General features: G+C 39.5%; 2 protein-coding genes and 1 long non-coding RNA gene across 3 annotated transcripts; all 3 read left to right on the top strand.

Moving 5' to 3' along the window:
• Positions 1 to 2478: 2478 nt before the first annotated feature.
• Positions 2479 to 62986, top strand: LOC101959896 (tRNA (32-2'-O)-methyltransferase regulator THADA-like). Its single transcript, XM_078036762.1, is given in 21 exon segments — positions 2479 to 2573; positions 16928 to 17115; positions 19132 to 19226; positions 21825 to 22045; positions 23416 to 23518; positions 23520 to 23613; positions 23616 to 24107; positions 25620 to 25771; positions 26604 to 26759; positions 27536 to 27658; positions 31473 to 31595; positions 35000 to 35015; positions 36510 to 36655; positions 39694 to 39904; positions 42935 to 43070; positions 43347 to 43483; positions 45956 to 46021; positions 46024 to 46113; positions 48228 to 48385; positions 55464 to 55573; positions 62599 to 62986. Coding segments are annotated over 21 exon segments (2955 nt in total). The 3' UTR covers positions 62642 to 62986.
• A 1219-nt stretch (positions 62987 to 64205) lies between these two features.
• LOC106145499 (tensin-1) lies at positions 64206 to 71182 on the top strand. Its single transcript, XM_078036761.1, has 9 exons — positions 64206 to 64315; positions 65225 to 65358; positions 66097 to 66228; positions 66583 to 66675; positions 67337 to 67414; positions 69142 to 69213; positions 69465 to 69633; positions 70653 to 70721; positions 71146 to 71182. Exons 1-9 carry the CDS (start codon positions 64206 to 64208, stop codon positions 71180 to 71182), a joined length of 894 nt encoding a protein of 297 aa, XP_077892887.1.
• Positions 71183 to 72533: 1351 nt separating this feature from the next.
• LOC144373751 (uncharacterized) lies at positions 72534 to 79875 on the top strand. Its single transcript, XR_013433309.1, has 3 exons — positions 72534 to 74046; positions 76965 to 77277; positions 78917 to 79875. It is a non-coding gene; the product is annotated as an uncharacterized LOC144373751 (long non-coding RNA).
• The last annotated feature ends 42021 nt before the right edge of the window (positions 79876 to 121896 follow it).

Genomic DNA, 121896 nt, shown 5'->3' with positions numbered 1-121896 from the left:
ATCAAGAGTTCAAAGCCAGCCTCAGCAACTTAGCGAGACCCTGTCTTTAAATAAAATACCAAAAAAGGCTGGGGATGTGGCTCAGTGGTAAAGTGCCCCTAGGTTCAAATCCCAGTACCAAAAACATTTTTAAAACAAAAAAACAAACAAAAAAACAAAAAGAATGGAGGTGAGGAATGTTTGGTAGATTCCCAGGGAAAGAAGCAGATCTGTGAAGGAGATTGCTCTCCCTCTGTCTCTATAGCTACCTCTACAGACATTCACATAAGAGAAACGCACACGTGGCATATTAAGAGACAGATCAGGTTGCCAGATAAAATATAAGATGTCCAGCTAAATTTGAATTTCAGCTGAACAATAAGAATTTTTTTAGTATGACACATTTGCTCTATACTTATACTCAAATAATTATTTGCTGAAATTCTAATTTAACCGAATGTCCTATATTGTTATTTGCTAGCTCCAGCAACAGGGATAAAGCAATAAAGCAAATCTAGGTAGAGCTAGGAAAGGTGAAGGAGACAAAAATAAAAATACAAATGGAAGAAGTGAGACCACTTGTCAAAAGCAGACAGGTTACCCCTCACGTCTCATGTTTTCTGTGGTTGTTCTGTTGTAACTCCAGGTCAGCACAGAGACCTGCCGAGGCTCACCCTGGCTCTGCCCTTCTCATCTGGTCATAGTCTAGCCCCATCATGCCAGCAAACATCCATTAGGAACAGGGAGCTCCCAAGAAGAGGCAGAGCCACTGTGTGGCAGGTAAGCCAGGCAAATTGCTTTGTGCTTGCTGAAAGATCATCCTATAATGGGTGTTAAAATGATCCAGGGTTGCAAGGAATTGACAGGAGTCTCCAAATAAGCATCTAGAAATAGCAGTTATCTGTCCATTGATTCTGAAATGCATTACTCCTACAACACACTCAGCATTTCTGTAATCAGAAACAAAGGCTTAATCAGATTTTAGAATTGAAAAGCTCCTTCAAATCAGAGATTCTGCATTTTTCTAGAAAATAAGACCAAACACAACAAAACAGTACAAGGAACTTGGGGTTTTGAACACATAGCAACACAGGACAGTAGAACTAAGCTGCAGCTTCTGTTTTGAGATGGCCACATCTGGAAATGAAGGTCCCCCAGGGGCCTTTCCTCAGGTATGGTGGGAGCAGCTGATGGAGTCAGCAGTGCACATGTGTGACATTAAAGGTGCTCTGTATGAGTCTGCTCGAGTGGCTGGGACAAAGCACTATGGACAGGGTGGCTCAAACACCAGGATTTCTTTTTTTTCTCATAGTCCTGGAGGCTAGAAGTCCAAGATCAAGATGTCAGCCAGGTTAATTCCTTCTGAGGCTACACTCCAGGGCTTCTGGATGGCCTTCTTCTCTCTGGTCTCATGGGGTTGTCCCTGTGAGTGTGTGTGTGTGTGTGTGTGACAGCAGCTCAGCAGGTCCATCTGCTGCAGTGTGGTCTGTACAACTCACTAGGTCTGAGTTCTTCATCTGTGAAACAGGATCCTTCAATTTAGAACTCACCCCTCGTAATGAGCGTATCAAGGTTCAAAGAGATGTTAAAATCAGTCCACCCCTTACCTCACAGTGTTATCTATAATGAAATATTAATACTGATAATTAATGGCAGATGTTAATAGTGCACATCCAAATGCTACATCTCATAGTTTAGCTTCCAATTTCATCTCAGTTGGAATTCAAATTGAGCCACAGCTAAAAATTATTCTGAGGGCTTTAGGAGGGTGTTCTCTACATACAGAGAAAATTCTGGGAGGAGTGCATTTTTGGTGTAACCTCTTAAATTCTTTCTATGCTGGTTTCACCAGCAGCAGTGGTGTGGCTATGCCATATCCCCAACAACCCAAGGGAAAGTGTGCTCTTAATTATCTATTGTTCATCTCCTGAGCAGATCCCATGGCTGGGCACCCAACTCACTCATACTGCTGATGCTGGGAAGGGCAAGGCAAGCATATCCCACTTCCTCAGGGAGTTTTACCAACACCCGGTGAAGACAGGCAATCAAAAACTCATCTCAAGTGCAATGGTGTTTAGGCTTGAATGCTGGTGAAGGCTTGAAGGCTTGAAGGCTTGGTGCCTATCAGACATGAATGCTGCAGTGAAATGTGCACTTTTGTTTTACACATGTTCATATTAATTCCTAAGCCAGAAAAATTTTAGCAAAATGGAAAAGAGCATCCACATGTAAAATTTCATCGACAATGAATAACTTTATGGTCCTTGCTTCCTGCTAAGCACTGCACATGCATTAATTTGTCTTGATAGTGACCATAATTAAATAGAAAGCTTTCTAATTAAGGCACAGAAAACTTAAGTAATCTGGCTTTTCAAAGCCACACAGCTTGGATGGAAACATATGCAGTCTGCTCAGAAATCTTAGTCACCATGGCTGAAAGAAGGGGATACATTATCATACTAAGGTCCTATTGGAGCAGCACTATCAGAGAAGGCCATCATGGCAAGTCCTACTCCCAGTTTTAGGGGGTTTCCCAGCCATCTCTGCCACAACCATAGCCCAGGAGGCAATGAGGTTGAAGGAACAGAACGCAGGTAACGGATCCCTTCTAGCAGCTATGTGACTCTGAGCCAGTACTTAACCTTGCTGTGCCTCAGTTTCTCCCTCTCCGAAACTACCTTGGTGACAAGTATGACTGTGGCGGATGCTATGGGTGCTCCAGGCATAAGTGCTCAGCCTAGCCCCAAACCTGGCTTCAGACAATGGCCTTTTGGGATAACTGCTGTGATCTCTGCCAGAGGAACTCCTAGATGGGGACATGGACTACTGGAAGTGCTATGGGAAGAAGAAGAATTGGTGGGCAGATCAAGGAAGGCTCTGCATAGTCTCCCAGGGATTCCCAGCAGGGTAGAGGCCCCAAATAAACTACATGCATTCAACTTCTTATCTCAGAATTACCAGTGGGTCTGTGTCAGAAATACTGAGCTGGGTAATTATACTTGGCAGCAAGATGCCCTGACTCCAGGTAAGATGGCTACATTCCAGAAATTATGGTGGGCCAGAGGGCCCTGTGGGTTAGTGCTCTGGGCATCAATCAAAGCAGCATATCAGGGTGCCCATGATGAGTTGATTCCTGCTGGTTGGGTTCTCCTGGCATCTGGACAGTAAAGCAACATGTTCCAGAATAATGTGTCCTGATATCGCTGCCACATTTTAGTTAATTTCTCCAAAGAACAAGAGCATATGTGAGCTTGCATGAGTTTTAAAACAGTTCTTCACATAAGCCTTAGGAGCTAGTATCGTGTGGTCACATCTCCACCCCTCATCCGATATCCCTTGATTTTTACATTTGAGAATCCAGCCTTTGAAGAACACATTTACAGCTTTAGAATAGATTTTCTCTTCAGGCATTATCTAGCAACAATTAGAATGAAATGGAACCCAAGCAAAATGAAGCAAAAAGAAAACCAACAGTGCCTCTAAGTCTCTGTGCACCTGTCATACAGTGAGGACCTGAGAGGCAAAGGACAGAGAAGCCCAAGGTGACACAGAGGGAGCTGGTGAGGCCCATGTGAGGAAGCTCAGCTCCTGGGACACCTGACCAGAGGTGGCCCAGCTTTCACGCACAAATAGCCATATGACTGGTCCTGCCAAAATACCGCCAGAAGAAATAACATTGAACTTCACAAAGTTCACAGTGTCTTCCAGGTCTATCACTTGAGTACTGTTCTTATCCAAGCCAAACAGGGAAGACTGGCACTGTTGCCAATGGAAATTTTATGCCTTGAACACAAAACTTTATGGTTCATTTGGACATAAGTCAGTGGTGGGCAGGGAATGACGTTGAATGGTTCTGGTGAGGAAAAGAGCCATGTATTTTCCCCATGAGGGTCAGGAATGGATGATTCAACTGAAAATCTGATTAAAAAGGAAGAGGAGATTGGGCTAAAGTGAAACCCTCAAAAGTAAAGAGGAACTAGTATGTGAGTTTGCACATGGCTGGAGAAATGAACAAGATGGAAAATGGCGGGGTGAGGGGGGGAGCAACCCAGAAGAAAATACAAAATATTTTTCTGATATTGCTTAGCTCCTAAGTAATTATTAAACATTGCCTTAGATTTAATTTCTTAGAAAACTCCCCTAAGAGATCTTAGCATCCATCCATGCTAAGATCCTTCACCAGCACAATCAGGAACCTTTTTTTTTCTTTAGTGATTGCCTCAGGTTCATCTTTAACATTATATATGCAATATATATATATATATATATATATATATATATATAATTATACTATATACATTCTCTCTCCCCCCCCTCTCTCTCTCTCTCTCTCACACACACACACACACACACACACACACACACACACAACTCCATAACATACACTTCTGCTGGCTATCTCTACACCCAGAGGTTTTATCTCACAGTTTGCTTTCCAACTAACAGTCACAAGATACATTTCATCAGAGATGAAAGAATGCTGAAGGTGAAAATTCTTCCATATTTGGTGACCTTGGGCTTAAGGGGAGTTGCTGACAGGGATAACTGCTTTAATGATCATCCCCCATGTCATCTATGCTTTGAGGAGAGAGCACCAGCTAAGCTAGATGTCCTTGGACCAGCCAGAGAACTGCAATAGTTTCACAAAACATTGTTATCTGGGCTTTGCTTGGTCTCAAGGTTTATTTGAATACAAACTAGCAAGGGAGGCTGTGATAGGGACCCAGAGCTTCTGGACACTCCTACTAAAAGTCACCTTTATGGACTCTCCTTGGGAGGGAAACCAAGCCACTATATTTCTCCACCTTGTGGATCAACCCTTCAGCTATAGGGAGAGCTAAAAACCCTGCTCATGAGTCCCCAGCAAAACAGGAGACAGACCGAGTGGGGAAGTGGAGGGACTAAATCTCAGTGATGTACAGAAGTTCCAGCAGAAAACTTGCACTAACATGGGTCTCATTTTTGTAAAACTGGAAAGCCTATAATAGTTGATCTCAAACGCCCTTCTGAATTAGTGAAAGCTTGCTACAGAACTCCCTGATTCTGTAAAATCACCTATATTTTGAATTAAATGAGTTTGTTAATTTTCATTAAAGGTTTATAGCTATAGAAGATTGTTAACATATACAAATGGAGTGAAGTAGAATAACCCCCCAGATATCACCATCCAGCTTCAGTGCTTATCAGCTCATAGCCAATCTATGTCTCCACACCAATCATTTCCCTCCTCCAAATCCTGGCTTGTTCAAAACATATATCCAACATTGTATCTTCCACAGATTTTATTATAAAAGAAAAAAACTCTTAAACAATAACAATATTATTAAATAAAATAAGTCATAAAATTAATTTGCTTATATAAACCAAAATAAAGAAAATATCTGTGTTCAAATTTCCCTGATTAATTTAATTTTTTCATAATTTTTATTTGTTCTTTTTAGATATACATTACAGCAGAGTGTACTCTGACATATTATATGAACATGGAGTATAACTTATTCTATTTAGGATCCCATTCTAGTGGTTCACCACGATGTGCAGTTACACAGATGGTGTATTCATATATAGACATAAGAAAGTTTTGTCTGATTCATTCTACTGTCTTTCCTGATGAGTTTTAAATGAATATTTTGCTCAGGCAGTGAAAGACCAAGCCATAGCATTTGAACCTCAGCATCCCGGAACTGCCATGAGACCCAAGCAAGTGTGTCCTCTGCTTTAGAGAGGGACAGGGAGCCAGGCAATTTAAAATTCTCACCCAGGCATCACTGTTAAACCTTCCAGGGAAATGTGTGTCCTTCCCTTCAGTGATGTGGTCTGCTGCTGCCAAAGCTGCTCATCAAATGACAAATCTAATGGCAGCTGGGAAAGCAAAGCCTCCTCCAAATGTCTTAAATATCTGAACCACGCAATTATTTCTCTGAGTGGATGTTAAAGGATACCCGCAGATCTCCATGCACACATGGTTGGTCACCCCAGTTTAGATGAGGCCACAGCTGAAGCCACGTGGTTCTGACCTCTTGCTGATTCCATGTAGTTCCTGCAACTCTTGTGGACCCAGGTCCCCTCAGCTTATTCCACAGAATGAAAAAGAAGACAAACCCTTAACTCCCCAGACAGCCTGCAGGAATGGGGTACTGGCAAAGTGGGTTTGGATGCTTAGAAAACCTACAAGGTAACTTCTATTCCCCTGTTTGGAGGTTATTTTCAGACTCTCCCACTGTGGATAACTCAGGCTCCCCACCTACTTCTTCATTTCTGGTGTCTGACCTCTGCTTTGCTCTGAACTTTTGACTTGTATGTATCAGTACAAGATTTGTCCAGTTGTTTTCTGTTCTCTGAAATAATAGTAGCTACCATTTATTAAGCAGGCACTTTGTAAACAACAGCTGCTGTTGTTAGCTTATTTAATCCTTTCAAAACCCCCTTGATTCATTTATTCCACATGTATTTTCAAAGGTCACCATGAGACAGGAGACATCCAAAGTGTTGAGGATGCACTGTGAGCAACACGGACCAAAGTGCCTTCCTTTGGGAGACTTCTGTGCTAGGAGCAACCTTCCCTAGAAGTGACCATTGTGATTCCCACTAACAGATAAGTAACCTGAAGCTCAGAGTTGTTAAGTAATTCACCTGATATTCTGTAGCTAGGAAATAATAGCACACCTGGGATTCAATTTCCAAGTGGCATAAGTCTAAAATCTATGGATTTTTGTTTTAAACATACTATGCTGCATCATTACATGATCCTGACTAAAACAGTAAGTGCTTACCCATGGGCTGTGGGACACAAGCATGCTTTTAGCTTTTACACCTTTGAGTTTTAGACCCTGTACATGGTACAGGTAGAATCCTGCTTCTACCACCCTGAAAGCACATTTCTACTGCTCTATTATGAGCAGATCTTATTAAAATGGAAATCTACTGCTACCAGATAGAAATCTATTGCTACCATCTACAAAACAGGTACACTGTGTACTTTCTGTGAGTTTTTAAATGTCTATTGAAAAGCAAAGGTACAGGATCTACTCTTTTACAGAACAATAGAAAACTGGAATGGTGATGTTGTGCCAAAGGATACTTAAGAGCTTTTAAAGTCACGCTCAAATACTAATTGTTGCTGCCCCTAAAGTTACTTCTGATCTAATTGCATTTGCTTTATCAAATGTTCTTACTGAAATTTGAATGTATTGAACATGCACTGGCTTTCAAGTCTTAGGCAAGGGGAAAATGTAAAGTAGTGATTTTGTGGTCATTGCAGGTTTTCCTAGTGACTTACAGGGTCTACAGCAAAGTCAGTAGCTCAGAAAGGCAGTTCCTGCTAGGTGCTGGCACTGACCTAGGCACGCACCCTCTCTTTGAGTCACTCACTATTACCGTGCGACCATGGGCCCATCTTTCAGCCCTCACCCGACTTGATTGTTCAAGAGACAGCTCAAATGATAAAAGAAGCAAGCATAGGAAGAAGCAATATGACTAATTCAGAAGTGAAGAGTACTCATTAAAGATGAGACTTCAAGGAACTCTCAGGTGGGAAATGATGAAGAGGCAATAGAACCTTCAGAATCCTGGTCTGAGAATCCAATTCTCTACTCAACATTTCCATGACTGACAAGTGATCCATGACAAACTTAAGGTTCTCTGGATTAAGGTTCTAAACTTTCCTGAGGCACAGACCCAGGAATTCTGTGCAGCTAAAGCTTGATGATGGTCAGTCAAGGTTAAGGACGTGGTCTCCTGAAACTGAGCTTAAGTGGCATTGACTGTCCCCACTGTGTGCTCAGCATCAGAGACCCTATCTTTCTGAGCTCATCCCCAGGCAGTTGTAAGCTAAAGACAAGACAAAACTAAGTTCCTCTGCATTGTGGCCACTTCTGCAATGTTGATTCTCTGCTGCAAACCATGGGTTTAACTCAAATGGAAACTTGTAATTTTTTTTCTATTTAGAGGGGGAAATCAACAGAGCAAGTTGGGGAAAACAATGGATCCACAAAGAAAAAGAAAAGAAAAGAATGGTCATAGGAGCAGGTTAGGCATACAGGAAGGAAATCTGGAAGATGCATCCAGGGTTTGGAGAATGGGATCCATTGATTTCCTGGTTTTTAGATTCAAATAGATAGAAGCAATCCTTGAGAATTGCTTCCCTGAGAATTTCAGTAGACTCAATGCCCTTTGAGTTTACATCAAAGAGCAGTTGGCTTACCAGTTCAGAGCAAGGACTGGTGCCATTCGGCTGGGGTTCAAACCACACCCTGCCCAGTTAATAGCTACGTGCCCCTGGGTGAGTCACTTCTCTCTCTGCCCTAGGTCCATCATTGCAAAACAGCACTATCAGTGTTGACCTCACTGGATTACAAATATGAATTTAGAATCCATATTACATGCTTAGCATAGTACCTGAGGCACAATAGCTATTCAGGTGATGTTTATGATTATTGCTATACACTTTATCTACTAGAGAACTCCAAAAAGGCTTGTTCTATATGTATTGAGCCCAGATAGCTGTCACCAGCAAGGTTTAAAAATAGGTCATTCCCCAAATCTCCAATAACATGGGTTTTGGTAAGTTCATTTATTCTGGTGATTCATCCTGTATCATCATATTTAAAATTATTATAAGCTGTTCCTCAGTGGGAGCAATCTGTTTAGGATACATATGATAACTTGTGTAGGTTTCATTCACTTATAAATCGCTCAACACTTTATGATGACTGAATTCTACCGTGTGGGGTTGAATTCATCAGGGAAACTTTAATACTTATTCCTATTCTTTCTATATATTTTGTCCCCCACCAGGGGACATTTCACAATACCCGGAGACATTTTTTATTGCCATGTTTGAGGGATTCTACTGGCATCTGGTAGGCAGAGGCTAGGGTTGTGGTTAAGTATCCTAAAATGAACAGGGCAGCCCACTCCTCAAACAAGAATTATCTGGTCCCAAATATCAGTGGTGATGAGATTGAGAATCCATGTTCTAAAACAAAATGACCACCCTCTGCGGCCCCTACTTAACCCAAACCAAACTATGAAACCAGGAGAGTGTCCAGTAGCACAAACTGAAAGAGAAAGAATTTAGTCTTGTGCAGACAGGGAAGTTTTAGTGATTTATATGTTTCATTGTGTCATTTCACATGACACTGGCACGGCAGTGTTGGTGTCTCTTGTTTATGAATGGTCCCAAGAGAGGGGTTTCTGCTCTGAAAAAGAAAAAGAGGGGTAGTTTTACACATCGTTGTCTTTCTTTATATGCAGGCAGTTCATGTGTTACAGACACATGCATATTGTACACATGCACATTGTTTCCTTCTTTGGCTTGTTCATTAATTCATTGAATTCATTTATTCACTTGCAGAGCCCAGTGCAAGGCTGGCCTCATGCTAAATGCTGGGAACCGGCCAGTTTCTAGAGATAATTAGGTGATAAAGCTGATAGAATTCAGCTATTTTGTTCTCAGTACCACATAAAGTAAATAAAGACATTGTGTCCACCTATAACTAAAAAATATTTTAAAAAATCGAGTATATAGAGAAATAGCCACACTTCCTTCTATAAGGATTTTTCCAGATAACTGAAATCCACATCATTAGAATTGAGCCTGCAGTTTTATCCTTTTCAATGCATACTGCATAGACTCCAAACTTCCTAAGCAGAGCAAACAGAATGAAATTTAACCTTTTCTGCATGTCACGGGCTTAACATTACTCATGATGCAAGCCTCAAGCAAAGCTTCCAGGGGGCGTTAGTCATTCTCCTGCCTCTTTCTCTCCTGTCATCTCTGACTTTCCTTGCTCTCCCCATATCATAGTTTCTGAACAACCTCTGGGTTTGGGCATGCACTTCTCCTCTACATAGACTTTAATCTGGCATTTGCACACCTAGGGCTTTTAGGCATGATTCTGCAAATAAGGTTCTATTTCAGATATTTCAAATAGTTGATATCTAATCTGCAGATAAATGTACTTGTCTGCAGAGCACACGTGTGTCTGGATGCAGATGAATATCTTAAAACCCACATCAAGTCACACTGTAAGGACTAAAAACCTATATTAAAGAATCCCCACAATTATGACCCTTTTAACCTTCACATAGTCTACTGGATTTTGCTTACTTAATACGTTAGTTCTCTTTATCATTTTACACAGTGCCTATTATGTGACAGGCCAATCACATTAATTTCTACGACAATCCTCTAAGGCCAGTAGTAACATTCTCATTTTTATAGGTGAGCAATATGCCACTCAGAGACATGAAGTTCTTTGCTCAAAGTCATACCCCCTGGTTAACCTTGGACTGGAACTCAGGCTTAAAGGCCCAAAGTCCAGTATCCTTTGTATACATGAGAGAATTCCTAGAAATTGAATTTTTAAGACCAAAAGTTATTCATGTTAAAATTTTTATAGCTATTATTAAATTGTACTCCCCAAAAGTTATGCCAGTTTGTACTTCCATCAACAGTGAATGAGTGCCTGTTTCTTCATAGCTCTCTAGCACTGGTTAATATCATTCTTTAAATCTTTACAATCTAAGGGTGATAAATACTCTCTTGTATAATTTGCATTTCTCAGATGCTCATGTGGTCGAACATTTTTTAATGTGTGAAGTTTATCTTTTTAATCATTACATAACTTTTGTATATCTTCTCATAATTTTTTTCATTTGTAAGAACTATGAGTAGATTATATGCCATATATATTTCTTTTTCTTGTTTAAAGTTTTCTTCATGTTATCTTTTAATGAAAATTAAAGAAATATTTTGTTATCAACATTATTAATACTTTTCTTTGTATAGATTCCTGAGCTTCATGCCTTACTTATATGTTTTCTCTAAGATGATGATGATGATGATGAAGAAGAATCATCCTAGGCAAGCACTCTCTACTGATCTGTATTCCCAGCCTTCTAATACAAGATTACTAGAGAATTATTTACTTGTCTTATAATTATTATTTTTTTTCAGCTTTAAAATTCATCTGGAATTAAGTCCTGAGTATAATGTGAGGTAGAGGTTCAACTTAGATTGCTTTTTCATATAAAAGTCACTAATCACCAAACTCTTGAATAGTCTTGTCTTTCCTCACATATTAGGGATGCTACATTGTTGTGTTATATATGCTTGCATAAACAAGAGTTTTATTGATTTTAGACTTGGACATGTTCATTGATGTACCACATCATAGTCTTATTTATTGTAGTTCTATAACGTGGTTTAATTATGTAATTGTATGTTACCTCTCTACTGACTTTCTTTTTCAGAATATTCCAATTTTTGAATTTTTTTCTTCCAGAAAAGCTATTCAATCAATAAAAAAAGCCTATTAGTTTTGATTTAGATTTTTTTAAAAATATAGTTGTTGATAGACCTTTATTTTATTTATTTATATGTGGTGCTGAGAATTGAACTCAGTGCCTTACACATGCCAGGCGAGTGCACTACTGCTAAGCCCCAGCCCCAACACCTTGATTTAGATTAATTGAGGTAAAATTGACATAAGTTTAATTTATCCATTCAGTAAAGTTTTATTGACTACCTACTATGTTTTAAACAATGTTCTAGGAATTGGAGATATAATGAATCAAATAATCTAGAATGGGGTTGTATTACAAGGGGAAGATAGAAAATAGACATAATAAACAACATAAAGGATATTAGATGGCATGGGAGCTAAGGGATGGGGGAAAGAACATCAAAGGTGGGGTAGTAATTTCAGTGTAAAATACAGTGGCCATTTCACATAACTTTGCTCTATGTGATAAGGTGATTTTTGATTATTGGGTATTTGAGAGAAGAATGTTCTGGGTGAAAGAAATAAGAGTAAAGACTGTTAGGGTGTCAGAGGCCAGGGTTGTCAGAAGGCCATGTAACTAGAGCTAAGTGAACAAGGAGGTGAGGTTGGAGAGCTAATAGTGGATGGTGCAGATTGTATAAGGTCATTGAAAACTGTGTTTGTATGCATGTGTTTTTAAGTTGTTGAAGGCTTTTAGGCAGGTCAGCTCTGCATATGTGTGGGTTTTTCATTCAGCCAACCATAGATCAAAATATTCAAAAAATTGCTGTGTGCTACACGTGTATAGACATTTTCCTTGTTACCATTCCTAAACAATACAGAATACTATTTACATAGCATATACATTATATTGGGTATTTAAGTAATCTAGAGATGATGTAAGTATATGGGAGGATGTACACAGATTGTATGTAAATACTATGCCATTTTATATAAAAGACTTGAGCATCCTCACATTTGGTATTTGTGTGGGATCTTGGAACCAAATCCCTGTGGATACTGAGGAAGGACTGTTACATGGCATTTTAGAATTATCACTCTGGCTTTTCTGTTGAGAATGGTATAGGAGATGTGAGAGAAGCAATATGGAGCCAGGGAAACCAGAAGAGAAATGATAGACCAGGGAATTCCAGCGATGGTGATATGAAGTTGTAATTTTCTGGCTATACTTTGAGGGTTTAGTTCAGTATTTCTACATTTGGATGATTATCCTCTTTCCCCACATATTGGCAGTACAAAGTTGTCAGATTTTTAATATTTGATTCTCTTTCTAGCTCACTAAATGGCCTACCTAAATTTTTTCTAACTGAGGCTGTACACAGTTTTACTTCTCGTCTTCAAGAATTGAATACTACTGATCTATACTCATATAGGAAAGTAATTGACAATATATCTTCCTGTATGGAGAATTTTAATTTGGGTAAGCCAGCACTTTTCTAATACTTTTTCTGGATAATAACCTGTCATGTCATTATTTTTAAATGATGTTAAGTTTAGTGAAATTCCTTACTAATATTAATTTTCCCCCCAATAAGTAAAGCAAGTATTAATAATCTTCTTAAAAATGGTAAGTGCTATTATTTTATTTTGTTCTTAGGGTATTTTGTTGCTTATGCATCATTTTGGAACTGGTGCTTTTAAGTTTTTTGGCAATAGGAAAAAATCACTAAAGTATATTATGCTCTTTTTAAAATCTTTGCTTCTCTATTATGATATTTTAGAAAACCGATTTAAAATAAATCTTGTACTGAAGTTAAAGTTCCCAATTTTAATTTCTGTATTGTCATTATATTCTTTTTGTTTCAGTACTTCATTTCCTGTGGAAGAGTTTAATTGAAATCCTAGAAGAAAATAGGCAAGTGCTATGTATTTACATGCTTGTGGTGTGTATGCGTGCATGCTTATAGTTGTACATTTTCTCTGTACAAAGAAAATTTTCAAAAGTTCTCAGAATGTGTCCTTCTCCCTTAATGTTAGACCTGATTATTTAAATTTATTCTATAGAGATTTGATATTTAATTTTTTAAAAATTTTATTTATTTTGTTAGAGAGAGAGAGAGAGAGAGAGAGAGAGAGAGAGAGAGAGAGAGAATTTTTAATATTTATTTTTTAGTTTTCGGCAGACACAACATCTTTGTTTGTATGTGGTGCTGAGGATCGAACCTGGGTGGGCCTCATGCATGACAGGCGAGCGCGCTACCGCTTGAGCCACATCCCCAGCCCTTTGATATTTAATTTTAAAAGTCAAATTATTATGAGAATAAATGTGAAAGAGAAGAGCCCTTCTCCTACCTTTGATCCTTTTTCATAATTTACTGTTCTTATTTCATGGGGCGAAGTTTCCTATGTTTTTTCTCTGATGATATTAATGATGGTTGTTTTTTGTTTGTTTGCTTCAAGTATTCTTATATTTACATGCTTTTATTTTTTGTAAGTTGCTTTTTTTCTGTTTGCTGGGTTTGGTCACTATATTTCCTGCTAGCAACTTTCCTGTCAGAAGTCTAATTATCTTTTGGGTATTCATATTTAAAAATAGGGCACTGAAAATTGATTTGCATCTCTGTGCATATGAATGGGGTTGATTGCAAGTTTTATTCTAGGCTGGTCTGGCTGGGCTGTATCTTGATGGAACCCTTTATGTCACTATCTTTAGGTCTTGTTTTGATCTAGTGGTAGATTCACTATAAAAGAACTATCAGATCACTGTCTTAATATTCTGGTTGATGAATGAGGGCAGAAAGTTGAGGTCTTGGCTGTAGGCATCTATTGTGCATGCATTTACATAATTTTCCTGTCTGCAATATGACATTGTGTGTGCTGTTTTTTTTTTTTCCCAGACACTTGACAGTTTATATTCTCCAAAGGTAAACCAGTTGTCTGTTGGCAAGGGAATGTGATGCAGAGTTCTCAAGTAGGCTTGCAGCCAGTCTTCCTGTTTTCAGCTTTGCATTTATCTCCAATTCAAGAAATGCTTAGTGTCTACAATCTCTGAGCCTTTTAGGCTCAGAATCATACTTTTAAAGTATGGTGATTGTCTTATTTGCTGCCCTTATGTATTTATGTCTTTATGTCTTAAAGCCTATGGCTATTGGTTTAGGAAGGTTCTGGAAGGGAACAGAAGTAATACCTGTATGTCATCTTCAATGTGATGTCTCCTTCTGCCACACTAGAAGCTCCTTCTCTGTCTCTTTTTAGACTCTTCTTCATCAGCTCTTCTCTTAAATATGGGTTCAATTCTTTTTATTTTATTTTTTCTGACTGCTTAGAATCATTCTTTTTTTTTTTTTGGTATTATCTACCATCTATATAGTCAGGATTCCCAAATTATCACTCTAAGTTCTCTTCTCTGGGTGGTAGGCTTATTTCTGGACATCTCAAGTTGGATATTTTACAGGTACCTCAAATTCAATGTATTCAAAAGAGAGTTCCCTCTCCACTGCCCCTAGTAACTAGGAGCTTCTATTCTACTTTTTGTAGCTTTTTGAATTTACCTGTTTTAGGTACTCATATAAAGAGAATCATATTTGTCTTTTTGTAATAGGCTTATTTTACTTAAAAAATGTTTTTAAGAGTCATCTCTGCAGTAGTATGTATCTGAAATTTATTCCTATTTACAAATAGTCTCTCTATCTATATGCCACATTTTGTTTATTCATCCATATGTTGATGGACATTTGGACTTTCTCCTCCTTTGGCTATTGTGAATAATGCTGCGCTAAACATTGGTGTTCATGTTTGAGTCTCTGTAGAATAGCTGGACCATACGATAATTCTGTGTTTAATGTTTTGAGGAATGGTCAGTTTTTTAAAATTTTAGTTGTAGATGGACACAATACCTTTTATTTTATTTGTTTTTATTTTTATGTGGTGCCAGGGATCAAACTCAGGGCCTCACACATGCTAAGCAAGCGCTCTACCACTTAGCCACAACCCCAGCCCCCAAGTGTTTTTTACTTACTTTTTTTTCTTTTTTATTTGATAATGGGGATTGAATCCAGGGGGGCTTTATCACTCAGCTATATCCCTACCTCTTTTTATTTGTTATTTTGGGACAGGTTCTTGCTAAGTTGCTTAGGGCTTTACTGAGTTGCTGAGGCTGGCCTTGAATTTGTGATCCTCCTGCCTCAGGCTTCTGAGTGGCTGGGACTACAAAACATTGTAGGCATGTGCCACCATGCCTAGCTTGTCTTATGATTTTTTTTAATATTTATTTTTTAGTTGTACTTGGGCACAATACCTTTATTTTATTTATTTATTTTTATGTGATCCTGAGGATCAAACCCAGGGCCTCACACATGCTAGGTGTGTGTTCTACCACTGAGCCACAACCCCAGCCTGCCTTATTATTTAATAGGATTACTCTATGTTCTTCTGTGTTGAAAATATACTGTGGGGGGCTGGGGATGTGGCTCAAGTGGTAGCACGCTCGCCTAGCATGCGTGCGGCCCGGGTTCGATCCTCAGCAGCGCCACATACCAACAAAGATGTTGTGTCCGCCGAGAACTAAGAAAAAATAAATAAATGTTAAAATTCTCTCTCTCTCTCTGTCCCCCTCTCTCTTTCACTCACTCTTGAAAAAAAAAAAAAACTCCCTCCTGCCGGGGCCCCCATCTCTTGTTCTCTCTGTTTCAATCTCTTGTTCACTCTCCCTTGCTCTCTCTTTAAAAAAAAAAAAAGAAAATATACTGTGGGATAGGGTATAGCTCAGAGGTAGCGCTGTTGCCTAGCATGTGCAAGGCCCTGGGTCAATCCTCAATACTACCAGGAAAAAAAAAAGCCTGGGAAGGGCAAGAACAGAAACTGAGAGATTGATTGGAAGCTATTGCAGGAATCTTAGGGGGGAGGAGGAGCAGGTTTAGGTCAAGATGGTAACAGTGGAGGCCATCAGATTCTAGATATTTTTTGAAGGTAGAACCAACAGGATTTTCTGATAGATGGAATGAAGGGAGGAAGGAAAAATGATTGCAGTGTGTTTGTAGATAGAGATTCCATCAGATGGAGCAGGAGTTAAAGATAAGTTCACATATTTTGAGATAGTCAAGTGAAGATATTGAATAGGAAGTTAGTGAATGAATCTGGAATTAAAGAGATATAAATCAATGAAAGTTTGGGTATTGTTAGTAGATATCCAAACTTTGGCATCAAAAGAGAGGGAGAGGCTGAGAACATTGCTAAGTGGTAGAGTGCCTATTTAGCAGGCATGAAATCCTGGGTTTAATCCCCAGCACCATCAAAGCAAAACAAACCAAATAAACCCCCAAAAACAATTAGGGAAAAAAAGGTAGACTGGTTCTAGTGTTTAAGAAGTGATGTAGGAAATCTAAGAGAGCCTAGCATGTTGGAAGCCAGTTCAAAAAAGGGTATCAAGGTTGAAGGAGTATTCAAGTTTAAGTTGTGTTATTCATTCTTGAATTTTTTTCTTGATTTCTTACCTTTTCCCTAAAATAGAAAGTGAGGTTAGTCATTGGCTAAGAAAGAGGTGCCTGTTGAGGTAAGAGTGTCGAAAGTTTACAAAATTGGAATGTTTGGAAGATAGAGGCTTATCTAGCATAATCTAAAATTAATTTTGGCCCTTTGAGGAGTGTTTATTTTGGAGAGGTATAAAAATGGTAACATGTATTTGAATTTCCTTTATTAATAATGCCTTTTCTTCTTTGTAGAAAATTTGCTGGAAATCATATTGTTCAAACACAGTTGATGAATGACTTGTTGGTAGGCATTAGAGCTTCAACGATGTTAATAAAGAAAGCACAGACTTTCCATGGGAATCTCTGGAAGGCTTCCAGTTCTCCCATATGGCAAAGTATGTGTGACTTGCTGAATATTTTCACCAAGTTCTTAAGTGATGGTAAGTGTAACAGCAAACAAATTATGGTTCTAATTGAGTGTCAGTCCATTCCTCCTAAAAATGGTCTGCAATACATTTTACTGAGATGTGGAACTTATTTTCCACCCTCTCAAAGTGGGAGAAAAGTCCTGGATTACATGTTTTTAATGACTTTTTCTATCAAATGTACCAATGCAGCAAGGGTTAATGTTGAAGGACTTTTATAAGTGTGTGTGTATTGTATACAAAGAAGAAAACCTAACAATCTTAGTGTTGAAAAACTACAGACTTTAAGTAGCAAAAGAAAATTCTTCATAGAAGAAATTTCCAAATTTTGAGGGAAGTTTATAAAGATGAGAACAACACTTACATTTCTCTTTAGCAGCAAGAGCTATTTTCAGATGGTGACAGTTGTTGTTGATTGTGGGCCTCATCAATACTCCTTCGTGTATCTTACATGTTACTTCTGTCCATAGGAACTATGCTACTAGGATACCAAATAGATGAGAGGAAATTTCTATTTATTTGTTTATTGTCCTGGGGATTGAACCTAGGTCCTCATGCATGCTTGATTAGTGTTCTACCACTGAGCTACATCCCAGCCTTGTAAATTTCTCTTTATAAAAGTCCTTTAACAGCTGGGACTGGTGGTGCAGGTCTGTAATTCCAGCTGCTCAAGAGGCTGAGTCAGCAGGATTGCAAGTTTAAGGCCAGACTAGGCAATTTAGCAAGACCCTATTTCAAGAAATAACAAAAGGCTAGGGATGTAGCACAAAGGCAGAATGCTCTTGGGTTTAATTCCCATTTAAAAAATAAAAAATTCATCTAATAAATTAAAAAAAGAAATGAAGTGATTGAATATCATCAGTTTGAAACTCCCAGGGATTTGAAGTAGGCATTATTAAGCATCAACAATTGCTAACATTACAGAAACCAAAAACCAGGCTGTAAGAGGCTATTGAGGAAAGAAGCTATTTTCCAGGATTTTAAAGCTTCATGTTGATATACAATGTTTAGCAGCAAGTAATGGAAACTGAACTTAAGAAACTTAAGCAAATGTGCCTCCTCTTCCTTCCCTTACAACAAGAAGTTCAGTAGCAAGTGATCCAGAACTGTGCTAGGCACAGTAGGACACAAATGTTTTCTATCTTCCTTCTCTGGCATGTCGGCTTTCACCCATGTTGTTTGTTGCCTCATGTTTGCTGTGACTGCTGTGGCTCCAGACATCATGTCTGTGTTCAAGGCAGGAAGAAAGAGAGCCCCTACATCTGTACCTTTAATTAGGAAAAACAAAGATAGCTGAAGAACTTCTGCTTGTATCCCATTAGTCTGAGCCCTCTCATCTGGCTTCATTTAGTTGTGAAAAAAAAATATTGGGTAAGTGAGTATCCTGCCTTTGGCTGGACATGTTAGATTTTCTATCAACAATAAAGGACAGAATGAATGTTTAGTAGATAATTTGTAGTGTCTCTCATACTTCTTACCCTGGGTCGAATAAACACCATATTATTAGAAGTTAATAAAGATAAAATAACAAGAAGATATCCAGTTAAAATTGTTTGGTTGCTTAGGGTACAATACCAGTCATAGTAAAGTTTGTGATTAGCGTGGATATAGATATTTTTGCACAAGCCCTGAAATTTCTTTGAGAAAAAGTGTATGCATGTGGGTTGGAATTCAGAGGTATTGGTGGATGGGAGGGGACAGGTGGTACTGCTATGAGGCATTCTGGGAGCCTGTAGGTGGAGAGAAAGAGTGGATGCTCTAGAGAAAAAGGAATCAATATTAATTGAGTACATAAACCCTCTTCATTTATCTTTTTAAACCTTATGAAAATGTGTCAGAGGTTATATTTCCCCATTTTACAGAAGAGAAGGCTGAGTTCCTGGGAGGTTCAATAACTTGTCTAAGAATTACTCATCTAAGAAGTGGTCAAGCTAGGAGCTTTACCCAGGATTGACCCTACAGTGTTTTCTTTTTGCATGGCACTGGAAATTCTGTCATTTAATACATGTTGCCTTTTCTTTTGCCAAATAGATGACCTATTACAGACTATTCAGAGTACATCGGGATTAGCTGTTATTCTTTTTATTAAGACAATGTTTCATCCATCTGAAAAGACTCCTGAATTGGTAAGTGCATCCTCTCCTTTTTAGAATTAATTGTATTCTATTGAGAGAGTGGGACTGTGGCTCAGTGGTGGAGCACTTGCTTCGAATGCACTAGATTCTCTCACCTTTTCAATTCCCAACACTGCCAAAAGAAAAAAAAGAGAAGAATTTGACTTTACTGAGAATTAGAATTTTATTTTTTTGCAGTGCTGGTAATTGAACTCAGGGCCTGTGTATGCTAAGCAAATGCTCTGCTAATGATCTATATTCCTAGCCCCAAAACAAAACTTAGTTTCTTTTTTTTTTTTGGTATTAATGATTGACCCCAAGGGTGCCTTCATGTTGAGCTATAGCCCCAGCTCTTTTTTATTTTGAGTCAGGATCTTGCTAAGTTGTGGAAGCTGGCCTTAAATTTGTGATCCTTCTGCCACAGCTTCCCAGGTTTTGAAATTATAGGCATGTGCTACTGCCTTTGGCTTCCCAATATTTTCTTATTTATACAGTATTTATTTGTTTTTCTTCTGTCATACCCTGAGCCAACCACTTTCCCAGGGTGCCTTTGGAGATATAGGAAAAGGAACATATAGGGCAGATAGGAAGAAAGCAAGGTGGAGACTGCTCTTTCACATGGCAAAGAGCATGAGAAAGGCCACTATCTGGCAAAAAGAGCCCTATGGCCCCTGAAAGGGCAAATCCCAGAATTGGGTAGGAGAAAAGCTTTAGAGAAGGGTTTCTCAGATGTCATTGTCTCTGGTTGTTCAGCATCACTGCAGATAGTGGTTGGCTCAGCAGCTAAGAGATGCTCCTGACCAAGGAGTAGGTGGAGAGGATTTTGAAACAGGCATACATTTTCATGGGGTCAGGAGACATGGCAAGAGAGCTGCTGCCAGTACAGAGAAGACCTTCCTAAACATATTTTTAAGGTGAAATAAAAAATGCCATGTGTGGTGGCACATGCCTGTTATCCCAAGGACTTGGGAAGCTGAGATAAGAGGATTGCAAATTTGTTGCCAGCCTTTGCAACTTATGAGATCCTCAGCAAATTATCGAGACCCTGTCTCAGAATAAACATAAGGGCTGGGGTTGTGGCTCAGTGGCAGAGCACTTGCCTAGCATGTGTGAGGCACTGGGTTCGATTCTCAGCACTATATAAAAATAAATAAACAAAATAAAGTCATTGTGTCTATCTACCACAATGACTTTAGGATTGTGCTAGATAGAAAGAGAGCCCACTACATCTGTACCTTTAATTAGGAAAAACAAAGATAGATGAAGAACTTTTGCTTGTATCCTATTAGTCTGAGTGCTCTCATCTGGCTGCATTTAGTTGTAAAAAAAAAAATTGGGGAAGTGAGTATCCTGCCTTTGGCTGGACATGTTAGATTTGCTATCAACAATAAAGAACAGATGAATGTTTAGTAGATAATTTGTAGTGTCTCTCATACTTCTTACCCTGGGTTGAATAATCACCATATTATTAGAAGTTAAAATTATTTTTAAAAAATAAAGAAAACAAAAACATAAAGAGAACTGGGCATATACCTCAATATAAAAGCGCCCCTGAGTTAAATCACCTGTACCAAAATAAAAAATAAATAGAGTGAAATAAAAATTCTTTTGCATAGACTATCTTTCTGATGACTTTTTTGTTTTATAATAAGAGAACTTGAAAAATTCATCTGTACTAAAAAAGTAACAATTCTTATAAGTCTATTTTACAATCATCAACATTTTTGGAATATAACCTTTTAATTTCTTTGGTGCTCTTTGTTAAGTTCTATATCTCCTCAGTATCATAAAAAATACTCGTAATACCAAAATTATGCAGAAAATTAATGTTTAGATACATACACAGTACAACCTTATGACAAATAAATATTCTTTTTATTAGAAATATCTCTAAATCATGAACTTTAGGTAGGAATCATACTACAATAAGTTGTTAAGTGAGTTTGATCCATTTGGAAAAGAGTGTGTTCATGTGTGTGTGCATAAATATATTTGTGCATACGCACGCATGCACACACACACACACACACACACACACACATATTTTTATTGAGTTATGCTGGAGACTAACCTAGGGTCTTTTGACTTCTAATCATAGGATCTACCACTGGGCTACATCCCCTGCACCTATATGGAAAGCATAATAATTTAGACCACAGTACTTACATTTACTGCTTGCAGTTCTTTTTCTTGCTGTATCTAGAAACTAATTTTGTCATTTTACTTAACTTTTTACTATATTTATTATGTGTGCAAAAAACAATATACACACATATACACATACTATTCTATGAGATCACATAGGAATTATCATTAGATAAAATTGAAATTTTTTTTTCTCACATCACCTCTCAAAGTGTTAAACTCATCACCTGTAGGTGGTGGTGATGTAGTGTGCTATACCAGTACATTCAAATCAGTAAAATGATTCATATACCTAGTTTTAATATTTTTCCTTTTCATACTAATATAATTTAATGTCTATGGCTATTTTAGGTTTAGTTACTTTTCCAGGGATATTTCAGGAGAAAGCATTTTTTGATTTGTATTTTGAAGTATCTCTTGGAAAGTTTTAAACCTATATATATATTAGTTTTTTTTTTCTTTCAGATTAGCAGTTTGCTTCTCCATTCAGTAGACTGTACCAGCATCCCTGAGTGGTTCATGAACAGCTGCAGGAGCCTCTGTTGTGCTGAAATCTCTGTGTCAGCTCTCTTATTCCTGTGTCAGGGGACACTTGCCATGTTGGACTGGCAGGATGGGAGCATGGGCCTGAGTGGAGAGGCCCTGCCCTTGGACACTGTGCATGTTTTGTTCACCTTGAGTTCACAGTGAGTTTTCATGCTGCTGTTTCATATTTTGTTTTGCTTATAAGACATTTACAAGTTGCAACTGTACCAGTATACTTAGTAATTACATGAAAAATGCTCAGGATAAATTCTAAATTAAAAGTAGAATATGTGTAGGGAATGAAATGGACGTGAAAGAGAAGATGGGGTGAATTGAAAGATTTATAGGGAGTATTGGTACCAGTTAACCTGTAATTAATTTCTAAAATTAAATTTAACATTCAGTTTCTCTGTTACCATTTTTGGTGGGGGGGTGATGATAGTACTGGATATTGAGCCCAGTCACTCCACCACTGACCTACATCCCCAGTTCTTTTTATTTTATTTTGAGACAGTGTCTTGCTAAGTTGCTGAGGCTGGTCTTGAACTTGTGATCCTCCTGCATTAGACTCCCAAGTTGGTGGAATTATTCGTGTGTGCCACCATGCCTGGCTACGCTCTCATTTTCTAAAAACTATAAAAATTTGGGACTGTGAGACTGCAGCTCAGTGGTAGAGCACTTATCATGTGTGGGTTTAATTTCCAGCAATAAAATGCCTACAAAAAAACAAAAACCTAAAAATTTTTATATGTACATTGCTAGAGAATTGATGAAGAATTTCAGCATGGATAATCTAATGTGACTTTCATATGTTTGATAGAAAGAATAAGAAATCTAATTTGTTGATTGGTTAAAGTAAAGCTTAGAAGAGTAAATGCTTTCTTAAATATGTTGCTAATAAGAAACCCAAGCCAACAACTGTATAAGGTCTTCTGACTTCACAGTGATACACTCTATGTTTTTCTTTCATGTGTGTTTTTGCCATAATGGCTGAAAGTGCTCATGTGCTTAAAATGTCAAAACTATAGATATGGCTTGATAATAATGAGCATGTGGATAGCAGAAGAAAATGATCATGTTTACATAGCTATAATTTACATATTATACAAGTCACACATTTAAAGTGTGTGACTTTTAGTACATTTAGATTTGTACAACCATCAGTGCAGCCAACTTTAGAATATTTTCATTGCCCTAAACCCCATTTACTTTAACTTTCCCCAGCCTGAGGCCCTTATATTTTAAAAGACTTTTGAAACTGTCATCGCTATGAAAATAGCCAGTGATTCATTCACCTCCAGTAGTTTCCAATAATTCATTTTGGATTATTTTTTAGAAGGTGAAAAGATTCATACACAAATTTGAGATCTGTTTTGGCTTTGTAACTTTTTTAAATTGTAAATTTAATAATAACTATTTTTTTCTGTTTATTCTTTATATTTAAAATTTTAAATGGTTAAATGCTTATAAAATGAAATGACTTTTATGTGCCATTTTACAATAATATGGTTCATGTTTCATTTTTCTTCAGGATAAAGGAATCAACACTGGAAATGTTTCTATCTAGAAACTTTGCATCTTGGACAAATTCAGCCATATATATCCTTGAATCAAGTTCCCCAAGCCTGAAAGGACCGTCTGAATGGGAATTCAAGCATAGTTGGGAGACTTTTGGAATATGTCTATACACACTGGGAATATCTTTTGGATGTTCTAAGACACCAAACAAAATCATATTCAGAAATCTTCTCCAAATACACCAACTAACTTTGGAAGGGGCAGACTCAGTCCCTGATCCTTTCTTTTTGGAATTGACTAAGAGTGTTCTGCTATTGGAATGGCATATTAAAGGAAAGTACATATGCCTGGGGTGTTTGGTAGAGTGCATAGGAATTAAACATATTTTGGCAATAGACAAAACTATTCCATCTCAAATCTTAGAGGTCATGGGGGACCAATCACTGGTACCTTATGCAAGTGACCTCTTGGAAACAATGTTTAAAAATCATAGAAGTCATATGAAATCCCATACTGTTGACAGCACTTGGATTGGCCAGTGGCATGAGACTTGGGTTTCTCCTCTCCTTTCTATATTATGTGAAGTAAGCCTGGATCAAAAATCTTATGTGATTGATTATTATTTGCCAAAATTATTGAATTACAGCCCTGAAAGCTTAAAGTACATGGTAAAGATTCTTCAGACTTCTATTGATGCCAAAACTGGTAAGAAAAATATGTTTTTGTCTTAGTTATTTTTATTATGATGCTTAAATATAGGCACCTTGGCAGATGTTGACCATATTCCAATTTAAATATTACCACTATATGAACTATAGGAGAGCCATTTTAGGTTGAGTATTACTGTACAATGCTGAATGCAGTTTTTGACTTAAGTCATTTGTACAAATTAAGGAGTTATCCTAGTTACAGAAACTGGATAAGTTTCCTTAATTATAACGTTTTAATTTATTTTACCAAGTTTTTTCTTGTTATTAGAATAAAAATATGTGTGCTTTATATAATTTGCTTATTTAAGTGATTGAGACAGTAATTAAAAATTGTTTTAGGCAAGTTGAAAGACAGGTACATTGGTAGAAGCAGTTTTTGTCTCTCGGAGAGAGACAATATTTGGAGTCATAACTTAAAGAAAGAACTATTTGTAATCCTTTAAAATAGGGGTAAATATTCCATCAAAACTCAGACACTGAAGGAAATACTGCAATAAAGCATATTTCAGTAAATAATATGAAAAATGATGATCATGGTTCATTATATAAATCTTAAAATTATAATACTCTAACAGCATATCCTGCATAATTTAAACAGTATTTTCAACTAAAAGTTAAAGACTTTTGATTTCTGCATATAAAAATAAGCCATTATTTGTAATTTAAAAATTTTTTGGAATGGGGTCTCACATGTTGCTCAGGCTGGCCTTGATCTCCTAGGCTCAAGCCATCATGCTTCCTCAATCTTGCCAAATAGCTGGGACCCTAGGTGTGTGTCACTGTGCCTGGCTTCCTTTAGATCTAAGCTTTTTTTTTTTCCTTTTTGGTACTGGGGATCAAACCCAGGGCCTTGTGCATTTGTTTATAATTTTTAAAAAGTTTTCCTTGCCTTTTTGAGAAAAACCCTCTGAATCTGTTCTGAAACAAGGCTGTCTTTATTTTGATAACAAGGTACGCCAGAACTTGCTGTCCCCTTAGTAATGGCCAGTGTCTTAACCCCTGATACCAATAGGTTCTTTGTGATTTTTCTTTTATCCTTATTAGTGAGAAACAGTAAATCTGAAATGTGCAGAGAAGGTCAGTGTTTGCTTTTAAAGACACAATGACCTTTAGTCATTGAAGGTTTTTCCTATTTTTGGCAGAAAATTGTTTTAGTTTGTTATTGTATTTCACTTTTTTCCCCTGACTTATTTCCTGGTTCGCTTTCTAAGTATCAAGGAAAAAGTAAAAATATTAGCAAAAAAGTTACGATTTCTTATGTTAACAGTATGAAAATTATGCTTACTTTGAAATTATTGACACAAGAGCAATTAAATAATTTTAAAATAAGGGTTACTTTAGGAACTTTAATTCATTTTAGAATTTATGTAAAATTTGATTTTTATTTCTGAAAACATAACTTTAATTGGAAACATGAACATTAACAACTGAAAATTGCAGTAGTCAGTGTATAACACTGTCGTAGTCTTTGTTAGTGCGCTTTTGGGACAATCTCTTCCATCCTTAGGGTCTTGTGATGGCAGAAGGGCTTTGGGAGCTTTGATGGCATGCTTGCGAACAGCTAGAGCTCATGGACATCTGCAGTCTGCTACTGATGCTTGGAAGAACCTTGTGTCTAGTGCAAGAGTGAAGCAAGGTTTAGTTCATCAGCACTGCCAAGTAAGGAAACAAAATACCTGGGGATTTGTACAGGACCCTGATTCTTTCAGTCCCAATATAGAGGCTCCTACATTGAGTGTAGCACTGTTTTAGGGAGTCTATAATGAGGATGAACAGAAAGTGAAAAGTGTCATCCTTGTACTCCGGATATCTAGTTGAGAGACAAGAAAGCCTTGTGAAATTTGAGAAAATAACATAGATTCAAATCTGCCTTATGCATGAGGACTTATCTAGGAGGCTCAGAAGAGACTAATCAGAGGTGGCTGATAAGAAAAGTGAAATATTGGAGCAGAACGACAGATAGACAAGACCTGGAGGAGAATTAAGGATATTGTCTGGCAGAAGGAGACTGTTTTGTCTATTTTATAGACAGCTGCAATGCCAGGCTGATGACTTCATTACTTCCCAGTCACCAGTTAAATGAAGTCTTTCAGCCACAGCCACTCTGTCTTCAGCAAGGAAGTGGCATTAATGGAAACAGAGATGAGTTTCCAGAGTGAGAGCAAAAACAAACCAGGAGACTAGTTAGAAGTGCATGACAGTAGTGTGAGTGTGAGGTAAGGCAGTCTTAGGGTAAAGTGGTCACTGAGACAGAAAGTATGAAGCTGAGCATTGCCATGGAATAAAACTGGAGATTGTTGATTTTTATGTATCTCCAATTCATACAATAAGATAAATTAATAGAAAAGAGCTACAGGATTTTTGCAAGTTACATATGGTTAAATTTAGTTTTATTTTTGTTGATGGCCTGTGCAAATAATTAGACATTTCAAATGGTTTAGGCTTTCCTTATCTCAATGAAAAATTAACATTTCATTACTTGGTATTTTAGGTACGGATAGATACATTAGGCTTGCTTTGTGAAAGTAATCGGAGCACAGAAATTGTTTCCACAGAAGAAATGGAGTGGATTCAATTCTTTATCACATACAATCTTAACAGCCAGTCTCCAGGAGTGCAGCAGCAGATTTGTTCTCTTCTTAAAAAGGTAGAATTGAGCATTAGAAAGTGGTGAACTTTGCTCTGGATATTGTTTTGAGGAAGAGCCCAGATTTTGGAGAGTGTGGGAATGATTAAGGGATTGGGGTACCTCTTGGTCCTTCTGTGACTTGCTCTGTGATATTGTAAAGCTTACATGTGGCATTAAAATCTAGAGTAAAAAGACCGTTCATTTTGGGGTAGCAAAACTGGAGTTTTTTTTTTTTTAAAGACTTTATTTACTTTTATGTGGTTCTGAGGATTGAACTAAATGCCTCACACGTCTAGGCAAGTGCTATACCACTGAGCTACAAACCCAACCCCTTGTCCTCTTTTTTTGATAGAAAAAAATCTGGTGTTTAGGCTCTTGGAATGTAAGGTAGTTTTAAGAAAACTTTGGTAAATGGAGGAAGGAAGCATTTGCATTTTTATAGTTCTCTAAGCACCTCACAAAATGGTCATTTTTGAATAATTGAATTTGAATTCATCACACAACACATCCATGGGGTGAAGAATTGGTATAGAAATGAGTATATAGTCTTTAGATTCATGTTGACTTAAAGGAAAATGTAAGAACTGTGGTTTAATGGCTGTATTCTAGTTGCACTAATACTGATTTTGGTTTTAAAATGTAAATGTTAATTTTTTGTCAAAAAGAAATACTGTAGATTTTGAGAGTTTAAAAACCAGTACTCTGTTTGCCTTAGATGTTCCCTTCCAGGGCTGACAGTTTAGTTTAATGTGAGATTCACAGATGCTTTTTATTTTTATTTTTTGCCTCCAAAGTTGTTTTGTAGGATACAGGAAAGTTACCAAGTACTTTACAAATTGCAGCAAAGTAAATCCAAACATGAACCAGAGAATGAGTTAGCCAAAGAAGAGCCTTCTGTTTCCTTACAATTGTATAAGGTAGTGATATCTTTCCAGATCTAGAGTTTTAAGAAACCTAAAATAATTGTACATAAGCATTAGAGGGAAACAGATGGAATTCTCTTGGTGAATTGTGTTCCTGTGCTTTTTCCTTCAAGCTGGGTGTTACATATTTCTTCTGGTGCTTTGGTACTCCAGGAAAGGTAGCACATGACTCGGGGACCAGGCTGCACATGAGGACTGCTAGAGAATGACATTAATGGGCTCACCTCAGTAAGGCTCACTTTACAGCTTATGTGGGCCAGGTGAAATTAGTACTTTAACAAGCAGGTAATTGCTGGCTCTGGACTTCTCCAGGCCTCCCCAGGGTAGGAGGCTACTGTGGCTGAGCCTTCTTCCTCTTGAGGCTGACATGACATTCAGTAGCTTCACGTTACTGACCCCTTTCCCATAGTTCAGCAGTGGAAGGAGGTTGTGTCTATTTGTTCAAGTGAGCTTGGAGAGTAGAGCTAGTTCAGGGCATAGCGTTAATGGGAAGTATGGAGTCCCAAGTACAACAGCTCTGGTCTGGACCAGGGCTCAATTTGACAATCTTCAATTTATTTTCAGCAGAATATTCTGTTCTACTGAAAATCTAGCCTTTCAGAAGCAGACCTTTATTTTCTCCAAAGTTAAAATCAAAGACAGAGCTAATAAGAAAAAAACAATGGTGGTGGGAGAGAAGGTAGACCTCATCTGTTTTTGTTTTAGTTTGTTTAGGGGAACAGGTGTAATAAATTAATGATACATTTGAACTATGGCATACCCTCTACCTACTCTAAGCATTAGTATGGATGGTCTTGGTTTTTAATTTTACATTTAAAACATAAAAACCCATTCAATGAAGGCTTTTCTCATATAAAGGCTGAAATCAGCTTCATCATTTTACAATCCCAACAGTAAAGATTAGAAAATCATAGCCTGAACATTAAGGATGTAAGATGAGTCCCACTTCTGCTGTACCAGCTGAATGCCTTGAGTCTCTTCCACTGTAATTGGGATTAGTAACTCCTCTGAAAAGGTTGGATTTGAGGACTAAGTGAGAAAGCCCTTTTTAAACTATAAATCGCTCTAAAAAGCCTCAGTGGGAGTCATTAAAAATGACTTAGAGTATATGTGGAACCCTGCCGTGCGTGTGACAGTTTTTGGTTATCTTCTCAGAACTGCTGGATTTAAGAAAACACATCTCTTTTGCTTCTTTCCACAAGGGTTAAAATGACATTTGTGAAATCTCAAGTATGTAAAACATACAACTTGTTTTTTGGATTGAGGTTCTGAAATTTAATGTATTCACGGTTTCTTGGTTTGAGCTTAAGGATATGTATTTTCTGAACATTGGTTCTTAGAGACTTAATCTGAGTCAATCTTGTGGTTATGATCTTTTCTCCTGACTGGTAGTCTCCTGTGGCTTCTAGAGGTTGTGGCCATGGCACTATGTTGTCATCATCCTCATAACAATGGCTGTTGTACACAAAGTGCTGGGGAGGACAGGAAGCTATTAGTTGAAAAAATGCCTTCTAGGCTAATGGAGATGATTTCATACCTTAATAATTAGTATTAATAACAAAATTTTAAATATATTTTCAATGTTGATGGACCTTTATATTTATTTATTTATGTGCAGTGCTGAGAATTGAACCTAGTGCCTCACACGTGCCAGGCAAGCACTTTACCACTGAGCTACAACTCCAGCCCTAGAGTACCTTTATTTTCATAAAATGCTTTATATCCATTTTCTTATTTTATCTTTAATAAGAAAGGCTGTGGGGTAAACATTATCCCCATTTAAGAAGTGAGAAAGCTAAAACTCAGTGAAGTTCAGTAACCTGCCCAACACCCCTCAACCCGTGAGTGAGTAGAGCTAGGGCCCAAACCAGATCTGCTTTTTTTAAAAAAATATATATTCTTAAGTTATAGGTGGACACAATATCATTATTTAACACTTATGTGGTGCTGAGGATTGAACCCAATGCCTCGTGCATGCTAGGCAAGCACTCTACCACTGAGCCACAACCCCAGCCCCTCAGATCTGCTTTTGACTGAAACATCTCAATAGTTTTTTCCATGAGACTAACTTAAGTGAATGTATGGTGGTGAAAAAAGAGAGAGAACTTGGGGAATGGTGAATTCTCTGGTATAAATGACTTAAGATTTGGAGGAATGGAGGAGTTGAGTAATGGGGAAAGAGTTTATAAAATCAAGTTGAGTGTAGAGAGTTTTCCATGGAAGGCCAAGGTGTTTGGAAGCCTCACTTGGAAGCATTAAAAGAGACTAGGGCATATATTGAGCTCCACATGAAATGTAGGATGCTGTGCTCAGGACTAGGGATCCTAGTGTATATATGTGGTCTCTGTCTTCATTATGGTTACAGTATGATTGAGGGAAAGAACTGTATCTAAAAATGTAAATGACAATACATTTAGGGTAAGATAACTCTTAAAAGACGAGTTTGTGGTTCTTTAATGTGAAGGCTGTATTACTTAAAGTTAGTTTAACTAGGATATTTTTTGGTAAGCACCCTACTCCTTTGAAACCCAGAATAATTAATAGGCGAGTAAACAGGGCTCGTGAGGGCCTAAAGGATAAATTTTTGAGGTTGTATGCCCACTAGAAAAACGCAGGGATTTTTGCATTCTTGACTCTTGTCTTGAGCCATTTGGAACCAGGGCTGCCTGTGTGCTGCTTAGGGTGCCATAGTAACAGGAAGCTTGAGACTCATAGTCATTCTTTATAATTTTTCTCTTCATCTTATGTAGAAACTATTATCATTATTATTTTAATTAGAGAAAAAGAGTTTATCTTGGACTAAGTATATTCCACTTTGCTTTTTCAAAATTGCATTTTATTATAAGCTTTCATTTTTAATCATTTGTATAAACAGAATAGTAGAGCAGGAGTCTCAAAGGGCCAGGCAGAAGAAGACAATGAAATAGTTGGATCTTTGAATGAATTATATTATAGCCAAACTTATCAAGTAGTCTATATTGGGTATTTCTTTGTTTATTTTAAAACATTAAAAAGTATTCATACCTTCGACACCTGAATGCCTCTGGTTAGGAAAATCAATATTCATACAGCTCTGTCACAAATCAAGAGCTGAATAGATCTTGCTTTCACCAAAAATATGTTTTTACTTGTCTGAGCTATAATAGGAATTGTATTTCTTGTTGACTCTGCTAAGATAGGTTCATTAAATCATATTATAGCTTATGATCATAGGTATTGTCTCAGTCTGTTTTGTTTTGCTATAACATACTACTTGTGGCTGGATACTTGAGAAAGAAAAGAGGTTGGTGGCTGGAAGGTTCAAACATCACAGTAATGACATCCCGCAAGGACTCTTTGGCTGTGTCACAATATGGCAGAAAGCTTGCACAGAGTAGAAACAACACGTGTGTGAAAGAGTGAAAGCAAGAGAGCAAGCCAAGAAAGTTGAATTTGTATATAACAAACTCATTCTCATAGAAACTAATTTAGTCCTATAAGACTTGACTCATTCTTGGGAGAGAGCTTTAATCCATTCAGTAGGGTGGAGCCCTGAGTAGGCCTTCCCTCTTGAGGATACTGCCATCTCAACATAACCACATTGGGGGATTTGCTTGAAGCACATGAACCTTTGGGTGACAAGCTGTATCCAGACCATAGTCTGTGCCAAGCTGAATTATTAAGAGACATGAACAACCAGTATTAGTTTTAGAAATCTTTTAATTAAAAATGAAAGAAACACCCACTCTTGAAGGTGATACTTTAAAAATAACCTATTGTGAGTTAACTCAGTTATGCTTACTGTAATTTTTTTTTTTTTTTTTTTTAGAATTTCATGTCATCCATTTGCAACAGTCTTTTTGAAGCTTTATTTCCTGGATCATCCTACTCAACTAGATTTTCAGCTTTAACCATTTTAGGTTCAATAGCTGAAGTTTTCCTGTCTTAGAAGGTAAGTTTTCAGTTATGTTTGGGAAAGGTTTTCTTTTAAGACCCATACTTTTCAACATTTTTTTCTTAAAGTTTCAGTTTATTGTCTTGTCTTTAGATTCCTTTGTACTATATAGTTCTTACATGTATAAGATCAAATTTGCCAGTAAAGGACAGAAGGGAAAGAAGCTATGTCTCCTTTCCATTGATCATTATTTGCCAAATCCACACTACAATTTTCTGTGCTTATTATGAGAAGAGGGAAGTGTTTTACCTTCCTCATTTTTTTAAGAAAGGGCCCCAATCTATTCCTCCCACCCTCCCACCTCAGTATTGGTAATTGAACCTGTGGCCTCACATTGTTCTTTCTGTTTTAAAAATTAGAATAATAATCTTTCTTTTGTATTTAGTATTCCTTAGTGAGTCTTTGTGGTTAAAATGTGGTTTCCCCTATATGCTATCTGTTTCATATGCCTCAATTTGGTTTCGGAAAGACATTATGAGGATGTCATTGCCAGGCATTCTGGTTTAGTGATATTCTGTTTTCCTTCTGTGGGGTACTCAAAAGGATAAGCACTTAGCTTCCCTCTTTGAATAATTTTATTTCCTTTTTGACAAGAAATGATTCTTCATCCCTGTACATGAGTGTAATGTATAATTTAATATGGGTTTCTTTTCTTTTTTTTTTTTTTTTTTTGGTACCGGAAATTGAACCCATGGGTGCTTGACCACTGAGCCACATCCCCACCCATCTTTTTATATTTTATTTAGAGGCAGGGTCTTCCTCAGTTTTTTAGGCCTTTGCTAAGTTGCTGAGGCTGGCTATGAACTTGTAATCCTCCTGCCTCAGGGTTCCAAGTTGCTAGGATTATAGGCATGTGCCACACGCCCGGCTTAATGTGGATTTCTTGTTTGCTCTGAGCTTTCCTTGACTCTAGTCAAGTAGGAAAATACCCTTCTCAGCTGCTCTTTAGCAGGGAATGGCCAGAAGACTGGAGAATGTCACATTGTATCTGTTTTTTTTTCTCTTTTTCTAAAAAATTATTAGGTAAAGTATTTTTTTTAAATGGGAATTTGAGTTATTTGCTGTTAATACATGTTTGCTTCATTTGAAGGACATAAATTTTAAGTTTTTATTAAAAAAAAATCATCCCAGCAGCAAAGTTTTAGTAGTAGTTTAATGAATAGCCATGTACCTTCTACCCTAAATTCATTTGTTTTTAATATTTTATCATGTTTACTTTATCTGTTATCTCTTATTAGTTTTATAACCATCATATAATGATCAAATTCAGGAAATTTAATGTTTATAAGTGCTATTATCTAATATGTAGTCCATGTTCAATTTTTGTCAGTTGTCTCAACAAATGGTCTATTATAGGAAAAACAAATTTCCCATGATCTGAGAAGCAGCCCTAGCTCACACATTGCGTTTTAGTCTTAAGCTTCTCTTTACCTTCCTCTGATCTGTAAAGTTTCTTATCTAATGCCATTGACATATTGGAAGATCATGTCTTAGTTGAGTGTTGTCTCATTGTTTCCTGATGTTTTGATTCAAGTTATGCATTTTGGGCAGGAATTTTACATAGTTGATACAATGTTCTCAGGGCATCCTAGCAGGAGATAATGAGAAATTGGTCATCTCATTATTCACAGTGATAAACACCTCACTTAGGTAGGGATGATAGGCTGAGAAAAGGTCCCCCAAAGCATCTATGTCAAATCCTTAGAACCTGTGAATGTGAACCTTACATGGAAAAGGGGCTTTTGCACAGATGTGATTAAATTAAGGATATTGTGATAATTTATTATCTGGGTGGGCTGCACATGCCATCAAAAGTTTTCTCTTAAGAAAGATGCAGAGAAAGATATGGCACACTGAAGAGCATGCAGGGTGACAGTGGAGGTGGAGGTTGTGGTGAGGTAGCTACAAACCATAGAATGCAGGCAGCTACCACAAGCTAGAGGAGGCTCCTTTAGAGTCTGTGGATTGAGCGTGGCCCTGTTGGCTCTTTGGCTTTGGACTTCTGGCTCCTATGAGAATGGATTTCTGTTGTTTTTAAACTACTAAATTTGTTACAGTATCCACAGAAAGTGAATACCAGGGTACCCATTAGTTCAGGGAATTTCAGCGGTGCTACAACTGAATTTCAGGTTTATCTGAGAGTGATCAATTACTTTACACATTCAACAAAAAATTTTTTGCATGTTTCATGTATTTATACTAAATCTAAGTGTATGGGGAAAAATACTAGACTGTATTAGATATGTATTTTTTCTGTCAGGAGAAAAATTTAACATATTTAAGTATACTTTGAAAATGAACAACTTAAGTCACCTTCCTAATGGAAGATGGAAAGTTTCTTATATGGAAACTTTATTTTATATCTATATGTATCTTATTTTTTAAAAAATATTTTTTGTTTTAGTTGTAGATGGACACAATACCTTTATTTATTTTTATGTGGTGCTGAGGATTGAATCCAGTGCCTTGTAAGTGCAAGGCAAGCACTCTACCACTGAGCTACAATCCCAGCCCTATATGTATCTTATTATATACTTATATATAATATATATAATTAGGCTGTTTCTGATGTCATAAGTACTTATATTAATTAAACAACGTGGGGATAATGCAAATGTAGCAAGCCATACTACATTCATAACTTTTAAAGAAGGCTGAAGAGCCATGACTTTGAAATATAGGATGCAAAATGCAAATTCATCATTCATCTTCATCATAAGAGCTTTAATGTGGGGATTTTACATTATTTTATAGAAGAACTATGATTTGGTAATAGTCAAAATGATTTCTGCCTTTCCTCAATTGTATTCTAGACCATGAAGAATAGTCCGCATGCATTAAGTAGAATTAAATGTCACAATATTCAAGGAGAGAAATTGAATTCTACAATTAGATTAAGAGGATTTGTTTTGGAAGTATTGATTTAGTGCTTATTATGTGTCAAACAGCTAAGGATAATGGAGTGTATGAAAGCAAGTGTTTCCTTTTTTAGAGTTTGTATGTTAGTGAAGTGAGACAGACAGTAGTTAACAATATGTAGAAATTCAGATGGAGATGAGTTCTATGAAAAAAAATTTCAGGAAGACAAGTGGGAGAGAGAGAGTGCCAGGGACATTGGGGAATGCTAGCACTTTCATACAGTAGTGTAAGAGAAAATTTTAGATTTGAATGTCTCTTACCCAGTTGGTCAAAGAAAAAAATCATGAAGCAAGTTAGAAAATACCTTGAGATCAATGAAAGCGAAAACATGACATACCCAAACTTATGGAATATAACAAAAGCTGTGCTCATAAGGAAATATGTACCTGTAAATTCCTACATTAAAAAGTAAGAAAGGTCTCAAGTCAGTAACCTAACTAATGCCTCAAGAAATTACAAGAACAAACTTAACCTCAAACAAGGAGAAGGAAGGAAATAGTAAAGATTAGAACAGAGATGGATAAAATGCAGAATAGAAAAACAATAGAGAATCAACAAAACCAGAAGTTAGCTTGTTTTTTTTTTTTTTTTTTAAAGATCAATAAAATCGACAAAATTTTAAGCTAGGCTGGACTACGAAAAAACAAAAAAAGTTGCAAATAACTAAAATCAGCAATGAAAGTAGACACATTTCGGACTGGGGATATAGCTCAGCTAGTAGAGTGCTTGCCTTGTATACACAAAGCCCTGCGCTCAATCCCCAGCACCACACACACACACAAAAAAAAGAAAGTAGGGTCATTTCTACACTTACAGCAAACAAAGGATAATAAGTCAATACAATGAACAATCTCCTGGAATGAGCAGGTCACTAGAAACATAAAAAATTCTGACTTGGGAAGAAATAGTAATTTGAACAAACCTATAACAAGAGATTGAAATAGTTAATCTAGCCCATGACTAGAGTAACACCACATCATGTACAACCACAAGAATGGGAAGATATACTTCATGAATGTATGATATGTCAAAATACACGCTACTGTCATGTGTAACTAAAAAGAACAACAACAAGAAGAAGCCTGCCAGCAAAGAAAAGTCCAAGCCAAGGGGCTTCCCTGGTGAATTCTACCAAACATTTATAACACCAGTCCCTCCTAACCTCTCACAAATTTAGAGAGTGATCACCTCCTAACTCATTCTGTGAGGCTCTCCTTACCCTGATACCAAAGCCGAACAAAGATACTGAAAGAAAACTGCAGACCAATATCCCTGTGAATACAGAAGGAAAATTCTCAGCAAAACACTACTAAACACAACAGTGTGTTAAAAATATTGTATACTATGACCAAGTGGAATTTATCCCAGGAATATGGGGGGTGAATATAAAAATAATAAGATGTAAGAATATGCCCTATTAAAATAAACCTCAAATAAAGATAAACATAAAAATAACATTATTCTGTGTCATTTCATTCTAAAATACAGTAGGACTTTGGATTCTAGGTCAAGTTTTTAAAAAATTAAAAAATGTTTTATTGGTGCATATTATTTATACAGAATGAAGGATTTCATTGTGGCATACTAGATCAAGAAGTTTTATGAAGATTTTTCAAAAGATATGTTCCTAAATTTATTTGGTTTTATTTATTTTTAAAAAATTACTTAGGAATCTTTTATATGATACCTTTTGAAAAAGAATGAAATGGTTTTAAATTTTTTTATAAAGCTTATTTCCTATTTGGAAAACCAATTTTTTTTAATTTTGTCATATGAAGAGATAAATTAATGGAAAAGGGTTTTTATGCTAGTGTGGCAAAGTATGAAAAAAGTAGTATCGTGAGTGAAGTATTTGTGGATTTTTGAACTAATTTTCTATAAATTTGATAACTTCAGAAGGTTGTTTTCACTTTTTTTAAATTCATTTTAACTTTTTAAAAATTTTTTTAATTTAAATTTTAAATTCATTTTAACTTTTTTCTTCAGGTAGAGGCCAAACAGTGTATCAGCTGAGCTATGATATTGATGTTGATCGTTTCCAAATACTAATAGAATGTTTAACCAATACTTTTGAAGACGTGAAAACTTTAGCATTTGATCTTCTGATGAAATTATCAATAGCAGCTGTACAATTTCAGGTATTTGGACTTTTCCTATGGAAATATAAATATGATATAGGCATGAAAATCTACTATTTTAGCATAGGTAACACAGTCTGAGAATTATCTTGATTCTTTGTGTCTGTCCTCTTATGTCTTTTGACTGTTTCTTTCAGTCATTAATGTCTCTGTTATTGTGGGGTAGAAATATTGCAAAATATAAAGTCCAAATCAGTGAGCCTGGTTTCTTCTTTTTCTTTTTAAATTGATTTGTTCAAAGGAGTAGCATAGGAAGCAGTAGGTTTTATTATTTATAAGATTACTAGTAGATTTCAGTTAACAATAGTCTCCCCAGTTCATGTGGCCACGTAATATTTGATCAAAACATGTCACTTACAGTAACTTGAGTTTTCTAAGTTAATCTTCATATTCCTGGGAAGCTGAATGTACATAGGGTAGAGAACATGCTTCTGGTCTTCCAATAAGCAATAGCTAAACAGAGACTGAAACTCAAAAAGAGTATTTGAGGTTAGCAACTATTCTCTCCCAAGTGTTCTGCTCTGACTCTGGCCTCAGCCCTAGCCTCCGCCTAGCTCAAGCCCCTGCTCTTCCTGTCTTGGAGTAGGAGCCAAATATGGGCTTCAGAGTGAAGGCAGTGAAGGTACAGCATGGGGTGGGTCTGCAGGAATCCCCTCACTACGCTTTTCACTTTGTACTTGAGGTGTATTCTGGGGCTGTCTGCTGGGGTTATCAGCAGAGTACTGGCTCTAGAGTTTTGCTATAGCTCTCTGTTAGAGTGCTGTAGAGATCAAGGTTGCCTGCTGCTGAGCTCTGCATGGTCAGGGCTTTAGGCTGTATTTAGGGCTTGCCAGCTTGTAGGTGTAGTGGTATTGTGTAGGAGCACATACCAGAGAGCACAGTGTTTGTTTCTGTGGCTTTTATGGCATTGCAAGATCTCAGGGTATCTTTTCTGATTTGGATCCAAATTGGGAATTGCTCTCCAGTGTCTACCTGTGCCTGTGATCTTCCAGGTGCCCTGGTGAGCAGAAGGTTCTTTGGTGCTTAGTTTGCTAACTCTTGTACCCAATAGAGTTTTAATATAAAAGAGACTCTTCCTCTCTTAGCTCCTACTCCCTTACCATTTATTACTTGTAGCCTTGTATCACATATAAGGCTATGCTTCCTTTCTGGCAAAAATTTTGAGAGTTTTTGGAGTGAAGAAGGTATATTGTAGCACATCTGTAAAAGACCTGATTCTTAGATAAGCTATGCAGGGCCTTTAGGGAGCCTCTACATCTCTAATTTGGTAAAAACACACTTGGTTATAAAGACACTAATGTAAAATTCAGAAAATTTGGTGCCACATGTGGCTTGCTGTAGGCTTTTGCTTATTCTCTCTGGTCTGGCTTGCCTGTTGGTAAACTGGTCATTTGAATAGGTGTTCAAGATTTTTAAAAATGTTAACTAAGTACCCTATATTTAATACATATTTGTGATGACATATCTTTCTAAATATGTCTTTACCACTCACTTGGTTTACTGCCCTTCTTTCTGTGGAGCTTAGGTCTTCACGTTGTATTTTGATTGATCTAAGATGGTAGAGCAAAGATATTTAGATTTCAAAGTCTATTTATTCATTTTTTAAACTAATTGCCTAATAATACCATTCAAGGACACTATCAGTTGTCAAAATGTTTTAGGTGCTTAATTGTTACTTTTTATATATATTTAAATTTGAGTTGGTTTTTATTAGGAAGTACTGGTGACTGAACCCAGGGGTGCTCCACCATTGAGCTAATCCCTAGCCCTTTTATTTATTCAGAGACAGGTTTTATAAAGTTGCCCAGGCTGGCTTCAAACCTGTGCTCCTCCTGCCTCAGCTTCCTGAGTTTCTAGAATTACAGGCGTGCACTACTATACCTGGCTGGCCACTATTTTAAGTTTAGGTCATAGAAAATTAAACATATCAAATGACAAAGAACTTAAACTGATAATCAAATCAGGACATTAGATATCTACTATTTTGAAATTATAAGACATCTTTAAATATCTATAATAAGCCTAAAAATTGAGGTTCTAAAATATTTCCCCTTGTACTAGACAATTATGGAATAATCCTAGTAGAATCAGTATAGTATTGAGAATTCAACCCCTGATTTCCAGAGTGGTGAGCACATGGCCTGTCAGCTGTTGAATTAGAACTGGGACCCATGACTCCTGTTGTCCATCCAGGGCCTTCCATGACTATTGCAGTGAACCATTCTTTGTTCTGGCTTCTTTAGACTATGTGAGTGGATATTTATAGGAGATCTAGGTGTGGGAGCTCAGATGAAGATTTATGAGGCTGATCTGATTACTTCATTTCCCACTTATATATGTGGAATTTCACAATGAGTAACCTCCCTGTGGCTTTGTAATTTTCTGCATTGAACTACCTGTATGGGAAAGGGGATGGAGAAGAAGGGCAGACATATAATTTGGCCAGGTAAAACATAAACTGTGAGGAAAAAGATTACATTCTATAGAAACAACGAAGGTGATTTGACTGTAGCCATAGTGAATTTCTATAGGAAAAAGTACACTTTCGCTGAAGAAAGACTTTAGTTTAAAAAAAAAAATGATAGCTGCTGGGCGTGGTGGCACACACTTGTAATCCTAGCTGCTCAAGAGGCTGAGGCAGGAGGATCACAATTTCAAAGCCAGCCTCAGCAAAAGTGAGGTGCTAAGCAACTCAATGAGACCCTGTCTCTAAATAAAATACAAAATAGGGCTGGGCATGTGCTTCAGTGGTTGAGTGCCTTTGATTTCAATCCCTTGAACCTAAATAAATAAATAAATGAATAAATGATAGCTTGTAGTGTTGAATTTTCCAATTGAAAGCATTTTAAGCATCTTCATCTCTGAACTAATAATAATTATCATCAATTGCTATAAGAAAAACTAACATATTCAGGGAGAAAATAAATTAATCTTCATACTGAGTTAGTTATATGGTAGGCTGTGGTTTTTATTATGTGTTATTCCATCAAATCTTGGAAGTCTTCCATGGCAATGACTGAGACTCTAATTCATTCTAGGATTCTGAGAAACTGCAAGGCTTATTCCAGGCAGCTCTGGAGCTCAGCACAAGCAGGAAACCCTATGACTGCGTAACAGCCTCCTACCTGCTGAGCTTTTTAATCTGGCAGGATGCTCTTCCCTGGTCCCTTTCTGTAGCTACACCCCAGCAGGAAGCATGTGGTGATGGAGAAAAATCTGCTGCCGTGGTGGAAAGGAACACACTGATGGGTTTGTATTGAGGAAATGACCTTTTGCTCCTTTTTTGTTGTTAATCAAAACCATTATCTTATTCTCTCACCATTCATTGGTTAGATTATCTCATGGTTAAACATTTACTCATGTTATTTTTTTATAATTTTTTAAACATTCATTTTTTAGATGTAGGTGGACACAATACCTTTATTTTATTTTTATGTAGTGCTAAGGCTCAAACCCAGTGCCTCACGCATACTAGGCTAGTGCTCTGCCTCTGAGCCACAACCCCAGCCTTACTTGTGTTTTTTTTTATTTAAGGGTTTACCAGCATATAAATGCCTGCAGTTCCTTTTTTTGTGAATAAACAGTGAACTCAGCTATATATTTGTTTCTAAACAGAGAATTTTTGTTAAATAAATTGATAATACAAATGTCCATTAATAAAGTACTTTTTTAAAAAATATTTTTCACATGTTGATGAACCTTTATCTTATTCATTTATATATATGCAGTGCTGAGAATCGAACCCAGTGCCTCACACATGCTAGGCAAGCACTCTGTCTCTGAGCCACAACCCCAGCCCTAATAAAGTACTTTTTAAAAGAGGACCTGTTTCTCTATCAAATGTCTACTCTTTTATTCTGCAGAAATTTTACCACATTATAGACAGATTAACTTCATTATTTCTATACAGAGCAGAGTTCCCTTATCTGTTGGAGTTTATGTTCTGATTGACTGTCCTGCTCCCTTCCCTTTTATATTTTTATATAGCCTGTTCTAAAATCTTGGCTCAGAAATGGGTTAGATCTAGTGGTTTTCAGCAAATCTTTGTTTGGGATTTATAGTCTTAATTTTATGCTAGTAAATCTTTATTTTGGAATTGTAATGGGTATATGAATAGATACAAATATATATATATATATTAGTACCAGGGATTGAACCAGGTTAAGCACTTTAACCACTGAGTCCCCTTTTATATTTCATTAGAGACAGGATCTTTACTGAGTTGCTGAAGCTGGGTTTGAGCTCTCCATCCCTCCTGTCTTGGCCTGCTGAGCTGCTGGGTTTATAGGCATGGGCCACAGTGCCTGACTAGATAAAAATTTTGCAACTCAGATATAGGTCAGATATAGAAAGAAAGTTGCAAATTATTTTTCTCAAGATGATAAAAAAGGCCATGATGAAACCTGTAGTGGGAGAAAAGTAGGAGGTATAGGTAGTTCTGGTGGGAACGTGGCCTTTAAGTCTGCAGAGAGATGACGGAATCATAGAAGACGATATTTGCCAACTTTAGTTGCTTCAGGGCTAGGTTCAAAAGGAGACCCTGGAAGAGGACTGCAATTGGGGTGTGCTGGGGAGTGCATGCGTCACAAAAAGCCTTTTAAGATATTTTATTTTTTATTTTTTTATTTTTTAAAATATTTATTTTTTAGTTGTAGTTGGACACAATACCTTTATTTTCTTTTGTTTTACTTACTTTTATGTGGTGCTGAGAATCGAACCCAGGGCCCTGTATGTGCTAGGCAAGCACTCTACCGCTGAGCCACAACCCCAGCCTAAGATATATTAGAACTTCATTTTAGACATGCAAAGAACACTTGAGTAAATAAGGTTTAAGTAACAGAAATAGAAAAGCTTCATAAATTTTGTTCACTAGTTAGGTGACGACAGCTTAAGAAGTAGAAGAGGGGTAGAGGTAGAGCTCAGTGGTAGAGAATGTGTTTAGCCTGCCTAAGGCCAGGTTTGATCTCAGAATAACAAAACAAAACAAAATAACAATAGTAAAAAACCTCCCAAAACAAACAAAAAAACAACTCCTCAGTTTCTTAGCTGGATGCAGTGGCCCATACCTGGGATCCCAGCTTCTCTAGAGGCTGAGGAAAGAGGATCCCTGCCTTGAGCAACACAGGGAGACACCCATCTCCTAAAAAAAAAAAAAGAAGAAACCTCTTCTTTATTCTACTTAATCTTTCATTTTGTTTTCCTTTTTAATTTACCACCAATGTATTCTCATTAATTTGGTTTCACATAATTTTGAAAGCATTGTATATGTTATACAGATTTACCACAATTTATTAATCTATTGTCCTGTTTCAGAGAAGCAACAAATGAGCATAACATACTTGGTTGAATCATCATGATAGCAATCTAAATCTTCATATTTCCCATAGTACCTAAAATAAAAGTAGAAATACTATATGTATGTTAGGGGTTAGGAGTAGGGACACAAACATTTATTCCTTAACAGACATTTACCTAGAGAAATGAAAACATGCCCAAATAAAAATTGTACAGGAATGTTCATAGCAGAATTATTTATAGTAGCCAAAAAGTAGAAATAATTCACATGTCTATCAACTGATAAATGGATAAATAAAAATGTATGACCATACAGTGAACTATTATGCATCCATATGAAATAAAGAATGAAGCATCTGTATATGTGGCAGCGTGAGCATGGAAAATGTTATGCTAAGTGAAAGATGCCAATTATGGAAGACCTTTTATTGTGTAATTCCACTTATGTGGTATGTCCAGAATAGCAAAATCTATAGGAACAAAATGTAGGCTATGATTGCTGAGGGCAGAGAAAGGATAGAGGTGCAGAGAGGAAGAAACTGAAAATAGGTAAAGGTCTTTGGGTGGATAAAAAAATGTTCTAGAATGTGGTATATGCCTATATCTCTGACTATACTAAAAACCATAGACTTGTATGCATTAAATGTGTGAATTGCATGGTGTGTGAAATATGTGTCACAAAAGCTGTTATTAAAAGTTATCTCTTTACCAATTAGCACATGCCACACGGACCTGGGCTTTGATACCCCAGCTAGAGGAGGTTCAGAGTGAATGCATAATGAATCCAGGCAATTAGGGAAGACACTCAGTTCTTTAACTAGTATCTTTAACTAGAAATGGGCAGTGGGCCAGATAACCTTGAAAAATCTCTTTCTGGTTCAAGTATGAAGTTCAGTTGAGTTTTTTTCGTGGGTACTGTTTTGCTATCCATAAATTTATAAATGTGTTTTAAAATGGGTATTGTTTTCTCTTTGCTTTTTCTAGTTATCAAGTGCTTGATGGAAAATCTTGAGAAAGAGGTAGCTCAAGCTGAAAATTCCTTGCTTCAGGCAGTGGCATCGTTTCCAAAGTATGGGTGAGTTCACTGTATAACAGGAGCCCTGCAGAAGTTACCACTAAAGCAATAACATCCACAGCCGCCTCTCCTCTCAGAAGCACACTTAGGCCCCAGCTTTCACCTCTTATCAGTGTGTCCTGGGAATGGAATGTAGTCTGCTGCCTTAAAGAGAATAGAAAATTAGACTTATAAATCTGTTTATACTTTTTTGTGTTTCAAGTATTTCATGTATAACCCAATTTTGAAACACATTCTTTAAACTCTTTTTATGTATCAATTTCCATTATTAATATTTGTTTTTTGCTTTTCATATAAGTGTCCCTAATGTCCTTGTTGCAGCAGCCTGCAGTTGGTGAGTGAGTGGAGACTTTTGGTGGAGAAACTCCTGTCCATGTCCTACAGGCTTTCTGCTGTGGTGTCTCCGGTCATTCAGAGCTCCTCCCCTGAGGGCCTCATCCCCATGGACACTGATTCAGGTCAGCAGACAAAGAGAGCTATAGTGCTGTTGTTTGATTATTATATCATCTGTCTCTCTTCTTTGGTAATCATACCTTTGGAGAGATATAGAAGCTAAGTTGAGAAAATAAGAAAGGCCTGTAGAAGAAGAAAACTAGTTAATATTTATTGATTATGAATATATCAGTGAATGAACAATTACTGAAAGGATAGGAGCCAAGCTTAGTGTCTGGGAGGTCCTACTGTGATATGCATGGGTACTTGAACAAGTCCAAAAAGATTGGCTATTAAAGATGTGCACAAACATAAAGTGTACCTTTAAAATGAAGTAAATTTATATTTCAGGTTAAAGTTTGTGAATGCATTTTGTAATGCAGATGAGAGCCTTTTATTAGGAAGAGTCTGAGTATATTATGAACACATGCTGTCCATACAATGAAATACCTTGGGATGATATTTAAAGTGGCTTGGAGCAGTGTGTTTTACATGGAAAATGTTGGCTTTTTAAAAAAATAATAATAAGTTCAGTAATGTGTTGGTTCATGATGCTAAGACACATTTATTTAGGTTAATGTTTTAGCTTTCTTTCTTTGTACATGAAAAAAGTAGTCTTTTTTTTAACTTTTGAAAATTATTTATTTTTATGTGGTGCTGGGGATTGAACCCAGTGCCTCACACATGCTAGGTAAGCGTTCTGCCACTGAGCTATAGCCCCAGCCCAAAACATGTAGTCTTATAGCTGATATTTGGATCAGGCAAATACCAGATTATTTTGGATCAAAGGTCTTGAATATTTCAGTTCCTATTGTAGAAAGAGCCTATAGGGTATACTAAAATTCTTTGTGTAGGGAGTTTTAAAATATCTTTGGCTCACAGACTTTTTAAAAATTCTGTCTCATCTTTTGATTGTCTTTATTTTTCCCCCTTCTTCCCCATGTTATCTGTCATGCATTCTGAATTTCTTGGAAAAAACCTCCCAAGAACCATAGAATAAATGAACAGGATTCTTGAAATTTTATTCTGATTTTTCCTCATCTTTGTATGGTATCTTTTGGGCTAGTGTTACTTTTTCATAGCTATTGAAGTTTGTTTGGGACAAAATTTCAGTGAAGAGACAAATGAGCATAACACATTGGTTGTATTTTCATGATAGCAATTTGAATTTTTATGTTTCCAACAGTACCTAAAATATAAGTATAAATAATAGATGTATGGCTAATAGTTGTTCTTTGATTTGTTCATCTATTCTGCATGATTACCTGTTGGTATTTTTAAAAAGTCAGAGCTTGGGGGCTGAGGTTATGGCTCAGTGGTGGAGTGCTTGCCTAACATGTGTGAAGTCCTGGGTTGGATTCTCAGCACCACATATAAATAAATAGATAAATAAAATAAAGGTTAATCAACAACTAAAATGTGTATATTAAAAAAAAGTCAGAGCTTGGCTAACTTCTTATTACCTAGCCATTCATTTATTTGTTCAGCCCATGTTATTGGAACCTTGGCCATGAACCAGTTTCTGTTCTAGGCACTGGTACTCCGCAGTGTACAAAGTGTTGTGTTCATGGAGCTTACTCCTAATCTAGTGAGTGCTCATTGAGTAAAAATGAAATTTAATGAAATACTAGAACTGTAAACCTCACTGAGAAAGCAGTATATTATATGATGTATTTAAAGCCAAATATGGAGTCTTCATGATATTTTTATGAAAGACTGTTTGGTTGTTAATTTTAAAGAATTTTTAACATTTATATTTTTTAATTATATTGCAGATAGGGAAACAAACTCTTAAAATTAATTGAAATTTATTGGACTTCTTTCACATAATAAGCATCATGTTTGAGATTCTTTTTTTAACCTTTATTTATTTAATTATTTAAAAAATATTTTTAGTTGTACATGGACACAGTATCTTTATTTTGTTTATTTACTTTTATGTGGTGCTGAGGATGGAACCCAGTGCCTCACACAGGGCAGGCAAGCGCTTTACCACTGAGCCACACTCCAGCACACCTTACCTTTATTTTGCTGAGGATTGAACCCAGCACCTCTTGCATGCTAGGCAAGTGCTCTACTGCTGAGCTACAACCTCAGCCCAGTGTTTGAGATTCTTAAGACAACACAGAAGCAATGTAAATGAAATGGCAGCCTTTGTTCTGTGGATGGTTATGGTTGTATTTTTTATCATATCTTCAGCCCAAATTGCCATGTTTTCAAAGTACACTTAAAGGGGGCTGGGGATGTGGCTCAGTGGTAGAGCATTTGCCTAGCATGCAAAAGGCCTCAGATTCAATCCCCAACACTGCACCCCTGCTTAAAAAAAAAGTCTACTTAAATATCATGAAGACTCTATACAAATAATTTTCACATTACCTACGCTGTCTCTTCTAATAGAGGTTATTATCAGGTGTTGAAAACTACACAATTTTTAGTGCAGGTACCCCCAAGTGAATCTACATGAGATGTGGAACTGGAGTTTCGTGTCTTTCTTGCAGAGTCAGCAAGCCGCTTACTGGTGATTCTCAAAGAGATTCAGGCACGAGATACTAACGATTACTTCAACCAAGCCAAATACTGAAAGAATGTGATAGTTTTGATTTGAAGGACTTGAATATCCATGTGTCAAATATTGATACTTCTGCAGAAATCAAAGGTAACATATGTAAAGTTGATATGTAATCATTGTTTTTTTTTCTTTTCTTTTGGTATGGTACTGGGGATTGAACTTAGGTCCTCATGCATGCCAAGTAACAGCTTTATCTTTTAGTTTTAGTTTCAGCCCCAGGTGATTAAGTAATAGTAAAATATATGGAATGTTATTTATATAATAAATGAAGTCTTTCTTTAAAAAATTGGTTTTGGTAATGATCTGGTTTTAGGAATGAATTTTATAGACTTTTAAAACCAGAAAATGATGTGTTCCAGTTCAGCATACAAGGTGGTATAGCAGGAGGCTTTTGAGTGCTAAAATCCTCTTGACAGGCCAGGTGCTGTACAAGCAGTGTTGCTCCTTGAATCTGAGTGGGGCAGCAGTCATTTCCTTGCAATGGGGTTCATCTGCTGTTCAAATTCTTAAAGTAGAACAGCCCTTAATGGAAATAAACTTTAGTACTCATCAAAATGTGAGGTGCTCTGTTTTATTAGGCCACCAGAATTTCAGTCTCTATGGCTTGTTTTTATCATTAGTTGTTACTATTGAATTTTCTGTGATACTATGAAGCACTAGTTTCTTGATTTATTACATATTCTGCATTCTCCACTAGGTGGCGATATGGTTTTACAAAATTGTCTTTGCAATTATATTTTTAAAATTACAAAAACTATTATTATGTGCTTATTGTAATAGTTTCATACAACATAGAGATAAATACAAATTAAAAACAAATTAAAGCTGACTGTTATTACTTCCTTTTCCACTTTCCTGTTTAGTATATGTTCTTTTATACCTATAGTATGTTATTTATATATATTTATCATTTAAGTTTAGTGGATTTTTAAAAAAAAAACATGGGATTACAGTATAAATATTATTTTGTTAATTTGTATTTTTAATTTAAAAGTTTATTTTGGATTTTAAAAATGTCAGTACTAAAACACTCTTAAAGGGACTGGGGATGTGGCTCAAGTAGTAGGGCGCTTGCCTGGCATGCGTGCGGCCTGGGTTCGATCCTTAGTACTACATACAAACAAAGATGTTGTGTCTGCCGAAAACTGAAAAATAAATATTGAAATTTTCTCTCTCTCTCTCTCTCTCTCTCTCTCTCTCTCTCTCTCTCTCAAAAAAAAAAAAAAAACACTCCTAAAATATTCCTAAAGCAAGAATAAGGTAGTAAATCAGGGTAATTGTAGCTTATTGACCATAGGATTTAAATATATCTTGAAGGAGATTTTGTATTTTTCTTTAATTTATTTTTCTTCAGTACTAGAGGTATCAAACCCAGGGGTGCCCTACCATTGTGCTACAACTCCAACCCTTTTTATTTTTATTTGAGACATGGTCTTGCTAAGTTACTGAGCCTCGAAATTATGAGCCTCCTGCCTCAGCCTTCCAAATTGCTGGGATTACAGGTGTGCACCAATGCACCTAGCTTTTTCCTTTGATTTTTCCTTTGGATAGGACAAAGGGGAGAGGGAAGAGGGCAAAGGGGTAGGAAAGACAGTGGAATGAGACAGACATCATTACCCTAGGTACATGTATGATTGCATAAATGGTGTAACTCTACTGCATACACAACTAGAGAAGCAAAAAATTCTGCTCCATTTGTGTACAATGAATCAAAGAGCTTTCTATTGTCATGTATAACTGATTAGAACTAATAAATAAAAAACAAAAGGAAAGAAAAAATAAATATGTAAAAATAGAAAATAAAGTTCTTTTCTACTCAACTGATATAACAGCCATATTTGCCAAAATAAATAAGAAGTGTAGTTATTAGTCATTCATATAATACTTTATGGATATTAAAGAGGCAAAGAGAATTTGTTTCATTAATTTCCAAAAGTTAGACTTAAGTTTTGAAGGAATGTTTTGTTTTTTAAAAAATTGATTTTGAAAACAACAAATTAAAAAATACTTAGCATGATTTCTCCTCATGGCACATGCTTGACAAATATTAGATTTTTTTCTCCTGAATAAATAGAACATATAACAAATTGGTTTGTTTAAATGGATTATTCTTGGGGAAATTATGAACAAGCTTGTTCTAAGAAACCTAGGGTGTGAGTAACCGAGTGTCTAGTGTTGCAATGTTTTTTTTTTCCCTTAAGGTAAAGAAGGAAAAACATGTGATGTAACTGCTCAGATGGTGCTGGTGTGTTGTTGGAGAAGTATGAAGGAAGTTGCTTTACTTTTAGGTACACTGTGCGAGCTTCTACCTATGCAGTCTATGCCAGAATCTTCTGATGGATTATTAACAGAGGATCAGGTAAGGCTCCAGCAGGTATCATTTTTGATCAAGATGTAAATCACAAGCTTCTATTTATGATCCAAATTTAAAAAATTGTTTGAATTTTTCTTGAATAAAATTTTACAGCTGTCAACTGAAAAATAGTTCACAATAACTTAGGATTTTAGACCTGTAGTACATTTCAAAACTATGGCATTTTAGGAATATTTTTATATAAGCATAGTTTTTAACCTCACTTTTTACTGCGATATTATTATTTTAATTCTCTTTCTCCATTTAACATACATAAACTTAAATTTTAGTTGAAACTCTCTAGTAAAACTCTCCAACTCTCTTAAATTTTGCAGAGGAATACAAAGTAACATATTGGTTGATTATGGATCTTATGTTTCCTACTACTTCAATAATAAAGTTGTAGTCACTTTGGGTTTTTTGACTGACTTTTATTTTAAGACCACAAAGTTAGTTCACCATCTGGGACTGTTCAAAGGACTTGAGGGCAGTGTTTACAAGAAATTAGTTTACCACAAGCATTTCATTTGGAAATATTTTAGATTTATTAGATTTCTGTTTTTAATTGATTCCCTCTTCCTTTCCATATGGTTTCAACAAATCCATTTCCCACAGTTTTCCAGAAAAGATATATAACACATACTTTCATTTTTAACCTTTTTCAAATAAAGATAATTTTTTCCCCTAGGGTATTACAACATTCAAGAAAAAAAACAAATATTGTAGTAAGCTAATGCTGATTATTTCTGTAATCACCACGTGACTCATTCCATGGAAATAATGCTAATATTTTTATTCTCACACTCTGTGGCTCATGTGCTTGCATCTGGTTAACAGCTGGCCTGTGATGCTGCAAGGCCCCAGGAAGGAGAGAGGCAAAGGTGAACAGTACACTGTGGGCAGCATTATGTTCCTTATTCTCCTCCAAATCAAATAGGCGTTAATGTTCTAGAGTTACTTGGAGTGGTTGCTGGTAACTGGCTGTAGCGCCAATGCCAACATCTTTGCTTAGGAATCAGTTATGATTAATGATTACTTCACTGATGTTTACCATCTTGCTATGAAATAAACATGTGCCTTGATTTCTCATCTTCTCTTTACAAGGACAAGTTAAAACATATAGTTTTTGGGGGGTTGTTGGAGTGTATTAAAAATAAATTAAGGGAAACATTTTTTTTCCACTATACCTGAGGCAGACCTGAGAGCTTCCTATGAAAATTATTTTGCCTTTACACCTTTTCTGATGCATCCAAAGTTTTATGCAATGTAAGTGAATTTATGTGGGATAACTATGTAAAAATTCTGAATTAAGATGAAAGAGATGTTTGTAAAAAAACTCACAGACTAACAATAACAATAATAAAAAGTCGGGCTCTTAAAAATCATAGAGTACTTCCAATGGTGATTTGCTTGAATAAAAATAGAATTCTGACTTTTTTTTGTTAAACCTTAGTTTCCATTTGAATGCCCTGCAGTCATTTTTCCAGTGTGTTGTTCTGTGATAACTGTAGTTTTGAGAAGAAACTAATGGCTTAACAAGGGATCAAAAATATACGTGATAATTGTATTCTAACATTGAAATACTTCTCTCTATGGAAAACTTTAATCTTGATCTTGCTGACTTTAAAGAAATGTCTCAGTTTAGGAGTATTTGGTCCATGAAAATCCAAAGTCATCAAGAAATTAGTTACATGACTGTTTTTAAACAAAAATTTTTACTTCTTTAAAAATATTCTCATGTCCTTAATACCTTTAAGAGTTAAAAATATAATTGACAGAGAAGAATGTAATTTACATTGGAATGGCTGGCCACACCTCAGGTATCGCCTAGCTTATCGCCTAGCTTCCTGGATAGTTGGTGTGTGTCTAGGTTTCTAGCTTGATGTTTTGCTGATACAGACTTTTGCTTGATACATTTTCTTGGTCCTCTTTCCATGGGATATCTGATACTTGTTGCCTACTGATTTTTTAAAGCAACTTCCTCTGGAGTAGCAATACATTTACATATCTTTTCTGATATTCCTAAAAAGAAGCTTTTGTGCAAATTTTTCATTGCTCTTCCCTCTACTCGTAATTGTTGGCACAGAAATCATGAATTAAAAATAATTTCCAACTATTAGAAGAACTTCTACTTTATTTTTATTTTATTTTTTAATATTTATTTTTTAGTTTTAGATGGATACAATATCTTTAATTTATTTATATGTGGTGCTGAGAATCAAACCCAGTGCCTCATGCAAGCTAGGTGAGCACGCTACCACTTGAGCCACATCCCCAGCCCAGAAGAACTTCTACTTTAGATTTGGTTATAACTTGCATAATGCACAGGGCTAACTGGGTTGATATATTCCCTCTAGGTTTTTCATTATGGTTTTAGATTTTTTGAAATGGACTACAAATGAAGTATATGTTTATTAGCATTTGTAAATTTAAAGTAATTGCCTTTGTATTTTATTTTGCCCAAGATAGATTAGTTTTTAGAATTTGAATTGTGTTGCATGGAAGTTACCTTTTTTAAAATTTATTTTTTAAATTTTGAGACAGGCTCTCACTAAGTTGCATAGGGTCTCACTAAGTTGCACCGGGCCTCACAAAGTTGTTGAAGCTAGCCTTGAACTTGCAATCTTCCTGCCTCAGCCTCTCAGTTTGCTGGGATTATAGGTATGTGGCATCTTGCCTAGCTGGAAGTTATCATTTTTAAGTTTTGAAATGAAGTTGAGCATGAAACCACATCTTTTAGTCACCTATTTATTGGCTACCTTACTATATGGGTATGGTGGGGACATTAAAAATAATAATTTGTGGTTTTTCTGACCTAAGAGAGCTTAGAAGGATAATAAGGGGCATAAGACAAGTTAATTTAAAAAATTCAGACTAAAGGGCAATGGTTAAAATGGCTCAAGATTAAGAATTTGCTAGAAAGCAAAGAATAAACATTCTGGTAAGATATAGGTGAACACCAGAAAACTATGGCCTTTGTTGTTGTTATTCAGGAAAACAATGTTTCAGCTTTGAAGAAATCACTGTAGTAGAGAATGTACAGTTGAAAACATTAATTATCTTACTGGAGGATAAACTTTTGTAAAACATCTCATTTAACCAAAGTGGAATTTGAAACTCAACTGTTGACATTCTCAAAGTTATAAGAAGTGACTTTGTCTTGAATTGAGTCTTATTTTTTAAAATACAAATAAAACCCCAAATGGACATTTCTTGATTGCTGCTGTGCCAGGTACTCTACTAAATGCTTATATGCTTAATCTCATTTATTTCTCACAATCATCCTGTGAAGTAGGCTTTAGTTCACCACCCTCCTGGCTTCAAAGTCTCAGATCTTAACCACTGTATGTGCCCTTAATAGAAGTGTCCCATCTGTACTTAAATCTTCTTGGGTTTATGTATTTATGGATGGAATGAGTCTTGATTTGTCTACTATATTTATTGTATAGGTAAATAGTAAATTTTAAAAAGTGAGTTTACATTTGACTTTTGTTGGTGTTATATTCTAGATGAACATTTAGCATCCCTGATTTGTCTGGTGATAAATTGTAGATATCTGGAGACATAGCATGTAGCTGTCTTTCCCTATGGCAATTTACATGCTATAAATACAAAAAGCATATTAATTTGCCTGCAGAAATAAGTTTATAAAAAGTTAAAAGCAGGATATGCTAAATTAAAAGACAGTCACTTGAATTTAATTTAATTTTATTTTATTTAAAAAAAAATTAGGGCTGGGGATGTGGCTCAAGCGGTAGACGGTAGCGCGCTCGCCTGGCATGCGTGCAGCCCGGGTTCGATCCTCAGCACCACATACCAACAAAGATGTTGTGTCCGCCGAGAACTAAAAAATAAATATTAAAAAAATTCTCTCTCTCTCTCTCTCTCTCTCTCTCTCTCTCTCTCTCTTCTCTCTCACTCTCTCTTTAAAAAAATAAAAATTAAAAAAATGTAAAGTTTTATTTTAGTTGTAGTTGGACACAATACCTTTTTTTTTAAAATTTATGTGGTGCTGAGGATCGAACCCAGGGCCCCACACATGTGAGGTGAGTGCTCTACTGCTGAGCGCCAGCCCCAGCCCCTTGAATTTAATAATAAAAAAGAAATCATTGCCATTTGTTCTGCATTTTTAGCATAATTCTTTTTTGTAAATCCTGAGATGTATGCTATTTATATAAAAATATTTTGCAAATACATCATTCAGAAAGAAGGCATTTATGGATTCTTTTGAGCCAGGTGTGCTCTACCACTGAACTATTCTGCCCCCCACATTTTTTCTTGTATTTTGAGACAAGGTCTTCCTAAGTTTCTGAGGCTATTCTCAAACTTGAGAGACCCTCCTGCCTTAGCCTCCCGAGTGGCTGTGATGAGAGGTGTGTGCCATTACAGGCTTTTATGAGCTTTAAATAGGAACTCAGTGGCACCTAGTGAAAGGCAATTGAGTTGGAGTTTTCAGAGAACTTTTTAATTAAGAATTAATTAAATTTTTTTTCTTCCTCTAATCTTACTTTTTAAGTGGATTGAATAAAATTTGTTCTCCAGTCTGAGTATCTGCTGGGAGATGTCTGGAGGGCCCTTCTATGTCTGCTCATAGACCACATTACTCACTACTCCATCCCAGTAGTTGGGTTCATCTCTTCCTTGCATCCCCATCATCCACTGTTTTGTAGCATGAAACCTCTAGGTCATTCATTCAGGTCTGCTAGCCTTAGCTTTGTTTATGTTGCATCCATTTAGATAAAAAGACCTAGCTCAGTGTCAAACAGGTGCTTAGAAAATGTTTATTCATTCATTCTAGCCTCCCAGCCTCTTCTCATGTCAATTATGCCTTTCCATTTTGGTCCACCCAAGTGTGTATATCCTGTTCAAGGTCTGGACATGAAGCCTTTTCTAATTCTAGTGCAGAAGGATCTTTGATTTCTTAGAACTGGGTACCTCTCTGCATATTGATTTTTCCTCTGCCAATCCGAACTGAAAGCCTACTGAAGACAGACATTTGTTTTTATCTTCTTTATCTACCCCAGCCATTAAGCTGCTAAGCATTTTGCAGGGTTCCAAAGAAGTACTTGTTTTCTGATTAACAGTAATTTTATATATCCTACAAAAGCAAAAAATTCATAATAAGCTTGGTTATTATCTGTGTGTGTTTCTTGGGAGATGAAGAGTAGAATAAAATGAGGAAAGACTCTATTTCACCTTTTTCTTTAAAATGTCATTCTGATTTCTGAGGCCAGGATTAACTAAGGCAGAGGTCCAATTTTAAGAAGACTGGTAACCCTACTAAGGTCTTTATTATATGCCTTTTGGTTTAGGTCCCTTTGGAGGAAGTTAGGATAAAGGAAGCAATGAAAGTGGAATTACTGCTAAAGGAGATTGCAAATCATTACTGAGTCCACAAAGAAACACTTTTCTAATAATATTATGTTTTCCTGAAGTATGTTTTGATATCTGTGACATTTTGGGAAACAGAATTAATTAATTAAGAAAGAAACTATCTCTATGATTTCCTGTTCTAATTTTCTCTGATTTGAAACACCATAGAAATCTTTTATTTCTCTAATAATAGAAATGATGGATGTGATGAGTTAGCTAACTGGTGTTTCTTCTGTTCCCCATTTTGTAGGATTAGATATTGAGCTTCAGATCTATTTTGAGGATGGAATTTAGATTTAAGTCTTGATAATTTTGTTCAAAATATATTATGCAATTACTGTTTTGAAGATGAAATAAGATCTATTTTGTGGCCTTTAGCCTCATATAATGTGACCTTTAAAAATATTAAAGGAGTAACATTGAGATATGAGGTGAATCATTAGATGTTTATAGGAAAGCTTTAACTGAAGAACATGATATATTAATCTTTGGGATCTGAAAGTGTTAGAATTTTAAAATTTTAACTTTATACTGCTTTTCTGGATCTTTGTTGGCCTCGTTTCTGAGTCTTCTTTCTCTAATGACATCACTTCTTAGGTCATCATAATCAGGTAACACTATGAGCGTGGATACTTTCCCTCTGTTTAGAACCCCAGAAGGCTTATGTCAAACCAAATTAGATTGTAGGTAATGGGCTGGTTCAGAACTTGGCAATTTATTCATTCTAACAGAACAACTTATGAGGTAAGTTCTGTTACAATCCTAAAGTGTAGATGAGGAAAGTGAGACGCTGCCTGTGGTCACTTTTTTACTCCTTGTGCCTCCTATCACCTCTGATACATGCAGAACACTAATCTAGTCACTCTGCTGACATGAAGGCTGTTTCAGGGTAAGCAGATTAAAGTATCCTGGGATGACTTGCCTTCCACTCTACTGAGATCTGTGGAGATGTGGATCACGAGATAGCTGATAACAGCTTTGGTTCTGAGTTTTGTGCAAAACCTGGACTTTCTGAACCCAGTAGCCACCAGATACAATGGTATAAATCCCAATCAAACTAACCAGTTTAACATCATAAGAACCAAAGCCACAATCACAACTAATTGTTAGTTGTGTTTTCTTTAAATAATCAGTTTAAAATTTGTTTGATTTTGCATGGGGAATAAGTGTGTTGGAAAGTGATTGGCTGGCATTATAGCATATCCCATGATTCTGAATCACAGTGATAACTGTTGATTTTTTTAGGATATCCTTTGTACTAAATCTTATGTTGCCATTAACAGTGTATGACTGGAAGGCAGTTATTGGGGGTTATTGTTTACTGAGTGTATTGTACTTACCTTTTCTGGACTTCAGTTTCCCCATTGTGGAGTAGAGATAATAATTGTACTGGGGCTGGGGTTGTGGCTCAGTGGTAGAATGCTCGCCTAGTGTGGGTGAGGCACTGGGTTCAATCCTCAGCATCATATAAAAATAAATAAATAGAAATAAAGGCATTGTGTCCACTAACAATTAAAAAAAATATTTTATAAAATGTACTTATTTCATGGAATGTGAGGATTAAATGAGATAATAATAAAAATGCTTAAAACATCATCTGTCACACAGTAAGTGTTAAGTGGATGGACATCTAGGGGTAGGTTCTAAGTTATATTACTTATATACATATAAATGTAAGCATAAATTGAATATTTTTAAATTTTTTTTAAAGGTAAAAGAAATAAGAGATTACTTTAAACAACACATTTTACAGTCCAGGCACAGAGGAGCATTTGAACTGGCTTACACTGGTTTTGTGAAACTAACTGAAATACTAAACAGGTAAAACAAATATCTTTTTGTGTAGGATTTTAAAAGACTAAACGTATAAACCATGTGCTTGGAGTATAATTTAGTTTTGTCTTTTGATGTTGAAAAGAATAAAGACTTAGTTGGCTACAAAATTCTTGAAAGGAATGGTTTTCTTAGGTCTCATTGTGTGATTTACTGCAGATGATTGAGTGAAATGTCCATACTAAGTTGCTCTCTCATTGAAAGGTGATTTGAGGTCAACTCAAAAGTTTTTGCTAAAAATAGCTTTGAAATTACTATTTCTTTTCATTGAACAAAATGAATGCTTTGTCTGTTTGAAAATTACTTGGCATTTGGAATAAAATAAGCCCTGGAGTTTTTGCATTTGTATGTATTACAGACAGAGAAAAACACTTAAGGATTTTGTCTTTTTCTTCATAATTTTGTTGTATAGAAAATTAAAAGGAGCAAAAAGAAGATAAGATTATTTCACATTACTTAGAAAAATACTTAGGCATATTTCATATGTTTAACCAAATGTGTATTTTTGACATAGGTGTTGGTAGTTTCATTCATTCATATAATAGATTTTCTCCAAAGAGCTTGTGAGGAAACCTTAAATTACTTAATGATTAAGTGTTCATGGCAAGTGTTCTCTAAATAAAAGGTAGTATTTTCCAGGAAAACATTTCTTTTGCCTAGAAACTTTTTGAAATGAAGCAGAGTTCTGCCAGCCTTGTAGCTTCAGCAAACATTTTATTTTGGGCTGTTACAAACAGACATCTACTCCTTGAATATTTTTAAAACTTTTCTTTCACACTCCTGGTGAAAACATTTATAAAACATCTTGGCAGTTATGGACTGCACAGAATATCTTTAAATAATCCTTTTAAAATGTCCCTGACATTAAACTGCTGATCTTGAAAATATTTTGTTATCTTTTAAACTTTTGTTTCCAGTGTAGATATGACTTATGAATATTTTTTCTCACAATGCAATATTTTCCATTCCTTCAAATCAGCTGACCAATACATATTGAATGTTAGCTGTGTGTTTTGTATTGTGTTTATTTTGGAGAATATACTACTTATTTATAAGACATGATTTCTGTTAAGAATTTATGGTTTCATTTGGGAAATAAGCAGGGATGAAGTTCACTATGTTTAAAAAAAGGTGTGCCGTGGGCACCAACTGGTTAGAACAGACACTGGATATAGGCATCCAGCATCTCTCCGTGTGTATGGGGGTGTGCTGCTTGCACAGCAGCCTGGAACATTAGACCAACACACTTGAATAAGATGAAACTGCCAAATTTCTATATGAAATTGACGTTCTGTTGTAATGGCAGAGAGAGAAAACCATAAGAATAGGCTGGTAGGTCTTCATAGGAGATAGAATTTGTGTTCATGCTTGGGTAAGGTTTGAATGCATAGGAGAAGAAAGCAGGAAAAATCGTTCAGAGGCTAGAATCAGCATGGTTTATTGTTAGGTAACTAAGTCTTCTTGTAGTGCTGCTGCTGATGCTGCTGCTGCTGGGGTTAGTTATTAGCTAGATAGATTGAGGCCAAATTCTTATCAACCTTGAAAGTAAATTTGCTGTGTTAGGGATGGGGAGAGACATCAATTGTTTTTGATCTGAGTCAGATCATAGTGTCATAGACAAGAGAAACAATGATGGGATGTAACTTAGGCTCTTCTTGGTATACCCATTCTGTTAATTGGTAGTGAACTGGTACAAAAGTTAACCTCCTTAGCTTCTTATCTCTTCATCTCTAAAATAAGAAAAAGAATATTTGCCCTCCTGAAAGATCTCTTTGGCTTTGGTTGTATGTAGCAAATAAAATAGATTTTATAACAACTCTTTGTATTATATAATTTCCTACAAATGTGAGATTCTGTAAGATTTATTTTGGTTGTGGGGCTGGTTGTATTAAAATAGTTTTTGGTTGGAGGTGTTAGGTTAGATAGATTGTGATGACAGATTATAGTGAGGAGAGTCTGGATTCAGTTATAATGATCTAGAACTCAGATAATTGGGGCTTCCTTTATGTCAATGACTGTGAGGGTGGAGACAAAGATGTGACATTTCAGTTAACATATGACCTCAGGTAGTAATGGTTCCACATATGACAGATGGAGTGATTAGAAGAAAAACTCTGGACATATTTTATTACATTTTATGAATTTGTGTGCCAGGAGTTAGGGCAGGGCTCAACTGAGTTCTTCTCCCCAGGATATTTGCTAAGTTCAATGGGTAGAATTTAGCTGGCTGATAAACTGGTTGGAAGGGATCTAAACAGCTATGATCACATTTCTTTGATGGGGACAGCTAGAAGATTGGGCCTAACTGGGACTATGTGTGACTTCTCACTCAGCATGACAGTCTTGATGTAGCTGAATTCTTATGTGGGAGCAGGCTTTCCTCACAGAGAACAATCCAAGAGAACCAGGCAGAAGCTATCTGATCTTTTCTGACCTAGCGTTGGAATTCTCATAGCATTTTGGTTATTAGTAAGTCTCTAGATGAGGCTGGATTAATTTTCACCTTCTGATGGCAAAGTGGCAAGATCATGTTGTAGAAGAATGTATGGATGAGAGATACTGTGATAGCCATCTTTGAAAAATGAATCTGCCTTTTGAACCATTGAATGTGGGTTTGGAGGTCATCAATGAGTGATTGCTTCTCTGGTTTTAGTTTCTAGTGACTAGAAAAATGGGATTGATATTGCCTAAATTTAGGAAAAATTGGCTTTGTTCTCAAGGAATGAGGTAATTGGTTTGATAAAGATGAATATGTTTGTTTGGTATGGATCAAGTGTGAGATAATGATGGCATATCCTGGTGGAAATATTTAAGTTACCAGTTGGAAGTAGGGAATTAGTTTAGCTGATGTAGCAAAAACAGAGATGTAGATTGTGAGGGTTTTTTCCATAAGCATCATAGTTAGTAAGATCGAAGTTATTAGAGGAGAGCAAAAATGAGAAAAGAAGAGAGGACCAGGTACAGAGGCTCCTGAACTACTGTGTTGGTATAGTTGAAGACGTCCCAGATACAAGGAATGGAGAGACTCGGGAAGGCCCCTAATCTACTTCAAAGATCTCCCTCATGGCTGTCACTGGTGGCTTTTAACCCACCTGTTATGAATTCTTGGCTGTTGCTTCCAAACCATGTGCTTATTTCTCCTTTTGGAGACGTTTCAAATCTGCCAAACAGAATGTTTTACATAGAACATCTTTGTAGTATGTGTAACTTTCTTTTGTTTGGTTTTTATTTTTAAGAGAAAATTTTCTTTTGGACTCCTTTTGAAAGCTTTTTATAAGCTCTTTAGTAATGAAAAACTTGTTGAGGCATATAGCATTTTTCAAACTTGCTAAAAAGAATTCTGGGCGTTCATGAAAACCCAAAGAAATGGAGGCCAGCTGCTGGCCAGCTCTTGAACTACAGCTGCATCAAAGAAGGAAGCACTTAAAGAGATTAATTGGTATATACCCAAAGAGGTAAACATGAGCTATGCCATTTAAACTGGTTTTTAATAGGATTATTCAGAATGTCTTCAAATGTAAACTGATTTCACTGTCATACAATCATCTAGGAATAAATAATGAGAGGCACTCTTTTTCTGGGAAATATTTTGAAGTAACACTTGTACACATAAGATACACAAACAATATGTTAAATTTTTATAATATGATTTTCTTATGTAGTGATTTCTATTTAGAATTTGAAAAAAAATCATACTTTCTTTGAAAAACACAGTTACCTGTCATGCATAATTACCTGCCTAAACATTTGGTTGGTTAATGGTTAATTGCATTAAAATCATAACTCTAAATTGAAGTTCTGATAAAATTCACAATTGCTTATTTACTATATATGATAGTAAATTTCTTAGTATTTGAAGTTGTTCTTTCAGTTGAAATGACCAGAATCCTACACTAGGGTGTAAAGTTGCAGAATCTAGTTTTTGTTTATCCAGCCATAAATTAAATACTTAATTATAAGTGGACAAAATTATTGACTACAATTCTAAATCTAGAAGGGATGTTTGTGACTACTTGGCAATATCTTATTCTTTGTATATTTGAATTGCTCTGCTTATTGCAATATTGATAGGGTTTATAAGATGGTTGAGTGCAACCATTTTTCCACTGCTAGCTTAAAGATATAAATGCTGGCATTTAGCTGTTTTTGTCATAAAATACTTCTGCTGAGTCATGGAAATCAACACTTATGGTGTACAAAAGTAACTTAAATATGTATTTAAACTTCATTAATCATAGTTATTATAATTCAATAGAAAGCCTTTTAATGAAAAATTGAAATATAATAGTAAAAAAAAGCCAATTTCTTTTACCTTTCTGGAGATAGAAAGACTATGTCTTTAAAGAAAATGAAATTGAATAAGAAACAAATGTTGAATGTTAATATATGAGAGTTTTGGAGGGAAAGTCATTCAACTCTGAATGAAAGAATATACAGTCTTGTCTAAAATTTAATCACTTTCTTTTTAGTACAAGTGTCAAAAGGATTCTTATTTTGCACTGGACATCCTGTGAATTTTGTTTGATTATTAATAAATAAAGAATAACTAAGTTAAGAGCCACTTTGGGGAGCCATATGAATTCTTCATAGAAAAGTCCTGTTGACACTCTGAAATGGATTAAAACGATCTGGGGAAAAGCAGAATGTCTTAATATTCACCATCTAAATCATTATGTCTTTGGTTTATGATCTGTTAATGACTTTTTAATTTTTATTTTTAAGTCTGCTCCTATAGTGGAGTCAAATATTATCTTTTTTTCTGGAAATTTGTACACTGGTTTTCAAAGTCCTCATAAAAATCCTGTGTCATTTCAGCCACAGCAGAGGGACGTATTCTCAGTGAATAATCTCTATCCTAGTTTTTTTTTATCCTAATTTTTTTCTTCTTGATCTCAGGGAAATTGTATTAAGAGAACAACTATCTGTATGTTCTTCTTCCAACCACTTTTAATGGCCCTCTGGTTGCTAATTCAGTTTAGATGTTGTCCTTGTTACTGTTGTGTGTGTCTGTAACTGAGACTTTGGAGTCACCCCTGAGGTTTTAGCCTGTAGTAGACCCTGGCTGTGGGGCTGTGGTGAGGAGGCTAAGATGGCCCCTGCTGATGATGTAGCTTTCTCACTGGGTCTCATTTGGACAAATCAGTTTCTGGGCTTAAGTTTCTCCATGCGTCAGGATTCTGTTCCCTTTTAAAAACAAGCTGTACACACACACAGCCTTCCTGCACACATCTGTCAGCGTTTAGTTTAATTGAAATAATAAACTTGAACCTTGAAATAATAAACCCAGTACTTGACCAAAGAATAAATGGAGTTGGAGAATTTAGCTTATGAAATTATTGGAGATTGGAAAAATTTCTAAATTAGGAAAAATAACCATGCTGAAATAGTTTAATGAAATAATAACATTTCTCAATTAACAATTCATAAGCGATATAACTAATTGGAAGTATCAAAAAATAGCTATGTTGCCACCTAGGTGGATGGATGAAGCCATCAGAAAGCCACTTTGTAGTCAGAGAACCTGATTTATTAGCATAGAATAATCTAATGACAAATTAGGGGAGTATACAGCACATGTAATTTGATTTTGGTCTGCAGGTTTTATCCTTATCTTAGAATACTTATCCACTATGAGTGAGATAGCGCTGTGGATAGAAGTTGGACTAATCTGTTTATAGAATAATAATTTGCTTCAGTGATCTGCTGAAGACAACTCAAAGGCCTGCGCACTGGCTCCTGCCCTGTGTGTTTCTGTAGGGGCTCAGGGCATAGCACTTGGCTTAGGAAAACAGCATTTTTTCCTGTCATCATTGTCCTCCTGCACCCCAATTTTTGGACCCTTCTTGATTTTGATGAGGAAAATTAGTGGTTCTGATTGTCCCCCACCTGCATGAAAGAATTTGCAGCTATGAATTTGAGTGAGTAAATTTATCTATTGGCTTGTTAACAAGTAGAACCATTTACCCTCACTGGGATTCTGTTTCAGCTCACCATAAGAGAATCGAGTTGGGCTGTGTAAGCTTCCTTTGGGTATTCTGCTCATTTCACAGTGCTGCTTTCCAGTTTCCACTTGGGAAAGTCTGGGGATTTGGGGTGTGTAAAATTGTGGGAAGCTGGATACATTTTAGAAAGCTTCTTTTAGAACTGGTAAACTGATCTCATATAAATATTTTGTACAAAAATATTAGTGTACAAAACACATGGTATTAGTGAGTTGTTAATGATAAAGCTTAGAGCACTGGGAAGAAACTTACCATTTTCTCTGTGGCAAAAGACACAGCATGTGTTGTATTGGGAAAATGAATGTGTTTATGGTGCCAAGAATGGATGGGTACTTAGCCAATAAAATGTTGGCTGTGCCGAACTAAAGTGACTGGCTTGATTTTGGTAGACTCTAACATTTTCCTGCTTGAGTTATTGCTAAAATGAGGATGAAAGCTGCACTTATGGAAGGTATTAGACAAGAAAGGTTGAAATGGAGGGACATTAGGTTCTTGAGATGTATCTTATGACTCTGAAGTGGCAATGGTTAGTGTTTGCACAGAGAAAGATGACCAACTGACTAGGCTTCAAAGTTACACTTTTATAAACTTAACATGATTTTCTCTTCCAAAAGTCATGGCCTATGTAGTCACTCCTAATTACAGAGGCTGGTTATCATTGTTTTTAAGTTATTTGCTTTATTTATTGCTTCATATGATTGTTTTGCCTATTGTTTCTCATAAACTTATTTGATGAAATCTTCCAGGAAACCTTTCCTCTAATAAAAGCTCCTGTAAGTCCAACTGCTATGCCCATTGCTGTATTGGGTATATTATCTATTAATTATAGCCAGGGATCTCTCTCTGCTGTAGCAGTTTTGGTTTTGTGAGGAGGGAGGGTCGGGATGCAAGAGAGTTAGGCAAGGGAGATAAGGTGGTGTCAGTGGTAATATGGTGGTGAGACCCTTCTAATTGTGAAAATTTAGTATTGGTGACTTCCTGGTTGGTGACTTCTTTGTTTGTGTCTTCCAGTTGCCATGACCAGAGAGGCACAAGAATCAACAGGCATGAGTAAAGGAAAAAAAAAAAAACATTGAGCAAAGGGAACATTGCAGATCAGCAAGCCTTTCTGTGTCCAATTTGCTCTTCTACTTGGCTTAAGGAACTTGAGAATACCTGTCAGAGTATACTTTTAAAACTGCTTTGATACTTTTAATTTCAATGGACAATTGCAATTATTAATTGGCTGTCCCCTTTGCAGATGCCTGCTATTGGTTACTACTGTGGTGAAGCAAGTCTCCCTCTCTGTGGTCAGTGATCAAGACCTCACTTCTGTGTTTTTTCTTTCCATGTAGAATTCTACATAAGCTATGAATGTTCTTACAGATCACCTCTGCAAAAGTGAAATAAACGTTTTCTAGCTCAATTATTCTGTGAATTGTTTTGATTAAATTGACTCCTATTTTTTATCTTAAGTGTTTTGCATATCCAGCACATAGATCTAGTCTTTCCCCAATTCTGAAAGGCCTATTTCTACTGTGTCCTGTATTGCTGCATCTTGTCTCCTTTACCTCAATTAATTGCTGATGTCATCTCTTAGCTATTTCCAAAAGGGTGTCTGAGTTGCTTCACTTACTTTATTACATACTAGTCCTTATAAAGTCACTTTAGACAGACCTACCATTATCACACTATATATGCTGTATATACTGAGGTCTATCATCTCTGTTACCTCATGTGAGTCTTCTCTCAAGGCTTCAAGATAGATATTTCTTTTACTCACCATAAGAGGTTCTGAAGCTCAGAGTTTGGACCCAGTATGTTTAAACTTAAATATCTAGTGAATGGTAGATGCATATTCAAAACCCCTTCAGGTCAACTTCAAAGTCTACATTCCTTCACTAGGTTTTGGTAACTGAGAATTTGCCTTTGGAGGGCTGGATCACAACACTGCTTTCATGCTATTTGGCTATTTGTTCTACTTTCTATTCTCCCTTTCAATTCTAGCATTGTTCAGCCTCTACAAAAATCAAGATTCCTTTTTCTGTATTTCAAATATATAATATTGAGTCAAACTATTTTTAGCACTGTGCAAGGCACTGTATGGGATACAAAAATAAATGCGTCTGTGGATAACCTTGGGAACTTCTATTTTAATTGTTACAACATGAGCTGGAATAACCTGCATACAGTTGTCTACAGTAGGAGAGAGAATAAAAGTATCATTATTGAGCCCATGATAGAAATTTACAAGAAGGAGAAAGCAACCCCAGAAACTGACACTGTCCTTAGCACAGGGCCTCGGCTCCAGGCTCTGAAGACAGGAGAGGGAGGTGTGGGGTGGAAGGTCTGTCTCTCCTCTTTCCTTTTGTTTCTTTGGTGCCCAAAGACAAAGGAGCAGAACAGTGAGGAGGGTTCTGTGCTAGGGTTCTGTGGCACAGTGTGGCTTCTCTGGTTTACAAAAACCAAGGGGATCTGAGGAACTGAAGAGCGGTGCTCAAAGGTGCCAAATCTAAAGAAATGATAAGAGACAGAGGTGCTCATTCCCTGTCTGGACCAGTGCACGCTGGGTGCATGTTTGAAATGTGGTGCTGTATTCCAGAAATTCACACAATAGGACCTGCTGATAAGGAACAAGGATGAGGAAAGAGGCCGGAAAGCGAGGGCCCCACACCCCAACCCCTGACCCAGAAGCTGCCCTGGAGCCGGTGCTCACCTGGCCCCAGGGTCTCTCTGTGGGTCACCATCTGTAACCCACCAAGCCACTCTCCCTCCAAGCCTCTCTCCTGATTGTAAAGCTGCACAGCAGAACCCAGTTGTCTGAGCTACCCCAGAACATAGCACCCCAGGAGGGATCCCCAGGCCTGCTAAGGAGCTGGGTGGAGGGATCATCAGCTGAGAAACCTGGCCTGGCGACACCCTGAAGACTGGTCCTAGGCCAGTCCCTCATACTTGTCCCAGAGTTGGAGTGATTTTTTGCCCTGTGTGACTGCAGAACACTGGCTTTCCATGTGAGAAAGAGGAGGGGGATAAGGAAGAGAGGACAGAAAGGGGTCTTCCTGCCTTTTCATCTGCGATGCTGCAGTTGGGAGGTTGAGCCTGTGGGGGAGGGGGAAGGGTGGGTCTTAGCCATGTGGGGAATCTGCTAGGGGACGGGTGCTGGGAGCAGGGCAGGCTCTGGGTTGGCTCTGTGGGATGCCCAGAAGGCATTGGGGGGGTGAGAAGTCCCCGCTCTGTCCCTTCCTGCTGTGCTCTGTGATGTTCGAGGACACTACTTTCTGTGTCCCCCTGGGTATAAAGCACCATATACTTGTTGGCTTAAAATAGCAGAAATGGGGAGGCCAGGAGTCCAGCACCCAGCTTGGTCCCTGGTGGGGTTCCGAGGGACCATGGTCTTCAGGCTTGCCAAGTCCCCCTGGGTCTGGAGGTCCTTAGTGTTCCTTGGCTTGTGACTGTGCCAGCTCATGTGGCTCCCTCTTCACATGGAGCTGTCTTCACGAGTCTCTGTCTCCTCTTTTGAGGACACATCCTCCTAGACCAGGGCTCTGTCCAGAGTGCCTTCATCTTAATTGGATTCCATGTGCAAAGACCCTCTTTCCAAATAAGGCCCCATTCGTGGGCTTTGAGGGTCAGGACTCACTTCAGCATCTCTTTTCAGGGAACAGAGTTCCACCTGTAACACTTCCCATTCTTCTTCTCCTGCAGACAACAGTCCTGAGACCCGGGCTAAAGTGAAATTTGTCCAGGACACTTCCAAGTATTGGTACAAGCCTGAGATCTCCAGAGAGCAAGGTGAGGACTAGGTGGTTCTGGTGGTTCTGTGGGTCCATAGAGGACAGAGTTGGCTGCCGATCACCGTGTCTGACTTGGGCAAGGAACACAGTGCACTCATTCCTCTTTGCAGTAGGTAGTGGTCACAGAGAGGGAGCTGGGATTGAAGTCAGACAATAAGAAGCACTTCCCACATCAAAGGGAAGGCTGGCAGACCATTGGTGTGAATGATTTTTGCAAGAGTCCATCGGAGCTTTGGTTTTCCTGAACAAAGTAGAAGATCAGCCAAGATCATATGAAGCCTCAGCTCTCCATCTGTATGATGTGGGAGATTTTTGCATTTTGTAGAAACAAATGAAGTTGTGAATATGGGAATAGAGACGAGGCCCCCTATGGGTTCTCAAGGAACATCTGTGGGGTGTGGGTGTGGCTCACCAAGGACTGCCTGACGGCCTCACTGGCCCACTGCCTGTCTTTGTAAATAAAGTTTTATTGGAACAAAGCCACGTCCATTAGTTTACAGACTGTCACTCGCTTCCAGCTGCAGCCATAGACTTGAGTATTTGCGACGACAGGCTGCGTGGCCCCCAGTGTTGACTCTCTGGCCATCTCAGCCCAGGAAGACCCTTGGGAGTGTTTATACTCTGACTTTAAAGAATGTCATCTCATCCAAGAGAAAACAAAGTTCCAGAGGCCCCCAGGGCACTTAGGCAGCCAGGGACGCCAATCTCATGTGCCCTCTTCCCTCCTCTAGCGCAGCCATCGCACTCCTTAAGGATCAGGAGCCAGGGGCCTTCGTCATCCATGAGAGCCACTCCTTCAGGGGGGCCTATGGGCTGGCCATGAAGGTGTCTTCGCCTCCTCCGACCATCATGCAGCAGAATAAGAAAGGTGACATCCTCCTCCTGAGACTATGGGATCTTCACGGTCTCTTCAAACCCTGGGGTGCTGGGGGCCCCAGGGTGCTGAGCAGGACCTAAGTCTCAGAGAGCTGGTGCCTGATAAACAGCTCTCCAGAAGAGCATGTCCTGGACTTGTGATGGTGGCGTCGGGGAGCAGGGAAGCAGGTGTCTCTCCTCTCTGGAGGGGCCGGTCGTGGTCTCTGCAGCCCCAGGCTCCAGCTTCCCCATCTCTGCGACCCTCTCTCCCACCCCAGCCCCAAGCACTGGAAAAGAGGTAGAGCAGCCTTGGGAGTCCGTGGGGTGACTCTGTGAAAAGTGTCCCATTTCTTTCTCTCCATCCCAGGAGATCTGGCCCATGAGTTGGTGAGACATTTCCTAATCGAGACTGGCCCCAGAGGAGTCAAGCTCAAGGGCTGCCCCAATGAGCCGAACTTTGGTGAGCTGCCCCCACCACTGTCCCTGCAGGAGGGGTTCAGCATCTTGCCCTGCTTCAAGCCCCCCTGGGGCCTGACCCCAAGTTGTCTCCCCCGTCATCCTGTGTGGTAGATGGCACCGTCCTTGTTGCGCACAAGGGAACTGTTAGTTAGACTTACCCAAGAAGTCACAGGTAACAAGTGACTGACCTGGGATTCGATCCCACAATTCTCCAATGCTTCTACCCTGTTTGTTTCTTTTTTGGGGGGAGGGGTGTGGGGTCATCACTGGAGAGACTTAGAAAAGATGTTAGGAGGAACTGTAAAGGGAAGTTGTTAGGTCACAATATGACTGCTAGAGGGAGTCTTTGGAATCTTCTTCCTTGGGTCTTGCTAAAAAAAAAAAAAAAAGGGCATGAATTTTCAGCTCTGAAAATTTGTGGATAAGAGAGGGGTAATAAAGAAGCTAAGCTGTGGGTAGCTCCATAGCTAAGCACACCTGAGGTCCTGGGTTCCATCTCTAGCCACGCGCACACACACACACACACACACACACACACACACACACAAACACACACACAGAAAGAAGCCCGGTGGGGTGAGGCTTACTGGTGTTTGCGCCCGGCCCCGGCTGGCCCCTGACTCCCAGGAGTGCTGCCTCTGAGCCGTTGTCTCGTCCCGCAGGCTCCCTGTCTGCCCTGGTCTACCAGCACTCCATCATCCCTCTGGCTCTGCCCTGCAAGCTCGTCATTCCAAACCGAGGTAGGATGTGAGACTCCCCGAGCTCCAAAGGTGCCCTTGAGCTACCTCCTTCATGTCTGGCCCTGCCAGCCACTCCAGAATGTGGGCCAGGGGTGGAGGGCACTGGCCATTTTGCCAACGTGGGGAAACTCAAAACCTCTCTCTCACACACTTCTTTTTCCTGATAAAAAAGAAGGAAAAGTTTGTAGGCGTGGTGGCACACACCTGCAATCCCAGTGGCTGGGGAGGCTGAGGCAGGAGGATCACGAGTTCCAAGCCAGCCTCGGCAACTTAGCGAGACTGTAAACAACCTAGTGAGATCCTGCCTCAGAATATCAAATATAAAGGGCTGGGGATGTGGGCAGGTGGCTCAGTGGTTAAGTGCCCTTGGGTTCAATTCCTGGTACCCCCCAAAAGAAGGAAAAGTTTATTTAAGAGTTGAACTCCAGGGGCATATGTAAGTTGTCTTTCCAGATGGTTCTAGAAAATACTCTGGAGCCTTTAAGAAATTCATACTGAATTCTCAGAATAAGCCTCATCCCCAGGCAAGGCCTAAGACGTGGGAGAGTCAGGAGAAGAATGTCCTAGAGGTTGAGATAACATCTCCAATATTTGTGGATGATTTTTATCTATTCAATTCAGTTCACTGAATTATTAATAATAATTGGCCAACATTATTAGCTTAAAAGTTCCAACAAAACTTAAGCAGCATTATTAACCACATAGTTTAGACACCAATTAAATTACATTTTTATGGAATTTACTGTGGAAGTCCAGCAATTACAAAGCTGTTTGACTTTGAATTGTATAAACCTGTGGTTCTTGAAACGTGGCCCTCAGACCAGCAGGCTATGCATCCCCTGAGAACTTGTTAAATGCTGGCATTCTCCAGGTCCACTTCTTCAGGAACTCTAGGTTGGGCCCAGCCATCTGCATTTTAACAAGGGTGCACACCAAAGTGTAAGCAACACTGGTGACAAATGAGACTCGATGCTTATTTGTTGTTCTGATTTTGTTTTTAAAAGTTTTAGTGATGGAGACTCCGTGGCACAGGCCTGTAATCTCAGCTACTGGAGAGGCTGAGGCAGGAGGATCACAAGTTTGAGGCCAGCCTCAGCCACTTAGCAAAGCTCTGTCTCAAAATTAAAATAATTTAAAAGGGCTGGGAGATAATTCAGTGGTAAAGTGCCCCTGGGGTTCAATTCCCAATACCATGAAAAAAAAATTATTTAGGTATAGTTGAAATAAAAACAGTAGTATGCACGGTGTATAATGTGTTGCTTTGATATAGCTACACATTGAGAAATGGTAAAGTCAAGCTACTTAACATGTCTATCGCTTGGTTCTTACTAATCTTGAACTTATGGTTGTGCTCTCTTGGTGGTTGAATGAATTTAAGCATGAACAGAAGCAACACCACTGCTGTTCGAAGCTTGCTTTTTACCAGGCAGTGGATTAACACTATATATGGGTTGTTTGAAAACCCTGGGTCATGGGTTCCACTTAGCAAGTGGCGGGCTGAGGGTTCGAGCCCAGCTATTCTGGACCCAGAGCTCTCAATCCATGTGCTGGGTTCTTACAGCAGCGGTAGAACATTCCACCTGTAGGTAACCCAGTGACTCGCACCGGGGCCAGCCATGGAGAGCGTGTCCTGGCACAAAGTGTTTGCAGAAGTTACCTTAGGCCCAGCCCAACCGTGCTTCTTTCCAGCTCTAGGGTTTTAATTACCAGGTGAATTTTTGTCTCAGACCCCACAGATGAATCCAGAGATAGCTCGGGCCCTGCCAACTCGACTTCTGATCTGCTGAAGCAAGGAGTGGGTGAGTGGTCCCTGGAGACTGGACCCCTGCCCACGCCCTTCTTTCCACCTTCCTGCCTGGGCCTCCTGCAGGTGCAGGTGGAAGTCTGCCAGGCCCAGAGGTCTCCAGGCAGATTATGTTCCTCTGTGTAGATGTTTTGGCCCAAGGCTGGCCTGAAATTGATCTGCTACCTTTTCCCTCAAGAGTGGACCTGGGGTATCGTTTCCACCAACTCCAGCCTTCCTGATTCCACTTGGGTCAATTTCTTGTAGCCTGTAATGTACTCTTCGTTAATTCCATGGATATGGAGTCACTCACTGGGCCACAGGCCATCTCCAAAGCTACATCTGAGACGTTGGCTGCTGACCCCACGCCAGCTGTCACTATCGTTCACTTCAAGGTCTCTGCGCAGGGAATCACACTGACTGACAACCAGAGAAAGTAAGCCTTGTCTACTTGCTCCTGTTCTGGCTCTCCTTCCTGCAGCCCATCCGTGCCTCCACTCACCACTGCTCACCCTTGCACCTCTCAGCCCATCTATTCGCTCATCCATCTATCTTGCTTCCATTCTTTATCACACTAGCTGTTCATCCATCGATCCATTATCCATCCACTTGTTCACACACTCATCAATTGGTCCATTCATCTACTTACTCGCATCCATCCATTCCCTATCTATTCTAAGCCTACTTATCCCTTAATTTGTGTGTGTCTCCATCCATCCAGCCAGCCATCATCCAGCCATCCATTCATCTACCCACCCACTCATCCACCTACCCATCCACCCATTCTCCATTCATCCACCCACCCATCCATCCATCCATCCACTCATCCATCCACCCACCAACCTACCATCTATCAATCTATCCACCCATCCATACATCCTCCATCCCTCCATCCATCTATCCTCCTTCACCCATCCATCTCCCCATCCACCCACTGACTCATCCATCAATCCACCCATCCATCCATCCATTATCCATCTCTCCATCCATCCTCCATCCACCCACCCATCCATCAATCCATTCATCCCTCCCTCCATCCATTCATCTATCCATCCCACCATCCCTCCATCCTCCCTCCCTCCCTCCCTCCATCCTTCTACAAGGATCTGCCTGAACTAGGTAGTCAGCTCTCAAGACAACTGTTTAAAAGGTCCTTCTTTCCAGGAGCAGAGTCTTTCCTCCCAGGCTCTCTCCTAACCATGACCCCAGTTCATTTCCTTCCTCCTTTAGGGTCCCCCCATTTCTTATTCCTCAGCATCAGTTTCTTTTCCAGCCCCTGGCTTTTGGGCTTATTTCTGTGGCAGATGTCTCTGTTCCTGAGCACCTCAGGCCATCTTGCTCTGTGAGACAGTGACCCACAACAGGCACAGTGCGACGTGGCCTGGCACAGGCTGAGGGCTGGAGGAAGCAGACCCTCCCATGCTCATTGTCTGTTCTCTGATGTCTGAACCACAGGCTCTTCTTCCGAAGACACTACCCCCTCAACACTGTCACCTTCTATGACCTGGATCCACAGGAAAGAAAGTAAGTCTCTTGGAAACACCTTCCCTCTCAGCCAGCTCACGCCGCTGGAGAGAGTGTGTGCACATGAGCACAGGTGCGTGAGTTCTCAGTCCAACTGGAAGATCCGCCTGTGTCCAGGGGAGTGTGCCTAATTGTGTTGGGCATTTTTTTAGTTTTCTTCATAGATCTGGAGACCCTCCTGGGACTCAAATGCCCATTTTTACCCCCTCTGGGCCGACCCTGACCCTGACCCTGTTTCTCCCCTCCATGCTGTGGGAGGTAGGTGGCAGTGTTTGCTCCAACTTGAAAGCCCCTGGGTGACCTTGGCTGCTTCTATCCTGCAGAGGTCAGGGCTCCTCTGCTTGCCCCAGAGAGTCTGGTCTGAGTGGGCGGTGCTCTGGGGACAGGTGCAGGGATTTACCCTGAGCTGACTTTCTCTCCACAGGTGGATGAAGACAGGGGGAGGTGCTCCTGCTAAGTAAGTGTGGCTTCCTAGTCCACCAGCAGGTGGGGGTGGGTGGCAGGTTTAGAATCCGGAGCCTGGGGTAGGAAAAAGCCAGCAAGGATCTTTGTGCCAATGTCACCGAAGTCTGGAGAAAGAGTCAGCCCACGTGTGTGGCCTTAGCAAAGGAGAGTGTGTCCTGTCAGGGACAGAGTTGGAAAGGCTTTGGAAAAGAACGAATATTTTTAAATGGATCTTAAAGGACAGGTAGAGTTTGCTCAGGCTGAAAGGTAGGAGAGAGATGGGTTTAATGGGAGGAGGTAGCTTGACCAGCAATCTGGGCAGGGCTGAGTGTCCCACAGAGAGGCTGCTGAATGGTTGTTGGCTGAAGAAAGGAGACCAGAGGCAGCCAGGCCACCTCCAATGATCAGGAATCTGGGTGTGATCAACGCTGGGGACTTGGCCTTGTTCAGTCCTCATAATCATCGAGGACTCTGAGTCCCCATGTTTTCTTGTGTTCCTGCCAGCCGGCCAGGCAGTCCAGGGCTTGCAGCAGGGGCAGGTGGCAGTGTCAGGGCAGGCATGGGTTGGCCAGGTCTCCATCATGGCAGAAGCAGGCAGACAAAGCTGGCATGCCTGTGTGATGGGAGCTCAGAGATGACCCCCACCCTGCTCAGGTCACCCCCACTGCACTACAGCCCAGACAGGGAGGAGCTGGGGGGCTGCCCTGTGGGCCCCAGTGACTTCAACACCTGGGCACTACTCCAGCTCCTGAAACCAAGCTGGAAGAGTCAAGTTGTGGGAAGTACAGGGCTGTGTGTGAGTGTATGTGTGTGAGTGTGTGACAGTGTGTTTGTGACTTGGTTAATTTTAGCTGGGCAGTGCCTTCTGAGGCAGAGGAGTGTCCATGGGTATCTCCAGCTGTCCCGATTACCCCATCTCGCTCTAATTAGCAACACCCTGGCTGGGAGGGGCCCCGAGTTCACATTCTGTTCTCTGCCCTCGTATTTTTAACTCTGTTTTACAAAGAGAGATTGTTAGGTCATTCCCGTCTTGGTGCTGGAGAGGGGACAGGTGTGGGGTCCCCTCCCCCTTGGGTTCTCTGTACTTCCCAGCCTCTGGACAGGGCGGCTGTGTGTGTGTGGGGGGGGGTGGAGGACCTGCTCGTTCTTGGACTCCCTGACCTCCTGGGGTGCATGGCGGGTGCATGGCGGGTGTGTGGTGGGTGCCTGCTGGGTGCATAGTGCGTGCGGAGGCCCCATCCTTGCTGGGCCCCCCAGCCTCCTGGTTTGCTTCTGTGCTGTTTATGGGAACGGTCGTGTTGGGTGGGGCTGGGAGAGGCTGCTTGAGGAATGCTCCCACTTTATTTCTGGTCTCGTCCCCACCCTGAACTATCCAGTCTTGTCCTTCACCCCAGTCCCGCTCCACCCCTCCAAGGGGAACGTTCGCCTGCCCTGAAACAAAGCGAGACACTGTCCCCAGCCTTGGCCTTGCTGCGGGGGAACCAAGAGGGCTCTGTCTCAGGCACCCCCTGTCCCTGAGGCCCGGGGAGGCTGGGGATGCCGCGTGGCAGGCTGGGCGTGCCCTGGCCAGGGTCCTCCTGTCTTCCCCTCTTGCCCACCATCCTCTCCTGCCCCTGCAGGCTCTTTGGCTTCATGGCCCGGAAGCAGGGCAGCACCACAGACAATGCCTGCCACCTCTTTGCAGAGCTCAACCCCAAACAGCCTGCCTCGGCCATCGTCAACTTTGTCTCCAAGGTCATGCAGAGCACCGGCCAGAAGAGATGAGCTCGCACCCCTTGCCCAGGCCCAGGGCAGCGGGGATGGGGCACCTGGGGAGGGGACCTCTGAATCCTGACCACCTCGAATCCAGAAGGAGGACTTTGGGCTAATTTTGGAGAAGGAGAGAAGAAAGTGTAGCATTGGGCAAGGGAAGTGAAATACAGAGGGGAGGGGAGAGGGAGAAAAAGCAAAAAAAAGTTGGAGGAGAAGACACAGGTGCTGCGCCCCTCCCCTGACTCAGGCAATGGCAAGGCCCTACTGAGGTGGATGGCGCAAGGCGTCCATCCTCTGGAGGAGCGCAGTATGTTTCTGGGAATGGGCTGATTTGTTTTTGTATTCCTTTAATAAGTATAGTTTTGATTTCTCATATGACCATTAAGTATAAAGGAAAAATCATGACTTTCCCAATTAGTGTAACTACTTCTAAAGCATAGATCTGTTTGCTCTAAATGCAATGATTCAGCTGTGGAGTGTAAATTGTTAATGTCTAAAGAAAAACTCCCTGTATTCCTGTCAAGGAAGTTTTTGAGAAATTAAATTAAAATCTAGAGAAGAAAAATTAATGTTAAAAAGATAGATTAGTGCTTAGTACTGGGCAACTTGTTCTTGTTCCTGTGCACAATGGTTTGTGCTCTTACTTCTGTTTGATTAAAAGTAATAACAAGTCAACCCCTTGCCGTAACCATGGCACCGGTTCCAGTCAGTAAGTCAAGAAAGAATAGTCAAGGTATAGGCCAATAGTTTGGGACATTTGTAACTATTATTAAAAGTTAACTAAGCAGAAACTGCTCAAAGCAAAACGCGAACTGAAAGTACACATGCTTGCTTATGCATAAGCCAAGATACATTATTCTATTCTAATTGTAACTAAGTAATATTTTGTTTTGTTTGAATAATGATTCCTGTTTTGTAACCACAAAGTACTGTAAGCCTGCCAAAATGAAAAGTATATATGATCAACTTCACAAGTAAAGATTGGGATCAACACCTTCACTTTGGTGTCTGTGTTGTTTCTCCACCCCCTCTTTCGCCGACTCCTCACCATCCGTTCGTCTCCTGAGACCCCCTGTTGGAGCTGGTCTCCGACATCTGGCGCCCCCCGAACAGGGACGATCGGTAATCCGTAAGTCTGATGCATTCATTTCATTAAGAAGTTTTCGGGTGAGGATAGGATCTTACCTAGGGTACTGCAGACCCCTTAGCAAGGTGCTAAGTAAGTGAAGGGTAAGTAATCAGAGAACTTATTTTGAGAAGTCATGGGCCATAAAGAGTCTAAAGAAAGAGGACTCTTTATTGATATAGCTAAGCATATGCTCCATAAACGGGGCATTTCAGTTTCTTCTAAGCAGTTAAGACATTTTTTTAATTTTATTCAAGAATGCTCTCCTTGGTTCCCTGAGGAAGGAACCTTGAATTTAGAAACATGGAAAAAAATAGGTAAAGAGATGAAGGTTTATTATGATCATCATGGGCCAGAAAAGATTCCTGTAGATGCTTTTGCATTATGGAATGTTTTTAAAGATGCTTTGGATCCGACCCATGAGGCAGTTTGTTTGGCTCGTCAAGTGACTGAGTCTGAACAGACCCCCTTAATTGAGGCTGCTGCTACATCTAGATTTTATAAAACTACATCCCCTCAAAAACAGTCTCAATCTGATAATGAACAAGGGGATGAAGAGGAGGACGAACAACTTTCTCCTCAAGATCAGGAGGTCTTAGAGGAGGCTGCAGCTCAATATTATATCTCTGATTGGCCACCCAATTTGTTAGTTTCTGTGTCTCCAGAGCCTCCTTAGAGCTTTAAATAAAACTATGGAAACTATGGGAGCCTTAGAACTGGGTCTCCCATCTCCTACTGCTATACCTAAAGATCATAACATAGTGGTGATAGACTTATAAGATTGCTTCTTTACAGTTCCTTTATCCAAACAGGATTGTAAAGGTTTTGCTTTTAGTCTGCTTTCCCCAAATTTACAAAGACCTTATCAAAGATTTCAATGGAAAATTTTGCCTCAGGGAATGAAAAATAGCCCCACCTTAAGTCAAAAGTTTGTTGATGCAGCCTTAGTCTCCACGAGAAATAAGTTTCCATCTGGATACATAATTCATTATATGGATGATATTTTATTAGCTCATGCTGATTATTTGATACTCCAACAAATGCTTAATTTTATGATTACAAGTTTACAAGACTGGGGATTAAAAATTGCTCCTGATAAAATTCAAACTCAGGCTCCTTTTTCTTACCTTGGAAGATTGATTAATTCCAACAATATAACTTCTCAAAAAATACAGATTAGGGTTGATTCTTTGCATACTTTAAATGATTTTCAAAAACTTCTTGGGGATATTAATTGGATAAGGCCTTACTTAAAATTAACCACTGCTGACCTTAAACCTTTATTTGAAATTTTACAGGGAGATTCAAATCCAAATTCACCTAGACAATTATCTCCTGAGGGAAAGAAGGCTTTATTTAAGGTGGAGAAGGCTATTTCAGATCATTATTTACAACAAATAGACTATAATAAGCCCTGGATGTTAATAATCTTACAGACTTCACACACTCCTACTGGATGCCTATGGCAAGATGATCCTTTAGAATGGATTCATTTGCCTTCTACTCCAAAAAAGATTAATATTTCATACCCCACCCAGGTGTCATCATTAATTTGTAAAGGTAGACTTCGAAGTAGAGAGCTCTTTGGACAAGATCCATCTTCCATTATTATTCCATATAAAAAGGAACAATTAGATTTCTTATTAAATGTTAATGATGAATGGCCTATAGCATTACAGGGATTCTATGGAGAAATATTGTTTCATTTGCCTAACCACCCATTACTACATTTTATGACTAAGGTAAATACTATTTTTCCTAAAAACTTTTCTCATGTGCCCCTCGATCAGGCTTCTCTAATTTTTACAGATGGATCTTCTAATGGAATAGCTGTTACTATTATAGATGACCAAGAGCCAATAGTCCAACAAACAACTGAAACCTCTGCTCAAAGGACGGAATTAATTGCTATTATAACTGCTTTTGAAAAGGTTACACAGCCTTTTAATCTTTATACTGATTCCCAATATATAGTTAATCTCTTTCCAGCTATAGAAACATCTTCTTTGTCCTCTCATTCATCAATTGTTAATATATTACAAAAGTTACAAAAATTAATATTACAGAGATCCTATAAATTTTTTATTGGACATATTAGAGGACATTCTAACTTACCTGGACCTTTAGTGGCAGGAAATGCTAAAGCTGACTTATTAACTAGGACTGTTTGTAACGTTATTGAACAAGCTACTAAAGATCATCAATTACATCATCAAAATTCTGCTGCTCTTAGAGCACAGTTTCATGTAACTAAAGAACAAGCTAGACAAATTGTTAAACAATGTCAAATCTGTCCTACTCACTTTCCTTCTCCACAGATGGGTGTCAACCCTAGGGGTTTATTACCCAACAAATTGTGGCAGATGGATGTTACTCATATTCAAGAGTTTGGAAAGTTATCATTTGTTCATGTTTGTGTGGATACTTTCTCACATGTTATTTTTGCTACAGCCCGTACTGGAGAAGCTTATAAGGATATTGCCCAACATCTTTTTGCCTCCTTTGCATATATGGGATTACCTCTTCATATTAAGACAGACAATGCTCCTGCTTATATTTCAAAATCCTTTAAACACCTGTGTCAGACACTTAACATAGTTCATTCCACAGGCATCCCCTATAACCCACAAGGACAAACCATAGTGGAAAGAGCTCATCAGACCTTAAAATCTCAAATTAATAAATTAAAAGAGGGAGAACTACATTATAGCTCTCCTCATCAAATTCTTCAACATGCTCTATTTGTCATTAACCATTTAAATGTAAATGATTCTAAATTAACTCCAATGCAACGTCATTGGTCTGAGCAAACAGTAACTCAAAAACCTTTAGTTAAATGGAAAGATCTTCTTACTGGACAGTGGAAAGGACCTGATATTCTCTTAACATCGGGTCGAGGATATGCTTGTGTGTTTCCACAGGACGCTACTTCACCTTTGTGGATTCCAGATCGACTCATCAGACATTATGACTCACCCATATCGCAGGCGGAGGTTCCTCCCCAAGCCATACCCAAGGATGCCATTGACCCAGGATGAAGAACTTGCCGAGGACATGACTAATCTTCACCTTCATTCCCCTCGACAGGCACGAACAACATTGACATCAAAATTACCTTCCTGGGGTCAAATCAAACATCTGACCAGTCAGGCACAAAACTTGGTTGTTAGCCAAGGTGCCTCTGCCTCTCCTGAAAAAGTGTTTCTTGCTATGCTAGCACTCTTATCCTGTCAGGTATCACTGATTTCTGCTAATCAATCTTATTGGGCTTATTTTCCTGATCCTCCTCTTTTAAGAGTTACTGATTGGGGAAAACTTAATATTAAGGTGTTTACTGATAATCCTGATTTGTTAGGAGGGATTTCTGATTCCCTTATTCCTCATAAGATGTCCTATAATATTAATTTCAAGGGTTTAATAGAAGAGACTCCTATTTGCTTTGCTACTGATAATAAATTCATCCCTCAAGGATGTATGCCTATTAATTATAGACAATATTTTACTGATTGCCCTCCTGGCTTCCCAAACATGGATAATAAAAAGAGGAGCCTTTGGCTCCTCAAAATGGTTTCTTTAGGATATTATATAGTTAATGAAACCTATGTTAATAAGACATTACCTGAAGCCATTGATCCATGTGAATTAAAGAATAACAAAAAAGATTTTTATTGGAATAATATGATTGATCCTTGGGAAGAGTTTCCTCATTGGTTTCAATGTGGATTTATGCAAAGGGCACAAGTCTTTCAGCCTAAGTCTTCAGATGTTAAGATCTATGATTGGTCTGCTTCTGCCCCTCATTTTGATTATAAAAATTATTTTAAGACTAAGTTTCAAAAATTTAATCATACTGAAGGAATGTATACAAGTTTTCCTATTCATAGATGGTTCTCACCTGGTTGGGTCACTCCCATATTTCAGAGTGAGCTCCCTAATGGAAAGGTTTCATACTTCCCAGATCTCTTTAGATTAATTGCAGCTACTAATATGGTTCTTTTAACCAGACCTGGTAAAACTCCAGAACCTTTCAATATTCGTGCTTGCATTAATGCTCCTCATGCTATTTTAGTAGGTAATAATAATACCTTGACAATTAATCGTAACAATAGTGTTTATTCTATTTCCTGTAATCAATGTATGTTAACTAATTGTATACATGCTAATCTTCCAAAAAACTATACTACTTTTATAATTATACATCAGCCTTCCTATGTAATGATTCCTGTCCTTCTTAATGATGATTGGTATGATGATGAAGGGTCACAAATTCTTAAAAAATTTAATGAATTAATTAGACCTAAGCGATTTGTTGCAACATTAATTTTAGGAATTACAGCATTAATAGGAATTATTACTTCTTTAGCTTTATCTACTACAGCTTTAGTTAAAGAAATTCATACTGCTCATCATGTTAATGATTTATCTCATAATGTTTCATTAGCATTGGCTATTCAAGAAAAAATAGATAAGAAATTGGAGGCCCGAATTAATGCCTTAGAGGAAGCTTTATTATATGTAGGAAACCAGATTCAAAATATAAAAACTCAAATGACAACCAAATGTCATGCTAATTTCAAATGGATCTGTGTTACTCCCTTAAAATATAATCAAACTAAATATGGATGGAATCAAGTACAAACTCATTTATTAGGGATTTGGAATAAAACTGAAATAGGCCCCAATATACAAGATTTACAACAACAAGTAAAATATATAAGTAAGGCTTATTTATCTACTGACTCTACAGCTGACCTTGCTGCAGACTTATACAAAAATGTACAAAAAACTATTTCCAATAGTACTTGGTGGTCATATATGATTAATATTGGTTTTGGCTTTTTATTCATTGTTCTTGTTTGTCTCATTCTTCCAGTCCTCTTCAGACTTGTCTGGAAATCAATCAGAAGCATCTCCGTCCAAATCGAACATCTCAAATTAAAAAATAAAAAAGGGGGAAATGCTGCGCCCCTCCCCTGACTCAGGCAATGGCAAGGCCCTACTGAGGTGGATGGCGCAAGGCGTCCATCCTCTGGAGGAGCGCAGTATGTTTCTGGGAATGGGCTGATTTGTTTTTGTATTCCTTTAATAAGTATAGTTTTGATTTCTCATATGACCATTAAGTATAAAGGAAAAATCATGACTTTCCCAATTAGTGTAACTACTTCTAAAGCATAGATCTGTTTGCTCTAAATGCAATGATTCAGCTGTGGAGTGTAAATTGTTAATGTCTAAAGAAAAACTCCCTGTATTCCTGTCAAGGAAGTTTTTGAGAAATTAAATTAAAATCTAGAGAAGAAAAATTAATGTTAAAAAGATAGATTAGTGCTTAGTACTGGGCAACTTGTTCTTGTTCCTGTGCACAATGGTTTGTGCTCTTACTTCTGTTTGATTAAAAGTAATAACAAGTCAACCCCTTGCCGTAACCATGGCACCGGTTCCAGTCAGTAAGTCAAGAAAGAATAGTCAAGGTATAGGCCAATAGTTTGGGACATTTGTAACTATTATTAAAAGTTAACTAAGCAGAAACTGCTCAAAGCAAAACGCGAACTGAAAGTACACATGCTTGCTTATGCATAAGCCAAGATACATTATTCTATTCTAATTGTAACTAAGTAATATTTTGTTTTGTTTGAATAATGATTCCTGTTTTGTAACCACAAAGTACTGTAAGCCTGCCAAAATGAAAAGTATATATGATCAACTTCACAAGTAAAGATTGGGATCAACACCTTCACTTTGGTGTCTGTGTTGTTTCTCCACCCCCTCTTTCGCCGACTCCTCACCATCCGTTCGTCTCCTGAGACCCCCTGTTGGAGCTGGTCTCCGACACACAGGTTCTCCTGGGCAGATGGAAACGGCAGCCTCCCAGAGCTGCCTAAGCCAGCCAGGTCCCCTCACTCCCACCCCCTCTGAGAGGATGGAGCTCCTCCACGGGCCTCCTTGGAATCCACATTTTGGGGGGAAAATGAAAAAGCTCTGTGTCTCTCGCCACCTGCTTTGCAAGGACAGTTCAAGCCAAGAGAGTCTTTTTCTGGCCACCTGAGGGCGGGTCACTGAGCCCGAAGGCTGGCGGGAGAAAGCGCATGGAGAAGCTTTTCCTTCTGACACTATGCCAGACCCGAGGCCCTTTCGTCCTGTGCTGGGCCATCGATGCATTGTGACGTGGGTGTTTGTATGTCCCCACCCACACCCTCACACACTGATTTCTATGCCTCTGTCTGCTAGGATTGTAAACAGCTCTGCTCCTCTCTGTCCCCTGGGTTAGCACACACATGCATGCTGTCCAAAGAAGGTTAGGGTTGGGGGTGACACGGCAGCAGGAGGAGACAGAGCCCTCTCCTGCAGGAGTACCTAGTATTTCCCCTCCCAGTCCCTGTACTTATACTCTAGTGGCCCCAGGTGCCACCAGCCTGATCTGTACAGAGGCCCTGGCCAGAGGGGAAGTGCACCCCTGCTCCGTTGCTGGTTGACCGGGAGCCCCAGGCTTTGGTGTGAGGAAGCAGAGATATGTGTGTCCGTAGGGAGGAGGACTGTCAGGAAAGGTGGCTGCTGAGCCCTGACACCTTCCCACCATGGGTGGCTCACGGCTGGCTGGGCAGGCTGCTCTGGCCAGTGCCGGGGCTCTGCCTTACTCCTGTTGCTCGGCCCCATTCCTGGGCTCAGGACCCCAGCGCCAGCCTTAGCTCAGTCTTGCTTATCTGCATGCTGCCTTTTGGGGTGCTGGGGATGGTGACTTCCTGCCCTGCCCTGTCTTTCGTGCAAGGTCCTCATGTTGGGACTCATCCTGGGGAATCTGCTTCTCAGATCTCTTCTCAGCAAGGCCCCAGGAGAAACCTGTGGTCCTGATGTCCCCTCTGTAAGAGCCTCAAGGTCTGACTGGTTGCAGGCGCCTTTCAGCTGGGCTGCTCAGGGTGACATCAGCAAAGCTCCTAGGGCTGCTTCCGGAGCATTACAGGGCCGCCTCATCATGCCAGAGCCTTGCTGTCTCCCTTTTGCCTTGGCTTCCCCAGCAGAGCCACACTGCCCACAGAGCAGGGGACAAAGAGCATGCATTTAGGTCAAAAGACCAAGGGTCCATTTGGGCAGTGGGGAAGACCCTTGGCCACCACCCAGGAACTCTAAGCCAGAATGGAAACTTCACCAGGACTCCATTCTTCAGCCCACAGGGGCCCTCTGAAGAGTGGCATTGTACTGATATATAATATATACCTGAGACATACTGACAGAATCTGTAAGCTAATGAAATATAAGAAAAGGTTAAAAAATAGGTAAATTGACAAAAAGTATTTATTGTTTATTGTTTCCCAGATTGCTCTGTTGCCTCCCTGAGCAGAAACCAGTCCCCGTCCCTTTCTTTACATATAAGTAGAGCCTGAGTGGAGGAGCCTTTGTCCGTGACGTGGCTGGGCATCTCCTTGCCCTGGGCCGTGCTGAGGCTCGGTGGGGTGGGGTGCATATGCTGCATTGTGTTGGCCCCCTGATTCTCTGTCAATTAGGGCCCAGTGGTCAGCTCCCTGCACATCTGGGGAGCTGTCTTCATTCCTACAGGTCTGAGTGCTTGTGTGAGCATTCTGGGGACCAAGTGTGCACATGTGCATCTCTGGGAGCTGGAAAGGAGAGTGTCTAGATTAGATGGGTGCAGAGGCTGAGCCCCCACTGCACTCCCCAAAGGGGAAGTCCCAGGCTTGCTGACCTAGGTCCTTCCAAAGTGCCCTTCCTTCTGAGATGTTGAAGCCAAATATCTGAAGCCACCTCTCCTTATTCCCTAATGCACTCAAGGTCTCCTCTAAGATAGAAGGAGACATTTCCCCACCTGGTTTCTTTGTAAATACCTCCCTCTCCCACTGCCTAGGCTGGCAGCCCCCTCCTGGTCGGTTGCTTCCTCTTGGCTGGAGGCTGGAGGACCCTCCGGAAGCCCACCCTGCACAGGGATTGAGTCTGGGGTCAGCCTTCACACTTGCCTAGCCACTGCCCACCCTCAGCCTCTTCAGGCCTGGCCAGCCTCCGCACTCCAGGCCAGCCATGTGTGAGCCAGGGGAGCATCAGAGAGTGCTGGCAAGCTGGCCACTCACGCTCAGCACACCTGTAGAGGGATCAGCACTTTGGGGGCCACATGGTGGCCTGCCACCCTGTCCTGCTCAGTGTCTCACAGGTGGACCTGGCACACACACATGCACATGCACACACACACACACACACACACACACACACACACACACACGCATACACACACATCACTCTGTGCTGTAGTCTATGCTTGCCAAAGATTTCCTTTAAGAGAGAGCACTTTGACTCATTGTTATCATTTTATACATGTTTCTCTCCCCCTCCCTGGCCCTTTGCCTGTTGTGTGTTGTTGAATCTGTCGTCAGCAGGAGAGTGCTGTCTGGTCTTGATGGGGGCTGAGGCAGGGAAGGGTCTGCAGAAAAGGCTAGAAAGAGTGGGAGACGCCTGGTCAGCACGAGGTGCTGCCTCTGCCTGTCCAGCAGGTGTCTGGGGCAGGCCTGGGCCTCGCCCTTGCTGGCCGCCACAGGCATGGTGGGGACATTTCCGATTCTGCAAGGATTGGGGCCCAGGGAGAATAAGAGGGAAGGGCTGAGCCTGAGAGCCATGGTGAGGTGACCCCAGAGGGGAGCTGGGGAAATGAGCAGTGTTTGTGGCTTCCAGGGGTGATGGAGGTGCCCCCCGCCATCGTGATGTCTTGGCTCCTTGATCTAGCCAGGCATCTGAGGACAGAAGCATCGCCTCCTGGGTTGGGGACAGGCATTTTGAGCCATCTCACTGACCCTCTCCCCCAGGAGTTCTGAAAGCTGAGGACACTGACTGCCGAGGATTCTTCTCCCTGACTTTTCAGGAACCCCCAGATGTGGTAGGGACTGGGCAGGATGGGTGGTGGGACCCTGGGGCTGTGTGGCATCCTGCTATGAGGGGACTCTCAGAAGGGAGAGGAGGGGGACTCTCTCACCTCATACCCCCATCTAAGAAGCCCACCCCTGCCCACCCCTGGGGTCTTTTAAGAGCTGGGGGGCAGAGTTTCAGGGCCACCTCTTCACCCAGGGCCAGGCCCTGGAATGCTGAGCTCATGTTCCCATGTCCAGAGGTAACATAGGATGTGTATGTGCGTGCATGCAAGTGTGGACGTCTGTGTGTGTGTTTGGCTCATCTCTTTAGGGCACTTAGGGGTAGGGGTCGGAGGTGGTGCATGGCAGAATGTCAAGTTCAAGGTGACCCAGCAGTGAGAGCTATCAGAAGGGAGGCCTGTAGGGCCAGCGATTGGTGGAGTCTCAGCGTCGGGTGGCGAGGACCGGCCCCCTGGGCTGGGCTCAGCAGACCTGTTCCTTCCTGTCTCCCCTGTAAATGTGGGAAAGGACAGGGGACTCAGTTTCCCACACCTGGGCCGTTCCCAGCAACGAGGTTATTGTAGAGCCATGTCCCAAGCTTGTTTTCTAATCAATGTTAAATGGAGTGATACTCTCCTGTGGGTCTGTGTTTGGTCTGTGCATGTGTGTGTGTGAGCACACCCAGGTGTGCCTGCTGTGTCCCCCCCCACCCATTTTCTCTCCTCTCTTCAGACTTGTCATTCAAAACAAATGCCAGAAATTCCTTACCACGGCACCCCTACCCTGCCTCCCAGGTCCTCTGCAGAAAACCCGGAGTACCCCAGGGTCCTCCCACACCCCACTGTGTATTTATATAGATGGAAATATACTTTATATTTTGTATCATTGTGCCTATAACTTTGCCACCTTGTATAAACCCTGATGTATGCTATTCATCCTGGATATGAATGTATGGACCCCCACGCTGGCTCTCCCACTCCTGTACAGCGCCTCGGTTTCTTCACGATTCATTGTATGGCTTTATAAATGATAAAACTTAAAGAAAAACTGTATGGTGTTATCTAGCATGGTGTTGCTTGGACAGGGGGTTTCTGGAAGAAAGGGACCCTTCACGGGCATCAGATATGAGGGGGATTCAGTTCTCTCTCCGGTGGTTGATTCACCCCGAATTCTCCCAATAACTTCCCCAACACCCAAGTCTACCTCTGGTCACTGTTGGGTTGTTCATCTGGACTCTTTCATCTGGAAGAGAAACTCAATTCAAATTTGTTCAAGAAAAAGAAATGGCATTTATTAGGCCAAGTGCTGAGGAGGGCAGGCAGAGCCAGGTCCAGGGCGTTGAGGGATGGGATGGGGAATCTGTTCCCACCGCTTGGTCCTGGGCTGGCCCAATATTCAGGCAGACTCTGTCCCAGTGATGGGGTCACAGGAAGCTCCGAGCCTTCAGTCCCATCAGCTTGCTGGTCCCAGTAGAAAGAAGATTCCCATCTCCCTACGTTCTCAGGGAGAACCTGGGGCACATGCCTGTTGGTTCTGAGAGAGCTGCCTCTGGAACCTTCTGTAATCAGCCACATGGACTGAGAATGGGGAGAGCTGGATGCCCCTTGAAGGGGTGAGGTTTATCAGAGTAAAGGGGAGCAGAGGCTTCTAGGTAGAATCTCCGGGTGCCGCTCAGGTGGTCCCCGTGGAGCAAGCTCAACTGGGCCACTCATGTTCAGAAGGATTGGGTGTGTGGTCCACGGAGGCTGCCTCAGCACAGCACAGGGGACTCTGGGGGATCCCCACATCCTCAAGTTCTCCACTGAGCTTGCAGAGTGGACAGGAGGGCGACTTGGACCAGCTGGTGGGGCCCGCAGGTCAGCCCTCCAAGGTTGGCACAGCAGTGGACGAGGGGCAGGCCTCTCCAATTTTGGGTCTCAGGACTCCTTTACCCTCTTAAAAATTATCGAGGCCCCTGAAGAGCTTCTGTTTAGGTGGGTTATATCTTCCCATCTTGACCTCAGTATAAATTAAAACTGAGAACACTTCAAACATATTCATTTGCTTCTAGAACATTCATTACGTGTGAAAGTAAATGGCATTTCCATGAAAGAGAGTGAACCTTTTTTTATTTTTATTTTTTGATATCAGGGATGGAACCCAAGGGTGTTTAACCACTGGGCAACATTCTCAAAGATTTTAATTTTATTTAGAGAGAAGGTCTCAATAAGTTGCTTAGGGTCTCCCTAAGTTGCTGAGGCTGGCTTTGAACTTGCGATCTCCTGACTCAGCCTCCCAAGCCATTGGGACACTGATACTTTCTAAAGCAGAAACTGAATAAAAACTCCAAGAGCGACTTGATATCATTACAAAGTAGCTTTGACCTCACAGAACCCCCGGAAGGGCCTCAGGAACCCCGGGGTGCCAGCCCACGTGGGATGACACCTGGTGCTCTATGAGGTGAGCGAGTCAGGAAGCACACACCTGCCGGCTGTGAAGAGGCCTGTCCCCGGATGGCAGCATCATGCCAGACGTCCCACCAAATCCACAACATGGGGTTTGTCCTGTGACCTAAGGAACACCTCAGGAAACAGAGGATCTGAGAGGTCACCTGGCTTCTAACTGGCAAAGCTGGGCCTCGTCGTCATGTCATCATTACCTGCGACAGCCAGTGTTCAGCAAACACTCGCAGAGGGCCAGGACCTGCACTAGGCACGTAAGTGTATTTTCTTGCACAAGCACAACTGTGAGATAAAGAATGTCTTTGTTCTCATCTCACAGAGGAAGAGACTGAGGTTCAAAGAGGTTGAGGTGCTTGCTCAAAGTCACAAAGCTGGGATAAGTGACAGTGTTAGGCTAGACCCCAGGTGAACTGACCCCATAGCCAGACCTTTCCTGGTGTAGAAGCAAACCTGCCGTTGTGTGTGTGCCCATCTCCCCCAGATACACACACTATGCACATGCAGAAGCAGAGACCACACAGAGCCCCCGTCCACATGCACAGGTAACCTAGCCTCTTGAGCCAAGCTGAGTCGCCTGGTTGGCATCTCCTCTCCTGCCTCCTACCCGTCAAGCACCTGGGGTGCAGCCAGCAGTCAGCTCCAGGTTCCCAGCACCAGGGTGCAGGGGCTTCTCCCTCCAGGATCCAACTCTAGCTCTGCTAGTCAGCAAATGGCCCTGATAGAGAAGGGGAGAGAAGGATTGCGTGAGCTCTGGGGGGCAGGCAAGCTGGGGAGTGGTGAGAAGGGGCAGAGCCCAGGGCACAGCCAGGACCCAGGAGCTCAATGTGAGCTCAGGAGGCTAGGGGAGGAGGTGACACTGGGCATCCCATGTTCCATGGCCTCTGATGTCCAGGGAGTCAGCTTCCTCCGGCCTCCATGGGCGCTGGGTGAAGGGTGCAGGGAGGTCAGAGGTGGGGGAGCTGCTTGGAAAGGAAAGGGGTGCTTGGGAGGGGTGAGCTTCCCCCCCGGAGACCGTGGGGCTGGAGACTGCAGAGGCCCTTCCTAAGCTCCGTCAGGTGTGGCTGCAGACACAGGCCAGGACAGTGACCTGTCTAGCTGGAGTGTAGCCAGTCCCATGCTTGACCTGAGAAGAGCCCCCTGAAGTAGGATCTTCCTGAGGTGCCCCGCCTCAGAGCCAGGAATGGCTGGTTTGGTTCTGGTTTCTCTGGGCCTCAGTTTCCTCATCTGTGAAATGGTAAGATCCCACCCTAGAAGGCAGCTATGAGGGTGAAGACCACCTCACACGGTGCTGGGCTGACTGTGGGCCCCCACCAGCCCTTAACAAAGACTCGCCTCCTTTCTTTTTCTGGTGCCTCTGCCTCCTCCACACCCACCCCTCAGGCCTCTGGGGAGACTTGGCAGCAGAGAGGAGCTGGGGCAGACAGCCTCCCGAATGATATCTATCTGGTGGGCTCTGGGCTCCTGACCACAGCGTTGAGGGGGTGGGGGTACAGCCGCCTCCTCGGCTCCAGCTTTTATGGGGTCTGAAAGATCATCTCTGGCCATCAAGACAGGATGTCCGGCTCAGGGCCCCTTCTCTTAGCCTCCACTCCACTCCCTGACTTCCAGCTCAGTCCTGGGAAGCCTCCCATTCCCAAGTTGAGTCCTAGGCAATGAGAGGTGCCCCTCAGGTCGCCAGGCCCTGCCCTCCCCCAGCCCTGCATCTGTGTCCTGCGTGGGTGGAATAGGACCTGGCAGACTATTGTCCCTCCCTCAGGAGACGTGGGCTGGTTTGGGCCACAAGAGCATGGCGTGGGTGGAGCAGAGGAGGGGTTCTTGAGGAGGGCAGGAGACCACTTGAGAGAGATGGAGGAGACCCCAGACCCGGAAGCTTCAGTGTGGGTACAGACCTTGGGCTGCCTAGGGCAAGTAAATCAACCCATTAATAATGAGCTCTACCACTGTTTATTGAGCATCCACTACGTGCAGGCACCTGTGAAGCTGTGGTCTGCTGGGAGACAGAAAAACAAAAAGCAATCAGCAATGAATCTTGGCACTGCGATGAGCCTTCTGGAGGAAAGCTACACAGGCAGCAAGAGTTTGCAGATGAATCCTGATGGTCTGGGGGAGTGGGGAAGGTCCCTTAGGACATCACTCCTCCTGGATGCTGGAGTCCAAGGGTGAACAGCAGTCGACTGGACAGAGAGGGGAGCAATGGGATTTCAGGCAGAAGAAACAGCACATGTCAAGGGCCACGGGGGGAGGATCTTGGCCTGTCTGCGTCCCACATTCCTCTCTTAAGAAACAGGCCTTTTAGTTGGAACTTGACATTCATTGGGACGCAAGGCAGAAGAGTGGTTAATGCACAGGTGGTGGTGTCAGGCTGTCTGAGTTCAAGTTCTGGCTTCTCCCCACTGGCTGTGTGACCGTAGGCAAGTTGTTTGATCTTGCTGTGTGTCTGTTTCCATGTTTGTGTGAGCTGACAATAGTGTACCTGAGACTGATTGTGAGAATTGAGAGTTCTTATCTATAAAAACAGCTGGGAATAGCTGAGTGCTCAATTGTGAGTACTCAATTGATATTATCTGTGCATATCATTTATTTATTTTATTTATCCCTTGCTAGATAGTGAAGTCCCCAAGGCATGGACTAAAGTGTGTGCCCAAAGAGGCCAGAGAAGAGGGGCTACACTGTTTCTTTGTGAAGTCAAGATTGAGGACAGTAGGGGATTGGAGCACCTCAGTTGCTACTCAACTACTGCAGGGTGATGGGAACAATGACTACTCACTCCCACTGAGTGAGAAATGTGGGTTTGGGAAGAAGGTGTCCTGCTTGGGGTTGGACATGTTATGAGAAACCGTGTGGAAATTCTAGAAGGAAACCTTCTCTGGGCTATGGGCAAGGAAGGGTCCCGCTGGAGGAGGACCTGAGAGTTATACCAGATGGCACTTGGAGCAGCCGTGTGGCTCAGTGGTCCCCCACTTGCATGAGTGGTCCCCACTTGCATGAGTGGTCTCCACTTGCATGCTCCCAGGGCAGACTGTCCTCAGGTCATATAGTAGAGTGTCCAGGGATGAGCATGGCTCACGTTGCTCAGCACACATTCCTCCCTGGACTCAGAATGGGGAAGAGGAAGGCTCTGGGGTTGGGGTGGGACAGCCTGGGCTTTGCAACATGGGACTAACCCCCAGAGCAGGAGGGCCACCATCTCAGCAGAGGATAAGGTCAGGTGTCAGGCAAAGGTTTCATGTTCCATGTTCGACCCAGAAACTCACAGGGCCACCAGACTAGGTGATGAATATCTCAGGAGATATGAGGTGTCCCCCAAATGCTCATGTGTGAGACGATACTAGAACGTTCAGAGGGGAAATGATTGGTTATGAGAGCCTCAATCCAGCCAGTGCATTCATCCTGACAGGGATGAACTGGGTGGTGACTATAGGCAGGTAGGGTGTGGCTGCAGGAGCTGGGCACTGGGGACATGTCTTTGGGGTACGTATTTTGTGAGCTGAGCTTAGTGTCTCTCTCTGCTTCCTGGGCCGGGCCGTGTCCTGAGTCCTCCCCTCAGTTTTCCACCCTGACATCCTGCCTCATCTCAGGCGCTGAGCAAAAAAGCCGGGCGTCCGTGGACTGTGACCTCTGAAACCGTGAGTACCAAACTTTTCCTCCTCCAAAATCGCTCTTGTCCTTTTGGTCACCGAGAGGCAAAGGCTGGCTAAAACAGGGAGACTTCTGGGGATGAGGACCAGACAGACCCGTCCCCAAGTCTCCGCCTAACTAAGCCCCAGGTGGAGGTCAGAACTTTCATTTTCTTCCCATTTCATCACCGAGGGCTTGTGGCCTGGGAAAGTTGTCTAGAGGAGGCCTGTCCTGCACTTGTGGGCCACGCTGCAGGCACATGACACGTGGGCATGGCAGAGAGAGGAGGGTCACCGGAGCAACCAGGGGAGCGACAGTGTGTAAGGAAGAGAGGAGAGAGGATCCCCTAGAGTAGGCCGAGCCTGGGGGGGAGTAGAACCCAGGGGTGACGTCTTGGTGGGCAAGGGGCGCCGGCTTTTGAGGACTTTTCTAGAAGGAGGAATAGCAGGTCATCATCACTCAGGCAGCGCCTCAGCCTTGAGTGAATGAGCTCTGGAGAAGGCCACTGAGTCTGACCTGCAGGAGGCCATGCTGTCCTTCCTAGGGGACAAGATGGGCAGTGCAGCGGAGAGTGGAAGAGGCTGGGGAAGAGGCCTCGGACTCCAAGACTCCTGTATTTGCAGAGCTGGGAGCGGAGGGGCGGGTAGGAAGCAGGTGCACACGGCTCCCACCAAAGCTGTCACCTCTGCCCACCGCACCTGCTTCTTAATCTTTCCATTGGTCACTGGGCCCAGGTTCACCCACGCAGAGGTCGGAAGGCAGGAGTGAGGTGGGAGGCCCGAGGGAGGGCTTGTCCTGGAAAGCCCGCCCTGGCTGGCCCCAGAAGACGCTGCCTGGTCCCCCACTGGATTTTCCCCTGCAGTATCAGCCGTGTCCGCAGGGGCAGGGGAACCTCTCTGAATGACAGTCCTTAAGACACCAGCTGTGCTGATCCCCAGGGGAGATATAGGCCATGAGAGCCAGGTGAGGGCCACAGGCCGTGGGTCAGAGGGGCAGAGCTTCGTGGGGGCTAGGGGTTGAGTCGCCGCCATCCTGTGCACTTGGGCTTCCTTTTCTCTTGTTCCTGCTCCAGGACCTTCCCAGCTCTGACCCTGAATCCTGGATGGGGATGCAGTGGCAGACACTGATGGGAGGGAGGGAGAGATGTTTGGGACTGCAGAAGGCAGGTTGGGGAGACCATTAGAGTTCTCTTCTTAGGGTCCCCTCCTCTTGCTCTTCCCGGTCACCCCTGTTTGGCGCCCTCCCCCCTTCTTCCTGCCCCTCCCTTATGTTCCCATTCTCTGTCCTGTCTCCCCTCTGTCTCTTTCTCTCTCCCAGCCAGCCTCTGTTTTCCCACCCTACCGAGGCCTCAGTTGACAGTGGAGGATGGAGACCAAGGATACCTCCCTTCCCAGGGACCTCGGAGAACAGGAGGGGCCGAAGCTGGGGGTGTGGGGAGCTGCAGAGGTGCAGAGGACTCTTGGATGCCCAGACAGGGCCTGCGGTCCCCTCTGCTAGCCCTGAAGTCCTCCTGGGGACAGCTTCCCAGCACTGTCCATAGCCTAAGGCTCCCTCCAGTGGTCATCTGGGGAGTTGCAGCCACTCAACCCTCCTGGAAGAGGTCACAGTGGGCAGCTGGCTGAGCCGACTTTCCAAGGGCCTGAGAGACACGACTAATTGAGAGCTGGAAGTAGAGAGTGATTTTGCACTTAGAAGCAGCCTGTTTATTAAAAGCTCCAGGGGACTGGTGAGGACAGAGACCTGGTGGCCTCCATCCCATCATTTACCACCCCTCCTGGCAGATGAGAGCAGCCCAGAGCTCCTTGGAGGCTAGGCTGGAGACCGCTCGGGGTCATCAGTGGCTGGAACCGCGAGGAGTTCTGGTATGGCTGGGTGGAAGGGGCACTGCATGAGCAGTCAGGGGACCTGGGCACACTGGGCTGGGCACAGTAATTCCTTTCACAAAACCTTCACATCCTCTTCTTTAACATGGCTTTTTGGGACAGCACTACTGGGTTCAATCTCCAGCACCAAAGTGGGGGATAAAAAAGAAAGAAGAACAGAGAATTCCATCAGAGACACCAGGACACTGGCAAGGCCAGACATGGTGTCCAGCACGCATTAGGGAAGAACGAGGCCTGGCCTGAGTGCACGAGGAAAAAGGTACTGGGACTGCAGCCACACCCTAGAAGAGCCGATGGTGGTGGTGGGCAGCCTGGGGTCAACAAAGGGCCTTCTTGACCAGCCTAGAGCTGGAAGAGCCTCTGGGAGTCACAGAGAAGCCCCTCACCTCACCTGGCTCTGAAGGGGCTGGTGATGCTCCTGGTTCAATAGGAGGAAAGGTCAAGAGGATGTGGGCAAGAGGGAAGGAGATGCCCAAGAGGCAACTGAGGGTCCAGCCTTGGGTCACAAAGCCAGGAACCTAAACAAGAACCAATCCCCTCCTGCCTTTGGAGAGGGGAGTGGGGCTTCGTCCCACTTTGCTCCCTGTCCTGAGGAAGGAGTCTGTGTAAGGATGGTGGCTGTTGAGGCATTAGAAAGGGGCATATCTCCCCCTTGTGGCCACTTCTGGGTACTGCAGCCATGAGCCCCGAAGACCAGAGGAAGTGTCAGACACAGCCACAGGCTGTCTCTGTTGACAAAACCCTGGATCTTCACGATCTGTCAGTCTCCCTTTTGTGAGCCATGTTCAGAAGCAGGATGCAGGAGCCTCAGAGGGGTGCCTTTCAAGATCCCCTGCAGTGAGTGTGGCATTCTCTAGAAATGTTGTGGGTCACAGGCACACAACAATGACAGCAACAGTGGGGATTGAAGAACTGTAGGGCATTGATGAGCTCCTGGCCTGTGCCTGCCTGTGCCAGCCTCCTGGGATGCAAGGGTGGACAGCACATGTCTGCGCCCTCCATGGTCCCAGCGGGACACAGAGAGCAGACCCAGGTTGATGCCACCACATTACCCAGATGATGGCAGGACCTCGGCCTCTCCTCTCACTCCTCTTGGTCCTGTTCATGTCGAGAATGGGGACTTACTAGGCTGGGGATTTGGGAGGAGAAATCCAGCAAGTGTCCCCACTCCTCTGCTGGCCCCGTGTATCTCGGGCCAGCGTGCTCTCAGGACCACCCATCCTAGCCTTCCCTCTGCCCTCTGGCCAGGGTCTGTCCTGAGCAGGGGCCCTTTGGTCAGGTCTGCCTGGGTAGGGGGCCCGTGGTCATTCTGCACTGCTCCTCTCTGGGATGGGAGGGTATAATTCTGGGTGGTGCATGAGTAAGTTCTTGTGACCACAGGTCAATAAGCCCCATTCTCCAATCAGCTCTGTTACCCAGGTTAGGATTTTCATCTCCCTGACTTTGGGGTCCATACCTGAAATGTTTCTGGACTCAAGTGTGGAAGGGGATGTTATTTGATATTTGTCTCAAGGAGGTGGGGAGATACTATCATCATGTAGCATGAAGAAGCAAAGGAAAGGATGCAAACAGAAATAAATCCTAAAATACACAGGACAGCCACCACAGTGCATCACCCCGAACAAAGTGGGGTAGTACCCAGCTTGATGAGCCCCGACCTGAAACATCAAGTGCTATGAGAAATGAAAACCCAAGTTTTTTTGTGTAAGATGCGAGGCTTAGGTTGAAGTTTATTTATTTATTTATTTATTTTACCTAAGATGTCCCCTTGTATCTGTACCATTTGTTTAAAAGTATATCTTCCATTGAATTATTTTTGTACTTTTGTCAAAACTATTTGGGCACCTTTATGGAGACTTGTCTCTAGATCCTTTATTCCACTCTATTTTTTATGTATGTATCCTTTTGCTAGTACCATACAATTTGATCACTCTGGCTATGTGATAAGACTTGAAGTTGGGTAGACTAATTCATCTCCATTTATAATACTTGGTCAAGATTGTCGGAGGTATTTTTGCTCCTTTGCATTTCCATGTATGTTTTAGAATAATCCTGTCTATATATGGAAAATTGTTGCTGGGATTTTGATAGAAATTACACTAAATCTACTTGGTGTTATTGAGGAGAGTTGATATCTTTACTCTTGAATCTTCCCATCCATGAACATAGTATGTGTCTCCATTTTTCTATGTCTTTGATTTCTTTCATTAGAATTTTGTTTGTTCTCAGCATATGAGTCCTGTAACAATTTGTTAGACTTATACCTCAGTATTTCTTGAACAATTGTAAATAGTATTATGTTTGCATGTTTAATTTCTGTGTCCACATGTGCATTGGTACAGAGAAATGCAATTGATTTGTGTTTGTTTATTGAGTAACCTGAAGCCTCTGCTGACCTCACTTCTATTCCATTTCCTTCTTGTCATAATTCTTCAATAATATAATATTTGGGGGGAGTTAAATTATAAATTAAATTCCCTGAATAGTTTTAGGGATATTCAAATGATCTGCTTTAGATTTGTGAATTGTAGAAGTTTGTATTTTCCTAGATACTGACCCATTTTATCTAAGTCTTCAAATTTGTATGTGTAGTGGTACACACAGCATGCTCTTGTTAAAAATTATTGATGCATTATACTTATATGTAATAGTGGGATTCATTGTGACATATTTGAACATTCCTATGACATCATTTGGTCATCTTATTTTTAAAAAATATTTTGACATACAAACAAGGAGTACATCCTATTCTAATTAGGATCCCAGTCTTGTGGTTGTACATGATGTGGAGATCCACTGTGGTGTATTTATATATTTATGTGAGAAAGTTAAGTGAGATTCATCCCACTGTCTTTCCTATTCCTGTCCCCCCTCCTTTCCCTTCATTCCCCTTTGTTTAATCTACCGAATTTCTATTTTCCCCTCCCCCCTTGTTGTGTATTAGCACCCACATATTAGAAAGAAGATTTGGGCTTTGGTTTTTAGGGATTGGCTTATTTTGCTTAGATAATAGTCTTCAGATTCATTCCACTTTCTGGCAAATGTCATAGAGTCATTCTTTTTTTAATGGCTGAGCAATATTCCATTGTGTATATATACCACAGTTTCTTTATTTATTCAACTGTTGAAGGGCACCTAGGTTGGTTCCATAGCTTAGCTATTGTGAATTGAGCTGCTATAGACATTGATGTGGCTGTGTTGCTGTAGTATGCTGATTTTAAATCCTTTGGGTATATACCAAAGAGTGGGATAACTGGATCAAATGGTGGTTTCATTCTGTTTTCTGAAGAATTTTCACATTGCTTTCCAGAGTAGTTGTACCAATTTGCAGTCCCATCAGCATTGTATGAGTGTGCCTTTTCCCTACATCTCACCAACATTCATTGTTACTTGTATTCTTGTTAATTGTCATTCTGACTGGAGTGAGATGGAAACTCAGTGTAGTTTAATATGCATTTCCCTAATTGCTTAAAATATTGAACATTTTTTTCAATATTTCTTGACCATTCATATTTCTTCTGTGAAGTGTCTGTTCCTTTGCCCATTTATTGATTGGATTATTTGTCTTTTGGTGTTAAATTTTCTAAGTTCTTTATATATCCTGGAGATTAATGCTCTGAGATGAAGGTGGCATAGATTTTCTCCCATTCTGTATGCTCTCTGTTTGCATTCTTGATTGTTTCTTTTGCTGTGAAGAAACTTTTTAGTTTGATACCATCCCATTTGTTGATTCTTGATTTTACTTCTTGTGCTTTAGGAATCTTGTGGAGGAAATTGGTTCCTGATGAGACTTGAGCCTACAATTTCTTCTAGTAAGCACAAGGTCTCTGGCCTTAATGCCTGGGTCCTTGATCTGCTTTGAATTGAGTTTTGCACAGCGTGAGAGAGAGGGATTAAATTTTATTCTGCTACATATGGATTTCCAGTTCTCCCAGCGCCATTTGTTAAAGAGGCTCTTTTCTCCAATGTATGTTTCTGGCGTCTTTGTCTAGTATAAGATAACTGTATGTATGTGAATTTGTTTCTATGTCTTCTATTCTGTACCATTGATCTTCATGTCTGTTTTGGTGCCAATACCATGCTATTTTGTTACTATAATGTAATTTTTTAGAGGGAATGCTTTCAGTTCTTCTACATTCAGAATGATGTTGGCCTTGGGTTTCACGTATATAGCTTTTACAATGTTGAGGTATTTTCCTATCATCCCTAGCTTTTCTAGTGTTTTGGACATGAATGTATGCTGTATTTTGTCAAATGATTTTTCTTCATCTATTGAGATAATCATGTGATTTTTATCTTTAAGACTATTAATGTGGTGAAATTATATTTATTGATTTCCATATTGTTGACCTAACCTTGTGTCTCTGGAATGAAGCTTACTTGATAATGGTGTACTATATTTTAATGTGTTTTTGCATGTGATTTTCCAGTATTTTAATAAGAATTTTTGCATCTATGTTCATCAGGCATATTGGTCTAAAGTTTTCTTTCCTTGTTGTATCTTTGTCTGGTTTTGGAATCAAGGTGATACTAGTTTCACAGAATGAATTTGCAAGGGTTCCCCTTTTTCTAGTTCATGGTCTAGTTTGAGGAAGATTGGTGTTAATTCTTCTTAGAAGGTCTGATATAACTTGGCTAAGAATTCATCTGGTCCTGGGCTTTGCTTTGTTGGTAGGTTTTTGATGGCATCTTTAATTTCATTGATTGAAATTAATCTGTTTAAATTTTCTATGACCTCCTGATTCAATTTGGGTAGGTCATATGTCTCTAAAAAATTGTTGGTGTCTTCAAGGTTTTCTATTTTATTGGAGTACACATTTTCAAAATAGTTTCTGATTATCTTCTGAATTTCAGTGGTGTCTGTGGTGATATTTCCTATTTCATAAATAATTTTAGAAATTTGAGTTTTCCCCCTCTTTCTCTTGGTTAGCATGACTAAAGGTTGATCAATTTTATTTTTTCAAAGAATCAACTTTTTGTTTCATTGATTTCTTGTTTCAATTTCATCCCTAATTTTAATTATTTCTTGTTGTCTACTGCTTTTATTGTTGATTTGTTCTACTTTCTCCAGGCCTTGTGAGATGTAATGCTACCTTATTTGGCAACTTTCTATTCTTTGAGTGAATGAACTTAGTGCTATGAACTTTCCTCTTAGAACCACCTTCATAGTGTCCCAGTGATTTTGATATATTGTGTTGCTATTCTCATTTTAAATTTCATCCCTGATTTCTTTTGCTATCCATTGATAATTTAGTAGCATATTATTTAGTCTCCAGGTGTTAGAGTAGCTTCTAATTTTTATTATATCATTGATCTCTAATTTCATTTCACTATTGCCGCAGTCTGTCTGAGCACAAAATAACTGAGCCACCACAAAAATTTGTAGATTCCAACAGCAATTCTTTATTCCCGAACTCTCACCAGCACTCTACACGCACGTTCTTGGGAAATTCACTACCTCCACCCTCTGAATAACTCAACTGGGAACTCAAGGAGCAGGCGCCTGAGGCAGCAGGATACGCCCTATTCCCAGCAGGATCTACCTTAAACCGGAAACCACCCTAAACCTGGATCTTCCCTGGTCCTTGAGCAGGGTCACCTTTCTCAAACATTCATGCAATGTCACTGCAAATGACCTGGGTCCAAGGCAAGCCCATTTCCACATTGGAGAGTCCTCCCTCTAAGCAACATTGGGTAGGCTGACAAAGAAATTGCCATGCGTCATTCCTACTTGGCTATGGCTCTCAGCACACTATTATAGGATAAAATGTATTATATTCTCTCTATTTGTTTTGTGTTTGCTAAGCATTGCTTTGTGGCCTTAGATGTCGTCTATTTTTAGAAAATGATCTGTGTGCTGCTGAGAAGAAAGTGTATTCAGTTATTGATGGATGAAATATTCTATGTCTATTAAATCTAAACTATTAATTGTAGTTTTTAGTTCTATGGATTTCTTGTTTCTAGATTATATATTTTATCTTCATTGACTGAAACTCTGTCTTCCAAGTGGTCTAGTATGCTAGTGTTGCTTTCCATTGAGTTTTTAATTTAGTTTATTGATTCTTTCCTTTTGAGAATCTCCAATTGATTCTTCTTTGGGATCTCTATCTCCTTGTTGAAGTGATCTTTTACTTCTTGGGTTTTTCTGATTTCACTCCTTACATCACCTTTTACCTCATATATCAGTTTAAGTCTGATCTTTCTAAATCCCTTCTCTGACATTTCATCCACTGTGATATCACTGGAGCCTGGTCAGGAGGTATTTTGAATTGTTTGAGATGGTTTGCTCCCTTGCTTTTTCATGCTGTTTGCATGTCTATCCATTTATCAGTAGGAATCGGAGATGGCAGAGCTTCTACCCTATGGATTTATAGTGTCCCTGAAGGTTTCTATTACCTCACAATTTAGGGGTAGAAAAATAATAACCAGCAATGCAAACAATATTCAGCATTAAACTAAATACTTGGTTCCAATTTTGTCTCTACAATGTTAATTAGCACAATAAACAGAAATGTAACCAGTTGCCAAAAGTTGAGATATTATGTTTAAAAACAGTTTTGCTTTTTCAAAAAGGAGAAGAAGAATGCAGAGGAGATTTTTAGGATGTAATAACTGGGAGTGAGTATGAGAGAGAGTAAAGAGATAAAGACTGAAAGAAAGAACAATAGAATTTGGCTGTTAGTGAAAGAGAGGAAGAGAATCAAGAGAAATATACAGGAGGAAAACAATATAAAATAACAACAACAACAAAAACAATGTAAAACAAAACCAAGGTATACTAATCAAAAACCCTTGTTCTCAAAAGACAAGAGTCAAAAAAACAAAAAACAAAACAACTACCTTCAAGAATTGCTAGAAATTAGAAGAGTAAGACATATATGTATATGTACAAATGTTTAGGACCATTCAGCACCCAAATTAAAAAAAAAAAAAGGAAAAAGGTGTTTTCTTTTTTTGTACTGGGGATTAAACCCAGTACCACTCAACCACTGACCCACATCCCTAGCCCTTTTTATTTTTTATTTAGAGGCAAGGTCTCACTAGGTTGCTTAGGAGCTTGCTAAGTTTCTGAGGCTGGCTTTGAAGTTGCAATCCTTCTGCCTAAGCCTCCCAAGCTGTTGGAATTACAGGCATGCACCACTGTGCCCAGCAGAAAAAGGTTCTTGATGGAAGATTAGGAATTGTTTCCATTGAAATGGTCAAAAATTGTTTATAATAGTATGTTTGTTGTCAGGTCCCAGTTGTCTTTTTTTCCATTTTTTTTTCTTGAGCCGTGTATTGTGTGCAATTGTAGTAGTCAAGGGCTGTCAGTTCTTTCTTCTTTTTGTGGAACTAGTCAGGTTGACCATTCTCAGCTTCCCGTCTTGGCAGTAGGAGGTGGGGAAGGTGGGAGGGTGTTGTCTACTCCACTTACAGCAAGTTCCCTGAAAGTGGTTCCTAGAGGCTGAGCTCCTGGAATGATGTTTGGTGAAGCTTTTAAATCAGCACAGCTCCAGAGCCTGGCTGCTTCTGATCCATGCTAGGCACCTGTACCAGTGGATCTGCCCTGGGTTTTCTTTGAGTGGTGAAGGAGCCAATCCTTCATCCCCCTCTGACCCCCATTTCCCAGCCTTCTGGGCTCAATCCAAAGGGTACATTCAGTCCACCTGGTCCCCCAAGTTCCTGGTTGTCCACATGGGGTCTTCCGAACTGTGAGACTCAAAGAGTGAGAGGCACCCAGGCAGGATCTCTCAGGTCTGAGCCTCTTGAATTCCCCTGGGTGCAACACTTTCCACACCCTAATTTAATCTGTCATATTCTAGTCACACTCTGGGTGTCGTAGTGGCCCTCTGCCAGGTCTGGTTTTCAGACCCGGGTGAAATGACAAGGTCTGGGTACCTGGGTTTGGAGGGGGACCTGAGTTTGGAGCCACACCTGCCGGCCACCGTAGTGCAGCCGGAAATATGGCAGCTGCCTGGCTCTCGCCTGGCTCCTGGGAGGCGCACAGCGTACCTCTCACAGGAGAACAAAGTGCAGCTCACCCAGTGGATCAGCTCAACAATGTCCCGATCACCGTGCTCTCCGCTTCAAGACATGCCAGAGCGGTAACCCAAAGTGTGGGCTCTCTTGGCGCCCCTTTCCCACCTGCCCATGATGGTGGGTCCACATCAGCGGCTGCAGTGCCCGGAGTGAGTTTCTTTCGTTCTTTCATTTTTAAAAATTTATTTTATTTTATCAACCTTTTGAACCCCTAGGCAGTGCTGAAAGTCCAGTATTAAATCCTGGCAGGGTTCTGTCCTGGTCTCGCCTCAGGAAGCCGCTTGCACGGTCCTCTCCTCCAAACCACCATCTTGGGCCCCGTTGGCCTCTCGATGTCCTGTGTCCTGTGGGCGTTTGTGGGTTCGGTGGGGACGTCCCTGTTTCTGATGTGGTGATTTGTGTCCTCTCTCTCTCTTTGTAATTCCTGTTAGGGTTTGTCATTTCATCGATTTTTTTTCAAAGAACATTTTTTTTTAAATTTTGTTTTTCTTTCCCTCCTTTGGTTGCTTTTTGATTTCTTTTCCTGGGTTCTGGAGGTGGGTGCTTAGATTATTATTTGAGACTTTTTCTCTTTTCTAATTTGGAACTATATTTTTTTTCTTGGCCTAGTTTTAAACTATGACCACAACTTTGGACAAGTTGTATTTTCATTTTAGTTTAATATAATACGTTCTTTAAAAAATTGTTTTAATTAGTTGAACAAGACAGTAGAATGCCCTTGGATACATCATATATAATGGAGTATAATTTCTCATTCTTCTGGTCATACATGATGTAGAATTCTGTATACTTTTTAATTGATCTTGAGACTTTGTCTTTTACCCAGGGGTTATTTAGAACAGTGCTTCTTAGTTTTCAATTGTCTGGTTATTTTCCTATTGTAATTATGTTATTGATTCCTAGTTTGGTTCCCTTGTGGTTGGAGAGTACGCTGCATAATTTCAGTTATTTTCACATTTTTTAATGGTATGAGATATGGTCTATTTGGTGTATGCTATGTGGGAACATAAATAAAAGTCTGCAGTTTTGGCTGAGGTGCTTCATAAATGTTGATCAGATTTTTTTTGATATTTGGTTGAATATTTGTTTGTGGATATTTGGTTGAATCTTTTTTGTCTTATTATTTATTTTCTGTCACTTTTTAAAAAAATTAATTGCAGAGAAAGGAGCACTAAGCTCTAACTATAATGATGGATTTTTCTATTTCTTTTTCTATGATAGGATTATAAGATTTTACTTTACAAAGTTTGTAGGTCTTTGCTGCATGTATACTTAAGATTGCTTTTTAGGGGGTCCTTGTTAGATAAGCATGACAATAGAGTGTATTTTTTAAAAAAATATTTATGTTTTAGTTGGACACAATAGTTTTATTTTGTTTATTTTAATGTGGTACTCAGGATCAAACCCAGGGCCTCGAATGTGCTAGGCAAGCCCTCTACCACTGAGCCACAACCCCAACCCAGTAGAGTGTATTTTGACATGTCATACATGGAGTATAACTTCCCATTCTTGTGGTTGAACATGATGTGGAGTTTCACTGGTTGTGTATTCATATCTGAACATAGGAAAATTATGTCCGATTCATTCTGCTGTCTTTCTTATTCTCATCCCCTCATCCTTCCTTTCCTTCCCCTTTGTCTAATCCAATGCACTTCTAAACTTCCCCCTAGCTAATTGTGTGTTGGCATCCACATATCAGAGAGAACATTCAACCTTTGGTTTTGGGGGATTGGCTTATTTTGCTTAGCATGATAGTCTCCAGATTCATCCATTTACAGCAAATACCATAATTTCATTCTTCTTTATGGCTTAGCAATATTCCATTGTGTATGTATACTACAGTTTCTTTATCTATTCATCTGTTGAAGGGCACATAGGTTGGTTCCATAGCTTAGCTGTTGTGAATTGAGCTGCTATAGACATTTGATATGGCTGTGTCACTGTAGTATGTTGATTTTAAGTCCTTTGGGTATATACCAAAGAGTGTGATAACTGGGTCACATGGTGTTTCCATTCCAAGTTTTCTGAGAAATCTCCATACTGCTTTCCAGAGTGGTTGCACCAATTTGCAGTCTGTCAACATTGTATGAGAGTGCCCTTTTCCCTACATCCTCACCAACATTTATTGTTACTTGTATTCTTAGTAATCGCCACTGAGATTTACCGATTTACCACTGAGCTACATCTTCAGTCTTTTTTATTTTTTATTTATGGACAGGATCTTGCTAAGTTGTGAGACTGGCCTTGAACTTCTGATCTTCCTGTCTCAGCTTATTGATTTGCTAGGATTATAGGCATGCACCTCATGCCATGTTAAATGCATCTATTTATATAGCTTTCTTTTAGTTATTACTCTTACATTATAGATGCATAACTTATCATTTTCTATTGATGTAAGTATTTTGTAGAAATGAAAATGTAGAAATATTTTCTCTTTTTAAGTTACTTTATCTTCCTTTAAGTATTTCTTAAAGTATTTCTTCCATATATATTTGGAATCACATTAGATTGTGATATAATTTTTATTTCACCTATAGAGAATTCAAGAGAAAAAGAAGTTTATTGTACTTACCTATATTTTCCTTCTTATTTAAAAAATATTTTTTTAGTGTTGATGGATCTTTATTTCATTCATTTATTTATATGTGGTGTTGAGAATTGAACCTAGTGCCTCACTAATGTGAGGCAAGCACTCTACCACTGAGCCACACCCCAGCCCTAATTTTCCTTCTTAATGTTCCAAGATTCCTTCTTTTACCATATCCTTTCTATCTAGATTACATTCTTCAACTATTCTTTTAGAGTAGGTCTGCTGATTATCTTTGTTTTCCTTCATTTGAGATGTCCTTCCTGGATTTCTCTTAATTCCTAAAAGATATTTTCACTGGATACAGGATTAAGGGTTGACATTTTTTTTACAGCACTTGAAAAACATGGCACTTTCTTCTTGTCTATGTGCTTTCTAATGAGAAATCCTCTGTCATTTAAACCTTTCATTCATTTTTTTTGGTCTTCATATTTTAGAAATTTGACTATGATGTGTCTTGGTGTGGACATGATTGGGTTTATTGTAGTTGAAGTTTGCTTGTCTTCTTGAGTCACTAGGAGGCTTATGTCTTTGCCAAGTTTGGGAAGTTTTCTGCCATTATTTCTTTGATTACTTTTTGCCCTTTACTGTTTCTCTTTTCTTTCTGGTCCTCTGATGACATGAATATTAGATCTCTTGTTATAGTTGTACAAGTGCCTGGAGGTTTATTCCTTTTTCCCCTCATTTAAAAAATTGATACATAATACATTATGGTGAGGGTTGTTGTTACACATTCTACCTGCACAGAATATGTGTTTCCTTTTCTTTTTATTTCTTATTTTTTGTTTTCAAGATTGGGTTAGCTTTATTGTTCTATCTTCTAGTTCAAATATTCCCCCTCTCTTCATCCTTCTGTTGAGCTCATCCTTTTGGTTTTAAAGTTTCACTCATTATACTTTTTAGTTTTAAAAATCCACTTAGTTTTTTTATGTCCTCTCTTTCTTTGCGGAGACTTTCTGCTTTCTTCATGTGTTCATAACTACTTATTGAAGCATGCTTACGACAGCTGCTTTAGAAACTTTGTCAATTAGTTCTAACATCTTTTACATCTTGTTGGCATCTATTGCCTTTTTCAGTTTGATATCTTCCTAGTTCTTGGTATGATTTTTTAAAAAATGGGAACCAGGACATTTTAGGCATTCTGATATGAGATTCTGGATATTATTTAAACCTAATGTTTTAGCTTGCTTTTTCTGACATTGTTTCAGTAGAGGAAGGGGTATTGGGGTCAAGCTACTGCTAGGTGAGGGTAGAAATCCAGGGTTTCCATTCAGCTTCTGATGACAGGCAAGGGGGCCTCTATGGATACCTTTGAGAAGGAAGGAAGGGGTGCTTCATGGCTGCTCCTCATGTGCTCCACTGTCACCGTGGGGGTGCCACTTATTACAGTGGAGATGAGGGTCCCACCTCCCTATTTGGTCTTTTCTGACACCCTCCCCCCATTGGAGAGGTTTGGGGGTGGTGAAGCTAACCAACCAAGCCTTGGTGGTGTTTTGAAGGAAGAGACCAGTTTCCCACCTCCTGTGGTGTTTGACTGAAGTACAGCAATTATTTTCTGGAAGTTTATGTTTTTCTAGGCTGCCTATTTGGGGTCCTTTGGTTAGAGAAATCGGGTGTTGGTTGACCCTTCGTTTATTTATGCCTGGGGACATTTCTGGGTTCAGCCTTCTTCAGCTCCAAATCTGGGAATATATGGAAAAAAGAAAACCCAGAGACCTTACCACTGCTCTGGTTTGGATTTTGAATGTTTCTCAAAGACCTGTGTTGGAGGCTTGGTCCCCAGGGTGGTGCCATTAGGAGGTGGAGCTAGTGGGGTTTCCTAGGTCATTGAAGGTGTACATCAAAGGAATTAGTGGGACTCTAGCCCCTTTCTATTTCTCATCTTTGATTTTTGACCATAAGGTAGATGGATTTTCTCTGCTTTGCACTTCCACCATGATATGTTGCTTAGTAACCAGGTCAATTGATCAGGGACTGTAACCTTCAAAACTGTGACCCAAAATAAACCTTTGTCTTACTAAGTTAATCATTTCAGGTATTTTGTTACAGATGGAAAGGTGACTAATACCACTATAATGTTGTTTCTAGGGTTCTCAGATCCTTACCTGATCCGCCTTTTTCTCTTTATCTTTTGGCATCCCTTATTTGTGAGTATACATATTCATTCTAGTGTTTTCAGTCATAATCAGTAGGGGGAGAAAAGTGCGTTTGCTCTATTTTTCCAGAAGCAGAAGTGTCTTGCTTTATTTTTACTTTTTTAAAGTGTGCATATATATTTTTAAAAATTGTCAAAGTGACAACAGCACATACTGAAAAATAGTGCTATTATGGAAGCCCAAGATCCCTGAAGAGCTGGGTGCATAATTTGCCAGATCCAGTGCAAAATGAAAATGTAAGTCCCTTTGTGCAAAATGCAGAAAAGCTCCTCCTTATGAAGTTATTACAATAAAAAACTTTTTCCTTTCTTCCACAAGCTCTCTGCCACTTGCCATCGTGTTTTTTATTTGATATTAAATGTTATTCTAATTAAAAAAAATTAAAATTGCTAGCATGAATGGCAGCATTCATCTTTATATTGTGTAATGCCTGTTTTAAATGTAAATATAACAATATTTATCCTAAGGAATCACTGAATTTAGCAATTCATATTTCATAGGTCATGCATTTGGTGGAAATGATGCCCGGACTGCTTCAAATGTTTCATTTCACTTCTTGATATGCATTCTCCCAGCTGTCTCTCCCTTAGGCTGTCTGGTAGGCAAGGAGGTCAGAAAGGACAAGGACCATAGGTTTTCCTCTTTCTCACTTTCTTTCTATACAGTCATTTCTGCTGGGAAATGTTGTTGGCTAGTTGATATAAATTGTTGTAATGTAAATTGTTGGCTAATCTATGGAAATAACATGAATAAGAACGAATATAATAGGATTCCTTGGTCCTTTATGTTTCTTAGAACACTTTTGCTCTTTTTCTGAATTCAAAGCAAGTTCTACTTGAATAAAAAGTGTGGCCTTCCAGGACTGTCAGTGCCCGGTGTACCCACTCACAGCTATGGCATGCTTGCCTGCTCTCATTTTGATTCTCTTGCATAATGTGTCCACTGCCTGCTGTGCTCATGGGCATTGCCAGATACTCTATGGGTTTGAGACAGGAAAGACAAATGGACAAGCTTAGTGCACATCTTGTTTGCTCACAGGCATGCTCCATGGGCTCATTGGATTTGACTTACAAAATAGAAGTTCAATGACAAACTCCTGAAGAATTTCATGATACTAATGGCAGAATATTAAACTAAGCATGGGGCAATTTGAGTTCCGGGCCCCATGAAGCTGCGCATACCCATGAAACTGACCCTGGGGCCTTGCTTATCTCAAGCCTATTGACCAGATGGAACCTAACCTTTCTGTTTTCAAGTTTTGTTTTCTTGTGATTTTTCTCTTCCATGATATATTCCTGTTTTTCGACAATCAATGTTAGAGATGATTCAGTCAACTTCTGCTGTGATAGATGAGAATTAACTCACTTGATCACTTTCTTTCACCTCTACTTCCTACATAATTATTTTTAGTCCCTCTTTTGTTTATTTTGGAGCTTAATATAAAAAGCATTTTTATTTCTTGAAAATATATCTCAAGTCTCTATTTTGTAAAATGAGATATTTGGGCCCTTCACCTGTTTTTTTTTTTTGTTGTTTGTTTGTTTTATATTCAAGTTTTTTCACAGGTGCTTTGGCTTCCTATATTTGTTAGAGTAATAGTAGATGCTGAAACATATATCTTGAAACACAAGTTTATGGATTGCTCCAAAAACAGCCCTGGGGAGTGGATAGATTAGGAGAGCATTCATTGATTTAGTCTCATGGAAGCTTCATGAGTTCAACCACTAATCAATGTTGTCTCTTTAGTTATAAATCAATGTAACTCATCTTGTCTTTTGGCCAGATGGAAAGGGTCTGTTAGACCAGGATGCAAGAAAAGACCACTGACTCCAATTAAAATCAAATTAAAGCAAGCTTATTATTTCAACCGGCCAGGCTGCCTCTCCCTCCCAAAGCCTACCTCAGAAAGTCAAAGGTCACATGTTTTCTCTCATATTTGGAAGCTAGAGAGGGAAAATTAAAAGAAGAAGCAGGGAAAATATCATGAAAATCAAAGGAAGTTTCAGAGAGGGCTGCTATCTGGTCAGAGAGCCATGCATGGTTGAATTCAAGGCATGGGCAGGCATTCGAAGCAGGTTCAGAATTTGCAGTAATTTATAGTAAAGCCAAAATTATCTTTTCATGGCTTTGTGGCGAGGTGGCTTCCAATTTTAAGAAAAAATCAGGTTGGGTCTATCAGGTCAGGAGTATGGACAAGAGTTCAGGGGAGAGTTTGTGAGCAAGACCTGGAAGTGGCACTTGTCCCATCAATTGTATGCTATTGGCCAGAACTGTGGACACACTTCACTGTGAGGAATTCTGGGAAGTGTAGTTTGCTTAGGAGCCCATCATGAAGAAAAAAAAAAAAACAATAATTTTAGTTGATAACCACCAGTCTCTGTTACTCTTATATGGTGAAATTTACAGCTTTTTTAAAAAAATAGTTTACAGATAGGTTGATTTTAAAGGCTGAAAATATATATCTAGGATTTACCTAAAAATTCATTCTGGTCAGGATTCTGGTACAGAACCTAACCCATTCGACCTGTCTGAGTAAGAAGGTATTATGGTCTAATAATGTTGTGTCACTCACAGTTATATGTGGAAGCCTAATTACCCCCAATAATGGGATTAGGTGGCACAGACTATAAGGTAGTTAGGTCATGAGGGTGTAGTCTCAGCAATGAGATTAGTGCCCTTATAACTGAGGTCCTGGAGAGCTGCCTTGCCACTTTGCCTTGTCAGGACACAGGAAGAAAGTGCCATCTATGAACCAGAAAGCAAGACCTCACCAGACACCAAATCTGGTATTGTCTTGGTCTTTGACTTTCCATCTTCCAAAACTCTGAGAAATATATTTCTGTTGTGGTATTTTGTTATAGTTCCCAGTGGACTAAGGCAGAGGATTTTTTAAAATCACTGTTGGAGATTGAACCTAGGACCTCATGCATGCTAGTCAAGAGCTCTACCACACAGCTACACCCCATCCCCAAGGCATAGAAATTTATTAAATGGATTTAAACATTATCTAGAGGACTGAAAAAAATTGAGGGGCTAGGGTTGTGGCTCAGCAGTAGATTGCTCGCCTAGCATGTGCCAGGCCCTTGGTTCGATCCTCAGCACCACATAAAAATAAATAAATAAAACAAAGGTATTGGCTCCAACTACAACTAAAAAAAATATTAAAAAAAATAGACCCTAAATTGAGATTTTAGGAACCCCTTCAGAAATAGTGCCCGTGAGATCTGTGACTCCTCCGCAGTCAGGAAGCTGCCATCTCTAGAACCATACTGACCAGCTGTCTTGATGAAGAAATCACCACTGCTGCAGGCTCTGGAACCATGCAGACCAGAAGAGTGAATGCCCCAGGCCCTGTCTCAGCACCCTAAAGTGTTGGCTATACTCTCGGCCCTCTGTTACTGTGGCCACAGGAAAATCAGCACATCCATATCTGTGCATGTCAGCAGGAAACAGCACAAGCAGTAAAAACCCACCCCTACTCTTGTCTCACTTCAATCTTCAGAAACCTTAGTGCATTGGATTAATATAACACAGATCAAATCTAAAACTCCAGCTTCAAAGGAATCTGAGAAATTTGTTTCTTATTTTTTCTCAGGAAGGCACAGGAAAATGACAGTGCATGAAGTGTCAATCCACAGTACCCATCAGACTCTATCCCTTTGATAATTATGTTCTTTAACTTTTATTCAAATAGACAAAGAATTGAAAGCCATAACAACATTCTCCTTTTCATATAATGCAATCATCTGTATAAAGAATATTCACTGTCTTCCCTCAAACTGATGAAACATCAGATGTCTCATTAGTTATCGTAAACATCACTTGGAGATGAGCCCTCCTTCTCTGGCTTCACTGCAATTCCCTATTGATACATTGTAGCACATGGATTAAATGAAAAAATTAACTACCAAAATACATTCTATAAAAAAATAGTAAGGAGGAAAACAGGAAATTAGTATTTTAATATAATAGAGTAAGAAAGAGAATGCAGTTCACTATTATATTTCTTTCTTTTCTTACAAATGGTTCTAAGGTTGTATTTATTACTTGGGTATTTACCCAATGTAACAACACAAAACTTTATTGCTGAGGGTTGTGAGTTTTGTCTCTCTTTAGTCACCATAGGTTCTATTCATTTTTCTACCAGATGTGTAATATTTGGGGACACTTTTAAGGATACATTTTTTTTGTTGTTTGTTTTGTGATGCTGGGGATCAAGGCCAGGGCCTTGTGTATGTTAGGCAAGTGTTCTACCATACCACAGAGAGACTTTTTTCATTTTATAATTTATTTTGAGACAGAGTCTCTAAAGTTGCTTAGGCTGGCCTGTAACAGTGATCCCCTGCCTCAGCCTCCTGATTAGCTACAATTACCATATACACCACCACATCCCCTAAGGATCCTTTGAGTTCTTTTTTCCTCATATTTTAATTGTTGCATTATAACTATGCATATTGGTAGGGTTCATTGTTACATATTTGTATATGCACTCAATATAACAATATAATTTGGCCAACATGATCCATCAGTATTTTCTCTTTGCCTCTCAACTTCCCTTTACCTGGTCCCTTTCCTTTAGTATACTGATCTTCCTTTGATTTTCATGATATTTTCCCTGCTTCTTCTTTTAATTTTCCCTCTCTACCTTCCAAATATGAGATAAAACATGTGACCTTTGACTTTCTGAGGTAGGCTTATTTCACTTAACATAATATTCTCAAGATCCATCATTTTCTGTAAATGACATAATTTCATTCTTCTTTATGGCTGAATATCTATATATATATCACATTTTCTTTATCTATTAGTCTATTAATAGACACCTGGACTGGTTGGATATTGTGAATTGTGCTGCTCTAAACATGGGTATGTATGCAGGTATTGATGTAGTGTGCTTACTTTAATTCTTTAGGATAAATACCAAAGAGTGGTAAAGCTGGGTCATGTGGTGGTTTTATTCCTAGTCTTTTGAAGAACTTCCATGATGATTTCCATAGTTGTTATACTAATTTATACAATAAATTAGTATACATAGTTGTTATACTAATTTAGACAGTCCCACCAACAGTGAAAAAAATCTTCCTTTCTATACTTATGCCCTTCAGTATTTATCATTGTATATATTCTTGTTTAAACATTTTTAGCTACATATGGATGCAATACCTTCATTTTATTTATTTATGTGATGCTGAGGCTCATGCCCCACACATGTGAGACAAGCACTCCACCATTGAGCTATATCCCCAGCCCTCATTGTGTGTATTCTTGATGGCTGTGATTCTAACTAGAGTGACAAAATCTCAGACTATTTTTGATTTTCATTTACCATTTTCATGTATTTGTAGTCCATTTGTAGTTGTTCTTTTGAGAAGCGTCTGTTTAATTTATCTTCTCATTTATTAATTGGGTTATTTAAAAATTTTTGGTGTTAAGTTTTGTGAGTTCTTTATATATTCTGGATAATAATCCTGTCAGAAGAGTAGCTAGCCAACATTTTTCTTTAATTATGTAGGTAGTTTCTTCACATTTTAAATTATTTCCTTTGCTGAACAGAATTTTTTAAATTTGATGCCATCTGATTTTGTAAACTATTGGCATTATTTCCTGATCTTTAGAGGTTTTATTGAGAAAGTCATTGCCTGTGCCTATACTTTAGAGTGCTCACCCTACGTTTTCTTCTAGAATTGCATAGTTTCTACTCTAATTCCTAGGTTTTTGATTCATTTTTGAGTTGAATTTTATGTAGGGGAATGATAAAGATCTAATCTGATTATTCCATATATGGATAACCAGTTTTTCTAGTACCATTTGTTTAAAAGGCTATCTTTTCTCAAGTGTAGGTTTTTGGATAAAGAATCAGATGACTGTATCTGTGTGGGTTTGTGTCTATTTCATTGGTATATACATCTACTTTTACATCAATACCCATGCTGTTTTTAGCTCTGTAGTATAATTTGAAATCAGGCATTTTGATGCATTTTATTTTTTCTTACAATTTTATTTTATTTTTTTATAATTACTTTGCCTAGACTGGGTCTTTTATTTATTATTCCAAACAAATTTTAGAACTATTTTTTCTCCTAGTTTTGTGAAGAATGTCATTGGTATTTTGATGGGGAGTACATTGAATCTGTATAATACTTTCATAGTATGGTCACTTAACAGTATTAAGTCTGCCTATCCATGAACATAGGAGGTCTTTCCATCTTCTAAGGTCTTCTTCAACTTCTTTCTTCAGTGTATTATAATTTTAATAATAAAGGCCTTTCACCTGCTTGGTTAGACTTATTCCAAGGTATTTTTATTTAGTTTTTTAGACTATTGTGAATAGAATTGTTTTTCTGATTTCTTTCTCAGCAGATTCATTAATGGTGTATAGGAAAGCTATTGATTTTTATATGTTGAATTTGTAACCTGCTACTTTCCCAAATTTGTTTTTTAGCTCTAGCAGTCTTTTGGTAAAGTTTCTGGATTCTCTTAAGTATTGGATGATAACGTCCGCAAACAGTGAAAATTTAACTTCTTCCTTTCATATTTTTATCATTTTCTCTCTTCTCTTGCCTAATTGCTCTGGCTAGAATTTCTAGTACTACACTGAATAGATGTGGTGAGAGTGGATATTCTTTTTTTTAATATTTACTTTTTAGTTATAGTTGGACACAATACCTTTATTTCACTTATTTATTTTTATATGGTGCTGAGGATTGAATCCAGAGTCTCGCATGTGTGAGGTGAGCACTCTACTGCTGAGCCACAACCAGCCCCCACCCCCCGAGAGGAAATTCTTGATATGTTCTAGATTTTAAGGAAAATGCTTTCAATTTCTCCCCATTCACTATGATGTTGGCTATACTTGTACTTTTTTTGGAATTGATTTGTTGTTCTTTTTCCAGGACCTTGATATATATCATCAGGTTGTTTATTTCGGATCTTTCTTATTTTCTTATGTAGGCACTTGTAACTATAAACTTTCTTCTTAGAACTGCCTTCATAGTGCCCCAGAAGTTTTGATATGTTTTTTTCACTATTTTCATTTGAGTCTAAGAAGTTTTCATTTCTTCCTTGATTTCTTCTAACACCATTCATCATTCAAAAGTGTATTGTTCAGTGTCCATGTGTTTGTCTAGTTTTTGTTGGGTTTTGTTGTGTTGATTTTGAATTTTATACCATTATGATCTTATGAGATGCAAGCAATTATATCATCTTTTTTTTATATTTGTGGTGTTGCTTTGTGACCTAAAATATATCTACTTTGGAGAAGGTTCCATAAGCTGCTAAGAATAAAATATATTCAGCTGTTTTTGGATGAAATAAGCTATAGATGTTCAGTAGGTCCATTTGATTTATAATATTTTTTAGGTCTAAAGAGTCTTTACCAAGTTTATATCTGGATGACTTATCTAATAGTGAGAAAGGTGTGTTGAAATTACCTAGTATTATTGTACTGGGGTCTACCTGAGGCTTTAATTTGAGTAGTATCTCTTTTATGTAATTAGTTGCATCTATATTTGGAGCATAAATGTTAGATTGTTCCCTTTATCAGAATGAAGTGATTTTCTTGTCTCTTCAGAGTAATTTTGTTTTGATCTGCTTTGTCAGATGTGAGGGTAGCTATTCCTGCTTGTTTTGGGGCTCCATTCACATTGTAAACCAATTTTCATTTTTTTCATTTTTAGCCTGTGACTCTTTACCTGTAAGGTACACCTCTTGCAATCAACCTATAGTTGGGCCTTGTTTTCTAATACATTCTGCCAACCCACGTATTTTATTTGGATAATTAAGGCTGTTTACATTCAGTGTTATTACAGACAGATGTTTATTAACTCCTGCCATTTTGATTTATTTATAATGTTTAATTTGGTCCTGTTTCTCATTTGCTTAGCTACTCTTCAAATGAGATTTATTCATTTGTGAACTCTGGGGTTCAAAAAATTTGATTTTGATTTTTTTCTGGGTGAGTATTTTGTTAAGTAAGTTCTGAAGTGCTAGTTTAGTTGTTGTAAATTTTTTTAGTTTCTTCTTATCTTGGAAGGTTTTAATTTCCCCTTTGATTTTCTGAATGGTAGTTTTGCTGGACACAGAAGTCTTGGTTGATAGTTCAGGACTTAGAACACACCATTCCCAGCCTTCCTGCCTTTTAGAGATTATGCTGCGAAATTGAAAGTGATTTTGATAGGCTTGCCTCTAAATGTGATCCAATGTTTTTCTCTTTAGGCTTTTAAAATTCTATCCTTGTTCTCTATTAAATTACTTTCACAGATAGAAACAGTGTTGAGAGGGATGGTGTAAGGGTAAATCAAGTGTTTAGAGAGCCCATAGATGCCACTCCTGGCATAACTACAATAATAAGAGAAGACAAATTAATAAAAGTGTTCATTCCAGGAAGGTCAAATTGCTTCCCCCTTGTATTAGTAAGTTTGTATCACTGTGATCAAAATATCCAACAAGAACAACTAAGAGGAATAGAAGTTTATTTGGGGCTCATGGTTTTATAGTTCAGTCCATGGTTGGTCAAGTCCATTGCTCTGGGCCTGAGTGAGGTAGAACATTATGGTAGAAGGCATAGCAGAGAAAAGCTTCACTGCTCATGGTATCCTCCATCCAATGGAAGGAGGAAGGGAAGGATGGAGAGAGTGAAGGGAAGAGAGAGAGACAGAAGGGGGGAAGGAGCAAGGGGGACAAGACATAATCTCAAAGAACATACCCCCGGTGATCCACTTTCTCCAGCCATGTCCTACCTGCCTTCAGTTACCATCAAGTACAATAGTCCTCTCAAATTATTAATCCATCAAATGGATTAATCATGACTCAGCCAGCCATAGATTAAACCTCTAAAATATGAGCCCAAAATAAACATTTCCTCCTGTTAGTTGTTTTTGTTGGGTTTGGTCACAGCAACACAAAGTTGATTAACATAAGAGGGGAAGTAATATATTATTGCTGGAATAATCTTTTAGTTATTCCTCCCTTTAATACCAATACAGAAGCTTTTGGGGGACACCTCATATCTAAACCATGGCATCCTGCCCCTGATGTCCAAAAGCTCCTGTCCATCTCACACTCTTAAATGCATTTAGTTCATCTCCAATAGTCCTTGAAGTTTTAACAGTTCCAACATTGCCTAAAAGTCCAATTCTAGTCTCCTCTGAGAGTGAAGGCAAACTCTTAGCTGTGAATCTCCATAAAAATCAAAAGATATGTATGATATATCTAATGATATATCTAATATATAGTGGTACAGGGTAAACATTCCTATTCCAAATAGGAGGGATGGGGGTATAAAATAAGGAATGGAACCAAAACAAGACCAGAATTTGGCTGGTCAAACATTAGGTCCTGTTGCTCCATGTCCATATCTGGGGTGCATGACAGTATAATGTAACTTCCATGAGGCTTGGGAAGCCCCACCCTGTAATCTGTTTTAGCCCACATAGCCTCTCTCTTAGTCTGGCTCTATCCCCAGCTCAAGACTTTCATTGGCATGAGTTCCCTATTACTGGCATCTTTTAATCTGGAGGGAGGGCAATGAGAGGTTCTCCATTCCAGCTTCTGCTTCTGCCTTTGCCTTCACTTCTTCACATACCACCCCATCAGGGAGTGCATTCAGGGATTCTAACCCTGCTATACTTTTCCTGATCTTTCAGGCCTTTTTTTGAAATCTCAGTAGAGACTTCCATGATTCCTTTGCTTCAGCATCCTGAGTTTCTGCAGAACCAGCACCATTGGATGACAGCAAGATTTACTGCCAGCTTGAGCAATAGCTGGGCCCTCTTGGACCCTTATCCATGGCTTCAGTGGCCTCTGAGTGCCTGGGCAGCTGAGCATGGGGAAATGAATCCTTGGGATACTGTTTTCTAGGCACCCCTGGGAGAGCAGTGTACCCTCAAGGTTTCTCAAGTGAGTTTTCACTTCTACACCCTTGAGCCTGCCATAGGCTTGGTCTTGATGATTTCTGATAGGCCCTCAAGTCATTTTTCCTACTGTCTATGAAAAGGATTTAGCTTCTCTTCTACCAATAGATTATTGGTAGTAATCTAGTCAATAACCACAACTTCCTGATACTCGTTTTATGAGTGATTTTCTGGCCAAATTGCAAAAATTTCAAATCATTCTCCTCTGTTTTCTGCTTTCAATTATCACAGTAAACCTGGCTAACGCTCGGCAGCAATATCCATACTACCATCTGATTGCTGTGCTGCCTTGAAATTTCATCTGCCAGATTAATTACTCCATCACTTTTAAATTTCGCCTGATTCACTCTCAGGACATGAGCAAAATATAGAAAAGCACTTTGCTGGAATGTAACATGTGACCTCTAGTTCAATACCCAATTGAGTCCTTGTTTCCTCCTGAAAACTCATGAGAATAGTCTCTACTGTTTACATTCCTATTAGCATTCTGGTTCTCTGAGCTCTATCAGAATCACCTTGTATTAGTCAGCATTCTCCAGAAGAACGGAATCAACAGGAAGTAAAATTATAAAAAGGGGATTTATTAGGTTTGGTTTACACGACCAGAAGCTAGATAGTCCACAATGGCCATCTGCAGGCTGGAGAGCTGGAAGAACCAGTAGCTGTGCAGTCCAAGAGGCTGAAGCCCGAGAACAAGAAGGATCAAAGGTGCTACCCTAGTCTGAGACCAAAGGATCTTGGAGAATCACTGACAGAGTCTGCTTTGGAAGACTGAAGAAGTGAGAGTCCGATATCCACAGACAATCACAATAGCAATCAAAAACCCATTCAAGAAGAATCAAGCCTGCATCTGCTGCTGCTTCCTTATTCTTCCAAATTTTATTCTATCCAAGCCATCATCCTGTTGGTCATTGCTGCCTATGCTTAGGGAAGGTCTCTGTTTCAGTTGGCTATCCCACATGCCAATCATTCCTAGACACACTGACATACCCATAATCCTTGGCATCTCTTAATCCAATCAAGTTGACAATTCAAATTAACCCTTACACATCTTTTAAGTGCTGTTTACAACATCTTAAGGCTTCTCCAGCCTGCCTCTCCAAATTTCTCCAAACTTCTCCTGTAAACTAGTTTCAAAATCTTCTGAACCGTATAGTCAGGTATGATCACAGCAATAATCCCACTTCTTAGTATTAACTTTTGTGTTAGTCATCTGCACATCACTGTGACCAAAATATCCAACAAGAACAACTTAGAGGAGTAAAAGGGGTTCATGGTTTCAGAGGTTCAGTATATAGTTGTTCAGCTCCATTGGTCTGGTGGAAGGCATGGCAGAAGAAATTTGCACTGGTCAGAGCAGCCAGGAAGGAGAGAAGGAGAGAAGGTCAAAAGGCGGGGTGGGGGGATAGATATTGATTTGAATTAATCAAATGGATTAATTCACTCATTAAATGACGGCTGTCAAAATCTAAAATTTTCACCTCTGAACATTAACACAAGTGCTTTTGGGTGACACCTCATATCCAAACCATTATATCCCCTTCATGATGCATGGCATCTAATAGGGTGGAACAGTTATTCTGTGTGCTCAGTATTGGATTCTGCTATTGGCACTCAGCAATGGTGGAAGTAGGATCAAGTTTTTTGATGGGAAATCCAAGTCTCTATGACCTCCATCCTTGCTCTCATGGCCCCATTGTTTATGAGCCCATTGGGAAAATACTGTGGCTGGATAAATAATCCAACTGATATCCATGGAATAGTTTATCTCATTGACCTGATTATCTGTCTCTCCTTCATTTGGTATATGTGGTAAGCATAATAATGGTCATCCCACAGATGTCCATGACCTAATTTTTGAGACCTGTGATTGGATTTCCTTACATAGAAAAAGTGATTTTGTAGTTTAGTTAGGATCTTGAGATAGGGATATTGTCCTGGATTCATTCAGGTGAGCCCCTTATAGACACTAGCATCCTCATGCAAGGGAGGGAGGAGAGAGTCAGAGAAGGAATGTGATGTTTGAAGCAGAGGTCAGAGTGATGTGATTGCTGACTTTGAAGATGAAAGGAGACCATGATTCTAAAAGCTGAAAAGGGCAAGAGCATGAATTCTCTGATGGTCTCCAGAAAGGAATGCAGTCTTCGACTGGCACCTTGATTTTAGTTCAGTGTGACCAATTTCAGACTTTTGACCTCTAGAATTAAACGTAAATCTGCACATTCATATCTTTTAACAAATTTGGGGGAGGGGTTGGTGTTTCATTTTTATTTCATTTTCCTGTTCCATTTTTAATTTCTTATCCTTTGGGAACCCCAGTAGTATATGTCAGACCTTTCAAAAATTGTTCCATGTGTCCTTGAAGTGCTGATAACTTTTTCCTGTCTTTCCCCTTTACTCTTCATCTTGTTCGATTTCCTCAAATTCACTGATACTTTACTCCATCATCTCATTCTATAAATAAGCCATATAGTGAACTTTAAAAAATTTCAGATACTAAACTTTTCAGATATACATTTTTTTTGTTTCTCTGCTATATTGCTGATCTTTATATTTATTTGGAGCAGATTTTCATTGATCCATTTGAGCATCCTTATAATGAATACCTTTGAGTGCTTGCCTGATAATTCCAATGTCTGGTTCTTCTCTGGATAAACCTCCAGATAATTTTTTTTCCTTTGAGAATGGGTCTTTTTTTCTGGTTCTTTGTACATCAGTTAATTTTGAATTGTATCCCAGATGTTTTGGACACTATGTTGTAGAGGCTCTGGATTTTGATATATTGTTCCAAATGGTATTGATGTTTCATTTTTATCAAGCAATTAACTTGCAAGAGTCATACTTACACTCTGCCTTACCTGTGGAGAGTGGCAATTCTGATATCCATTCAGACTGCCTCCAAGCTTCCCTGCACATATTTCAGGGGAACCAGAGACTTAGGCAGTCTATGCACAGATTTGTTTTTTTTCTCCCTCTTCCACTTTTTCTTCCTCTTTCTTCTCTCTCTCTCTCTGTATATGTGTCCTCTACATTCTTTGGCAGTCCTGGTTTCCCTGATCTCTTGCCTTTGGTTCTTTCAGTGAGAATAATGATATGCTTCTCCATTGGAGCTGCTGCTGCTCAGGACCACCATGACAGTGCTGCCACACCCAGAGCAGTCAGGAGACAGGAAACTCGACCCGTCTGCCCCTGTCTGCCCCTGTCTGAAGCCTTCATTCTGCAGCTCTTTAGAGCCTCCAGGTAGTGGTTGACTTTTTATTTATTAATTTTGAATTGTATCCCAGATGTTTTGGACACTATTAAAAAAATTAAAATTTTTTTCACCATAGTTTTTAACTGTTATTTATAGAAGGATTGGGTTGTTAAATGCTTTACTCTTTCATACTTGAAGCAGAAATGATGATGTTTTATTTTTAATGTGCTCATTCATGATTGCTAATTTTTTGGATTTTGGCATGTATATGCACATTTGGGATTAATATAAAATATTGTGTACATATTTCTTACCAGGTTTTGATACAATATTAAAATATATGCTTCATAATAACAACTAGAAAAAATTCCTTCTTTTCCTGAGGCTCTGGTAGTAGGATCGCTTGCTCTTTAAAACTCGGTTATAATGTCTCTGTTACACTCTAGGCTGTCACTATTTTTAAGAGGTAGTGCTATTTTACTACTTTTTTATTTGGAAATAATTTTATTTTGATTTTCTATCACTTGTGAGATAAATTATGGTAACTTAAGAATTCCTCAAAAATTATTCATTTCTCTTAGGCTTAAAATCTACTTGAACAGATTTTTGCAAATAGCTTCTTATATTGAAATTGTTTATGAAGCTCTTTCATCTTCATTATTTTCTAGACCTTTATTTTGTAGAAAATCTTTAAAACTTTTTCATTGGTGCATTATAATTATTCATAAGAGTGGGATTCATTGTTTCATATTCATACATGTATACAACATAATCTCATTTATCTCATTTTTGGGAAAGTTTTAACAATAAGTGTATTTAGTTTACCAAATGTAGTTCTGTCAGTATAAATATTATTTATTACTTCCTGTTGAGATTTGGTAGTTTATATCTTTTAAAGATTGTCCATTATATCTATGTTGTTCAATTTATTGACATTAATATTATTCCCAATATTTCTGTGTTTTCCTTTTAATATCCCTAGAAACCTTAGTCATATGATTTTCATTACAGATACTGGTAATTTATGTCATCTCTATTTCTTATTTCATCTCAATTTAACTAAAGCTTTATCAAAAATTTACTATCAAAAGAGCTACTTTTCAGCTTCATGATTTTCTTGATTGATTTTCTGATTTCTATTTCATTCTATTCTCCATTATTATTTTTATTCTTCTTAAATTTTGTTGACTTTACTTTTCTGGCTTCTTCCTTTTTTAAAAAATCACTTTATTTATTTATTTACTTTTATGTGGTGCTGAAGATCGAACCCAGGGCTTTGCATGTGTGAGGCAAGCGCTCTACTGCTGAGTCATAACCCCATCCTGTACTCTTCTGGCTTCTTAAAGTGGAATATTAGGTCATTGATTTGAGACCTGTTCCCTTTACCAATGTAGGCATTTTATGCTACAGATCATCCATAAGTTATGCTTTAGTATATCCATAGATTTTGCTATGTTATGTTTTCATTTTCATTCAATGAAAAATGCTTTACAGTTTCTCCTTTAATTTATTCTTTGACCTTGGATTATTAAGCTGTGCAGTATTTAGTTTCCAAATGCTAAGTGATTTTGTAGGTATTTTTCTAGTTTTTTGATTTCTAATCTGATTTCACTGTGGTCAAAGGAAAAAAATCTTGTATATTTGAATCCTCTTATATTTATTTTTAGGGCTCAGAATATGGTCTTTCTTGGTAAATTTTCTGTGCACATTTCTTTTCTTCCTTTTTTTTGTTGTGCTGAGTATTAAACCCAGGGCCTTGTGCATGTGAATCCACAATTTGTTTTATTAGTGGGATAGATAAAAATCATACCCCACTTCATGTGATACAATTGGTTTTAATGCTAGCCCAGCCAGTGATGCATAACTGAAATGTATGATGGGAAAAGTTGAGACAAGTATATATCGAGGGACAGGCTATGAAACAGTGATCTATCATCATCAAAAGACTCCAGGTAAGACAGAAATTGTTACTTTCTGAAAGGGAGACTAAAGAGACATGATATCTAATCACACAATATTTTATGTTAATCCCAAGTGTACATACAAAATCTGAAAAATTAGTTTCTAGACTAAAATATTTTATAATAAGTAACTTGATTGAAACTTAGTACCCATTGACCAGCCTTCCCCTCCCATCCCTGCACCATTCTCTTGGTCCCCACCATTCCATTCTCAACTTCTATGAGGGCAACCTTTTCATATTTCACAAATGAGTGAGGTAACGTAGTACTTGTTTTTCTGGGCCTGGTTTATTTCACTTAAGATAATGATCTCTAGTTCCATTCATGTTGGATGACAGGATTTCATTATTTTTTGCCTGAATACTATTCCATTGTGTATAATCTAGGTTACAAACCCAATTGTAAATTCATATGAAAATAATTTGTTTCACTACCTCCATATTTTATAGTTTTATGGCAATGTTTATATGTTTAAAAATTCTGAAAAAAAATTATTTTATTGAAGAAAGAGGTTACTGAGGTAAGCAATCCTGAAAGTGAGGTGGTAGTAATAAAGTAGTATTAATTTCCTGACTTTGATGGCTACATTTGTTTATATTGGAGAAAAATCCTTGTTATAGGCAATACAGACCTACAGAAGTGTTCAATAGTCAAGATACTTATTGTTATCAACTGCCTCTCATGCAATTGAGAGAAAATATATTTGCTCCATTTGTAACTTTTTTGAAAACTTGAGATTGTTTCTAAAATTAAAAAAAATATTAAGGAAGAAACAGATAAACATAATCTACATAATCTACAGAGAAACAAATCAATAGAAATAAATCCAGGGATTAGAATTAGCAACAAGAATTTAAAAACAATTTTAATAATACCTCTCCCTATCAGTTTTCCAAAATTGGTCAAAAACAGTAACTCCCAATAATAGAAAATTCAGTGACTCCCAATCAAGATAAATACAGAGCAAATCACACTCAGATATTTGATAAGACAAACTTCTGAAACTAAAACTAGTTTTAGTTTTAGTTTGGCTTCTTTCTTTCTTAATGAAGTCAAGTACAAATATTCTTTATATTCAGGAAAACAGTAAGAATTACAGGTGACTTCTCATATAAATGAAAGGGTAGAAAACAATAGAATGGCATCTTTAAGTACCTGAAATAAATATATTACCCACCTTGGATTAAATATGGGATAAAGACAGCGTTCAGAAAGGAAGGCAGATAAAAGTGTATTTAGTTAAAAGCAGAGAAAAATTCTGAATGCATACCTGTTGTCCAAGAAATGCTAATGGAAGTTTTTCAAGGTGAAGGAAGATGCTATTAGAAAGAATTTAGATCTACAGGAAGGAGCAAAGAACATGCTGTGTAGGAAACATGGATAAAAATAACAATATATTTTTATTTTCTTAAATTGTTCAAAAGTTAGCTATACTGGTGGGCACAGTGACACATGCCTGTAATCCCAGTAGCTTGGCATGCTGAGGCAGGAAGATCACGAGTTCAAAGCCATCCTCAGTGAGGCCCTGTCTCTAAATAAAATATAAAAAAGGGCTGGGGGTGTGGTTAAGCAACCTGGATTCAATCCTAGGTACCAAAAAAAGAAAAAGAAAAGAAAAATAACTTTTCAATGTAAAAATAGTAACATTACATTTTGAAGTTTGTAATTTATGTGGAAACATAATATTTAGCAGTAATAACATACAGGAAGGATTGTAGGTAAACGTGATCATGAATCCTCTGGATTTATAATGGGATTATATCCCAACAAGCACATTATAAATTGAAAATGCAGTAAGTTCAAAGTGCATTTAATATACCCAACCTACCCAACATCATAGCTTAGCTTAGTCCACCTTAATTGTGCTCAGAATACTCATATTAACTTACAGTTGGGTAAAATCATATAATGCAAAGCTATCTTTTAAAAAAGGTGTTGAGTATCTCATGTAATTAGTTGACAATTGTGCTGAAATCACCTATAATTCAGTTGTTTTACAGCTACACTTTGCACAATCAGAAATGACAAACTTTAAACCAAACTATCCTAAGTCATAGACTGTGTGTGTGCTATTGTAAGGATCCCAAATTATGTGTGAATGTTGTATTATTTGAAGATAAAGTATGGCAAGTTATGGATGCATGTTATGATCTGTAATTATTAAAACAAAAAGTATAAAAAGGTATAATTAAAAAAAACTAATAAATAAACTAGTATACTCAAAAAATACTTAATTAACTAGCAACAGGAAAGAGGAACAGGTAGAAAGCAAGTAGCGGAATTGAAACAAACACAGATTTTATTAAACAAAAAGTCTAAATACACCAGGCATGGTGGTGCACTCCTGTAATCCCAGTGGCGTTGGAGGCTGAGGCAGGAAGATCTTAAGTTCAAAGCCAGCCTCAGTAAAAGTGAGGCATGAAGCAACTCAATGAGACCCTGTCTCTAAATAAAATACAAAATAGGCCTGGGGATGTGGCTCAGTGGTAGAGTGCCCCTGAGTTCAGTCCCAGTACTGCACCCCCCCCAATCTAAACACTCCAATTAGAATGCAGGGTTTGTCAGACTGAATGACAAAACAAAGACAGAGTAACACTGTTTACAAGAGATTCAATTTTTTTAAAAAATTAAAAAATTTTTTAGTTATAGGTGGTATTTTATTTATTTTATATGTTATACTGAGGATGGAACCCAGTGCCTCACATGTGTTAGGCAAGCATTCAACTGCTGAGCCACAACTCCAGCCCCAAGAGATGTACTTTAAATACAAGCACTTGAATAGGCTAAAGATAAAAGAGTAGAAATGGGTATTTACACAAATGCCAAACATAAGAAACCTGATGTGGCTGTACCAATATTTGGCAAAGTAGATTTTTAAGACCAAAAGCTAAGGCAATAATAAGTTGAAATGGTGTAGAAGATGTTATGGAGTGAATTGTTTTCCTGAAGAACTCTTATGTTGAAGTCCTAACCACCTCTGTGACTGTATTTGGAGACAGTGATTTTAAGAAGATTATTAAAGTTAAATGAGGCCATAAGGGTGGGGGTCCTAATTGGATAGTGCCAATGGTCTCATGAGACAGGGAAGAGACAGCAGAGACCTTGCTCTCCCCACACATGTAGAGGAAAGACCCTGTGAGGACATAGCAAGAAGGTGGCTCCTATGAGAAATCAACTGTGATGCCACTTTGATCTTGGACTTTTAGCCTATAAAATGGTGAGAAATGCGTTTCTGTTGTTGAAG

This window comes from Ictidomys tridecemlineatus, unplaced genomic scaffold, assembly GCF_052094955.1.
Source record: "Ictidomys tridecemlineatus isolate mIctTri1 unplaced genomic scaffold, mIctTri1.hap1 Scaffold_48, whole genome shotgun sequence".
Classification (NCBI taxonomy): domain Eukaryota; kingdom Metazoa; phylum Chordata; class Mammalia; order Rodentia; family Sciuridae; genus Ictidomys; species Ictidomys tridecemlineatus.
The sequence above is the reverse complement of the archived record's forward strand: the minus strand, read 5'-3'. Positions and strand labels throughout refer to the sequence as shown.

Coding starts and splice junctions, on each gene's coding strand:
- LOC106145499 (XM_078036761.1), top strand. CDS start 64,206: ATGAGGAAAGAGGCCGGAAAGCGAGGGCCCCACACCCCAACCCCTGAC. Junction 66,676..67,336: donor CCCCAATGAGCCGAACTTTG/GTGAGCTGCCCC, acceptor CTCGTCCCGCAG/GCTCCCTGTCTGCCCTGGTC. Junction 69,634..70,652: donor CTGACTGACAACCAGAGAAA/GTAAGCCTTGTC, acceptor TCTGAACCACAG/GCTCTTCTTCCGAAGACACT.